At 38.2% G+C, this 102,235-nt stretch overlaps 14 protein-coding genes, 1 long non-coding RNA gene and 1 pseudogene across 22 annotated transcripts; 9 read left to right on the top strand and 7 right to left on the bottom strand.

Moving 5' to 3' along the window:
* Window positions 1-1,740: 1,740 nt before the first annotated feature.
* On the bottom strand, window positions 1,741-8,182 carry ASY3 (asynaptic protein). Of its 2 annotated transcripts, none has more exons than XM_021956913.2 (10): window positions 8,043-8,182; window positions 7,181-7,264; window positions 5,095-6,693; window positions 4,848-5,004; window positions 4,403-4,466; window positions 4,137-4,286; window positions 4,006-4,064; window positions 3,039-3,173; window positions 2,456-2,547; window positions 1,741-2,046 (listed from the first exon to the last, which is right to left on the bottom strand). In XM_021956913.2, exons 2-10 carry the CDS (start codon window positions 7,211-7,213, stop codon window positions 1,975-1,977), a joined length of 2,361 nt encoding a protein of 786 aa, XP_021812605.1. In that variant the 5' UTR covers window positions 7,214-7,264; window positions 8,043-8,182; the 3' UTR covers window positions 1,741-1,974. The 2 variants fall into 2 exon arrangements, with proteins under 2 accessions (XP_021812605.1, XP_021812604.1); XM_021956912.2 differs by having other exon boundaries at window positions 8,032-8,095.
* Window positions 8,183-12,452: 4,270 nt separating this feature from the next.
* LOC110755736 (Flavin containing amine oxidoreductase family) lies at window positions 12,453-16,730 on the top strand. Its single transcript, XM_021956996.2, has 9 exons — window positions 12,453-12,974; window positions 13,122-13,313; window positions 13,432-13,516; window positions 14,031-14,178; window positions 14,264-14,344; window positions 14,500-14,671; window positions 14,929-15,088; window positions 15,191-15,294; window positions 15,971-16,730. The coding sequence occupies exons 1-9, from the start codon at window positions 12,555-12,557 to the stop codon at window positions 16,262-16,264; spliced, it is 1,656 nt and encodes a 551-aa protein (XP_021812688.1). The 5' UTR covers window positions 12,453-12,554; the 3' UTR covers window positions 16,265-16,730.
* Window positions 16,731-18,944: 2,214 nt separating this feature from the next.
* Window positions 18,945-20,816, top strand: LOC110755696 (auxin-responsive protein IAA20-like). The gene is made up of 4 exons (XM_021956930.2): window positions 18,945-19,232; window positions 19,446-19,684; window positions 19,856-19,964; window positions 20,146-20,816. Exons 1-4 carry the CDS (start codon window positions 18,994-18,996, stop codon window positions 20,198-20,200), a joined length of 642 nt encoding a protein of 213 aa, XP_021812622.1. The 5' UTR covers window positions 18,945-18,993; the 3' UTR covers window positions 20,201-20,816.
* Window positions 20,817-22,707: 1,891 nt separating this feature from the next.
* WTF1 (Ubiquitin carboxyl-terminal hydrolase family protein) lies at window positions 22,708-24,929 on the bottom strand. Its single transcript, XM_021957000.2, has one exon. The coding sequence runs from the start codon at window positions 24,613-24,615 to the stop codon at window positions 23,038-23,040; it is 1,578 nt and encodes a 525-aa protein (XP_021812692.1). The 5' UTR covers window positions 24,616-24,929; the 3' UTR covers window positions 22,708-23,037.
* A 2,131-nt stretch (window positions 24,930-27,060) lies between these two features.
* LOC110755750 (chitinase 10-like) lies at window positions 27,061-28,495 on the bottom strand. The gene is made up of 2 exons (XM_021957013.2): window positions 27,864-28,495; window positions 27,061-27,677 (listed from the first exon to the last, which is right to left on the bottom strand). Exons 1-2 carry the CDS (start codon window positions 28,340-28,342, stop codon window positions 27,311-27,313), a joined length of 846 nt encoding a protein of 281 aa, XP_021812705.1. The 5' UTR covers window positions 28,343-28,495; the 3' UTR covers window positions 27,061-27,310.
* A 670-nt stretch (window positions 28,496-29,165) lies between these two features.
* On the top strand, window positions 29,166-31,844 carry LOC110755757 (large ribosomal subunit protein eL6). The gene is made up of 4 exons (XM_021957029.2): window positions 29,166-29,531; window positions 29,648-29,754; window positions 30,859-31,040; window positions 31,529-31,844. Exons 1-4 carry the CDS (start codon window positions 29,275-29,277, stop codon window positions 31,682-31,684), a joined length of 702 nt encoding a protein of 233 aa, XP_021812721.1. The 5' UTR covers window positions 29,166-29,274; the 3' UTR covers window positions 31,685-31,844.
* A 179-nt stretch (window positions 31,845-32,023) lies between these two features.
* Window positions 32,024-34,291, bottom strand: LOC110755695 (chitinase 10-like). Its single transcript, XM_021956929.1, has 3 exons — window positions 34,181-34,291; window positions 32,489-32,649; window positions 32,024-32,387 (listed from the first exon to the last, which is right to left on the bottom strand). The coding sequence occupies exons 1-3, from the start codon at window positions 34,289-34,291 to the stop codon at window positions 32,024-32,026; spliced, it is 636 nt and encodes a 211-aa protein (XP_021812621.1).
* A 1,594-nt stretch (window positions 34,292-35,885) lies between these two features.
* On the top strand, window positions 35,886-39,682 carry WRKY47 (WRKY family transcription factor). Of its 2 annotated transcripts, none has more exons than XM_021957003.2 (5): window positions 35,886-36,822; window positions 36,950-37,030; window positions 37,213-37,368; window positions 37,719-38,144; window positions 38,426-39,682. In XM_021957003.2, the coding sequence occupies exons 1-5, from the start codon at window positions 36,427-36,429 to the stop codon at window positions 39,317-39,319; spliced, it is 1,953 nt and encodes a 650-aa protein (XP_021812695.2). In that variant the 5' UTR covers window positions 35,886-36,426; the 3' UTR covers window positions 39,320-39,682. The 2 variants fall into 2 exon arrangements, with proteins under 2 accessions (XP_021812695.2, XP_021812696.1); XM_021957004.2 differs by having other exon boundaries at window positions 36,702-36,822; window positions 36,954-37,030.
* A 1,116-nt stretch (window positions 39,683-40,798) lies between these two features.
* On the top strand, window positions 40,799-43,687 carry LOC110755744 (DHHC-type zinc finger family protein). 3 transcript variants are annotated; one of them, XM_021957005.2, is made up of 9 exons: window positions 40,800-41,045; window positions 41,144-41,257; window positions 41,380-41,709; window positions 41,796-41,864; window positions 41,940-42,011; window positions 42,147-42,275; window positions 42,358-42,438; window positions 42,600-42,770; window positions 42,884-43,687. In XM_021957005.2, exons 1-9 carry the CDS (start codon window positions 40,998-41,000, stop codon window positions 43,391-43,393), a joined length of 1,524 nt encoding a protein of 507 aa, XP_021812697.1. In that variant the 5' UTR covers window positions 40,800-40,997; the 3' UTR covers window positions 43,394-43,687. The 3 variants fall into 3 exon arrangements, with proteins under 3 accessions (XP_088105989.1, XP_021812697.1, XP_021812698.1); XM_021957006.2 differs by having other exon boundaries at window positions 40,802-41,045; window positions 42,890-43,687; XM_088249863.1 differs by lacking the exon at window positions 41,940-42,011 and having other exon boundaries at window positions 40,799-41,045.
* A 305-nt stretch (window positions 43,688-43,992) lies between these two features.
* LOC110755745 (Pectin lyase-like superfamily protein) lies at window positions 43,993-48,298 on the bottom strand. Of its 2 annotated transcripts, XM_021957008.2 has the most exons (7): window positions 48,039-48,298; window positions 47,120-47,678; window positions 46,321-46,641; window positions 45,814-45,934; window positions 45,561-45,735; window positions 45,344-45,414; window positions 43,993-44,942 (listed from the first exon to the last, which is right to left on the bottom strand). In XM_021957008.2, exons 2-7 carry the CDS (start codon window positions 47,135-47,137, stop codon window positions 44,245-44,247), a joined length of 1,404 nt encoding a protein of 467 aa, XP_021812700.1. In that variant the 5' UTR covers window positions 47,138-47,678; window positions 48,039-48,298; the 3' UTR covers window positions 43,993-44,244. The 2 variants fall into 2 exon arrangements, with proteins under 2 accessions (XP_021812700.1, XP_021812699.1); XM_021957007.2 differs by lacking the exon at window positions 48,039-48,298 and having other exon boundaries at window positions 47,120-47,917.
* A 2,149-nt stretch (window positions 48,299-50,447) lies between these two features.
* On the top strand, window positions 50,448-51,797 carry LOC110755746 (Ribosomal protein L7Ae/L30e/S12e/Gadd45 family protein). Its single transcript, XM_021957009.2, has 5 exons — window positions 50,448-50,686; window positions 50,795-50,842; window positions 50,933-50,999; window positions 51,114-51,413; window positions 51,534-51,797. Exons 1-5 carry the CDS (start codon window positions 50,622-50,624, stop codon window positions 51,657-51,659), a joined length of 606 nt encoding a protein of 201 aa, XP_021812701.1. The 5' UTR covers window positions 50,448-50,621; the 3' UTR covers window positions 51,660-51,797.
* A 221-nt stretch (window positions 51,798-52,018) lies between these two features.
* AGY1 (Albino or Glassy Yellow 1) lies at window positions 52,019-59,665 on the bottom strand. Of its 2 annotated transcripts, XM_021957001.2 has the most exons (20): window positions 59,093-59,665; window positions 58,725-58,797; window positions 58,316-58,522; window positions 57,813-57,916; window positions 57,514-57,693; window positions 57,173-57,391; window positions 56,732-56,845; window positions 56,530-56,643; window positions 56,128-56,295; window positions 55,731-55,906; window positions 55,091-55,157; window positions 54,816-54,962; window positions 54,643-54,738; window positions 54,490-54,558; window positions 54,222-54,323; window positions 53,890-54,141; window positions 53,718-53,785; window positions 53,228-53,345; window positions 52,575-52,814; window positions 52,019-52,469 (listed from the first exon to the last, which is right to left on the bottom strand). In XM_021957001.2, exons 1-20 carry the CDS (start codon window positions 59,504-59,506, stop codon window positions 52,317-52,319), a joined length of 3,081 nt encoding a protein of 1,026 aa, XP_021812693.1. In that variant the 5' UTR covers window positions 59,507-59,665; the 3' UTR covers window positions 52,019-52,316. The 2 variants fall into 2 exon arrangements, with proteins under 2 accessions (XP_021812693.1, XP_088106543.1); XM_088250417.1 differs by lacking the exons at window positions 58,725-58,797; window positions 59,093-59,665 and having other exon boundaries at window positions 58,332-58,472.
* Window positions 59,666-62,359: 2,694 nt separating this feature from the next.
* Window positions 62,360-68,039, bottom strand: LOC110755742 (Sec23/Sec24 protein transport family protein). 2 transcript variants are annotated; one of them, XM_021957002.2, is made up of 6 exons: window positions 67,776-68,031; window positions 66,705-67,613; window positions 64,798-66,618; window positions 63,493-63,609; window positions 63,317-63,388; window positions 62,360-63,198 (listed from the first exon to the last, which is right to left on the bottom strand). In XM_021957002.2, exons 2-6 carry the CDS (start codon window positions 67,185-67,187, stop codon window positions 63,061-63,063), a joined length of 2,631 nt encoding a protein of 876 aa, XP_021812694.1. In that variant the 5' UTR covers window positions 67,188-67,613; window positions 67,776-68,031; the 3' UTR covers window positions 62,360-63,060. The 2 variants fall into 2 exon arrangements, with proteins under 2 accessions (XP_021812694.1, XP_088106532.1); XM_088250406.1 differs by lacking the exons at window positions 62,360-63,198; window positions 63,317-63,388; window positions 63,493-63,609 and adding an exon at window positions 63,663-64,042 and having other exon boundaries at window positions 67,776-68,039.
* A 1,852-nt stretch (window positions 68,040-69,891) lies between these two features.
* Window positions 69,892-79,802, top strand: LOC110755747 (uncharacterized). Its single transcript, XM_088250319.1, has 6 exons — window positions 69,892-70,054; window positions 70,323-70,452; window positions 70,597-70,641; window positions 71,137-71,213; window positions 75,422-77,529; window positions 77,735-79,802. Exons 1-5 carry the CDS (start codon window positions 70,032-70,034, stop codon window positions 75,429-75,431), a joined length of 285 nt encoding a protein of 94 aa, XP_088106445.1. The 5' UTR covers window positions 69,892-70,031; the 3' UTR covers window positions 75,432-77,529; window positions 77,735-79,802.
* Window positions 79,803-89,621: 9,819 nt separating this feature from the next.
* On the top strand, window positions 89,622-94,415 carry LOC110755694 (disease resistance protein RPV1-like; annotated as a pseudogene).
* A 1,424-nt stretch (window positions 94,416-95,839) lies between these two features.
* On the top strand, window positions 95,840-97,534 carry LOC110755673 (uncharacterized). Its single transcript, XR_002526521.2, has 2 exons — window positions 95,840-96,022; window positions 96,168-97,534. It is a non-coding gene; the product is annotated as an uncharacterized LOC110755673 (long non-coding RNA).
* Window positions 97,535-102,235: the final 4,701 nt, after the last annotated feature.

The raw sequence follows: 102,235 nt of genomic DNA on the forward strand, positions 1-102,235 counted from the left end.
ATTCATGGTTGACTTATCAATTGGACGTAAAGTCAGCGTTTTTGCATGGAGAACTGCATGGGGAAGTGTACGTTGATCAACCACAAGGTTATGTAAAGAAGGGAGAAGAAGAAAAAGTGTATAAACTGAAGAAGGCACTTTATGGACTGAAACAAGCACCCCGTGCTTGGTACAGTCGAATTGATAATCATTTTGGAAGGCTTGGGTTTCATAAATGTCCCTATGATCACTCACTCTATGTCAAGAGTGAAATTGGATAAAATGTTAATTCTTTGCTTATATGTTGATGATTTAATATATACTGGTAACAATGTTGAGATGATGAAAGAGTTCAAGAAGTCTATGATGGAGGAATTCGAGATGACTGATCTCGGGCTGATGAGTTATTTTTTGGGAGTTGAAGTCATTCAAAAGGCTGCTGGGAATTTTATTTGTCATAAGAAATATGCAAAGGAAATCCTTGAGAAGTTTAAAATGGCTGATTGCAAAGAGATTGGAACACCATTAGAGCCTGGACTGAAGTTATGTAAAGATATCAATGGAGTAGCAGTGGACAGTTCATTCTACAAGCAAATCGTGGGAAGTCTTATGTATTTGACTTTCACACGACCTGATTTAATGTATGGTGTGAGTGTCATCAGCAGGTACATGGAGAGACCAACTGAGTTGCATTTGAATGCAGCAAAACGGATTCTAAGATATGTAAAGGGAACAATTGACTATGGAGTGTTTTACAACAGTCAAGAAGGTTCAGATTTTGTTGGCTTCACTGATAGTGACTATGCTGGGGACATCGATGATAGGAAGAGTACTTCAGGACATGTTTTCATGCTAAATTCTGGAGCAATTACATGGTCCTCAAAGAAGCAGCAAATCGTGACCTTATCCACTACTGAGGCTGAGTTTGTGGCAGCTGCCTCATGTGCATGTCAAGCTATTTGGTTGAGAAGGATGCTGGAAGCACTTGGTGATAAGCAAGAGGGTTCAACAATCATCTTCTGTGATAACATTTCTGCCATAAAGTTAACAAGAAATCCTGTAATGCATGGAAGAAGTAAGCACATTGATGTTCGCTTTCATTTTCTGCGAAATCTGTGCAATGATGGTGTAGTTGAGCTCGAGTATTGCAAGAGTGGAAATCAATTGGCTGATATATTCACAAAGTCACTCAAGCAACCTCCTTTCGAGAAATTGAGGAAGCTACTTGGAGTGCAGTCACTCGAACATCTTGAGAAGGAGTGGGTTGAAAACCTGGCAGGATATGTGATAGTCAAAGAAGCTGATGAAGATTTTGTGATGGTGTCAAGACCCTAAACTGTTTTAGTAGAAATCAGTTTAAGGGAGGGTGTTAAGAGTTTTTTAGTTAAGTTTTAATTAAGTTTTAAATTAAATAATGCTGACTAATTATGTAGGGACTTAGTCAAGCACAAGTCCTAGTTTGTTAGGAGTCGTGGATGAGGTTGTTCACCACGATTAGGTTTGCTTCCGTTGCTTAGGGATGAGAACTCTCCACAAAATCATGTAGGTGATCGTGGGAGAGTTATTGTTATTTGTTTTCAGTCTTTCCCTTTAAAACTGTAACCTTTCTTTGAAATTCATTAAGAAGAACAGTTCAATATTTCAAGTGGTTTTATTTCTTGAAAGTGTTCTGGGTTTATTAAAACCAACAATCTAGGTATTCTAAAATATGTATTAAGACATCTACGTATTCTAAAATATGTAATGTACTATAAAAATACCTTATGTGACCAAAAAAAAGAAGGAAATAAGTCCTCCCTTTGCTTTCCTTTCTCCATGTTCAACTATACAAACATGTTACAACAAAACCAAAGATAGAGATTACTGATAATTTCTAAGCAGTAAATGTTATTAGGGACCAATCTGTTACTTTCAAGACTTGCAAGAAGCAAACTTGGGGCCTTTCTCTATTTCTAAGCAAAGTCCTATCTTTCTAGTGAGCTGTACGCCTTGTAATCAACTTAGAATACCCTCTTTCAAACACAAAGCCAGTTCGTGTTTCAACTGGAGCATCTTCCCACGTCCCATCTGTAATTAGTGAGAACAAAAAAGCCATGTTTTAGTAGATACCTGAGTTGAGCATTATCTAAGTAAAGAGAGCAAGATGACAGACGAGTATTACAAAATGATTACAGTTTGAAACATCTTAACTCAACTACAACCACAAACTCTACAGTACAGTGAAAGTAAGTTTACAAGATAATCTCCGCTAGGTTGTCAGAAAATATACTAAAGAAAAATAGCAACTGAGTCACGGGTTCTGTTCTAATAAGGTCTATTGACTGAAGTGCTTGGATTGGAGTTTTCCAACCACCATATGCAGCCACTCCACCTATATATGCATACCACTGCATCATAGCTTTATACCAAGATTACAGTATGCAAATAATTGTATGAAACTCAACAATAAATTTATATCATTAGAAGGAAAACTTGCCTCTTGCATGACTTGGATTCTTCTTTGGGCATCATTGAGTTGAGTCTCAATTGCTTCTTCCACTTGTAACAGAAGCTTTCTGTGTGACGCTTCTGTAAGTAAAACCGAATCAAAAGAGTATACCAGAATTTTGCATATTGTTTGTTTACAATGAGAATGCAAACACTTTTAGTTCATCTAAGGGAACTGCTTTTATGTCGCTTTCATAATAAAGATCATAGCCTTTCACAGTACGGTCTGGGTTCAAGTTTTATTTTTGCTGCATGACACAATGCCACCATGCAAGCAGAACATCTACCAAACAAGGCATAGGATGCATGGAATTTTTGTGAAGAGAAAATTAATCTCTCCATTGAGTTTTGCATGGGGTTCAAGAGCAGGATATGTTTCTACCCGTGATTATGGAGATGTCACCATATTAAACAATTATTCGGAAGCTTGTATATGTAATCATTTAGCTTCTTGAAAGTATCATTTATGGGCAATCTTGGTTGACATGATATAACACCTATACAAACACATTTCAGTGAAGAATTGACACAAAAAGGATAATACAGATCTAAATATAGAGAAGCTGTCATACTTTGCTTTTCCACGGTTCCCTTAAACTCTGTCTGGTACACTTCCAGTCCTTCAAGTGTGCTTCTGCAATCTTGAAGATGCTGATTGACCTGTTCCTTGAATTTGTCATAAATCACTTTCAAGTGTTCTTGTTGCTCTGCATAGAAAGGAGGTGGGGTTTCAGGTTAAGCTTCAATGAGAAAAATCCCACATCCAGACACATACAGACTAAATTGACCCCAAAACCCTTTGTCGGGCCTGAAGGGAAACGAATCACCTATAAAATCCGTATCACCCCAAACAGCTAAGTCAAAGAGATTGCTACAGAACTCCCCTCGCTCAAAGAAGAAAATATGGTATGTGAACAAATTTCAACAAAAAGAGTACTAAGTATAACTTATTAAAATCCATCTTAAAGGTTGAAGTTAGAGCATCCAACCCAAAACCATTTGACAATGGATGGAGAGACCCAAGACTTTAAAATATGTAAAAGATAATGATATTCATAAGAACTAAACTAATCTCCACCTAAAAGCTAGCATTAGGTGCTCTCATGGTAAACAAAGACGTGCAAACCTCACAACTTTGTGGATAAAAAGAACAAATTTTCCAGTAGAACTTGGAACATCACCTAATATACGAGAGTAGTGCAAAAAGCCAAAATTAATTTTCAGAAAAAAATCACATAATTGAAACCCTCTAAAGAAGGTTGATTCATTGTGGTTGATGACATAAGTGCTTATCAAGATGCATCTAAGGATAAAATTTGCATTTACATATCAGTCATAAATATAACCATGTGTGCCATAGGAGTGTGTACAGTTCATCTAGGTCAGAAAATTATCAAACCACAACTAAACAGAAAGGTAGGACATAATTAGTTACAAATGGAAATACATGATTAATAGTAATTATTTATGAGATTCAAGTTAATTAAATCAGGACCTAAAAATTATCAATTAAACATGTAAACGATACAATTTTCTTACCTTCAAACCTTGATTCCAGCCTTTTTCTCTTTGATTTACTGAGGTTTGTGAGCTTTCCCCTGAAAAATCATCCAGAGCACACTAAGAAATTGTTAACTTTAACAGGGAAGCCTGCAGTTGAAAGTACCTACACGTCCGTTTGAATCTGAGACTCAACATTCTGCAGCTGCATATGTACCTCCCCGGCAACAGACATCAGAATTTCAGAGGATTTCCTATTAGTTGCTGACCTCAATTTGGTTTTAAGTTTTTCTAATTCCAAGGCAAACAGTTCAACAGCCCTGAAACATTGTCAAGTGAGACAAAAGTAAACCACAAACGGAATGTGAATATAGAAAACTAGTTTCTATATTGCACCAATTCACATATGTACAGATAGAAGGGAGACAAGAAAAACCTAGCCAGTCCATCCACTTGGTTAGGCTCTGAAGGTTCCTCTATCCAATTATCTTCTCCAGTCCCTGCAACACCAAATATTAATGCAGAATGAGAGAGGGTTAGGTGGCTGTTATCCTTAAATGGTCAAATGTAGTGACTTGCTGGCTGCAGAGCCTTTCATCTGGGAAAAGTTTGAATTTTAGTTTTCAGCAGTACTAGTTTCTGGAGAGAATATATTTTTCTAGGCAACCTGCACAGGATGGTTGGATAAATGAAGTAGCTTTCATTCTGCCCCCGTGGCAGGGGTGGGGGAACACATATGGCAGCATCTTACATCATACAACATACAGTTAAGATAATTGTATTTTACAGATGCATAACCAATCAAGTGACCTTAATTTTGGCAGAAATTTTCTGGAAATGCATTTATCATACAGTTAACAGAAGTGTTTACGTGAACATACAATCATGTCCGTGGATAATGGGAGAACCTTCTTCACAACTCCCTAAGTCTCTCTCTTCAGATGATGATAAAAACAGGCCATCTTCTGCATCATTTTCTTCCATGTCAGGTGTTGTTTTTCTCAATGGAGAATCCTTGAGTTCCTCTTCCACAGTATCCTGAAGTTCAATAAGGAAAGGCAAAAACAAAATAGCTATAAAAGACCGGCAAACTGGGAAACTATCTTACCATTCAATAACAAAGGATACAGAAGATTTTGTTTGTCCATTATCACAAAAATCTTGTTTTGAAGTCCAGAAAGTCCTGAAACTATGAATATCTCCCACAGTAAATCTCCTCTCTGATTGTGCAGGACTACTAACATGGTCTGATTTTGGGATTGAGCTAGGAGAAGAGCTTGACACAGGTGTTTTAATTCCAGGTGTTGGACTTAGATAATCATCTTCTGGATTAGCATCATTCTTCAAGCTTGGATTGCCATTGTCTTCTTCATGTTGGTCTTTATTTTCTAGAGTGTCAAAGTCGCGTTTAAATTTCTTGGTGGTCAGTGGTGATTGATAGATTTCTTGCTCTTGGATATTCTTCTCCAGTTCAAGATACTCTCTTTCATTCTCAGGTAGGCAACCATGAGAATTTCCCATTGTCTTATCTACAGAAGTAGCTTGCTTAGCAGGTGATGGTGTTTCACTCCTATTAATTGGTTGCTGAATCTTAGTTGACTTATCCTTTTCCAGAAGGCAGATCCCAGGAAACTCAGTTCTGAAACTTTTGTTCTCTCTCTTCTTCCGTGTAGACTTTGAGGATCCACCAGCAAAAGAACCATGTAGTTTTTCGCAGCATTCTTCAAAAGAAAATATGCTGTCCTCTCTATGTTTCATTTTGTAACCAGAGGATGGACCATTTGTTGCAGTTCTATGTTGTTTTTTGGTTGGAGCTCTCTTTCGACTCAAAGAACGAGTCACTGGCCTCCTGACAACATTATCAGGACTTTCAGAATCCATTTCTATAGTATCTGAATTTTGTCTGGGATTGATAGATGCATCACCCTTTTCATCATATTTTTGCTCTGGTTTATCAGAATTTTGCTTGGACTTGACAACTGTGGCACCCATTTGATCAAATTCCTGCTGTGGATTTAAATTATCATCACCAACCTCATGAAGCTGAGATTTGGAATGCTGATCATCTGGTGAAGAAACAGTTCCCAAAATCTCCCAAAGCTTCATTCTGAGAGTTTCAGTTCTTCTGCCTTCTGTTGCAACTGCTTTATCCACTAGCACCTCCTTATCCGACATTATGACTTCCTTCGCAGTCTCAAATGTGAAATCTTGGACCTCCACTGCTCCATCCTTCACTTCCTTCTTTTGGTAGGTAACTCTATCAAAGTTATTCTGTTTCTTACCATCCGACTCTAAAAACGAGGTTTGGTTTGCAAAAAACTTAACGGAATATGTAAGTGGTGCATTCCTTGCTCCATCAAGTTTGTACTGCTTCCCACTACCAGATGGCAAATTAGAATATTGTTTTGCATGAAGAATGGTATCTGAAGTCCGCATTTTCTGGTGGAATGATGTAGTAGTAATCCATGGGGAATTCACCTGCTGTGGATCCTTACTTTGTTTTGCTTTCTTGGAAGCTGTGAATTCTTCCTCCCTGCTTTTTCCCTGTGTGGTATTTCCTAAGTTAGATTTTTCCATTTCTGCATTTGGCACCACAACCTCCCCTTCCTTTGTGACTCCAGACTTTTTCTTGGCTAATTGGTCTACCATAATTCCAATGGATATCTTTCTCGATTGGCTAGACGGATGATTAATGCTTCCAAAACTCCGACAATTGCTTGTTTGGTCCTGAAACAGATTTTTTGAGGCATCAAGCATATAATTATTTTTCCAGTATCTACTAAAAATTGCAAGTGTTCAGGTTTATTGGGGCTTGCAAATCCTAATTCGACTTTACCATTTTCTTTCCTTTGTATTCCTTTTGAGATGAATATAAATCCAAGAAACCCTCAAATAAAAGGGAAACTAAATATCAGGTGAAAAAGCTTTTTCAGATTCCACAGATCTGGAATCCCTTAACAACTCAATTATGCACAACCAGATGTAACATAACTAAGTTACACAAAGTAAAACCAAAACGGCATCTATGGGTCTTATGCCAGATGACACAGTTGCTAACAATTAATAGAATAGTTATTATGAGTTAATTATAGCATATACTAAGCTACACAAAGATTATGCACCATTTAACAAATATGAAAAGGAAATTGGGAAGCTACAACAAGTTCTGCCATTGGCAATACAACTACAGCGTATTAAAGTGGTTACTGCTTACATCCCGTAAATATCGTCGTGTATCAACCGACATTGGTTCTACACCGCCCTGAGAACGCAGAAACAGCAAAATTGCAGTTGTAACCTAAACAATAGACAACGCAATTTAGTTAAAGAAACAAAGAAAGATGCAGAAAGGAGAGGAGGGGGTATAAAAAAAAATTAATATTGTTTGCTGAGGAAAAATTTGTTAAGTGAAGCTAATACAAACTCAGTACCATGATAATTCATTTCAGACCCAGACCACCAAGATGGTAACTGTTTGATATTAGGTAGTAGAGTTTTCAAATTGTTAAAAGAGTAAAAACAAACACAATAGAAAGCGCTTGATTTAATATTTCATTATGATTTCTGAGTAACCAAACATAGTATCTGACACACAACATAAACCCAGTGCTGATATAAATATCTCTAGAGCAATGAGAACATGAGAAGAAAACCACCTAACTATGAATTCACCATCCAATAGGAAAACAAAGGAAGAGAAAAAATATATATCAAATTGGTAAATCCCCAATAATCACGACGCTTCCGTTTCTCATGTAAAATCTTTCACTACTTCTAAATCAGACACATCTAACTCATACGATAATCAGATTGGTAAACCCTAACTCATAGAAAACCAATCTCAGGCCCTCAGACCTTCGTATTTTACATTTTAGGTTCTGCATCTGAGATCAGATGACTAACCAGAAGGTACGGGCATGCAAAATTCAAAAGCTAATAATAGACGAGATGAAGCTATCCCAACTATTCAAGAAAAAATTGAAGTATAAAATCTGCTAATGCAAAAATAATCGAACAAAACGAAACGAATCAAAACCGAAACATTTTCATTCATAAATAGCTTACAGCTTATTTACCGTTGTGTTTGATGATCGATGAGCTCCAGCTTTATAAATTCACAAAGTAATTTTGATAGCTGAAGGCGAAGCCGAGGGGTTCCTCATAAAGATAAAGCAAAACAGAGAGAGAATTAACGAGAACAGTTTGAAAATAATGAAAAGAGAAGGCGGGAAAAACATGTGCGTTTTTCGCAGAATGGAAAGCCCTGGCGATCGTCCAAAAATTCAAAAATAAGATGAGGTTTGACGGGCTCACTCTATGCTCCTTTTCAACTCAGTTGACGACACTACCCCTGCTCTTTAAGAGTATATACCATTTCCAACTCAAAACGTCCCAAATCCAATTTTTTAAGCTAAAGTTTAAGAAGGGGAAGGGGATATGGCAAAAAATAAATAAAATAATGGGAAGGGGATATTCTCTCAGACACACAAGACAATGTGTCACCATGAGTTTGATCGATTTGCAAGTTAAGGTCCTTGTTCATTAGACTACAACTCATTAACGTCTCAAATTCAAATTCGAAATTCTAGGCAATGAAAAATAGCCCTAAACAATTTTTCCTCGAACTACTTGAGACTTTAAATTTATTAATTGTTTAAAAAGTGTTTTATCAATTTTTCTCATTATCGGGTCTAGGAGAATAACAATCAAACACACCAAGCTACAATATAACTAGTCAACAACTAGCCATAGACTCAATAACACATTAACAAGAACTATATATGCACTCAATCAATCAAAATAACCTGGAAGCTTAAAAAAATATATATAAGTGACGACCTAGGCATTCAGAATGATCTATCAAGTTAGGCATCCCCAGTTCTAACAACTACAATGAACATTGTGTGTGCATTCATTCAAATATTGCAAAGTAAGCAGAGATAGAGTATGACAAATCAAGTAAACTACCAACTACCAAATACTCTTTATACATATCCAAGACCCTTTTTAATTTTTATTTTACCATGTATGTGTATTGAAATTATTTCAATTCATAATTCAATGTGTTTTTTGGGAAGATCTTTCCTATTGAGAAAGGCAATAACATATTAAATTCACACACACTACACACGGATGCTAGGACTCAAACCCAAGACCTCTCTTAGAGAGCAATTGCTCCAAACTACTACACTAGTGGGTCATTTGCCATAATTGTACGTGTTTATTAGCATGTAGCGTATCTATATTGTCAATTCCTTCATTCCCATATTCCTAATTAGGTTATTGACTGAAATGGTCCCCCAACTATTGCTCCAGTATCATTTTGGTCCACCAACTAAATTTTTCATTTCAATGGTCCTTCAACTCTTCATTTGGTATCAAAATGGTCCTACCGTTAAAGTCTGTCAATTTTATTGTTAAATTAAGGGGTTAAAATGTCTCTATGAATTAAAATAGTAATATATAATTAAAAATTAAAGGAAACTATTATAAAACTTAAAAAAATTTAAAAAATTAAATCTCACCAGCCACATGGCTTTTTTTTCATGAGATTGACCTAACAATTAATATATAAAAAATTATCTATTGTTTAAATAAAATAAAATAAAATAAAATCACATAAATATAAAAATAAAAGAACAAATTTTTTAAAAGAGTAAACAATAATTAAAATTAAAGGAAACTATTATAGGAACTTATACCTAATTTAAAATTTGAAAAAATTGAATCTCACCACCAACATGGCTTTTTTTTTGTTGACATGGACTTATAAAGTAATAATTTTTTTCTCTATTGTTTAAATTAATTAAAAATTTTAAAATCAGATAAATACAAAAATAAATAACAAAAAATTAAAAAAAGTAACCCCAAAACAAACAAACCCGGCATTACCCCCAAAACAAATGAACCCAACATTACCCTACCCCACCTCTCCAACCCCGCAACCTCCCCTCACCCCCATCTCCAACCTCGCAACCTCCCCCTTCTCAGCCTCCACCCATCATCACCTCACCACTCCCAGCCGCTCTCACCATGATCTGCACCCTCTCTCTCTCCTAAATCCATGATAATTACCACCCAAAAGCTACGAAAATGAAAACCTATGAGCGGGGGTGTTTCTCTCTCTCTCTCTCTCTCTCTCTCTCTCTCTACCCCTTGTCTTTGTACACCAACTCAGATATGACCTGGGGTTGTTTTTGTTGGGTATGGCTTATATTTGAATCGGGTTGGTATGATTTGTGGGGCTCCTTTGGGCTTGAAGTTGCTACTTTATGCGAGAGATCAAGGGGGTTGGGGAAGGGCGGCTGGGTTGAGGATGGAAGAGGTTGAGATGTGGGTTGGAGTCCTGAGATGTGGGTTGAAGTCGTGAGATGGGGAATGAGTTTGGTAGTTGTATATGGACGATATTACCCTTGAATTTAACGATAAAATTGACAGACTTTGATGGTAGGGCCATCTTGATACCAAATGAAGAGTTGAAGGACGGTTCAAATGAAAATTTTAGTTGGTGGACCAAAATGATACTAGAGCAATAGTTATGGGGGCCATTTTGATCAATAACCCTTCCTAATTTTTCCAATAGGGCAAACTACTCAAATAGTCCTCAAATTTGTACCCAATTTACATTTTGGTCCCTAAACTAAATTATTCTTTCAAATGATCCACCAACTCTTTATTAATCGGCGCTTTAGTCTTATTGTTACATTTTCTATTAAATTTAGTCATGTGAGCAGCACATGCTACATTTGTGGGGGTAAATAAGACTTTTGACCTACGTATCACCCATTTATCACCACTATATCACCTATGTATCACTACTTTATCACTTATGTATCACCACTTTATCACCTATTTGGGGAACAAAGGACGGTTATGGATGGTTTTACCCTTACATTTGATGGCAACATTAACATAATGTAACGATAGGATCAATGGAGCGATTAATATAGAGTTGGTGGACCATTTGAATGAATAATTTAATTGAGGGATCAAAATATAAATCGAGTATAAATTTGAGGACCATTTAAGTAATTTACCATTTTTCGATATTTTTGGGTTAGTTACTGTAGACGTCCGTGAACTATGGCGCTAGTTGCAATTGGGTCCGTGAACTAAATTTCGTGGCAGTTTAGTCCTTTAATTAGACAATAAGGTGCAATTAGGTCCTGCCGTAACAGAATCCGTCGAAATTGACCATGTGAGTGTCACGTGCTCTTGTTATTCAGGGTATCTTCGACTTTTCGTCGTTTTGTCCAAGTCCACCTCATGCCTTACCTCACCATCCCTTTGACTAATAAGTTTTCAAGTTAAAGAAAATTAAAAAGTTTTTTTTAAAATTTAAAAAAAAAAAAAAAACAACAACCCAGCCACCATCCCCGTTTCTTCCACCCTCATTCACCATCCCTATCCCCAAAGAATGCCCTCATCTTCCTCCTTTCTTTCTCCTCTCTCTGCAACCAACCACCGCACCATCATCCATAACCACCCATACCCACCTACACCCCCAACTAGCCAAAGGCCTCCAAGTCTGGTGGTTGCTTCAGGGTCTAGCTTGCTTGCAACATTTCCAAGCAAGCAACAATACCTAAAAACACAATTTCAAGCCAAAAAGATCAAAACCCATATAAATAAGAAATTTCAATAAAATTCAATTCAATCAAAACCTCCAATACCAATAAGATATAAAATTTCAATTCATTTCTTCAAAAGAACCGAACCCAAATACCAAAATCAATTTCAAATCCAAATAAACCCCCAAAAAAAAAACCTTCAAATTGACCAAGCAACACAAAATTAGCAATTTGATAGCATTAAAACAATTCAATCCTAAGCGTTTACAAAGCTAACTTGGTGGCATGAGAATGCTCGATCTTAAAGTAGCCGGCCGATGGCCGAGGTCCTCGAGGGAGACTCCGGAGCCGACGAGGTTGGGGAGATTGAAGCGCTTCTCGACGAGCCTCGGCGAATCGTGGAAGATCGAGGAATCAAGGCTGTCGATGATGTTGATATCTTCCTTGGGGAAGAGATTGAAGGCTTTGATGAGCTCCTTCGCGTGTACGGACGGGAAGCTGGACTTGGCGAGGCCCAGAGGGTTCGTGAGCTTCGCCGAAGCAACTGTAGAGAGAAGAAGAAGAAGAAAGAGAACAGGAAGAGACATCGGTCGTTTCATGGCTTGCACTCTGCGTTTTTTTCTTCTTCAGTTTTTTCAGTTTTTTTCTTCAGACTTGAAAGGACGTTTTTACCCCTCATTTTGACAGACAAATTGACAGAGTTGGACGGCAGGACCTAATTGCACCTTATTGTCTAATTAAATGACTAAATTGCCACGAAATTTAGTTCACGGACCCAATTGCAACTAGCGCCATAATTCACGGACGTCTACAGTAATTAACCCTTACTTCCTAATTCCGGATAAATAAATATGTCAAAAAAAAACGAGTGTTAGCATTTTAGTATCTTTTACTCTTTTCTTTTGTCGAGTCTGAGCACTGTCGTTTTACTTTGTTTTAAAGATAAGAAAACGGTAGTTGGTGACCTGTGTTTCTTCATTTTCAGCTGGTGCTGGTTCCTCCTCCCTGCCAATCGCCATGAGCACCGCCAGGCTCGCAGACCTCCCTTCGCTCGCGGCCACTCAGCCTCTTTTCTTTCCTGCACCTCACGGTCACAGACCTCCCTCCGTTTATTTGGGCCCCAAACCAAACAAAGCCACCCCTTCCCTAAAGTTGCGATGCTCGGTAGCCAAAGAGTCCACGATATCTCCATTGGGTGTGAGTGGAGCGGGTGGGCAGTTGGGCGCCGTTGACTGCGTTGTGGTGGGCGGTGGAATCAGTGGGCTCTGCATCGCTCAGGCGCTGGCCACCAAGCACGGCGACGCCGTTCCGAATGTCATAGTGACGGAGGCCAGAGACCGCGTGGGAGGCAACATAATCACCGTCCAGAAGGACGGCTATCTCTGGGAAGAGGGCCCCAATAGTTTTCAGCCGTCGGATCCCATGCTCACCATGCTGGTATTGCTCTTCTCTGCTCTGCTCTACTTTGCTTTGGTAGCGAGGTGGAATTTAAGTTAAATTAATTACAAATGAGTGAGCTAGATTAGACTGCTAGTGTGCTGTTGCTATGACTGTGAATGTGAATTGGGTATTTGTGTTTGGTAGGTGGACAGTGGTTTGAAGGATGATCTGGTTCTTGGGGATCCTAATGCACCTCGGTTCGTGTTGTGGAACGGCAAGTTGAGGCCTGTACCCTCCAGCCCAGCTGACATACCTTTCTTTGACTTGATGAGCATCGGCGGAAAACTCAGGGCTGCCTTTGGCGCTCTTGGCATTCGCCCTTCCCCTCCTCCTCCAGTTTGTCCTCTTCTTGTCTCTTTCCTATGTAATTTTCATTAATTGTTTCACGATTCTCACTCATTCCCCAATTCCTACTGCATTTCTCATTTCGCATAATCTTTCACAAAAGTGACAGGGTCATGAGGAATCAGTCGAAGAGTTTGTGCGTCGTAATCTCGGAGATGAGGTTTTTGAACGTTTGATTGAGCCTTTTTGTTCAGGTCATTATTATAAATTCATTATCTACTCTCTTCTCTTCCTGCATTACCTTATTTATTCTCTGCATTCACTTCCTGCTTCCTGCAAATGGATCCTAAGGTTGGTTCGTTCTCAATCCAACTGTTGTGTATAGCATTTACATCTTAAACCACACCCATTTTGAGGAAAAGAAGTTGTTTGCACTTAGTTTCATCATTTATGCAAGCAACCAACCTGTGACATCAAATTGGCCATAGCAGACAATGGTACCTTACACAAATTTTATATGACACTTTGAACTGGCAGCATTTCACATAGGATCTGAAATTTAACCACATTCATTTATTTAGCCATCCTCAGTTATCTACACAAACTATGCACTTTGAACTAAGTTACTGACTCGATAAAACTTCCTGTAAAAGTTGTTCATTTTAACTTTGCATTCTTCCATTAAGTTTTTAGAAGTGGTGTGGCTTTTTATAACCTTATCAGGTAATGGTGGTTTCATAGTTGCCTTGAAACTTTTGTCATGTTCAGGTGTTTATGCGGGCGATCCTTCAAAGTTAAGTATGAAAGCAGCATTTGGCAAAGTTTGGAATCTAGAGCAAAATGGGGGCAGTATCGTTGGTGGCGCTTTTAAAGCAATCCAGGAGAGGAAGCGTGCTCATAAGACACCTCGAGATCCGTAATAACATATTTTTGTTTTGAAGTTATTTTATGATTTAACTATTAAAGTTTATTTTCAATGTCCTGATTTTAGTTATTTATAGGCGCCTACCAAAGCCAAAGGGCCAAACAGTTGGATCTTTTAGGAAGGGACTTTCTATGTTGCCGGATGCAATTTCTTCAAGGTACCCTCTTTCAGCAAAATGAGTGCTCTAGTTGGATGATCAACCTTCTTTATTGGCAAGCAGAGAAGCATCTCTGTGGGGTTTCTTTCATATGCAACATGTGTTGCATTTTTCTCAGCCGTGATAAGCCTACTGTGTTGTGTTTATGTTGGCAGGTTGGGAAGCAAAGTAAAGTTATCTTGGAAGCTTTCAAGTATCAGTAAATTGGATAAAGGAGGGTACACTTTGACATATGAAACACCAGAAGGATTGATTTCACTACTGAGTAAAAGTGTTGTGATGACTGTTCCATCCCATGTAGCAAGTAGCTTATTGCGTCCTCTATCTGTAGGTTTCTTTCTCACATACTTTGTTATCTTTTACTTCCACTTGTTTGACTGTTAAATCTTGATTTCTGAGGCATTTAAAGTTGGTGGTGTTTAGCCAAAATTGTGTCCTAATAAGAACACATGTCTATAAATAGTGGTTATCTAGAAGACTAATCAGGGCGGTTTTATTTTTATTATTTCTTGTTTTTTGCATTTTGTTACTTTGAAGCTGACATTCCAAGTTGTTTTCTTCTTGCCTCTTGCTTCTTTCTGCAGGGTGCTGCTGCAGATGCACTATCAAAATTTTATTACCCACCAGTTGCAGCAGTTTCTATTTCATATCCAAAAGAAGCAATTCGGACTGAATGCTTGATAGATGGTGAACTGAAGGGTTTTGGTCAATTGCATCCTCGTAGCCAAGGGCTGAAAACATTAGGTAGATTCCCTTTCGTTTAAAAATTCATTATCTATGCCACTAACTGATGCTTAACATCAGTGGTCACCATTTGTTGCTGAGTTTAGTCTGTGGGTTTTGCAGGAACTATATACAGCTCATCACTCTTTCCTAATCGTGCACCACCTGGAAGGGTACTGCTCTTGAACTATATTGGAGGTGCCACCAATCCTGGGATTTTGTCAAAGGTAAACGTCATATGATATCGCATCTTGTGTTGGGAAAGATGCATGGCATAACTGGCATTATATTTAGGAGCACTGTGATGGTAAGGCTGGTGCTATTGGCATTTCAAGCAGGTCTCAAAATTTACTTCATTTCATATATGGCATGATATTTCAAGTGAGTTTTGCCCTATAAGAGAACCCCCTTCCACCGAAAAAATAAAAAAGGAGACATGCATGCTGTTTTGCACCAGAAAAGAAGACATATATTGATCCAATATCCTTTTTCCAACTTTGTAATTTCCTTTATTGACTATCTTTTAAAACTTTTATTTTGAGCGTCAATGTTGAATCATTGATACTTAGAATTTTAAGAAAGATGATTGATGGTTTTCCATATTAGCACTATAATTTTATATCTATGACTAGTCAAGTAATCATGCATGAAACTTGTATCTTCATGCAAGTGAGTTTGGCATCATGTGGCAAAATTTGTATTTTGTCTATAGATGCAGATTTTATTTTGCAAGGCATTGTGCCATTGCTGCTTCATTTTCCTTTTTCTTTTTTCTTTTTTCCTAGTCTGTCAATTTGTGTGGGTGTGTGCTGTGTCGCGCATGTCCATATACATATAAATTTACATTCAAATGTTTCTTTTCTTTGAACTCTTTTTAAAGTAAAAATGTATGTTTATTAACAGAAAGAGAGCGAGCTTGTTGAAGCAGTTGATCAAGATCTGAGAAACGTCCTCCTAAACCGTAATGCTAAGGATCCACTTGTATTGGGTGTGAAAGTATGGCCACAAGCCATTCCACAGTTCTTGGTTGGTCATTTTGATGTCCTAGATGCTGCAAAAGCTGGTTTAAGTGATTCCCAAGGGTTGTTTCTGGGTGGCAACTACGTCACTGGTGTAGCCTTGGGTCGATGTGTTGAGGGTGCTTATGATGTTGCAGCTGAGGTGGCTAATTTTGTATCACGATATGCTTACAAATAGTACAGTTAAAGGTGATCCTGCATCCTGTAGAAATGGTATGTTGGGAAGTGGAACTTAAGATGTTCATTGGACGTGCTGGGTAGCCAGCTTTTCAAATAGAGTTGCTTCTCCTTTTAGGTATTTTGGTTTTGTCTTGTTATTTGTACTTGTAAATACCTGGAGCTCTAGCATTAATAATATCTTAACTGCCAAGTTTTGTAATTACCTGGAGCTCTGGATGTACTTGATGGTTGCCAAAGGCCGTGTGATTAAATTCAGTGACACTTGAACGAGTTTCCAGCTTATATTCTTCGGAGGAAAGGGCTGAAAAATTGGTCCTTGGTCTTACTGGTTGCCAATGTTCTTAGTGTTTTGATTTATAAATTATTCGTAGTGTTAATCTTGATGTTCTTAGTTACCCATCTCTCTGGTTGTGCGTGTCAATATGTGGAACATGTGTAAATAAAATGTTATTTGGTTTCTCTTAGTTGTTACTCTGGTGACATATTACTTGTTACAGATTGATATAGATCTTACATTAAGTCTAAAAGCTCCCCCGCCCCCGTAGCTAGCCACCACATCACACCCACACTATCTTGTTTGGAATGCGCTGAGTTGTTCTTTGCTTTTGCTTTTGGAGTGTTGCCAGTTGCCAATGCCGAGGCAAGGCATCACTCGAAAAACTTGAAAAGCGTTGATTAGGAAAGGAAGCATCAGCCAGCCGTATACATATCCTAGGAAAGCAGGTTGAGACATTAGCGCGCCGGCCGCTGAGGTTACCAAACACTAGGAGTAGGGGAAGGGAAGGGAGCGCATGTTTGGTGGTTGATGTCAATAGCTTTAGTAGGCGAGGGTGAGTGTGGGGGTGAGGTTGGAGGTCTCTTGGTAAGTTGATACAATACAAGCATGGCAATGCATAGGTGTTGGGAGAACAGGACATTGAGATCTAAAAGACTAAAAGTAGCTGCGAGTTGCGGAAAGCTTTTTCTAGAGTTGAATTTCAAGAAACAAACGTTTCGCGTGTTTCAAAGAGATGAAGGCTAATTAATTGATTCAAGAAACAATAATTATGATAATGGTAGGGGTGGTGGGGAACATCCACTTTTATCTTTCTGCCTTTGTTTCTTCTAAGTCCTCATTTCAATTCCTTCTTCTGAATCTATAATCTCCTCCTATAGCAATTGGCGTATCTTTAGGCGTAAGCAAAGATATTCATGTTCCCTTGGCCTCGTGAAAAAACATGGAAAATCTAACATATCACAAAAAGAGTGAAAGACAAAAAGTAAAAGTGGTGTCTTACTATTATTACACACAGTTTATGCACGTGGAGCCGGGGAAAATATGCTAATGGAGACAAAGCAAATTATTCATTAGGGAAAAATTAATTTAGAGATCTCCTCTCAACTTTGGACTTTATTCCACTTTGCCATTCTAACTTTCAATTTAGTTTTGAGTCTCCTTAAGCTTTCAGTTCACGCGGATGTCTCTCCTAATCCTAACTGCAATTATGTTACAATTTTCCATTAATTTTCATCACGTGCGACTAACTTTGATGAGCGTATTTAGACAGTAATTAAATGACAATTTCTTGCATATTAGTGATATTTGTATATTTTATGTTCAAAATAATGTTGCATGTACGATGTTTGTTAAGCATATATACGTCCATCCCCCCTAATCAATCATCGTTTGTTGCTAAAGTACATTAGTGATATAAAATTATTAAGATTATATATGGTATGCTACAAATTACACCAATGCCAATGCCCTTGATTATGTACTGTGACTCTATACCCAAGGGCCCCATGCGCAACACGATAATTATATCCATTGAACATTGATTTGGAGATTCTCTTTAATTCAAATTAATCTAATATTTGTCTCTTGCTATGCAGACATCGGAGATCGTTCCTTTTAGCTTCCAAATTGAATGTCCAAGATGACTCCACGACCACAAACGCAGTCTACATTCATTATTGAGTGTGTGGTCAGAAAAATAATATAAAAGAAGAAAAAGAGAGAGAGAGAGAGTCTAGATTCATTTCCTCAACCACATAGAATTGATATCAAACCAACTTAGTTAATTCTCTTAAGAGTTCCATTTCTTAATAGAATTTGTCTCTAATTAATTTGCAATGGCTAAAGTGAGATCTGAGAGAAAGACTGACTGACATTGTGTTCCAAATTAAGGTACCAAGAAACACAAGGGTATTATTATTGCTCTTCTTGCCTGTAACTTGACTGTGTAAAGGCAAGCTTGTGAATCCCATTTTTGATTCCTTTTATTTGATGTGAAATAAAGTTGGGAGGTAAGGGAGCTATATGAATTTGACATCCTTTTATTTGATGTGAAATAACTTGCAAATTTTCAAAAGTTTCACCTCAGCATCCGCATCAGCCTGTGAACTGGATCTTTAAACGTCAACAAAATGCAATCTTCATTCATTCATTCCTTTTGTTTTTCTTCAGGTTGGTTGTATTTCTCACATGTTCAACATTGCGTTCAAGTTTGAAATGGAATTTCGATGTAAGTCGCTTTTTGACACGTGTACCTGTCGGCTAGACTGAGAACATTATTTGGATTCTCAGGTCAGGTGGACTCTAGTATCATCAAATCGAAGAAATGCCTGCCTTCCCCAGGAGAAGGCCTTAAAGTTACATATATATATATATATATATATATATATATATAAACACAAGATACGTGGCTGGCGGCTTCTTCAATATAAATGAATGAACGTAATTAAGCGATGGGCAGAGGCAGAGCTCCTACAAGTAGTACTAGTTGTTCTTCATCTATTGACAGTAGCAACCACCAGGACCCAGCTCTCTCAACAACGCCATCATCATCTTCCCAAACCCTCCCATCTTCTTTCTCGCACTCACAGTTCAAACAGTTAAAGAGAGATCTTAGCACAGATCTCAGGCTTGGGCTTAGCCTATCACCCTCTGCCTCTCACTCTCAACAACACAACCCTTCTGTTGCAAGGTATGTATATATATATATGTACATGCATGCATGGTACATGCCACACGTACGTGTGTGTATACCATGATGATCCATGAAGCTCTCATCAACAACTTCATGAATCCATTAATGCTCCATTTGATAATATATATATTATGACTTTTACCATTACCTACATATATGAACTATGAGGATTACTCACTAACATATGGTATTTATATGATTTGATAATAGGGGGTCATCGTCGGATTGGGCGTATTCAAACCAGCCGAAGGAGGAGGCAATGAATAATTATGCAGCAGCAGCAGCAGATGAAGGCAGCAATGACAATGATGATCACACAACATCCACCTTCTATGTGAAGGTTTACATGGCAGGCCATGCTATTGGCAGGAAGTTGGATCTATTAGCGCATGATGGTTTTCATGACTTGATACGAACACTGGAACATATGTTCAACACCAATATTCTCTGTATGTAACTTAACTTTGCTTCATCAATTTCCAACACATCTAATACTAGTTGGTTTTTGGAAATTTTTTATTATATATATTTGAATCACTAATGTTGGACTAGTAGAAAATTTGAAGCCTGTGTAGAAGTAGTAGTGATTGTGATTGAAATATATATACATATAACTGCAGGGGGAGATGAGGTGGATAGAGTGCACTCTGAGTCTGGTCGTGATGTTCATGTTTTGACATATGAAGACGAGGAAGGGGATTGGCTGATGGTGGGGGATGTTCCTTGGGAGTAAGTAGTCAATCCAATTAATCTTTCTGCATTATAAATGCACAATAATTCTCCTCCTCTTAATTTGCTTAATTAATCAATCCCGAATTCCCAATTCCCAGTCAGTTTAATAATGATGGATCAACTGCTTTTCTTGTGCTTAATTTCTTTCTTTCTTTCTACATTTAATGCATGCACGCAGGATGTTCTTGTCCGCAGCGAAGAGATTGAAGATCACAAGGACTTTCCCATGCTGATTTTAACATCATCTCCGTCCTCCAAGTCCAAAGGGTTTTGAATTTTTGGGATGGGCTAAGTCCAGTGAGGGTGAGAGAAGAACAGTAGAGATTTCTAGTCAGGAACGATGAGTTTACTGATAGGGCGTTGGGCTGGAAGCTGGGCCTAAAAACGTAGAGGTATATTAGAGCCCGGAGGGTGGGTTATTTTGTTTTATTTTCCTCATCTTTCTTTCAGCGTACTTAATTGCATGGGTGTGTAACCGTCGCTAGCATAACTCATCCGTTTCCAGAGATGTATTTTGTATGTTAATGATGTTTTACAAGTACATAAACTGCATGCATCCCTTCCCTTGTATAAGGACATGTCCCTCATAAACTGAAAAGGCATACAAATTACAATGGCATGCAGGAGATGACTACGGATCAGTAGTCTCATTGGTAACATACCTTTGTAAAGGAAGAAAACATTTCACAAGAGCAGCTTACAAATGAACACAAAATTTACAGATAAAGTTGAACAAAAAATTATTGTCATATCTTTCCAAAACTTTGGTATGCTGTGTTTGTGGACAAGAAAAAGTACTCAAGGGAATATGGCTAAAACACCTACATATATATAGAAGATCAAATGGGGACAGTTTCACAAAAGATCATCAAAGTAATCTAGACCTGTAACAGAAAGAAATAATTGTAATCCAGATCTTGCCAATTTCCCACATCAAGAGATGACACATCCCGCCGTTTACAATCAATCATCCTCTAGGCGCATGGAGACTGACATTAATGATGGATAGAACATGGCGTGGTTGTTACTTCCAGTGATAGCACCACCAGCTCACCCTACATTTTCATTAAAACTTGAAAGGGCACCATGAAATGAGAACTTGCAAGAGATATAACTATTCAATCAAATGACACTTATTTTAAAAGTCGGAGACATATAGCATATTGCTTAAGCTAAATTAATCAAACCTCAATACAGACGCCATGCAAAAATTGTGTTGTAAAATTGCACTAATTTTTAAAGACCTGAAAATGTTCTTGCCAAAGTAATGAAAATGGTTATAAAATCAAGGCTGCAAATGTTGAAATTGGTAGGAAGGCTTCAAATTTAAAGAGAAATATAACCAGTAAATATTTTTAGCAAGCACCAGACTAATGTTCAATAAGTAAATGAAGGGAAAATGTCAGCAATTAGTATAACATAGCACTCAATTAATTTTAGAATTCAGAATATAGATTTGAGTCAGCAACTAGTATAACATAGCACTCAATAAAATTTCCTTGTACGACTATAATTGGGTAATCCGAATGATGATTAAAATGACTATTTGGAATACTGAGCAGTTGCTGCTGCTCCCTTCTTCCTTTGTGCTGCTTCAATACCTGTTCAGATTCTCAGAAAACCCAATAAAACGTAAAACTCAAACCAATGCAAACAAATTAAGAAGAACAAATAGAGCAACACAATTAAAATTGAAACCGTTCGAACCTGCAAGGCACATGGCACATATATCTCATCTGTCCACCACCAGTGGCCTTCAATTGGATTCTCCTCACACTACCAGTTGCCTATTTTTGAAGATCATGTAAATCATCTTATCAACTATCTAAACCCAAGCTATTCTTAATCTGTATATGTTAGAAAGACAAGCAAACAGAAATTCAAAGATGCCAAAACTGACTGCAAATAGAGACTCCATGTCTCGTGACTCTGTTTCCTTCATCACTATGTTTCCTTAAATCAGTGTTCTCTCTATGTTCAGGGTTTCCTCCATACATAAAGAGAACACAGATGTAAGGAACATTTTTCAGGTAACTTTTCTCATATAGCAGTTATGTTATTCCCAGAATAAGTTCCCATAGTATCCAAGAAAACTTACCTTGCTGCATATAGAATCTAATGAAAATTGAACTAAAATAAGAGATACTTTGTTCCAAAATTTTGAATTCATTTGCATATTAACTAAAATTCTTTTTCTATTTGGTTCCAAACAGTATGCTAGAGAACATATCTTGAGTACCTAGCTTTTAAAGAGAAAATAGCACAATCCCAAAAAGCATGGTGAAACAAATGTATAAGGCATACACTGGAGTAAGGAAGCCTAACACAGGATATGTATAATACCTGCAAGTCGTATTTTTGACCTTTGCAATTTCCTGAATCTCTCAAAACAATTAAAGATTTTTTAAATTTCATAATGATACAAAAGAAGAATAATAGATCATGAATATTCTGTTTGGCCACTGAGAAAATCTTGGAAAATAAGGGGAAAAAAACTAAAAGCACTCTCTTGAGACAACGAAAAGATTGTGAAGACGAGTATGGTGAAAGAGTGATGGAAGAACAATTTGAGAAAGCTAATTTCAATAATCTGGAAGAAAATTTCATAAAGTTACTTCTAATCTCTACAAGGTGTTTTGCTTTAGATACAAACGTTTCTGAATCGTTATGTAAGTAATTGCATTGCAGAGGTATGAACATTAAGCATCAACCGGGTTATTCAACTAAAAAGCATGAAGAATTATTTGAAACAAGCTGCAACTTCTCATTCCCACAAAATTTCAGTTTTCTTAACTAAAGAGTACAAAAACAAATGACTCTGTTACATAAGGCAATAGAGAAATATAATACTTGAAGGTGATGCCTTTGTCTTTCAGAGAACATTTCTCTGAACATTGAGTATGAGGAAAAGGTAGAGGCCTTGTGTTGCTAACAGGTTCTAGAGCCTTGCAGATAGCATGCTGAATTCTCCTTCGAGCAGGATCAGACATATATGGTATTTCAGGCCAAAACATATAATCAACCCTTTCAGGATATATCTTGAGGCTGGAGTCCCTACAAATCCATTAATTTACCAGCGCTCTCTTGGCCGACCATCTGGCAACACTGGAACAAGTACCTTTCCATCATTCTGTCTCGAATTATCTTCATCTTTGACTGGTTTGCTCACTCCAACATTCAGTGTTTTCCCATCTTCGTCGAAATCTGGGGGTGTATCATCATCTTCATCACTCCAATCATCTTCATCATCGTTTTCATCATTGTCAAACTCATCATCACTCATAAAGTTATCAGCATCAGACCATTCCTCACCCTCCTCAAGAGTTCCACCTTTTGCCTCATCATTTCCTTCTGCACCATCTGCCTCACTTCTGGGAGCACCCCTCCGAGGAAACCGAGGAACAGAAATAATAGATCGAAGCTTCTCCTTTATGATCAACAAACGATCCTTGTCTATCAATTGGGAATCACGATATGCTTCCCTAAGGAAAACTGAATCCCTATCTCCTTTCAAGGACACGTAAAACATATCAGGGTGCCTTATCAGCATACCCCTCACCTGCTGAGAGAACCTAAACTCTTCTCGAAAATGAGTAAGGTGATCCACAAGAGTCCTCTTCTCCACAGTAAGACTCAACATCTCATGAACAACTGCACAAGCATGTTTCTCTTTCTCAATTGTACCTGGCCTCAGGCCCGAGAAATCAGAGTAAGGGGATATATAAGGTATGTCCCTGAATAGGCATATCCTTCTCATCTCACCCTTGGAAAGATTAAGACCCTTTGGCAGTTTTAGTCTATTGAACTTGAGAGGCCTATCTATAATTAAATCCTTCTCTTCTATTTCTCTAACCCGGTTTTCCTCTTCAGATAACTCAGCTGCTGAAACTGCAAGCTCAGGATCCCAATGAGTTAATTCTAAAGCCGGACCTCTCGCAGTTGCAACAACTTTAAAGAACTGAGGGTACCGATGACAAATTGTATCACGAAACTCTAAAGGAAGCCCCAAATCATTCCTCAAATGGGCAATCTTCTCCAATAAAATCCGCTTATCCAATGACATCATCAACAATTTCCTCAACTTCACGACTAGCAAGTCTTCCATCTCATTCCTGACCTTCAACTCCTCAAAATAAAGCCTTTCTGCTTCCGGCGTCAATTTGAATTGCAAAGAGTAAACCCCTTCTTCAACAATCTCAAACACTGCAGGGAACTTCTTTAACAAGGCAATAAAACGACGCTTTTTCTGCAGACCCAAGTCTCTTCTGTACCTACCTAACTCTCTAAGAGACATAACTCTATCAGGTTGGCTCACTAAAATTTTTCGTATCTTCAAAACCAGCTTCAACTTCTTATCCTTTTGAATTACGTTGTCAAAGGGAAGCTCTTTCCTTCTCTTCACAGCAGCACTTATTGGCCCAAACGGGACTTGGTTTTTTGTCAGGTTATCCAAAGGAACATCTCTCCCATGTAAAACCAAACTCTTTCCCCAGAATAGCGATTTTTCTGGCAGTATCTTTGAGAGTGACAAATGGGTTTTCGTAGATTGTTTGGGTTGTAGAAGAAAAGGAGATTTGTATGAGAGAAAAAAGGGTAAAGAAGGGGACGGTGAGGCTTTGGTTAAAGAAAACAAGAGCTTCGGTTCCATTTGGAGCTACTACTTATAGACTACAAGAGAAAGCATAATCCAGAGACAAAGAGGATGCAAAAGAAGCAAAATTTTATGTTGAAGCAAACGACTCACCTGGATATTGGAGGCTGAAGCTTGTGGTTAGGAGATTTAGAGATAGAGACGAACTGAAGAAGATGGAGGAGAGGAGCAGCAAGGCTTGCTGTGGCTCCTGTGGCGGCGGCGGCTTAGTGTGAAGGTGAAGCAGAGAGTTTGGGGGTGGAAGGTGATGGGATAAGGGAGAGGGGTTGTAGTGTCGGATTATTGCAATTCCAGTGAGTGAGGTCTCTGGCCGTGAGAAAAGTTAAGCGCAGTCTTCTGCATTTAGAGAAATCTTAGCCATTCAAAGAATCTAACGGCTTTAGCATTTCCACATCAGCCTTAAGTAAGTGTGATGTGAAACGCAGCGTTTTAATTCCATCCCATCTCTTTTTTTTTTTCCCTCTTCTGGGATAAGGGAGAGGAGGGGCTATATCTGGAATAATGTTTGGGTTGATCGCTTTTTCAAGTATTGTACAGTTTGCCCAAGGGAGTTTTCTTTCTCTAATATCATTCTTGTGGTTGCCAGTTGCTTGTTATTCAAGGTAAATTTCTAGGCACTTCCTTGAATTGTCATGTTCCTTGCTAGGCTATAATTTCGGTTTCGCCTTCTTTGGGTGGTTCATTCATTTGTGCAGAAAAACACATACAATGTTTTGGAATGGTTTGCTAAATTGCTGATGCAGTTAAACTTTTCCTTGAATGCATTGGATGACTTGTAGTGTAGATACTCACGGAAGTGTCAATAGATGTTTATGCTATCCATGTCCACCAGATTGTCCTATCCCGATCGATTACTAAAACGCCTTTGATGGAAATATTTCCTTGCAGTTGGCTTGAGGGTAACAAACTTTCAGGCAGCATCCCATAAATGGGATCATTGAGGGAGTTGCAGGCTATGTCCGTGGTGCATACTTCTTCTCCAATGCTTTAATATTGTTTTTGTTATTCTGATGAAGGCATTTGGATTGGAGAACAACCAGTTTGAAGGGCTAATTTATCGATTTTGGTTCTGCTGTTTCCCATGTGACCTTTTGTGAATTTATGGTGTGCAATGCTTGTTTGTGTGCAGCTTTGCTTGTTATTTGCTTTCACTGCAGTCTGCAACCATTGTTGAACAAAGAACCATCTTACACATTAACAGTTAGTGGCAAACTGACAGCTGCCTTTCAAAAATTTTGTCCTGATAGAGTCACATTTCCCGCCAATCATAGCTTGTAAGACTCTATCTCCATATGAAGAGAGACAAATGGAATGGATAACTCTTACTTGGATGATTTTGCTAGACAATTATTCTTCTGTTATAAAAGGCTTTACTCTTAATGGTGCCTTTCATTGTGCTTTTGCTCTTGATTAGTTTGCACTTTCTCTTTTCCTTTCTGAAATGTTCTTGCCATGGTCAAGCTCAGATAAAGAGAGACAGCAAAGCAAATTCTTGGAACTGATGGACACTTTGATACAAAACACTTTCTCTTGTGATGTCAAAATCCACAGTTTCATCTACATATCCTTACCGTTTCTTTGGACTTCGACAAACCTGATCATTGGACTTTTGCATGTGCTACAATATTAGACTGAACATTATAAACCAGGGGGCTGAACTGCTTATAATATAGCAAATATTAAACTAGCAAGCCTTTTCTATGCAACTCCATAAGCAGGGCCACGGGCAACACTTTTTTTATAGCTTTTTTGCACCAAGGAAAAAAATAGGGAAAACTCAAACACTGGTTTTGGCTTTCAGACACTCCCTGCCCCGAGATTAAAGAAGTGTTTGTTATATCGTATTACTTCTCGCTTTATTTGATCAAAGAAGGTTATAATTAGTGTGTGACATTTTCCATTGCATTTCAACATGCCAGACTCATATGGAGTCTGTCATTTGTTATATTGAATTGTTTATGTATTATGCATATTTGAATGTTTGGTATAGTAGAAAATGTGGTTGGAGTGGTTGTTTCGTTTAACATGGCGGACTCATTCATTTTTGTACTTTAGTTCCGAGTTTTCCCTTTTCCTGTTGTTGTCATTTCTTATTTCCTTTCTTGCAACTATCTAAAAGTCAAGTATGTTCGAGTTGTTGTTCAGTTTCTTGCTCTGAGCAATGCAGATTATTGGTTTTACTGATGTTCATAATTCTGTATAGAGTTGAGGATGAAGAAGGCAATGACGAAAATAGTATTTTTCCTTTATTTTTGTTTCCGTTTTTGTCAGTATTTTGCACAACTTGGTTTAGTAATATTTGTTTTTATCTAAGCATGACAAATCTACTTTGATATAACAGGGACATGCTTTCTGTGTACATGTTTTCCTAAATATATATATATAGCTTAAGCATCCAACAACAGAGAGAGACAAAGTGAGGACATAGCATGAGCCAAAGAATCACACGGGTAATGATCCTTTCCCTTTTATTATATTCCAACAACTACTCCATGATTGAAGGATCACAACATATTCTATTCATCAAATCTAAAAAAAGGATCACACAGACAGAAATTAAATACAAAACAGAAAACTCCATCAAGTCAAGCTCTGTATTAATTCTTATTCCATGTAATATTGTAAGAAAAATATCAAAGACATGTTGCAACTTGCACTGCATTCCTGTTACTGCATTCCTGTTTTTTTAACATTAAAAAGACTTCTGATTTGCACAGTCTAAGTTAGATCCAGTATCCACATTCAACAGCTGAGCATATCTTTTGAAATAACCAATCCGATCATTCACTCGTGCGTCGTTTGGTATGCCGCACTCAAGGCCACCGTTGATTATGTTAGTCACCACCCCAAATCCGGCTGTCCGGTTGGCTGCCACATCAGCTTCTGTGGGAATATATCGTCCAACCATGACATCGTGACAAGACGGCTTCGGCTTTTGCTCAGTCATCCAGAACCACAGAGCCGTTTTCAACGCGATCATGGAATTGTTTGCCACTATTTCTGGATTCTTAAGCCCATCAAACCCCAATGCCTTGCCGGCCGGGCCATAATTAAAGTTCCTAATTCATTACCAACATATATATTTCAAATCATCAAAAGACAATCCGACAACCTAAACATTTGTACGACAAAACCACATATTACCAATTACCATCCATAATATATATATATGTGACATTGACATGCATATATATTATGTCGATATAGCCATTAGATATGATGATCAAGTAAGTAAATTAAATTACCAAGATAGTTGAATAGGGCCTCTTCCTTTGTAAGATTTGCCCGGATAGCAGGGCCATTCCTTGTTGGTGGAGTCACAGTAGTCGCTCTGGGGATTGATTTCCTCTTTAAAGCACAAACCCCATGCATAGGGTCCATCAGGGGCAGTAGCCCACCCACCTGAAGTCTCGTGAGAGATCTGAGCAAGGAAGGCAGCAATTTCGCGCTTGCGAGTGGTTAAGCTTCCGGTGGTGCCAAATCCAGGGAAGGATTTGGAGGCTTTGATGAAAGAGTTGTAGGCGTAGAAGTCTTTGGCAGGGCATGCGGCGTCGTCCTTGTGCAGAAACATGGTGTGGAAAAGGTCTTTGTTGATCAAAGACGAGATGGGACGACATGATTCGCGAGCAGCCTCAGCACCCCATGTTGCATTACTAATACTAAGGCAAAACAAGGTGAATAATGAGAGGAAGATGGAAGATGACAACCAGCTGATTATTGCCATGGATATATAATTAGCTTAGGCGTTCTTGGTAATTTGGTTGAATATATAAGAAGGAAGGAAAGCAAAGTCGTAGGCCTTTTATACAGACGTGCGCAGTGCAGTGCCGGCCATATATTCATAATTCATTTTTGAAAGAAGAGGACATATATGTTATGGTAGTGGGTTCGTTTCAGTTGCATTGCCTTCAAGCAACTACTAATTAGTCAGAGGTCAACATACAATATTTTAGCTAGCTCAGAGGTCAGCTTAGCTAGTTTCTTAGAGACTACTTGACCCAGTCTCATGTGATGGCCTAATAATATAATGGGCACGATATACTTTTTCCCCCCTTTAGAGGCTGACTTAGCCACTTCTCCCCAAAGTGGAAATGTTGTCACTATATATATATATATATATATATATATATATATATATATATATATATAGAGAGAGAGAGAGAGAGAGAGAGAGAGAGAGAGAGAGAGAGAGAGATGTGCACAGTGCATGTATTTGCTAATTTACACAATACAAGACTCAAGAGTGATGAATCAGTAGAGAAGTGGCTGCAGGGATATCATCAAGTTCAACTAGTGGAAACTGGAGTGGAAGACTTGGTATTTGCTCAAGTGATTCTCATGTCATGTCAGCCAAAATCTTCTCATCAAATCATTTTGATGCTTTGGATTGGACCCAACCCAAGTCTTCAACTGTGGACTGGATTTATAGAGCCCAACCCAAGTCTTCAACTATGGACTGGATCGATTGAGCCCAACAACGTCTTATCTTTAATTGATCCACCAGCCCAACAAAATGAATTGAACCAAAAAACAGGTTTAGGGTTTAAGACTTTAAAGTTGAAGTCTTCAACTCCGCCGCACCTCTCTCTCTGCTTCGCATTTGCAAATTGCAAGCCGTAGGTTTCCGGAAGACAGAGAGAGTTGCTGCAAATCGCAATGGCACCAAAAGCTAGACTCCCGAGAAAGACCCGGAACCCTGATTTGATTCGTGGGGTGGGTAAGTTCTCCAGGTCCAAGATGTACCACAAGCGCGGCCTTTGGGCCATCAAGGCCAAAAACGGCGGCGTATTCCCACGCCATGACTCCAAGCCAGCGGCTGAGACCCCAACCCAGAAACCCCCTAAGTTCTACCCTGCCGACGACGTCAAGAAGCCTCTCGTCAATAAGCGCAAGCCCAAGCCTACCAACCTCAGGTTCTCTCATATTCCCTACTTTTAATTTTCAATTTTGCAAAATGTGTTTAATTTGTTTGTCAATTTATTACTCTTGTTCTTTTTTTTATTTTTTAAATTTGGATGTTTGTATGTAGAGCGAGTATTACACCTGGCACGGTGTTGATTATATTGGCTGGAAGGTTCAAGGGAAAGAGAGTTGTTTTTCTTAAGCAGCTTACATCTGGATTGCTTCTCGTTACTGGTGAGCTTTCCACTTTCATTCATTATCGCTTCATCCATTTTCTGTTGTTGTAATTTATGGTTTGTGTTATTTATGTTGTCGTTGTTGTTTTTTAATATAATAAGGTAATAATAGTAAACTTTTGAACGTTTTCTTAATGACAAATTTGATCAAGCTAATTCGAATTGCTCCATGAGGTACATTTGAATTCTCTTAAACAAGTTAATTTGAGCTTATGATTATGTAATAACCTCCACCTTGTTTCTGCCAAATACCTTGTTTTGTACAAGCTTTATGTAACAATTCCTTTTTTCCTAAGTTATTGTTTTGTACAAGCTATCCCTCTCCCTTGCACGCTTCCTTTCTGTGATTGCTTCTGCTCCTGTAAACTGAGATGCTTTGCAGGGTGATGGGTGGTTCGAATAGGTAGTGGTGGGTAGTTTAAGTGCAGTAGCGTGTATCTGTAACAGCATAGATACATGTGAATGTGTCAACTTGTGAAGTGTCACCAAATATCACACTTACGTAGTTACTTTATCTAATTTATGCCAATGTGTTTTTCTTGTATTTATGATATCTGTTCCTTTGATTATGCATTCATGATTGGTATAAATATATATTCTTAGCATTTATGTGGTTAGCTTCACTTGCCCTGTTATAATGGGCTTTTACCTTGATTGCTTATATATTTTATGCTTTTTAATTTTCATAGACAGTTTCGGAATTGGTTTATCCAATGATTTGTCAGTTGTTTTCTTTAAGTTGACTGCTTTTGTATATATTCACTTTTTTTTTTACATGAAAAGATTTTGTGTTATGTTTAAGTGGGGGCCTCAAGGTCCAAAGAAACCAATAACCACCCAAGGACGGGCAACACCCATAAAGTCATTCCTCATGATGAGCTCAATGCCAACAAAAGAGTTGAGCCCATACATGCCAATCCATTATCCACGAAATTTCTCTCCTCTGTGCGAGATGAATTTTCCTATTTATTTTCTATTTATTGCGTAGTGGCTGGGTCATGGGTTTCTAATTGTGGCACTTGTCTGGTTCTCAAAATGAACTTGTTCAGGCAAATTCATGGAATGTATTTCTAACTCAAGTGCTGGTTTTATGCCTTTGCAGGGCCATTCAAAATTAATGGTGTTCCTTTGAGACGTGTGAATCAGTCCTATGTGATTGCCACTTCAACCAAGGTTGACATTTCTGGGGTGAATGTAGAAAAGTTTGATGACAAATATTTTGCAAAGGAAGTGGAGAAGAAGAAAAAAAAGGGAGAGGGAGAATTTTTTGAGGCAGAGAAAGAGGTTAGTTTTATCATCTTTTTACGTGTATATATTTGTAGAGGAAATTTAGTTATCATCTGTTCTTGCTACTGTCTATGCGGACTTAGATGTTGTGCAAGTTGAAATGTTTAGGTGCCATCAGGATCTATTAATTATGTATAGTTTTCTAAGCATGAGAAAAAGAAATACCAGTGTTTTTTTTTTGGTATAGATATTTTGTAATTGTTAGGTTTCCCTTTGCATTGTCTCTCCACCCCTATCAATATCTTTCCATCTTCCGCCCCTTCTTTTATTTGTTTCTTTCACCATTTTCGCTCTCTCTTTTCCATTTTATAGGAAGATAGTTTTGTCTTCATTTATTTGCTACTTGTCTGATCCCTTTGAGCCCTGTTATGTTTAAGTTTTGTGTTGGGGGTGTATACAAATATTGGAGAATAGCATCCATTACTGTGACTGTTCTGTCTAAATATTTTACTTTGAATTAATATTTTCCCAACAACAAAATGTAGGAAAAGAATGTCGTCCCGCAAGGAAGGAAAGACGATCAGAAGAGCGTGGATGCTTCATTGATAAAGTCCATTGAGGCTGTCCCAGACTTGAAGATATACTTAGCCGCGAGATTCTCTCTTAAGTCAGGCATGAAGCCTCATGAGCTTGTCTTTTAGACGATTCTCTCATATATTACTCATCAGGATAAATTTACTGCTCCTGGACTTGTTTGTTTCAGACTATCCGCAATTTTGTATTATCTTTATCATTTTATTGGCAGATCCAACATTTGTATTGATTGGTATTGCATTATGAAAGTTTTAATTCTTTTGGCCATTTTGATTTTCCGGTTGACCTTGCGGATCAGTACAGTTACGATCAAACAACGACTCGAAATCCGTTTTCAAGAGATTTGACAACATTTTTGTGTGACATACATAATATCCAATCTTTTTTCAGTTTAAACAAAGAGCAAAGCAATAAAAAAAAACAAAAATCATATATAGGAGAATTCATTAAAAAGATTTTTGATTTTCACAATCTAAGTTAGGTCCGTGATCAACGTTAAACAACTCAGCGTATCTTTTGAAATAACCAATCCGACCATTCACTTGTCCGTCGTTGGATCTTCCGCACTCTCCACCGTTGATTATGTTAGTGACCAGCCCATACCCAACACTCCGATTAGCTGACTTGTCATCTTCTGTGGGGACGTATCTTCCAGTCATAACATCGTGGCAAGAGGGCTTAGGCTTTTGCTCAGTCATCCAAAACCATAAGGCAGTTTTGAAAGCAACTACGGAATCGTTTGCTACCACTTCAGGATTTGCCAGTCCATCAAACCCTAAGGCCTTGCCAGCCGGGCCATAGTTATAGTTCCTAATAACTAAACATTAACATATATCAATATATTTTCCAGATCCAGGCCAGGCGCAATCAATTTGATTTGATGATTAAATTTATAAATGAAGTTAAGTTACCATGATAGTTGAAGGGGTCCCCTTCCTTTGTAAGATTTGCCAGGATAGCATGGCCATTCTGCGATGCATTCACAGTAATTGCTGTGGGGAGCCACTTCCTCTATATAGCACAAACCCCATGAAAATCGTCCAACAGGTGCAGAACCCCACCCGCCGGAAGTCTAGTGAGATATCTCGTCCTGGTGTGGAAACAAGGCCTCGAAAAGCTCTTTGCTGATCGAAGATGAGATATCGCCACGACGACGACGATGATGATGATGATGATGAGATTCCCCACCCCGGCCCTCAGCTCCCCATGATGCATATGCATTCATATTCGAGGAAATATCAATAGTGATGCAAAACAAGGCAAATGAGAGAAAGAGAGAAATGGAAAAGTTATTCGAGACAGCCATGGATGAGATGAGGGCTTTGGTGCATGCGCTAGTAATAATTTGCTTCAAAATTAATGGGAGCGAAAGGCCTTTTATGCATACGTGCAGACCATACTAATTTTTTAAGAGACTGAAGAGGCCAATACGCAAACTAATTATAGTAGTAAGAGGTCAAGGTTTTGGACACTTGAGGAGTCTCATATGTGCTATCGCCTAATTGGCCACAAGTACGATGATCAATAGAGAAGTGGCTGTATGCATGCCTTCATGAATCATGACAGGGCCTCCGCCAAAATATTGCATGCAGTTTGAGTTTGGGGACGGCCAATTTCTTTTTCCCTTTCTTTTTCTACCTAGAACATTCATATCATAGCTGCAATTAATGCATATACATATATATTGGTTATTCATTTCCTTTTTAGATAATTTATAATCATAATGGTTCTTGTTTAATAAATCCCAACGAATGTTTTCATAGTTCGTATTCAAATATTAGTAGTGCTTTAACTATGCGTGGTAAATAGTAATTAGTGTTATGTATTGGTTACCAACTTACCAAATAATGTTATTACGATCCTGAAAACTGTTTGCGTAAGTGCGTGAGCATACCAAATGATTTACGCTTTGATAAATAGTTTTGTTGTGTATGGTTTCAAATGTTTTTCGTGTACTTCAACCTAATTATTTTTAGACGTGACCCAAATGGACAAATAAAGGTATGTGCTGCTCTCGCCTACGTTTTGGTGTAGATTATACACATGTCGACTACCTCTAGACCTAGACTGGGTTTCTGTCCGAGACTTGTCAACCCTATCATATAAAGTTTATTTTAAAAGTTGTTGACTTGCTGCTGCTGGTTATTAGCTGTCTCAATTACAAAGTAGAAAGGAATAATTATATTCCATAATCTTTTCTTTTCTTTCTTGTCTTTATTGAGATTTTTGTCTCTCAAGAAAAACCAGGTTGCCCGTTGCTAAATTTGTATTGCATGCGATCATGATCAACTCCTTATGCCGTTTGGTTGCCGCTATATCGAAGTGAAGGTGATGCATCATGCATTGAATTTGATTGAGTAAGAAAAGAAAGCCACTAATTCAAGTTAAGATGAAATAAAGTCACTGATGATGAGGATTGAGGATTACTTCCAGTCGTTACGTCTTTGTTTTTCCCTTCAAATCAAACATGGATAATGAAAGAAGAACCTAACACAAGATATTTGTTATGAAAACCAGTCGTACGTATTGACTTTGCAGGTATAAACATACACAGCATGTTTGTTTTTTTTCTTCGAGTTAAATATATATAGACAAGTACGTACCTTCAGATCATTCTCAATGCTATTACTACTACTACTAGTATATAATAACCAAGAGAGAGAGGGACCTTCCAGCTGTGGGTTCTCATTGTCAAATGAGGCATCTTCTACCATTGACTTCACTTTTCCACGTCTTGACGTGACCAATTAAACTGATGTATACACACACACACACATATATATATATATGATACAAGCAAGGTTACAAATTAATTAACATGAGGTTTACTTTTTATCTTTAGAAAATACAAGGAGACATTTGATGTCATCAACAGGTGGTTTCATTCATATATAGTTTAATTAAGACATTTAAGAGCCATGAAATTAGTGACTTGACTTGAGCAACGGACATAAATTGATTTCATATGAAGCCACACAAGAAATATTTAAAAGAAAATAAAAAATAAGTTGTGTGTCTTGTCAAGGGCCTACTTTCATTGAAATCAAATTGATTTCATATGAAGCCACACAAGACCCTTTGTAGGAAATTGAAATAAAATTATTGTCTTTGTCTTCATTTATGCTAATGCATTAATATTCAGAAGAATATATTAGTTAGGTCCTTCTTTCAAATATACAAAAGTATTCAAGAATTAAACGGCACTTTTCATTCTTATGCCCCACAATGTGATCATGATAGGATTTCATAAAGAATAATCTTTGTAAAGAATTTGACACATTAAAGCATCCACAATGGTTGTTCAATAGTTCAATTTTAGCATCTATTGAATTGAATTGAACTGCAATTTTACTTGCAATGGTACCATCCAATAGCTTCAAATCAACAGTTATCTTTTATTCACAACACTTGTGCTAACTTAAGCATCGAAGAGCTTTCAGCCAGTACCACACAGGTGCCTAAGGTCTTCACCTTTGCTCTCTCATTTTGCATAATCATCCCACACCTGCCGTAGAACACTCCAGACCGAAGGCATGCCTACTTCTAAGTTGAATTTATTTTTAGACATCAACTGAAGTTAAGTGTTGTAGTTGGCTAACACGCATCTTAACATCTTTTAGAAATTTAAGCCAACGAGGTGGGCGTTGCTAGTAGTAATTATAATGTTAATCTTGGAAATATAGGGATTAAAGGAAAGTAAACCAATCAATGCTGATATGTAGAAGGTTGGGTAATATTATTATACATGTGAAGAGTAGAGGTGTAGAATGTTGGGCAGAAGAAGGGAGGAGGGGGGGTGTAGGATGAGTATTGACTATTGAGTTGGGCGATCGAATTAATGGAGGAAATTATAGGTAAAATCAATTAAGATAAAGGCATACATTAATGTCGATGAAGCAAGTAAATATTGGAGGAAATTAACGAAGATGGAGTAGGTGGAGCATTCTAATCTAATGGACATACTAATAACTAATATGGGCAAACCCTAGTCCATTAATTCCTACAAGTCAAAATTTTCAGCTAACTAGCTATGATATCTACAGCTTTGACAAAGCATGGCAGTATTAATTAGACTGACCCCCCAACTATAAAGTTGCGGTTAGTCTTGGTTGTTAAAATGCTATTACTATAACTACGTATAAGACGAGGACGGAGAGAGAGAGAGAGAGAGAGAGAGAGAGAGAGAGAGAGAGAGAGAGAGAGCATTGCATTGACGTGAGGGGTTGGCTGAATGAGGTCGGAATTCGAAGTCAGTGGGATTAGGTGTTGTAACTTGTATATATATATATATATGTTTTCATTTTCAGTAGTACTTAATTATTTTCTTCGGTCTAACCACCGTCTGTGACTCCGTTTGAGGATTGGTGACTCATCTCCCACGGCTTTCTTAATTACTATATTAAGACTTGGAGAGATAACGTGTATACATATATATTTCCAGTTGAAATTAACCTCACACTCTCACCCTCCCCTCCTCCTCCTCCGCGCTGCAGCGGCTTCCCTTTCCTTGTGGTGGTTGAAACCAGCCACCTACACCCTTACCTCAAGGGTGACGTCATTTATCCCTCGAAAGGAAAAAGAAAGGGAAAAAAACGGCTGTTGTACGCTCGGCTCATCCAGTCTAGGTCTAGGCCTCAATAATAATAAGCCTAATTTCATTAATAATTTTATTATTTCTCCATATGGACGAATGGACCCCCTCTAAGGAGTTCTCTCTCTCTCTCTCTCTCTCTCTCTCTCTCTCTCAAGTCCTAGTCTCCCTCTTACGGATACCCATTACTTGGAAGTTGGAAATTTCACTTTGACAAAGGAAGGCTCACAACTTAGCTATACCAAACTTATACACTTGATGAGATATATATACTTTTATTTATTTTGTTGGTTGAAATTGAAAAGGTGGGTAGCTGGGCGTTGCAAGTCATCTGCGGTACGTATAGCAGTCATGGAAAAACAAGGCCGTCGTCATCACATAAGCTCCAAACTCTTCCACCACTCAGTCTCCGATTGCTCATTTAATGCTTCCGATGATGGTCAACTTGTTGACGCTACCAACAACACTAGTAGCAGCAACCCCTCAATCCCAATCCCAATCCCAATCAAACAACTTTTCAGACAACAAACCAAAGAAATCAAAGAAATGGATTTCTTTTCCGATAATAAGATCATGAATGATGATGCTGATGATGATGAGGAGCCCCGTCTTCAACCCCAACAAGACTGCAACAATAATCCTCCGGCTGTTAATGTAAGATTATGCTTCTTTTTTATTGTTCTTTTCTTTTATATATCATCTTATATATCTATATCTAAACAAAACCCACCTAATTACCATCATCACTACTCACAAATTATTATATATCATCCATGGCCAGACAGGATTGAATCTCCTCACTCTAAATTCCGGAATTTCATCAACATCTGCCGGTGATATTCATCAAAATTCCAATAACAAGGTACTGATTAGTCTTACCACATATTTATTTACATATGGCTGTGTTTTTTTATTATAAATTTCTGGCGCGCGATTCATTTCAGAATTTGATGTTTCTCTCTCATATATGTTTCCTAATTAATTTCCAATTATCTTAATTAATTGTTGGTACTATTAAATCGTAACTTGGTAACTCTTCATCAGCTGATGACTAGTCTTCAAGTTGAGTTAGAGCGGCTACATGAAGAAAATGGCGAGCTCAAAACCATGTTAGACCAAATGACCAAAAGTTACAGCCAGTTGCAAGCTCAGCTACTCATAGCAATGCAGAAACAGGCACAAAACAGACTACGAGAGCCGGTATATTAAGTTCATACTTTTACTTTAATCTTGTCCCCTCCCTAGAGCTATCGCATATACGTGATCAACATGATCCTGTTATATATAAAATTATGAATTGACAGGATTAATATATTAGGGTTTAGGCCTGTTACGGCAAGTGCGTCGGTGTTCTAATGTCCATTACACCATATATATTGGTTTCGTGCTTGAGATCAATATGTATAATACCTATATGAACATGATGTGCACTCCACATTATTCTATTAAAAAGTCAACAACATTGTAAAACCAGTCCAGCATAAATATAAAGAATACGAAGTTAATATTTGATCACAACAGTACGTAAGGCATGGTTTCTTGAACAACAGATTAAGTGTGAGGCAAATGGCATGTTGGCCAGACAATTCATGGATCCACGGCTATCTGCAGCTGCTGCAATAGACCATGTCCGCAATCCATCAGTTGCCTATTCTTCTGGAAAGACACCGGCTGATCATGAAGCCTTCTCATCATTTTCTCCATCAAATTTGAATATAGAGGTGATGTCAACGGAGCGTGACCAATATAAGAGGAGGTTGCAAACTAATATTAATTGTGCGGAAGACGCTCTTGACCGGTCATCCCAGTGTTTGGTGTCCCCTAATTATACCAGTAAAAGTAGCAATCCCAATTTATTAGATGATGATAATGATGAGCCCAAAAGTAGTACTGATCAAGAACAAGTTCCAGTGGCTGATCAGGTTCCTTTTAGGAAGGCAAGGGTTTCCGTACGAGCGAGATCAGAAGCTCCTATGGTATGTACATTGAACCACTTGTACTCAACTAAATATATACATGCATATATGAGAGTTTTGCACATGAACTCAATCATTCTATTGCTAAACTTATGTTACATGCAAATGCTGATTATGTTGCAATATTGTGAATTTCGACCACATTAATGGTATATATTCACAGTCTAGCTATAGCATAGCAAGACAGTTTGACAATGTGTGACTTCAATTGACTTGTGATATGAAACCAGCAACTAATGGTTTCTTAATTTGCAAATGTTTGTGGAAATAAATATATGCAGATTAGTGATGGATGTCAATGGAGGAAATACGGTCAAAAGATGGCAAAGGGTAACCCTTGCCCACGTGCTTACTACCGTTGTACTATGGCCATTGGATGCCCCGTTCGCAAACAGGTGCAAAGATTGGCGGAGGACAAAACCATTCTCATAACCACTTATGAAGGTAATCACAGCCACCCCCTGCCTCCAGCAGCCACAGCCATGGCCAACACCACGTCAGCAGCAGCTGCCATGCTGCTATCAGGTTCAACTACAAGCAAGGAAGCTCTCCAATATCATCATCATCATCTAGCAAATTCTGGCTTCTTCTCTAATTCTCAGCTGCCCTTCTTCGCTTCGTCCATGGCCACATTATCAGCCTCTGCACCATTTCCCACCATCACGCTGGACTTGACTCAGAGCCCCATGCAGCAATTCCACCGAATCCCGCCACCTTCCTCATCCACATTTCCTCTGCCTTTGCATGGTTATCCTATTAATCACCAGCTTATGGGTGGGCTGGGGCATCCCATCCCGGCCCCGATGTATTTCCCTCCTAATTACAAGGCACCCCCATCACCTGCTGGAGTGTCGCTAGGTGGCCAACGTAGTACTAGTACCCATGCTAGTGGCATGGTTGAGACTGTTAGTGCAGCCATTGCTTCTGACCCCAATTTCACTGCAGCCCTAGCTGCGGCCATCTCAACTATTATGGGGGCACCCCGCCCCCACCAGGGTCACCAGGAGAGCATTAATATTAATGATGGAGACATCGCTAATAATAATGCAGCTAGAGGAGTAGTTGCAAGTACCAATAATTCCCCTCCTAGTGCTAATATTGGGGTTCCACCCGGATCATTGCAGCCTGGATCCCCACAGCTTCCTCAGTCCTGCACCACTTTCTCCACCAACTAATCATTTACTCATATGTCCTGTTGGGTCACTAGCTAGCTATGTTTTGTTTTCAATCCATCTTATATTCACGAGTGTGTTATATGCCATGAACTTAATTTCAACTGGCTGTTCGGAGATCGGGTGTTGTTTGTAGCCTTTGCTAGTCTATCTAAAATGCATAGCTCGGTTTTAATAGATACATTAATTGTTCATGTTTGGGAGTCGAGTTGGGCTTAGATATTGTTTCGCACCTGTAGATATAGTTGTGAATTATGCTTATACGCATTGTATTTCTGATCATCAAGTTTGATGAGACAACATCTTCCGTGTACATAAATAAAAGGTTATATATAAAGAATGGGAGGATACAGTATAATGAAATTGTTCATAGCCATGGATATATGGGGCATAGAATGGGGTGCCTAACTGCATTATCGGTGCTCATTGGATAGTGCAGTTAGCCACCCCATCATGTGCCACTATTAATGTTGTTTTCTTGTAGTGTTTAAGCTTGATATATGTATATGTCGTTGATGCGCTAAATTATATATATATCACTAATCCATAACTTAAATTTAGTAAATATTATAGCATGGTGTGATATTGCATATAATTAAGCAGAAAGAAGACTAAAAAGATCAACAAATAGGTTCTTTAACGTACATACAAGAATAATGGGTCTTCTATCCCTCTCAAGTTTCACTAGCTACAAAATCTCCAAGACATCTAAACACTCGTATTCTTTTTTTTTTTTTTTTTTTTTTGTTGAAGGGTTTATTCTTTAGTACTGCTAAGAATCCAGCTCTTTTAAGCACTATACACAAGCCTTTAGTACTCTCTAAAGTTAACACTAAGCCTCTAATTTTTATTTTAATTTTATTTTTATGAGCTAAGAATATTACGTTTGTCATGGTAGTTTGGTCCATATTTCAATTAGGTCTCCATATTTTTGCACTCATGTCAGATCACAAATTTTTCAAAGTATAAAGTTAAGACCCACTATTAGGGCTTATTTTTGGGTTCCACAATAAGAAAGGATATGTAGTTAGATTAAAATGTTTATTAACAGTCTAGAATCAGAATAAAAATAAAATTGGAGCGTAATTGAAGTGTTCACTATTGAAATCACAACCAGTTTGATTACGTACCTCCCTGAAAGGGATCAAAAGAAAGGTGATGCATGATTGAATTGAACTCATAGTAGCATATACAAGAACACACTGAGGGATTTTATTGACCAAGAAAAAGAAAAAGTTCGTTTCTAGCTTTATTATATTATGGGTTGGGCAGGGTCAGGGGCAGGGGCAGGGTTTTTTAAGTCAAGGAGCGCGCTCAAACTCCCAATCCCAACCCAAGTAATAATATAGAAGCCCACGAAAGAAACAACGGAACGGAGAAGTGAGGCCCCGCATTGCATTGCATTGCAGCCAGGAGTGGGCCCCCCACCCCACACAAACTTTAGGATTAATTAACGAGAGGGAGAAGAAGGGGGTGGGAGTGGGGCCAGCAAATTTCAAATTTCAAAACCCAAGCCAAGCCACCATAGTCGACCGTTGAGATAGTGTGAGGTAAACAAAATAACAAGAAGAAGAAGATTGGGATTAGAAAGAAAGAGAAAGTCAGTCAGTGTTTTTGTTTGGAGAAGAAGAGCAATCACAATTTGCAAATTAGCTAGTGTCGTTGTTTGTTGGTAAGACAAATGAATAGGAGACGCCATGGCTGGCAACGCCCTTTCCACCCTTTGCAGGTATTTTCTTTCTGTTTTTATTTTTCTGGTTTCGTTTGGTTGCAGACAAAGACCTCTATTAGTCTATCTAAAACAAAATGCATTTGAATGCAATGCAGATTGTGGGAATTGCAGTTTACAGTTTTCTTGTGCTGTCCTTCTATACATTCTTTGGACTTTTCCTCGGAAACAGAATAGCCGAAATTACAGTCACCACAATCTTTTCCTTTGTGGTACTTTATACTACTCTCTACTCTTCTCTTATATACATACCTTGCTCAAGTTTATATCAATATCAGCTTAAGCTCAAGTTGACATCTGAATTCTCATATTGAAATTAAATTATGAATTTCAGGCTGTTTCAGTCATGTTCCTGTTCATAAGGTGCACAGCCACTGACCCAACTGACAAAACCAGCCTTAGGAAGAAGAAACCTAAAGCTGGCAAAGGCTATCCAAAGCTCAATTACGGGTTCGTTTTGGGGCAGATTATAGTGAGGTTCTTTAGAAGAATGGAGAGAAAGATCCTCAGGACTTTCATAAGGAGGAGGTATCTCGATCCATGGAATACCGCCGCTCAGTTGGATCCATTGCTCCCATTTCCCTTTGTCCTCATGAAAGAAGATGCGGTCTCTCCCGATTTAAGGGAAGACGACATCTCCTTCTGCGCACTCTGCGATTTTGAGGTGAAGTTACATGCTTATCTCACTCTCACATCAGTACACGAGCATCACATTGATTTCGTATTTCTATGATATAATTCTATTTTCAGGTGAAAAAACACAGCAAACACTGCAGGACCTGCAACCGTTGTGTTGATGGCTTTGATCACCACTGCAGGGTGAGAAATCCTATCCTTGTTTGCTTCGTATTCATTTTGAGAACACATTCAAATTCAATTGTTTTTCTTTTCCAGTGGTTAAACAACTGCGTTGGGAAAAAGAATTACACTACATTTATTCTCCTCATGATTTTCGTTCTGTTATTGGTAAGTTCCATGTTTTGTCGCTTTGGCTTCTTTGAAAATTAAAACTCAGTCAACAAGTTGAGATTTCAATCTGTTTGCTTCACGTCTTGTTCACCAAGTCCATGATAAACAAAATTACTGCTTCTGCTGACACAGCTAATCATAGAAGGAGCAACTGCAATTGCAATATTCGTCAGGTGCTTCGTAGATAAAAATGGAATAGAGCGGGAGCTGAAGAGGAAACTCTACGTAGACTTCCCAAGAGGTGTTCTTGCAACGATATCGGTAGTTAGTTAACGTTGTCTCAACTTTCCATTGCAGCAATCTTCACTCATATACTCATTTAAACTCCATCAAAATCTTGCAGGTCTTGCTAACTTTAATGATAGCTTATGGTTCAGCAGCAATGGGACAGCTTTTTTTCTTTCATGTGGTTCTAATACGGAAGGTACTTCGCAATTCTAATCTGCCAATAACCCAACACTCCTTTTCGTTTGTCAATTGCCAGTTTCACAGTAGCATTGTAGGGTAGTATCTCATGAGGCGAAATTGGTAAAACCTGCTCCACCTTCTCACTAAAATGTTGTGCACAATATATTCCTGCTGCAGGGAATGAGAACATATGACTATATCCTGGCAATGAAAGAGGAGAGCCAATCTATAGAAATGGATCCATTTGATGATTCAGATTTCTCCTCAGACTTGAGTAGTGATTTTGATTCACCTGAAAAGCCATCATTCATATCACGGTTTATATGCAGAGGACGAGGGGTAACTCAGGTACAGTCACATATCTTATACAGGCATACAGCCTTCCATAATTATGTTTCTTCAGATTTGGGAAGGCACACAAGTCCATCTGCCTAACTTATTGTATAAATTGACATTCTAAGTTTCAGAACACCAGAAGGCTGTCCATAAGAATTGACGGAGATCCTCAGCCGTCCACCTCAACCGTGAAACAAGGCTTCCGTGTCAGCATTGACCCGTGGAGACTGATAAAGTTGAGCAAGGAGAAAGCACTGATAGCAGCAGAGAAGGCCAGAGAAAGGATTGTGAAACAGAAGCCTCCTACAGAAGAGGATTCACTGAAACCACTACCATTGGAGACAAAATGTGGACCACTCACGGATAAAAATACGGCCACAGCAGGATCAGGCTTAACACCTCTTATATCCAAAGGGTGGATGCCAGGGTCACCCGGAAGGTTTCCAAGCCCAAGAAGGCGGTTTTCTGGTTCACCAACTATGTTCTCTGGCATTGTACCATCGCCAAAGCAAAAGTACAGAAACAATTTTGACTTGAAATTGACAGAGGTGTCCAGAGAGCTGGAGACCTACATCTCAAGGCAGGTTCTATGTTCTGTTATAAAGAAGGACGGTACTGAGGCATCCCCAAGATAGGGGAGGGGTGTTAAAACAAAAATCTAGATTCTCAGCCTTTGAGAAGAATCATTCATCGCCTGTGTGCTCTTGATATCATGTGTGGATTTCTTTTTCGGAGACTAACGTATACATGCATTGTTAAAATTATTACCCACCCATTGAATGTAACTTTTGTTTTTGTTTTATGGTAATGCCCATTCAATGTAATTTTTCCATGGAAATGCAAGCTGATGGTATACATATATTGCCCTGCATCAAACTGAAATTTCCTAGAATTTGGCTTCATCACCAAGCTCTTGTGAGCTTTTTTCTGGAGTAACTCTGTCAGCAGTGTTATTTATTTTATGTTTAACATTTGTATCTGTGTGTTCAAGAAGAATAGATCCTGAAGTATAATAAAATCACCATTGCTGGAATGTTGCTTCAATGAAGTTGAAGAAATTTGCCACTAATATGATGTTAGTTCTCTGATCATTTGGATGGTAATGAATGCGACAACATCACATTTGCGGATGAGATGCACCCTTGACCCAGCAACATGAGAAGTGCTTTTTGTGTGTGTGTGTGTGTTAATTTCTTTCCATTGTATAACTTGAAAAGCAAGAGGGAAAAAAGTATGTTTTGAAATTACAAAATCTTTCTATTTCCAATTTATGACAAAATCACTCAATTATTTGTTACTGCACACAAACTTACAAGATATACTCATTCTCTTAGTACCATCCCGCAAGGTACAAACCACAAATTGGCAACTCCACTCAACTTCTTATGTCGCGCAATTATATCCTCCAGCTATGTAATTGGCTGTTGCACTGAGAAATGGCAAGAATCGATTTTTTCAACATTCACAGAAGGCAACTTCCATGAATCTACCAAGACAGATCCTGAACACCTTTGTTTTGATTACTTGAAATCCATATGTGATCAGATAGACAGTAACAATCCAAGTAATGCTCTGGGGAGATTCTCTCCTTGAGAGGCTCACAAGTTTCTGGAGAAACTAAGTCAGAATATCCTTGAATAGAAGAGCATTTCCATGGAGACTTTGAGGTCACATTAAGGGTAATATTGGATAAGCAAATGTCCAGAAAAGTGTCACCTTCTAAACCCTCTAGGAGACCTGCAGTTTTGATATTCTTTCCTACGACATCTTTAAAAGTAATTTGTTCTATAATAGGGAGGGCATTTGGGTCATAAAACTCATCTGGGTGCTCCCCGTAGTGACTGGTGAACCTTATAGCTATATCTATACCATCCAAGGTCACATTCGATACATAGATATTTTTCACATAGCCACCCCTTCCTGGGGAGGTCTTTATTCTGATACCTGTCTTAGAATTGAAAAAATGGAGGTTTTCCGCATGAACTTCTGACACACCTCCAGACATCTCACTTCCAATTGCAATTCCTGCGCTTGTTTCAGTTTTCCCAGTAATCCTACGAATGATAATGTTTCTACTGGGACGACCATATGAAATACCATACTCATCCCATCCACTTTTTATCGCTATCAGATCATCACCAGTGCTAATATAACAATCTTCAATGCAGACATGATCAGAAGAGTCTGGATGCATCAAAATGGACGGGTAAGAACAAAATTTTTTGCTTATAGTTTACAACTACTAAATGAAGCTAAAACATAGTTTAAAATTGACGTAGTTGGTCAGGAGTGAAAGTGTATTATGTGCTTATTTGACACTAAAGTGGGAGAATGAGGAATCCACAACAATGAAAGATATGACAGTATTCACATTTAAGGGTAAGGATTAACATTTGATCCACGCATGCAAAACTATTAGTGTCTTGCTCTATAAGCGTTTACAAACAACCATGAGTGGATTTTGGGACCCTTCAGGTTTAGACAGAGTTATATGACAAGACCAACCATGAGTAATTCGTATATGTAAATGAAACAAGAAAAAGAAATGTTATCTTCACATAGGAAGTGAGATTTTGGTGATTCACCTGGATCAATCCCATCCGTGTTTGGTGACTTTGGAGGAGCAATGATTGTCACATTCTGGACAGTTACATGGCTGTTCATCCAGAAAAACAGTCTCAACTCTCCCTCTAATTCATAAAAGCTTCCCTTTTTCCTTATTTTTAGTATGATACTGAAAACACTTGAAATCTACCAAACAAGGAAGAAAAATGTTATTCAATCCTTGTGGCTAAAACTAACCTGCAATATACAGGGTGAATGGTCCAAAATGGTGAATTTAGGAAGGTCAAGTTTGAGATCACAATCCCAGTTGAGTTCATCAATTCCACCAAATGGGGCCTTGTGTAATTCAGGGTTTTATTATGGAACCAATTCCACCAGATGCTGCCTTGGCCATCGATAGTCCCATTATCACCTGCATGAGGAGAACAGCAACATCAATAAATCAAGCAAAATGCACATGTGAGATGATTCCTCATCTTATATTACCAACCTGTTATGATAACATCCGTCAAATTGCGTCCATAAATGAGACTTCGATGTCTTCCACCTGTCAACTCCCTTCCTCGACCATATGATGGTAAAGGGTCAACAACTGGCCAGTCATCAGAGTTCTGGAACATTCCAGAAGAAGTTACTGAGTATTATGAGCTAAATATTAGTCCTGTGCCCACATGGTCACAACAGATAGCACTACCTTATTGAACTCGGATCTCAACTCTTATCCGGAGATTGAAAATAGTTACCCTTTGGGACTAGCAGTAATGCTTACATTTCAGACAAGATCTCTCTGGTAAGGACAATACTCTATCTGTGGGATTGTGAATTAGGTTCTTACAGTACATTGTATTAAGGAGCCTATTTTAGATTAATTGTGGAAAAAACGAATCAAAAGAGGGCCAAATTTGAGGACAAATGTATCCAAAGAGGGCAGATTGCAATTAATCAACCAAAGTCTTTATTGCATCTTTTAACTTTTGGAAAGAGGGTGAAAGATTACCGTTGATCCAAGAATTTCTGCATCTTTATCCAACCACAAGGTTAGATGGCTGATGAGATGGAAGCTTCCTGTCAACCACCGGCCAGCTGGGACAAAAAGCTTGGCCCCACCCTTGTCTGTGAAGGAATTGAGATAGAAGATGGCATTCTGAAAGGCTTTTGTGTTGAGAGTGACCCCATCTCCAACAGCGCCAAATTCAGTGATAGTGACACTGTGAGGTCGAATTTCTCCTGAGTTGGCCTGTTTGCTGCAATGTGGACTGCCCTTGACAGCCCATGGAGCACCACTGAACAATGCAAGTAGGAGAAACACATCCACCAGCTGAAACATGTATTTATTTTGGACATAGATTAGTGTCAAAGCTGGTCAACTATGGGATCTGAGTGCTCAGCCTTGGTAGGCCTTTTGAGATGCAGATGCAGTTATTGGTTTTAGTCAAGGTATGTTGATCTAGCAGCGCAAAAGGCCAAGGAAAAAAATAGTAAGGCAGATGTACAACAATTTGAGATGGAAAGAGCCTGATTTTTGCATTTTAGGACACCAAGTTGTAAATTTCAAGTTTCTACATTACAGAGAGACCATCTATGCGAAATTAGATCTTTGTTAGTATTTAATTGAGCCAGAAACCAGATGAATCAAGTCTCTATCTGATACATGCCTACTAATTAATCCAAGAACATCATGTCTGTTTCAAACTCTAAACAAAAGTAGCAACCATTTTGAGAAAGAAAAAAAGGAAGGGGAAATTTTATATAACCAGAAGAGGGGAGAAAGCAAATGATCAGTAAAAGTAACTCACAGTAGAAGATCTCCTCATATGATTGAGATCTGCTTTTGCCGTTACAGCCCAAGCAGCTTGAGAAAGCCTGTGTCCGCCTCAGTTCAATCTCCTTCGTTGTGATGAAACAAGCAACAAGCGAAGGCAGAGAGACGAAAAGGAGAAAGCTTGGAGGGTTGGTTAAAAATGAAATGAAAGATCAAACTGAGAAGATCACGGGCAATAGGTAAAATAGCCAAACTAAGCTAAACAGGCAAAGCAAGTGTGTGAGAGAGTGAGTAGATGGGTCAGGGAGAAAGCCACCACCACCCACATAAAATCATTGAAAGTGACCGTTGCTGCCCGCCAAAAATTAAGCAGTAGGTCCCCTATGCTTTTGTTGACTTGAGCTTCTCCAATACGTCACTTTCTCCTTCTCTGTGTCGAAGACTCAAAGCAGAGCAGTAGCAAGTTTTGATGAAAACTGGAGGCTACCCAGAAAAGAAAAGGAGGCTGGGGTGTTGTGCTTCTGATTCTTAGTATATTTTTGGGAGCACCCACGCCCACTGTGTCACTGACACTGGCTTTTTCCTGATTCCTGCTGAACAAGAGGGAAGAGAGAGAGAGAGAGAGAGAGAGAGTTTCAGAAACTCATCATCAAGAATAAAGCTTAATTTGCACCATTGATCTTGGCATGGTGATAGATGGGGTCTCTGTCATGCTCATGCACATCTCAATTCATGTGACAAACTAGAGGATCATTGAATTTACCAGTCAAAGACTGAGAAATTAAATTCCACTTGTTTGCTCATGAATGATTTTCTCTTTTGAAAAGTCTCTCTTTTTCTGTTGTTGTTGTTGTTTCTTGTAGTTTTTGTCTGTACTTGTAGCAAGTAGTAAACAATATAAACACAGTTCATAGCTTTTTTGGGGAGTTTAAACTTTAATTAGAGTTTCATACCTGCAACGTGCGACATCGGATACGAACAAAAGTCAGGCTACAAGCCCAGGGATTGGGGTATTAGGCTGGTGGTGGATGCCTGCTGGACCTGGACCACCGCATGCTGCTGCCTACTGGGTTTTTTGTTTTCGATTTTGATTTTGATTTTGATTTTTTTCAGGGCAACAAATACTAGTTACAAATAAAGATTACAAGTTACAAGGCCAAACAACGTGACTTGTTTGGCGGATTAACCAAGCAAAACCAACTGACAAACACACACTCTCCTTTTGCTTGCCACTTTGCCATTGCTCACGCTCCTCATACTCTCTTGTCTAATCCTCATTTCCATTTTCACTTCCTTTATTTAAAACTTGTGCTTCCTGCAATTGGACCCAATTGGGATTTTGACCTGGAATTTATTATCTTTTTGTTCATGGTTTGAAAATTAATTTTTTGTAAACATTTATTTAACTCACAATAAAATAGTAGTTCAATGGTTTATATGATTAGTCTAGCCAAAAAAAATAGGTTTATATGATTAGTGAATCGGTGAAAGAAATTAAGTCAAAATTAGGGGCGGGTACAACTTGGTTTGGCCGACTAAATTGTAGTCAAACTTTCGATTCAGATTGGTTCCGGTGAACTTGGGTGATTTTAATAGAGCCAAATCACACCCTTTTTGGTCCATTCGTCAGATACTCCATGTTTTGCTCGGAGTGTAGAGGCAGGGGTTTGCTCGGAGAGGTGAGATTTGCTCAGATATGGAGTGAAAGACACTCTATTTTGAGGAGTGAGATCAGTTCTTAGATCTACGATAACGATGAAAGAGTTGAGATATAGATGAGAGACATGAGAGAGAAGGTGAGGCATGCCATATGCACTATGTTTAGGAGAAAAATATGATTGTATATACTACTGTAATGTTTTTTTTTAAAAATGGGTAGGGACTGGTCCTGTTCGGTTTGCTCAATCCTAGGAGAATTGAAATCGTACCCAAACCGGTTCAAGCTGGTTTGGTTTTTGAGTATAAACATAGACAAAAGTTAAAATAAAAACCGAACCAAACCATCCACTTTGGTCAATTTTACTAGTTCACTCTTTTTATTTTATTGTCCACTCCTAGCAAAATCAGAAACAAAACAAGCTAACAAGACAGCAATCACATTTTCACTGTCTGCAGTGTCATATCATTTATGTTTTCCAACTCTTAAATCATAACAAAAGGTTTAATAGATAATTTTTCATCTATTTCATTCAATGAATTTTCCAGTTATTATGTATATGACATTCTGTCACTTGAGGAGGTTGTTATTATTATTATTATTATACATTAAATATTATATGTTAAGGTATCAGACAAGCATGCCAAATTGAATTATTCTTAATCCTTCCTAACAAGGTAAAGTAAGTGTTTAGATGAAGCAACATAATTAGACTTGTGTATTATGTTTATATGTAAATTACATGTTGCAGTAGTAGAAATTCATAGAAATTTAAGCCATAAACTAAGACTTGAGAGAAAAGAATTGTCCAAAAAAAGGGGGACAAGGTCCAAGGCCCGGACAAGAGAGAGAGGGAGAGAGGGAGAGAGGGAAGTGTGGTCGTAATCTGTAGCATTCTGAAAAAGGGTAAGCAGGTACTAAGGTTTCCAAAGTATTGAGGTATCCTATGCCCACATTAGCCCAAGCAAAACACAACCAGTGAACAAATATGGTGGTTGTAAACTTTAAAGCATGATATCAATGTCTGTCATTTGACTCCCACCGCATGAATGCTAGCTCAGCTCACCTACTCTTTTCATGATTTACCATCTCTTTCTCCTTAACTTACGTTGTTCAAATCTTTCCACTGATTTCGACTTGCATAATTGCAACACTTTCTTCCCTCTTTAAAAAAAAAAAAAACATTAATAAATGGCAATCAATTCATAATTGAACTTGTTGCGTACAAGGGTGCTGGAAGCAGGCAAAGCAAGGAAATTTGTCATTAACGTGAACCTTAGCAATGGCAATGCATAATGCCATTTTGTTATGAAAATGTCATCTTTTGTAACATTTCTTTCTCATATAAGAAAACTTATGTGGAGGCCATTCTTATCACGTAGTAGTATCAAGTGATACGCACAATCAAAATGTCATTGGATTCGAACCTAAGACCTCTTGTCTACAAGTTAAAGTCTTTTTCCATTGAACAGGCACATCATCCACACTCACAAGACTGCAATAAGGCTAAAAACCAAGGATTAAAATATCTTTACCTTTCCTTTTTGAACTAATAACAACACTATGAGCTGAGATGCGGTATTTGTAGCCTTTGGATTTTCTTTCCGAAGATGTGGATGGTTTAGATTTAAAACTAAGGAGAGACATCGACAATATTTAGAGGATTCTGGGCCCGCTAGCGCTAATTTGGTGCCTTTTGTTGGTCTCCAATATCTCACAGTCTGTAGGCCCAACGCCTGGCGCTTTCCATTGGGGCATTGAATTGAGGCTTATGGCACCCTCGGTATAGAATTTCGCTTCTTTTTCTTTTCCGTTTTGGTAAAGACGTTGAGCAGGCTGGTTGAGGAGGTCTTTCATCAAGCAGTCAGTGTGCGTAAACATGCCACCCAGAAACAAAGACTCTAAAGGGCGCATCATCCACGCTTCCAAGTCTCAAGACCAAGAGTACGTGGGTCCTTCCTTTGGGTTGGGTGTCTGGCACTTTCGCGTTCCAATTATTTTAACGACAAATAGGTTGTTAACTTACTTAATCTCTGTTTGTTTACAATGCAGTTGCTATGAAGGGGAACGTCTCGATCGTCTGCTCCAATCAATTCAGAGGTTACGTTATGTTATGAACTTTGACTGATACAATATTATCCATTAAAATATCTAAAATATTAACTTGAATGCTGTTTTTGTTTTTCACAGAAAGATAGAGTCAGCAAGACTTATGATGGATGATAGCATGTGTTTACCCGAAAAGATGTGGTTCAAGGTTTGTATAATTGGATTCAGATCATCATATCATATATGTATGCTTGCTTACGTGTTCGTGTTTGATCATTCATAATAAACTGATAACTTTTTTTTTTTCTGTATATTTTTGTAGCAACAATTTGCAATAGGGGTGAATGAAGTCACTCGTGTCCTTGAACGCATGCCACCAGTGACACCGCCATTGACGCCATTGGCCCCAGGCTTAGCTTCTAATCGTACTAAAGCACCATACATTGGGCTTCAGGCTGTTCTGATAGCTTCTGATTGCAATCCACGATGGCTGTCAAAGCATCTGCCAAGCTTGGCCCTGTCAAGGAAGGTCCCCTTGATCTTTCTCAAAGATAACAAGGGAGCTTCTTTAAGATTGGGTCAACTTGTTCAACTTAAAACTGCCATTGCCATTGGAGTTAAGGTAAACTATAGTCTACACATATGCCTCTCTCTGTCACCTCAAACCTCTCTTACTTAGATTTCTTTTATTTTGTGCTCCAACTCAAAGCATTTCCTATGAAACATTCTAAATTGTCTGCAGGCCAAAGGAAATGCCATTAATCAACTTATTGACGAAATTCTCCGCGGCAATACAATTCGACTTGGAATTGAATGCCTCAACTCGACTCCAGTGCTTACAACGGCACATGGGCAAGTCCAGAGATGAGGCTCCTTTCCTTTGTAGATGTTGAAGAAAGCAGTCTTTCTTTGGTCATGTTTCAGTGGCTTGTCCAAATAATCATATGAATGACTGACTGTGTAGTTAACTTGTTACATATTACTGGCCATTTCTTGAATTACTTCATGTCTGGAGGAATCTTCAATTTCATAGCTCTACAAGGTTGTTTCACACTTAAACATTTGTGCGGCAAGTGGCAACCAAAAGGCTAGGAGAACATCTTAATGCAGTACATTACTTGAAAACCAGATTGAAATCGCATTGCCGTTATTTCCGTGGGGTCCAAATCCAGTACAATCAAGATCCTTCCCTAATTTCGTCAGCTTTAAGCTAATCAAGCCAATGAATGGAAGAAAGACAGTAATCTTACAATTTCTTCTCATTATGATTAACAATGTACTTGCATCCCACACCCAAGTGTTACAACAAATTTGTCAATCTTCGGTCCACCTTTTTGTAATAATACGGTAGATAAAACCCCATCCCCACTTTCCTATTTTCAAGAAAATGTTTTTGAGATTTTACACCCTGACTCCAAAATTTTACATTGTACAGTAATATATACCAATCAACATAATGGAATGATGCTTCCATCTCTGGACCTCTTCCTTTTGAACTTCTGCAGGGAATAACCGTGTGTAGGTTTCAAGCACTAGATTGGGGGGTCGCAGCTGCTGAAGAAGACTCAATGGCATTAACTGGATCAGGGTTATTATTACCCCTACCATTTGTGACAACTTCTGTTGAACTCTTATTCTCTCTTTGGTCTTGATCCTTCTTTACCAGCACCGGTTGAAACTGCCAAATAATAAAACACCGAAAACAAAATCAGAATTGAAAAATTGGTATGTTTGACCAACATGTTTCTGATGAAAATTTTATAAGTGTTCATTTAATACACACCTGGTATATGGAATATATAACATTTCTTCTTATCTGTGCCATCATCTCTAAGAAAAGATTGTAGCCTTCAAGCTTATATTCAATAAGTGGATCCCTTTGTGCATATCCACGTAATCCCACAGCTTGCTGAACGAACTTAAGTGCTTGTAAGTGCTCCTTCCACAAGCGATCAATATTGCTCAAAACTAAGAACCTTTCGGCATCCTTTGTCAAGCCTGGTGCTTTACTCTCGATAATATCCTGATACACAGATAAAAAATATCAGGAACTGATACCATGCAGAACACAAATTAGCAGAATTATATGCCTCTCAGAACATCACTATCGACCCTAGTTTGCAAACCCAAGGCTAGTCTTAACAAAAGACGGCAATCAGTTGTAGGACTTGGTGTGCCATTATACATATTCAACTTTACAGTCAGGAAAGCTCACAAAACTAACTTCTCAAAGAGCTACTCACAGTTCTCAGCCGCAAGTTGTGATTATCTTATATGTCAGAGTATTCATTCATGGCTCACATTTAGCAGAATCGTAATCATAATTAGCAGAAGCTTCCCCATCTAATTATAATGAAACATCACTCCAAGTGTGCTGAGATCAAAAAAATCCCAATAATCTGGAAATGTCTTCTTACAGAAACTTATTATACTGACCCTTTTCTGCAAATATGCTTCACGACCACGGCGACGAAGGTAGTCCTGCAAATCCTCGTAACTTGAACAGTTGCCCCTCAGCAAGTCTGGTGTCAAATCATTCAATAGGTAGCAATATCTAAAGCCAAGGAAATATGTTGTCATTAGAAATCTTTTAAGAGCCAAATCAAACAAGGAGATAAATCATAGAATTGACATAAAAAGAAGATTTTTCATGCATAAAGCAACCTTCATCAAGAAATTAGGAATTTGCATAAAAAGGTCATATATATAGAACTTAACAAAACTCTGGCAGTTACAACAATTTAAATAGTTAATCTTCTTTCATTCAGATATACTTATACAGTAATAGGTTTTCTAAGAGAATTTAAAAACTCAGCACCCTGTAATTGCATGGTACGATAAGAAAGACATGATGCACCATGATTCGTCTGACAATCTTTTCTTTACAGTTTTTGCACAAGCACAGAGATTGAAAGATGCAACTTACTGTTGAAGTTTCTTGATGAGCTTCTCAAGATCCCAGCTTTCTTTTGAAGCATCTGAACCAATATTTGCCTATTTTTAAACAAAATAATTTCACAGACCCAAGAATCAGATACAGACATCTTTATAAAAAAAACATATAAAAAATAAAAATAAAAATTGCTTGGCCCACAGACCTCCAAGATATCATCCATTGTTAGTTCAGCATATTCAATTATAAGCGATTGGAGATTGTCAGATTCAAGGGCCCGTCTTCTTTCTGTGTAGACACGGTCTCTTTGGCTGTTTAAGACTTCATCAAACTCAAATAATTGCTTTCGGATGTCAAAAAAATAATTTTCCACTTTCCGTTGAGCTTCATCTAGTGCTTTGGTCAGCATCTTGGACTCAATTGGTAGGTCCTCAACTCTAAAAGCTCTCATTAAACCCTACATGTTGCAAAAACAATCATCTGTTAACAGGCCTACAGCAGCATTAGCAATTAGAAACCCAGAATCAAAGTTTAAACCTGAATACGGTCTCCACCAAATATACGAAATATGTTATCTTCAAGACTTAAGAAGAAGCGAGAACTTCCAGGATCCCCCTGCCTGCCAGTTCGACCACGCAGCTACATAGTTACAAATTACTAAAATCAATTTCGAGGCATGCTCTCTGGCAGGAAAACTCTCATGTCTAAAGCATTTTGAGAAAACAAGGAAATTCAACTAAAAACAAGTCATAGAACAGCCTGAGCTAACTGAAGACAGTATCACTAATCTTTCCAAGACCTAAACCTGATTATCAACTCGGCGAGATTCATGGCGCTCTGTCCCCACAACATGAAGCCCACCAGCTGACACAACCTGCAGAAATGTAGAAATATAAAAAACATAATCAAGACTGATACAGAGAGTTGGAGAAAATTTATTTCGTGGAACGAAACTAACCTTCTTCCTTTCTTCCTCTGTGTAGACCTTGTATTCTCTAACAATTTCTAGAAAGGCACTCCGCAGTTTGGCTATGACTGGATCCTGAGCAGGGGCCTAACAAATGCAAAGATTTAGTCATCTCCAACCAGCAGTATAAGGATAGAAGTTCCAGATAAGCGTCAAAGATTCACCTTTTCACAAGAATATGATAGACGCTCCTCTGCTTCAAGCTCAGTTAATGATCTCTGACCCCACGTGTCAACAGCTAACTTTACAGCTTCCTCAGCCAACTTGGTCTTTTCATTGGACAGTTTGCACGGAAATAGGTTTTCATTCACCTGGAAAAGTCATTCTGAGTTTCAAGATAATAAAATCATTGAACAATGCGAGTTTGTGCTTATAATATCGGAACTTTTGTGCCTAAAGCAAAACAAATTACAGATCAGGACCAAAAGGAAAAACACACCTTCCATGTTTTCTTTGGGGGAAGTTTTTTCACTGACACATAACCACCTTCAGTTAGCTTAACAACTCTGCGAGAAAATTATAAGCAGAATGAAATGTATGTTTAACCATAGATAACTTTTGAGAAACAAAAACAAAACAAAAGCCTACGGAGTATTTGAAAATAAATTATTATAATTGCCAGAATACAAGACCCCATGCAACAGTCAAATACACTCAGTGGTAATCGATTCTTCCTTTAATGCAAGTTATTCTCAATATTCTAAAATATGTTTCCTAGACATTGATCAGCAGACTATGTTTGTCCTCTGTTATGTACTATTTCATTTTCATTTAATGGAAGTATGTTTCTTATGAAAATAATAATAAGAAAATATATGAAGACTCTAAAGTAGAATGGCAGTAAAATGTTCAATGTCGAAATAATATTTGATGTTTATTGAATTTTTAAGAGCTAAAGTCCTAGTAATTGTTTTCTATGACTAACAGTCTTCTAGGCGGTATTGATGTCTGGTAAACATTTAAGTCCAAGTTTCCAACATGTTAAGCACTAGGAGTCCAGACTGCATGTCTAAGGGTGTAAACTTTAACAGAAAAAATAAATATAAATAAAAATATTCTTGAAGCTCAGATGATGATACCTTGGCATAAGCATCTCCCGAAGCTTCAACCTTGCCATAAATTCAGCATTCCCACCAAGGATAATGTCAGTTCCTCGACCTGCCATATTGGTCGCAATGGTCACTGCCCCTAGACGACCACTTTGGGCTACAATTTCTGCTTCCCTTTCCACATTCTCTGGTTTTGCATTGAGAACCTACATAAAAAATAAAAATAAAAATAAAAACAAAAATACTAAATTTCCTCTCACAAAGGACATATAGTATTCTACAGTTTCTAAATAAAATTATCCAAAGTTAGAGAAACAAAAATAATTTAAAGATTAAATTCACTCTCAATTGTACATCAAATAATTTAATTATATGTACAAAATCCCTAAGTAATGAACTTAAACCATAATGACAGAGGAGACCACACCTCATGGGGAATTCCAACTTCTTGCAACTGCTCAGACAACGAGTCACTCTGCTCAACACTAGTTGTGCCAACAAGTACAGGACGACCTGTCTTGTGCATTCTAGAAATCTCTACTACAACTGCCCGCCATTTTCCTGTAGTTGCCCTGAAAACTACATCGGACTCATCCTGAGAAAGAGATTGAAGAGATGATGAGAAACTTGAAAGGCATTGTACCTAATTATAGTAAATAAACCATCACCTCTTATGCAAATCTACTTATATTTTTTATACAAGGTATTCAAACCTAATTATTAAACCACTTATTTATGAGAAATGGAAATAAGAGTTCATATTTGTAGTACAATTTTTATAGCCTAGTATCATCATTTTATAATGGTATGCTAGAACAGTATAGCATACCTTTCTAATCATAGGCTTGTTTGTTGGCACAATTGTAACTTTAAGCTTGTATATGCTTTCAAATTCTGTGCTTTCAGTTGCCGCAGTGCCAGTCATCCCACAAAGTTTTGGGAACTGTACAGGTAAATTAATTAATTAATTTCAAGAACATAAATTTCTAGAGATGCAACACTTATTGAGATGAGAGATAGATTGCTCCAACCTGGAGAAAAAAATTTTGGTAGCTAATTGAAGCCAGTGTTACAGTTTCATTTTGAATTGGCAGACCTTCTTTCGCTTCAACCGCTTGGTGAAGTCCATCACTCCATCGCCTCCCCTAAATGACAAATAACAAGCCACTATAATCCTGCCCCATGAGAGATTAACAAATATAACCTTAATGTTTGCCACAGGAAAGTCAATATACTGCAAATTGCAAATTTTATAAGATAACTCTACATGAAAATGATTTCTGCTACGTGGAAAGTGTTAGAGTAAAGACTAGTTAATTAGCTGTATATTAGTTGTAATAGCTACTGGTATAGTTGACTTTTATACCTTCCTTATTTGTACCTATGGCAATTAGTTTATATACCACTATAAAAAAGGAGATAATTATTTTGCCCCCTTCTAAAAAAATTAAGAAAAAAAATGCAGTAATCACCTGCATAACTCGACCTGTAAACTCATCAACAATAAGAACCTCTTTGCCACGAATGATATAGTTTACATCTCTAAGAAAGAGTTCTTTCGCTTTTATTGCATTCAGAACATAAGATGCCCACTGTTCTCGGGGATCATATAAATCTTTTACACCCAGAATCTCTTCAGAGTCTTCATAACCCTGTTCTGTGAGCAGAACTGTTTTCTGCTTTTCATCCACCTGCAACAAAAAGCTCGGTAAGAATATAACTAGAACAATTAATTTACCATTAAAGGCTCCTGGAATTTATGAATCCTTTCAAATAGAGAAACTTCTGCTTTCAAATAATACAGCAGTCCTACGGTGTAATGTATCTCTCGCTCAAAGACTGAGGCAATCTTTGCAGCTTTATAATACCGATCGCTAGGTTTTTCTGCAGGCCCAGATATTATGAGAGGCGTCCTTGCTTCATCAATGAGGATGGAATCAACCTCATCGATTACACAGTAGTTGAAGTTCCTCAAGACAAGCTCCTCAACACTCTGTACATATGAAGAAATGCATTCAGCTAGAATAATATAGTTAAACATCAAATGGATTGAAATTATTCGCAACAAAGTAACATAAGACGGAACTAGCAAATAAAGCAAGAATTACTTTCCGTGGCCAGATTATCTCTCAAGTAATCAAAACCAAGCTCACTGTTGGTAACGTATGTGATGTCACATAAGTAATTCTCCCTTCTTTGTTCACTTGTCATATTCTCTGCTCACGGAAAACATCCAGTTGTTAGGTAATTATTTCAATCTTAATTAGAAAACAAGCAATATGTAGAAACAATAACCAGCAACAATTTTCAGTTTACACCCGCTCCTAGAAAAATTTCAGTAAACTTGCAAGCAAACAATAACTGACCAAGAACTAGGCTCTAAATAATATTTTCAATAATCTTATTTTTGAAAAATTAAGTTCCAGAATATTAAAATGAAGTAGACTGGGAATGATTAGACTTTCAAATTGAAAGAAGAGTGAGGCATCAAGCACTCAATTGATCAATTTCCAAGTTTCTAGGAGCTAGTCCTGCTCCTACATACCAACCAATAGAAATGGATATAGAAGGAAACAGAATGCAGTGTACAACAAATATATAAGAACGAGACATACGCTGGATTAGGCCAACCTTCAATCCAAGGAAACGAGGAACTTGGCCAACCCACTCACAATCCCGCCGGGCCAGATAATCATTGACAGTAACAACATGAACACCTTTTCCAATTAATGCATTCAAATAAGCTGGTAAGATAGCAACAAGGGTTTTTCCTTCTCCGGTTCTCATTTCAGCTATTTCCCCCTTATGAAGAACCATGCCACCTAATTGATCAAAAAGTAAGATCCGATAAGTGAAGGCACAGTCATATACATATTTTAGCACAAAGGTGGTGTTCCTGTTGCGACAATGAGTGATGTAAACAAAGATATAATAGCAGGAGCTTAATTGAATGCTCATTCAACTATCTTGACGGGAAGGATTGAGCAAGATTCAGATAGTATGCAGAGAGTGAAGGATATCTACCTATGAGTTGGACATCAAAGGGACGAAGGCCTAAAACCCTCTTCGAAGCCTCTCTTATGACAGCGAATGCTTCCTGAAATGGTAGTGCTTCTTTGGTTATAAATATACTGAAAGCAAATATAGCACTTCAACTATAAATGAAAAACTAGTACGTAAGCCACAGTTACACCTTGGAGGAATTGGTTCGATCATTCAAACAATCATCATTAAAATAGTTATCCAACAACAACAATTCAGTAGCATCCCCAGACTGAGCAATAAACACATTCAAAAACACAAAACCCATGTTTAATTACCATGCTAGAGAACACCACAAAGTGAGAATAGAAGATATAATAAACGAAGCAACAAAGTTTCAAAATGCTCACAGGTAAAAGAGAATCCAAAGACTCGCCCTGCTTGGCACGTTCTTGAAAGAGCCGTGTCTTTTCTCTCAGCTCAGAATCGGAGAGTGCAGACATCTGAGCTTCCAAGCCATTGATGACAGACACGGTGGAAGCATACTGCTGCCTCGTGGACTCGCCAGTGTCAGTCCCTTTGAAAATCCCACCTAACAAACCTCCCAACGATGCCACTGCTTGCGTTCGTCGCCTTCTTCGACTTGCCATACTTGATGTTTTGGGCATTTGAAAGGTTTTTCCACCGAAAGAAGAGGTACCCAACTGGGATTTTTTGAGGTCTAGGAGGGTATGGGAAAGCTTAGAAGAGCACAAGGGTGACAGTGAAACACAAGGGTGATGATGCTTCACCAGAGGAGACTCACACAGATGTGTCACCGCCATTATTCCTTCGGGCTATGAAGTCAGGGATTCAAATTTCCTGTCTTGAATTCACAACCACTTGATTATTGAGAAATGGATGAGTTTCATTTCTTGCTGTCTCTGTTTTGAAGAAAAGCCCAGGATCCAGAGGCTTGTTCTCAAGTCTGAAACGAGTTGGGATAAGGTGAGTGAGGGGGAATTTACGTTTAGTACCCAAAAAGTTAAAAAAAAAAAGGGTTAATTACAATTTAGTACCCTGTACTTACACCGTTAAGGCATGTTAGTCCCTGTCTTTTCAATTTTTACAATCGCATACCCTTAGTTTGTAAATTTTTTGCAATGTGGTTCCGCCGTTAGGGTTTATGTTAGATCTCTCTGTTAACTGCCTACGTGTCATTGTGGGTCCCACATTTTTTAATTTTAAATTGATTAAAATATGAATAAAATAAGAAAAATCAAAAAAATCAAAAAATCAAAAAATTTCTCTCTCTCTCTCTCTCTCTCTCTGCGTTCTCTCTCTGCAACGAACCCAGAAACCCAGCCTGCAATCTCTCTCTCTCTTGCTTCCATTGTTTCCTTCGATTTTGGCTGGTCTTTCTGCTGTCAGAAACCTGTTTGAACCATTTGGATCTTTCATCATCTTAGCTTTTGTCCCATTTTTCTGTTAAAGTTGGGATTTTGGGGTCAAAATTCACAAACCCATCTTGAAATCCAGCTGCTCTCTCTCTCTCTCTCTCTCTCTCTCTCTCTCTCTCTCTCTCTCTCTCTCTCTCTCTCTCTCTCTCCATGACCAAAGCTCGGAACCCCAGCCCCCATAACCCACAGAACCCATCCCCCCTCCCCCCTCTCTTTCTCCCTGCATTCCCCATGACTACCACCCTTCAAACCCCACGAACCCAGAACCCACGACCTCAGCCCCCACGAACCCATAACCCATAACCCATAGATCTCAAAAGTAGGGTTTGAGATGAGCCACTCGTTAAACCCTATAACTGCCCGGCCGGCATCAGGGGACAGATTGAGCACGGACTGGACCAGGGAAGGAGTCGGGGTGATATGGGAGAAGCTCAATTGTAGGCGTTGGGTGACAGAGAGAGGATTGGAGCTAGGGTCTATGAGGAGTTCAGAGGAGAGAAACTGAGCTAATTGGGATTGATTTGAGTCTTGGGCTGGTGAGGTTGAGGAAGAAAAGGGTTTAGAGACACAGAAATGAAGAGGAGAGAGAAAGTGAGAGCTTGCTGTTGTGGTAATGACAGGTTGGGCATAGTGGAAATGGGTGGGTTTTCTTGAGTGAAACAGAATGTGGGTTTGTATAGTTGGAGAAGAAGATGGTGATGAAGAAGAGGTAGAGAGGTAGCGGAGCAAGAGTCTCCGGAGTTACAGAGGCTGTAAAGGCCGCATTTTGACAGAGACGGAGGTGAAGAATCTCACTGTGAGAGGAGAGGTTTTGATTCTTGAAGGAGGAGAAAGCAAGAGAGAGAGAGATTGCAGGCTGGGTTTCTGGGTTCGTTGCAGAGAGAGAACGCAGAGAGAGAGAGAGAGAGAGAGAGAGAGAAATTTTTTGATTTTTTTGAATTTTAATATTTTATTCATATTTTAATCAATTTAAAATTAAAAAATGTGGAACCCACAATGACACGTAGGCAGTTAACAGAGATCTAACAGAAACCCTAACGGCGGAACCATATTGCAAAAAATTTACAAACTAAGGGTATGCGATTGTAAAAATTGAAAAGACGGGGACTAACATGCCTTAACGGTGTAAGTACAGGGTACTAAATTGTAATTAACCCAAAAAAAAATTACAGAACATGAAGACAAAAACCGGTTTTTTTGTTTTTTTCTCTCTCTCACAGAAATACACGTTGTTAGATTACATAGATAGAGGAGCAAGTAATAGCAATTAGAAAAAATGGTTGTAATATTCATCAAAGTCAAGTCAAGTAGAGACCTTAGCTCGTAATTTTTTTAGTGTAACGGTTATACCATCATATAGGTCTGATTTCTATTGCCCTCCTCACTCTAGAAATATTTGGTATCTTGTCATTCATATCGTCTGATTCTTTGGAAAACATGAGTGTTCGTCAATTGGAAATCATTAGCATTTAGCTAATTCATATCCGAACTAATATAGAAGAAATTGAGCATTTGTTTAATCTAATTCAATCCAGACATAGGCGGATCTAGGCCAATCAAATATCATTACGAGCTCGTTTGGGACTACTTCTCTAAGAAGCACTTCTGCTCATAAGCGCTTCTAACAAAAACGTTTTTATTATAAAGTTGTTGAAAATTTCATAAAAAATCGAAGTGCTTCCTGAAGAAGCACATGGCAGGTGCTTCTCCAGAAAGCGCTTTTAGCCCTTCCAGAAGCACTCCCAAACGAGTCCGATTAAATTGAGTTGGATGGTTGGTTTTAATAACGACGGAAAAACATACATGTATAAATGTTCTAAAACCTAATTCAATCGCACACTTCAATAAATTTAAATGAAAACTAAAACTAAAGAAAAATGTATTAAACATAATTTCATCAAATGATTTAAATTATTCATAATTTGTTTATAAAAGAAAAAAAAAACATGAAACCACCAATATTGAATTTTATTGGATTCCCAATCTGTGTTTGATCCAATCATCCAATCATCATGGAATTTCACAATTGGATTTGATCAGTCGGTTTGGAGGAATAGGATATTTAAAACAAGAAGCAAAGATATTACTAGTGATCCTTAGCTATATAAATATAAATTGAGAAGAAGACCTAGCTAATATCAATTCCTCAAATAAAAATGGCAAAGACGATGGAGCACACAGAAGAAACTACTGAGAAATGGAAAAGTACAAAGAGACGAGGAAACAAAACAAGAGAGATGCCAAAGAAGAGAATAACTAAACAGAAGAGATGCGATGCAAGTTTCACAAAGACGAACAAGAGTTGGTTGCGCTGAGGCGACAACATTTGGTGCTTCTTGAGAATATTAAGAAGAGCAATTATCCAAACCAATTATATCTTCTGAAGACATGTACTGATCAAATAATTCAATGCTACATTTTCAGAGTGCTCGACATGGCCATGTAGTTCATCATCATCATCATGGTAACAACGTTAACAGTGGCGATGGTGAGGGCAGTGAGGATGTTTCACCTTCGATTTGTCCTACTACCAATACCAATACCAGCGGTGCCTTTGATACAGTTAGGACATCAGTTCTCTTCTTTGCATGAAGAGAGGAGTTAAAACAAACAGAGAAATCACTCAAGTCCAATACCTTTCTTTTTTCCATGAGTATATAAATAATCCATTATTCACTATTAACACCTCCTTCTTTTGCCTCAGCAGCATAAAATAATCGTTCAGCAACTACTGGATGATGTTGATGGTTCATCACATTGATGATGATGGGAGCTATATCATTTCCTGTCAAGAAACATCTTAACTACAATTTCCTCTAACAGTGAAAACGAAAGAAGAAGAAGAAAAATTCCTTTGCCACAATTTCCTCTGATACAACTCCCAACGCTACCTTCTTGAAGCCGCATTATGCCAACAAGTTTAACAAAGTAAAGATCATCTAGCTTGGTTCTGGAGGCACCACTCTCAAGCTTCGTACCCACTCACAGAAGCTAGGCTCATCAAAATTGAGAAAGCTGCTTTTCAGCTTTGTCCGCTGTTCTGTTGTCAAAGTTCGTAGCTGCGGGAATCTTGCCTCCTGCAATACCAATATGCAACAGTTAAATTCGTGATTCACACCAAGGTAAGTAGGAAACCATTTAGGATTGTAGAGAAAACTAGCCACATTCACCCCTGTTTATTGTCTCCACCCTCACCTGCTCATAAGGAGGATCCTTGTGTGCCGGTATGAGCCGCGATACAAAATATCGAGCCTGAGAGCTTCCTTCCTGTTTCACAACCAAACCATTAGGTTCATCTTCATTACTTCTAGGCATAGAAAAGGGCAGAGGAAATTCACATGGAGCAATGAAAGACTATAGAAAGGAATAACCTTGAATGAAAGGATCCGAGGAGCTGGAAACCGCAACTCGGTGAGCTCTTCAGCTAATGTCCTGCAAGCCGCTAATGCAGCTGCACTTTTTCCTTCATCAGCAGCAAGTTCAGCACCCTGAATAAACCAGTTAAAAAGTGTTTAAGGTGAAAAATAAGAAAAGAATAAGAGCTGAAAATATCAATTATATTTCTGAACAGAGAAAGACTCAAGGAACAAAAGAAACTAAAATTTGAGTTCAAAGACCCAGGAATGCTCTTAGTGATGCTCAAACAGATGTCAAAAGCTCAACAATACATACATTTCCAGTTTATGGTCATCGTATGAATTCTATATCACACCAGGGTGATCAGCACACCCAGCCTTTATTATTTTTTCCTATTCCTTTTGAGAAAAAGTTTTTATTACAACTTTACCTTTGTGAAATAAGGAGGAACAGCCAAAGCCCAAAACCCTCAAGCTCTCCGTAAGAGATATACTGCTCAGAAAGAAGTCAAATATATGCTCTTTTCCCATAGGAAATCCACTTCCTCCCTATTCTGTTAATTGTCTGAATTAAAACAGTCCAATAAATGACGGTGACTGAAGATCATCGCAGAGTAATCATCTTCTTACTAGCTCCAACTCCCCAAAAAAAAAACCCCTTACCCAAAAAGTAGTAGTTTCTAGGTCAATCTCCCACAACACTAAACAATTGCAAGTTGGTCCAAACGTGTAGCGAACGAGCAATGCAGAAAAAAAAAAATCTGAATACTTTCATCATCATATTTAAATAAAGACACCAATGTACAGAACAAGAGATGAACATGCATAAGTCTTCTTTTTAGAGCATCTCACAAGTATTATTTTTCCCAGAGGCCACAAACGAAGCAAAAATCTGAACCTTAGTAGGCATATTATTAGCCTCCAAATCATCTTACAAGTATCAAAAACAGGTCATCAAGATTTTCTAACGAGTAAAAAGAAAATGATTTAGAAAATTCCAAAATTATGAATAGTGATACAACTGTCACTGCATGTGACCGCATTTAGATTCTGCACTTATATATAATACATAAGTTCATATATCAGAGGCAGGGAAAGTATTTCTGATATTTTTAAAGGCATTGATAGTAATAATGTTTATCAAGGTAAGCCCAAATATGTCAGAAATGACAAGGTTTTGGCCCTTCTCGTTAGCAAAACAAAGCTGTAGGAACAAGAAAAAAAAGGGGGGGGGGGGGGGGAGGGAACACGCAAAAGGCAGATAGATGCCACACAAAATTTTAAAAAAGAATGACAATCATATGAGCAGAAAGGACATACCAACCAAATGAAGACATCTGTGCCATGATCAAGAACAACTGCTGCATCTGACTGCATAGCAAGGTCATAAGCCGGTAGTTCCTCAAATGTTCCCCCTTCCCGATGCATTAGACAACGAGGCGCTACCATTCGGAGTGAGAGATCAAAGGATGCATTCAAAAACAAGTTCCGCAATACAGATCTCTCATCTTCATGGCCAACAATACTTCCCAAAAGTGGGCCTCTTCTTAGATGAAACAGGAGCTCTGGCAATAAAGAGACCTCCTTTGGGAACCGATAAAGCTTTGACTTTGGTGCTTGAGAACCAAATTTCAGAGCAATATCTTTAATTCTTTCATCTATTGTTGCTCGCATATCAATTGCATCAGAATAATTTTTAGCTCGCAAGAGAGTCCTCTTCGCAATAAGAACTGCTGCCACTTCATCTTGAACACTTGCAAGATATGCTGAAACACTATCAACTGTTGGCAATCTAATAGTAATTACTCTTGATATATCCGCTTGATACACATTTAAATACTGAATTGTAAACTGGAAGTACACATACTCGGTCATAATGTCCCTCTTATTTTCCAAGGAGAGTGAGAAGCTCTGTGTCTCTTCAACACTAAGCATTTGTATGTAAAGAGAAGTGTCATTTTTTAAGGTTTCATGAGTGTCCATATGTGCCTCTTCACCAGGACCCACGACTTGAGTTATGAGAATATCATCGGAACAACGTATTGCCAAGAACCCACGGGAGCCTGCTGCCCTGGTAGATGCCCTTTGCAAGTTCACACCAAAGGCTTCCCCAAAGTCATCATGGAGAACAAAAACGCCCCCAGAAGCTTTTGCAAGAGGTTGCAAAATAGGAACTCTTACAGGGCATGTCCCAGCACATAGAATGTCAACTACTGTATGGTGTCGGTGTGCCTCATGACCCAGATGCTCCATCCATTTCAAAGCAGTCTTTTCCATATGAGGATAATTTGGGTGACTGAAAGAATGAGGAACAGATCCAGGACCATATGTATTAGGGCCACCAGCACAAACAATGATTCTGCTATTACCTCCAGACCTTTTAATTACTCCTCGAGACATTTCTCCTGATGGCCCTTGAACTATAGCAAGAGCAACCTCAACTGCCGTACCCAGGCACCGATCTCTAGAAGCTTCTGGAATCTTCAATTTGTATGGCCTCAATGATGAAAATATGGCATGTGCTACAGGCAGTGAAGCATGCATTGGAGACAAGTATATACCCGTTCCATATATCAATGCCTTCAAGGAATCCTGACTTGGTGATTTCTCTCCTGGAAGCACATCAGCAGATGCAATCGATTCCTCTGAAAAATCATAAACTGATACTGTGCGACCATAGAGTATTATTCCAATTCTTGTTGTTGGGGGAAGTGAATCGACAAAAGCATGCAAGGAGCTTTGTAAATCCCAGAGATGTGGTTCATCCAAACACTCATCTATGACAAGAACAATAGGTGCAGACATTCTTGAATCAGAAACTGGGATAAAACCGGGTCTGTTGTTCCCAGTTTGAACATAATCAACCATGGGAGATGACAACTCTGGAAAATTACAAAGATCTTCCTTGCTGGGAGCTATGTATTCGCCCTCACTTCCGTTCAGCTCTCCGCAAATTACACACTGCCACTGACCTGAGCCTAGTAAGATATTGCAGTAGATATTCGCATAAGCTCCGCAACTGTGGCAGCGATGAGGATCACGTTGTATTATCTGAGGAGCTGGTGAAATCTCCCTTCCAGGTGAAACCAATGCCCCAAAACCCAAACTGGGTACATTTGCTTGTTTCTTCTGTTTCAACACCTATATAACAATACGGGTAGGAGATTACTTAACAAACAGATAGTGAAACCATAAAGGTTGGAAACCAAAGAGAACAAGAAAGATACCTTATGAGCTGAGAATAGGACATATGGTGATTCTCCAACAGACGCTACATCATCCTCTGTAACATTAGAAATTTCATGCTGCAACTCATGTGACCCGTTTGAAAAATTGAGGGGCGAAGATGTTGGCAAAGATAAGCCCGGGGAGAAAGCAACTGGCTGAGGAGTTGCAGGTGAAGCACGAAAAGGCACAGCAGCAGGCCGGACAGGGGAAGTAAAGACAGGAGGTCCAGGTGGAGTACTCAAATGAGGAATAGGGCTGCCAGTTTTCAACCCATTAGCTGGTGATGGTGCATTTGGGGTTTTGAGTGATGGAGAAGGAGCTTGATCCTGTTGAAACTTTGGCAGAGGAAATCTGGGTGCTCCTGGTGTAATCAAAGGTGGTGGAGGTATGGAAATTTTCTCGGGGTCAGGAGATGTTGTGTCTGGGTGTGAGGGAGTGATAGAGACAGAGTATCCAATGGAAGGCTGCCGTGGATTAGCCATCAAAGATTCGAAACTTTCTCTCTTGAAAACTAAAAAAGCTCAAGAACCCAGGATCGATGATTACAATTTAATAAGGAAAAGCAGCAGCAAATTATGTCGAAACCCAGTTGCAGAAAGTGAGGGCTTCGAGTTTGAAGGCAAATTAAACGAGTTATTCATATAAATTGAATTGAAGGATGATATGAAGCAGTGTGAAAAGTAGATGCACACATGGATCTTATTGAAACGCAAAGATTTTGAAGAAAGTATAATCAAATTGGAGGCCTTTGATAAGCAAAAACCTCCTAGAAACCCAGTCGGGGAAAATGAATGAAATTGAATGGAATGGAATGGAATTTAGGGCAACAAGTTACTGGGTCCCGATCATTTTACAGTAGAAGCTTCTTCTCACTGCTTAGATATCCGCTCTTGTACACAGAAGTCAATCTAAGACAAGGAGAAATTCGCAATTGTGAATTGATTCAATTGGACTTATCTATGAATGTAAATGTAATCAGGGAAAGGATCTAGGGTTATATAATACATTGAGAATCGGAATTCAGCTGGAATTAAATCAAGAAGCAAAGAAGAAATTATAAATTGGCGTACCTGAGCCTGACGCTGACAGAGAATTGGCGAAGACTCGAATAAGGAGGATTGATGAGACAGAGAATCTGAGTTTTTTTTTTTTTTTTTTTGAAACACAGAAAAATCAAAGACCCTCTTGACTTGAAGAAGCTTTCTTTTCTGTCCTTCTTGAACTTTGCCCCGTGTTTTTCTTAATCTTTTTTTCTTCTTATATATACGTTTTACGTTTTAGGAGGATTTGGACATGGAAATTTGGGAACCCATTTGCGATTTTCGGCAATTTGGGCAAAATGTGCGGTAAAGATTTTTACCTTACGAATTTTGTCACTGCCTTGCATGCTTGGCACCGCTTCTTGTTTTCATTGGAAACAGCCAACCCATATAAGCCAACGGTCTTTCCTGACGTGGCCATCCAACGACGTCGTAGCTTGGCGCTCGCTTTTGTAAACCAAATTCAGTTTGGTTTAAGCTCAAATTGTTTGTTTAAACTGACTCTTTGTTTGGATGGAGGAAAATAACTTGGGAAAATAAACTCAAATTAAATACATGATTGAATAATTGTGATTGATATTATATTTCTCCAAGAGAAGGATATATATACAAGTACAAGTTTACTTTTTCTATAAGAAGAGTATTTAGCTAATTACAAGAAATTCTAACTAGTAATTATTCTAATTAGGTAACGTGAATTACACCAGAAAATCAGAAATCACGGGATCCTTGAATTATAGCTCACGCCAACAAATAACTCAAGAAGTAAAGAGGAGGAATTGATAGTACTCCATCTCTATCTCTCTCTAAATTAGCCAAACTGAACAGGTGAATCAAACCCATTAAAAATTAAAATAAAAAAGAACAGAGACTAGACTAGGGAGGATGGTGGGGTGTTAACCCACAATAAAAAAAAATTAGGAATTCCGGCGAGGATGGGAGAGTCAAATTAAAACTTTCATACCCAATCATAAATGGTTATTTCGAAGAGAGATTTATAGTTTTATTATTATTATTATTAAATAACTTGCGGGCCCAACTACTGCTATATCCCTAATTAACAGATTTTTTTTAGAGTGTACGAAAGTGGGACGACAAAAAATTTATGTAATAAAGTCTGAAAGTCGGTAAACTTTAGAGTAATAAAGTGAAATACAAGTACTCAAACGATTTGAGATAATTCAATAAAGTACTTACTAATACTATGATTTAAGTTGGATGACAATTCAATAGTTAATAGGATATATGTCATCCACTTATATGTTCTAAACTTTTTCTCTTATATTATGAGGCACAATGTTTTCAGCAGGGCAGCTTCTGGAAGGACTGCAAGCCAAGAATATTGCTCGACGCTAAGGTACACAAGAATATAAATTTGATGAAATTACAAATTATGACCATATTAAAATATAATATTTATCAAACATTCTTCATGCCTGCTGCTGCATATAGTATAAGCATAATGATTTTGGCACTCCAACTTCTCAAACTTTTCCAGCCAAAAAATAAAAATAAAAACTTCTCAGACTTTTCTAAGGGTGTGATTTTGGAGTGCCAAAGCATGGCTCTAATACAACTATGAATAAGAAACAAAATAGAAAAATGATAACCATTTAAAAAGTTACCATATGAAATAAAAAATAATCTATCAGAGTTGAAAATGCTAATTCTGTAGTCATTCTGGAAACCAGAAGAGTCCATAGGATAGGAGCTATAGGATAAGAGTCCTTTCATACTGATTGTAGTTCCATTTTCAGAAGGACAAAGAGTACGTCACAAATCACTGAGAAAACAGAGAATGGAGAAGAGTGCCAGGTACAAGTCTTGGACACGCCAGACAAGTGGTGTATCTGTAAGGTTCCCAGGCCAGCAAACTCCGCAAAATAAATGAAGCAGCATACACTCCTCAATTACTATCAATTGGCCCTTTCCACCATGGCAAACCAGAACTGAACAACATGGAGATCCATAAAAGGATATATTATAAGAAGTTTCTTGAACGTTGTAAGAAGAGTGAGGATGAATTAAAGCATTTTATCGACACTCATAAAAAAGAAGTTCTTAGTTGTTACGCAGGGACCATTGAGCTTTCCATAATCTCTGCAGACATAATTGCGGTTGATGCCTGCTTCATCATCGAGCTTTTTATTAGACTTTTGATTGCTGGGTCCCAAGCAGGTTCATTAATTGGGATGTCTGGCCAGAATATTGAGAAATTGCGGAACTCCTCTGGTGCCACAATCACAATTCTTGCCCCAAATCAGTTGCCTTTGTGTGCATCTGCCCATGAATCTGATCGAGTGGTACAGGTGAGTTTGTCAGCATTTTGAATTCAAAATGGTGATGTGACTTTTGGTACTTTTCATTATTTGAGATTGTTGGTTGATCTTGATATGTAAGATTGAAAAACATTTTTGTCAAGTTTTAATAACTAAACATTACAAACATTACAAACATTATTTGAGATTGTCAGGTTATTCCACACTTTCCATATAAAAATAACTAAACATTACAAACGCCACCTTATTCGGTTCTATCAAGTTTTAATTTTTTGTCTCATAACCACATCATCTTTAGGACAACCAATCTTGCAGCTGAATATATAACCTTTGAGATGATGATATCGGAAACACTAGTTGGTGGGTTGATTGGTAGATGCGGCTCCAACATTCATAGGATCAGAAATGAGTCTGGAGCAATGATCAAGGTGGGCTGAGTTTTATCGTTAAGCATTTATAAGCAGTGTCCCTGGTTTAAAGTGGTTATTCTCATTTATAGTTCTCAATCTATTGGTTTTTCCTGTGAATTACTTTGTGTTTTATGGTAGCTAATATGGTTTTGTGTTTTGTAGGTTTATGGTGGGAAAGGTACGCAAAAACATAGGCAAATTCAACAGGTATATCCATTTTTTTTTTATACCTTTCTTGCCAATTTGTTGTAAAAACCATCACTGAGTCAGGAAAAAATGTTGTGTTAAAGCCACGGTAGCATGGAGTGAAGACTGAGTGGTGGATTGTAGTTTGTCATTTATCTAAGCGCCATCATTAAGAAAACAGAAAATTGAAAGAATAAATTTTATACAAATTCTTGTCCAGAAATAAAGACGTTTTCAGTAGATTACTTAATAAATTGTTGCCAAGAGGGTGCTTGCAGTTGGGTGGTGTTGGGTTGAATGGTGTACTTGTAAAGTATGATATTGTAATGTTATCTTGTTTACCTTCCATATTTCAAAACATTACCAACAAGTTAAATAAATTTTTGAAATGCAAACTTTGTAATTTGAAAAGGCTCAGGTTGCTTAATCGAGAAACAAGTATGCTGGTATTTATTTATTTATTTATTTACAATATATGGACTTTTCATTCACACAAAATCTTTGGTTGTGTACCAGGTGGCACTGGCAAAGCAGAGGGTTGATGAGTACATATATTCTCAGCTGATACAACAAGCTGGAGCTCAACAGCCAGCGTAAGTTTCCTGCGTTAATGCTCTTTTCTTTTTATCCACGTCTCCATTTGGCTGTCACATGTTGCTAGCATGTATAACATGATTTAAGAAGAGTGATATTGTCATCCTCTCTTGTTGAATTTTCAATGAATGTTTGTATATTCTATCATGAGTTCATTACAGATGTTCAGCAATATATAAGGAGGTTGACTCCTTGATTTACGCCACAACTTGTGGCTTAGGGAATACAAATAACAGCTCCTTGAATTAAGGAGTAGACAACACAATATCAATACCCCACCTGTCCCCTTATTGTCTAGTGTTACCGTAAACCATCCTAATATTCAGGAAATCCTGATAACCACTGGACAGCTTCCAGTACTCCCCCTCAAGCTGGATCCAGAAGGTTTATGGATCCAAGCTTGGACAGAAGTCGTTGAAATTGATGAGAAGCCAAGGGCTTGGTGAAGATGTCGGCCAGTTGGTCAAAGCTTCTTGTATAATGTGTCTGAATCACTTGCGACTGAACTTGTTCTCAAACGTAATGACAGTCAACTTCAATGTGCTTTGTCCTCTCGTGAAACACGGGGTTTGATGCTATATGCATGGCTGCCTGATTGTCACAAAACAAGGACATAGGAAGAGTTGTAGGAACACCTAAATCACACAGAAGACCCTTGAGCCATATCAATTCACACGCAGTTGAAGCCATTGCACGATACTCAGCTTCGGCACTTGATCTGGCGATAACAGTTTGCTTCTTACTCTTCCATGTGACCAAGTTTCCACCGACAAATGTACAGTAGCCAGTGGTGGACTTACGATCGATTGCGTTCCCTGCCCAATCAGCATCGCAATACCCCATGATTTGTGTGTTGTCATTCTTCTTCATGATGATACCACGACCCACTGATCCTTTTAAATAGCGTAAGATCCTTTTAACAAGGGTCAAATGCTCAAATGTCGGAGAGTGCATGAATTGGCTCACAATACTTACAGAATATGTGATGTCGGGTCTGGTGATTGTTAGGTATATCAACTTACCAACCAGTCGCTGATAATAGCTTATATCAGTGAGTGGTGTGCCCTCCAAACTAGGTTTGAGCTTACTGTCAAGAGGGGTAATGGCCGGTTTAGCATCGCTCATGTTAGCTTCCTTGAGCAAATCCAGGACGTATTTCCTTTGGTTAAGAAATAGTCCCCTGTGCGAGGTTGCCATTTCTATACCAAGAAAGTACTTTAATATCCCAAGGTCTTTAATTGCAAACCTTTAACTGAGAGACTGTTTGAGGTTGAAGATCTCGTCAGCATTATCACTTGTAATTATCAGATCATCTACATAGATCAGCACAACCAATTTGCCCACAGCTCCTGTGCGAACAAAAAGTGAGGAATCGGCATTGCTGCTTTTGAAACCAACACTAGTGAGAACTGAGCTTAGCTTGGCATACCAAGCTCGTGGGGACTGTTTCAAGCCATAAATGGATTTGTGCAATTTGCACACTAAATCTGGTTCATTGCTTTGAGGATGCCCGGGTGGCAATTTCATATAGACTTCTTCTTTGAGATCACCGTGCAAGAATGCATTCTTCACGTCCATTTGGTACATGGACCACCCTTTGTTTACAGCCACGGACAGTAGAACTCTCACTGTATTCATTTTGGCAACAGGTGCAAAAGTTTCTTTGTAATCCACATCGAATGTTTGAGTGAATCCTCGAGCCACCAATCTTGCTTTATGCCTCTCAATTGATCCATCTGACTTGAATTTGAGTTTATAAATCCATTTGCAACCCACAACTTTCTTGCCTTTTGGAAGTTTGGTGATGCTCCACGTGTTGTGTTGATCTAGAGCTTTAAGTTCTTCTTGCATGGCTTTCTTCCATATCTCTTGGCTGTTGGCCTCATGGAAATTATGAGGCTCACTGTAACTTGATATGGTGCTGAGGAATGCGGCATGGGCTGGTGTCACTCTCTTGTACGACACACAATTGGAGATGGGATGTGTGGGTTTGTAGATGACAAAGTCCTGAAGTCTTGTGGGAGGTTGCCTAACACGCATTGGATTGCGTCGTGGGGCAGGAGGAGTTGCCTCACACTCGTTCACATCTTGTACCATATTGTGAGGATCATCTTGTTCCTCATTTTGAGGTGAAATATCATTGTCTCCAACCACATTATGTGAGATAGAATTTCTGAAATCAACACCATCTCCATCCGTATTTGATGGATAAAATCCTTCAATTGTGTCAATAATTGGTAAAGGAACTTGATCAAATGGACTCTCCCTCTGAAACTCAGCCCCTGATTTCTCCTTAAAGAAAGCTTCTGTTTCAACAAAGTGAACATCACGAGAAATAACCATTTTCCTTGCTTTAGGATCATAACATTTATATCCTTTTTGTGTTGAAGAATATCCAAGGAAAACACTTCTTGCAACTCGAGGATCAAATTTATCTCGTTGAGTAGCTTGAACGTGAACAAAACATAAGCACCCAAACACTCGTAGATGAGAAAGATCAATTTTTCGATTCTTGAGAATTTCAAGTGGCGACTTGGAGCCAAGGATACGGCTGGGAAGTCTATTTATCAAGTCTGCAGCAGTAAGAACTGCTTGTGACCAGAACCTTTTTGGAACATTCATTTGAAACATGAGAGATCTGGTTTTCTCAAGAAGATCACGATTTTTCCTCTCGGCTACTCTGTTTTGTTGAGGAGTACCGACACAACTCGTCTCATGAATGATGCCTTCACCAGTCAAAAATTCTGACATAGAACTTGTCATAAACTCTGTACCATTGTCAGATCGCAATACATTTGAGAATTGAATTGATTCACAATCAGTTTATGAAAATCTTTAAAGCACGAAACAACTTCCTTTTTTGATTTCAACAAGTATAACCATGTGGCTCTGGAAAAATCATCAACAAATGTGACAAAATACTTATAACCATCATGTGATTCTACAGGAGCAGGACCCCATAAGTCAGAGTGGATAAGCTCAAATGGTTTATCAACTTTAGACAACAAAGAAGCAAAAGGCTTACGAGTTTGTTTAGAAAACTGACAAACTTCACAGACATTTGAGTCCACAACAAAAGAAGGAAACAAGCATGACAACACCTGATTAGAAGGATGCCCCAGGCGTTGATGCCACAACAAACTATTTTGGGGCGAATTGGCTTGAAAAGCTCTTGAATTATCTAGAGATTGATGCAAGAGATATAGGCCATTGGAATAAACTCCCTCACCAATCGTCTTCTTGGTGATTCGGTCCTGAAAAATCACAGAATGAGGAGAGAAAATTGCATCACACTTTAAGGAATTAGTTAACTTCCCTACTGATAACAGTTGAACAGGGAAAGAAGGAACATAAAGAGCAGTAGATTTAACTTCTGAGTTGAAGAAATTGATTTCCCCATGTCCAAGGACAGGTACAGAAGTTCCATTTGCCACCGAAACTTATTGACTTTTTTCTGGGATTTGAAGATTAAAAAGACAATTTTTATTGTTTGTCATGTGGTCTGTTGCTCCAGTATCCACAACCCAAATACTCGATAAGCAATTATGAGATAAGGCAGATAGAAAAGCTTGGAAGATATGTGATGCAAGTGCTGCATTTTCCAATTTACCAAACTGTTGAAGCAATTTAGTAAGCTCACCAAACAGGGTAGGAGAATTTAAAGAACCATGATTTGCATAAGTCTCATTAGAGGTGACTTGACTGGAATTAGAACCTGGTGCAGACATTTCCTTGATATGTCGACGTTGTCCAGAGTCACAGGTGGCAGAACTTTTCTTTCCTCTGAAATTCATTTTTGTTCTCCTATTGTCAACAAAAAAATTGAGACCTTGCAGAAGCTTTGATCAGTAAGACTCCTGCTCTGATACCATGTTGAATTTTCAATGAATGTTTGTATATTCTATCATGAGTTCATTACAGATGTTCAGCAATATATAAGGAGGTTGACTCCTTGATTTACGCCACAACTTGTGGCTTAGGGAATACAAATAACAGCTCCTTGAATTAAGGAGTAGACAACACAATATCAATACCCCACCCGTCCCCTTATTGTCTAGTGTTACCGTAAACCATCCTAATATTCAGGAAATCCTGATAACCGCTGGACAACCACTGGACAGCTTCCAATATCTCTCTCGCTCTCCAAACTTCTTACCGAGGATGTATTTAGCCTATTTCTAATCTAATACAGATATTCTATCCTCAGTTTACAGTGAAAGATATGAAGCAGGAAATTCAGATCTCCGTCTTCCGTCTCTACATTCAGCGCCACACAATCAGTTCCTGTTAACCGCTGACCCTCAGTGCTTCATAGTGAATTTATGAATGTGAGTCATGCAGTTGGATTGCCCGGAAAAAAAAATGATGTACCGGATCTTGGAATTTTGGCAATATACAGTAAATCTTGTTTGTAATGATTGCGTTTGCAAGATATTTGAAGAAGGTCAAAATCTTTTAGATGCATAAATCCTAGTGTTATTTGTAAATTCAGAAGTCTTTAAAAGACAGGTCTGGTGTGTGTGCATTTAGTTGGGTTAAGAATTCAAATGAAGTTGGTCATTTGATTGTTCCAGCATTTTCGTCAGCCTCAGCTAGAGGATGACAATCTAACCTTCGTAAGGGAAACTAAGTACAGATCTTTCAGCATAAAAACCAAGGCATTCAATTGAAGAAACTCAACAGGGTCTTTGCAAATCAAATTACTGCAATAAAATTCTTAACCTTCACCCTTTTTTCTCTTCTCTACAAGAAAATTCTTGATTTGAATGGCCGAATAAATATAGTAGTATGATAAATGTAGTGTAAACAAGAGGAAAACCATAAATCCATTGTCATGCTACTACTACCCAACCATGAATCAACAACACAAGGTTGTACCTCTTGTAGTTCCATTACCGTGTGTTTGGCAAAAGGAAATAAATACGGGATTTGAAAAAAGATCGGGATTTCACCGATGGAAAAGGGAAATCCATGCGTTTGGCAAAATCTACTAGGGATTTGGCAAATCACTTGCGGGAAATATGGAGGGATTTCCCAATCCAAAATCCCAAGTTTAAATCCTTTCATAATTGGTGGAATTCTGCAAATCTCAAGAGCGGGGGAAATTGTTTTTGCTGCGCGCCAACAAAAAAACCTTATATCAGTTTTCTATCAAGAGCGGGAGAAGAAGGCAAGCCATCCAAGTTTCGCAGGTCTTATATCAGTTTTCTATTAAGAGTGGGAGAAGAAGGCAGGCCATCCAAGTTTCGCAGGTGAGCCTTCAATCTAGTTGTAATTTTTTTTTTTTTTTTTGTTGATATTATTTATGGGTATTCAATTTAATGGGTTGGATCGATCTATCTCTCTTTTTGTTATCTGATTTTTATCTAATGGGTTTGACCGGGCTCTGATTGTATTCTACTCTTTGCACGGTGTATTCTTTATCTCTACAATTACAGGACAACAAGCTTATCATGATTTCTGAGATGCTTTTTTATTCCTAAGCCTCCTTATTCTCTGCGAGTTTCAGTTTTAAAATTCCTTTTATGATTATCCAAACAGGGAAAATTGTAATTTCCGTCATTTCCTAAATTCTATATACAAGATATCCAAACACTGGAAATTTGGAATTGACGTAATTTGAAATGATGTAATTACAAATTCTATGAAAATTAGAATTCCTTCATCCAAACGCAGTGTTAGAGAATCCAAAGTTCGTTGTATGAGTTGGTAAAAAAGAGAATGCTTCTTTCTCAATGTTGAAAGAGGTCCCAGCCAATTCAAAAACTTCATCCCCCCATGATTGAAAAGAAAGAGGTATTGTAATATTAGTTGGAAAGCTAAGAGTTTTTTTATTTTATCGAATGAAAAAAACACAATTTCTGTTTAAGTATTTGAGATCAAATGATATATTTTTTAGTGATATTTCTTTCTTCAATATTAATAAAAAAGTTATTTACTTTTAAATTTCAATTCAAAAAGTTGCGTTTGAATATCTCAGTGCTCGGACAAAAGAAAAGGAAATATTGTCGGTGCCAAAGCCCAAACAGAAAAACAAAGATTAAACTCTGAAAAAAAGCCCAAACAAGCGAGAGAGAGAGAGAGATAAATACAGAACCTTGGAGCAGATGGAAAGATAAGAGCCGTCAGTCTCACTATCACCACTCTACCCTGCAGCTCAGAGCAACCGACAACCGATCAGTGAGAGAGGAAATATTACATCAACTTTTCATGGATGTAGTAATTATCATATCTTCTTGAGTTTCAGAGGCGAAGATACTTGCCAGACTTTTACTGACCACCGCTCCATAGCCTTGGTCAACGCCATGTAAGCCGGTAAGCAATCTATATTTATTCGGCCAAGCCCTTACAGCCTGTGTGGAAGTGCATCTATGCTTCTATGTTATTTCTAATTTCTATTGAGCTTAGTGCCTGCTTATTATAGATCCATCCACATATAATTAGAAGAAATTCATGTTTAAGAGGATCAGAAAGTTCCCAGAATACTAATTCAGAATTTGGCTCTCTTTGTTTTGATCAGTGGGTGAAGAATCTTAAAAGTATAGCTTATGATGGAGAAGATGTGTTGGATGAAATCAATTGTGAAGTTCTTAAGCATAAAGTAGAATTGGAGAACCATATAAAGAAAAAGGTACTAATCTTTCTTTCTGCCTCCGATCCCACTTTGTTTCGTCAGAAAATGGAACATAGAATGAAGTCAATGAAAGCATCTTTGGTGAGTGAGGCATCTTTCATTGGACTAGTTGATAAGAAAAAACACAAAGATGCAACCCTTCAAGCAATAGAGGACACAGAAAGCAACTCATTCTTTTGTTAAGGATGAATACATCGTTGGAAGAAAGGAGGAAGTGTCAAGTATAGTTGCAACCTTGATTATCTCCAACAGTCAAGAAAGTATTTTGGTTATTGTAGGAATGGGTGGTGTAGGAAAGATAACTTTGGATAGGTTAGTGTACAATGAACCTGACAAAGAAAAGATATGTCGTCATCCTTGATGACATTTGGAACGAAGATGAACAAAAATGGAATAGTTTGATGAGTTATTTGTCAAAACTCCATTTTGCTCAGGGGATAACCAATATTGTCACTAAACCTTCTATGAAATAATGTTTTGCACATTGCTCAATGTTCATGAAAGATTTCAATTGGTGAGTTGAAACACTTGAGGTATCTGGATGTTTCTAGAACCAGTATCAAAGCACTCTCCAATTCTATTGAAAAAATTTGTAATCTACAAACATTGAGGATGACATACTGTTTCTCACTTGAAGAGTTTCCAAAGAAATTGCAAAATTTGATTAACTTGAGGTACATTTAGTTTGATGGACATATGAGATTTCCCGTTGGTTTGGGGTGACCAACTGATCTCCAAATATTATCTAAAGTTTCAGTAATGGAAGGGGTTGGGGAATATGTGCAACATGAAAAAGAAGCATTGAAAGAAAATTTAGTGGGAAAGGCAAACATATACATTTTAAGATTTGTAAGGGACCCAAATAGGCTAAGGAGCAACAAGAAGGATAAAGTACTAGAAGGCCTCCAACCGCACCCTAATTTGGAAATTTTAGAGATGGATAGTTTCATGGTTGCTACATTTCCATCATCGATGATCATGAGTTTGTCGTTGCCAACTCTCAGTAATCTACTTAATCTCAGACATCTTGAGCTTAATAGATGGATAACTTCAAAACGTGTGGCAGCTAAGTTTTATGGATATGATGTAGTAGTTACGAGCAAGCAGACAAGGGCTTTGTTTCCAGTCTTGAAGATATTCAAATTAGTGAATGGGCCACAGATCCCCATCTCTCCTGAGGATTTGAAAATAACTTCATGAGTTGAGGGTTGAAGCATGTGATCGATTCACGAGTCTACTAGTGAACCAGAATCCTATACTTCCCTATGACTCAGAATTTACCGTATTCCAGATGACAGAGAATACATGATATGGTTAAACCATAGGAAGTTGGAGAATCACTAGAAGGTGGCGACACAGTGGTTGTTTGAGAACCTCCGATTCAGGTAAAGGAGTGTGGCATCCAGCTAATAGTGCAGGAGCAAGAAGAGAATATGAATACGCAACATGACACCAGGGATCCTTCTTTATGCAAGTGTCATTGATGGAGATTTGGCTCAAGACGAGCCAGGAACATACTTGCTCTTCCCTAGATGGAAACCAATAACAGATCTGATTTGGTTCGACAATCTCTTTGGGGCATCTGATGAAGATACAGGTGTGTTGTTTACTAACACATTTTATTTTACTCCAACTATTTCTAAACAAAAGAGAGAATATAAAACAATGACACCCCAGATAAATTAGCATCATGATGTATTTTTATTTTAATCTAAGCTGTTGATTGTTAATGCAATATGCCTGAAACACTTCTGTTTCATTTCAAAAGATTTCCTCTAGTATTTGGGAATTCTTCTGTTATTTGTATATGGTTTTAAGAGAACAGCAACAGGATGATCTAAAGCTTGGATATCAATGTTCTTTTTTTAAAAATAAAAAAAAAAGTTTATTTTCGTGTTCAGAATCTCCGGCTGTATGAATGTAGGTTAAATTATAATTTTTTCATTTGTAACAATGTGGTTTTGGTGATGCCGTAGGAATCATTCTGTTTTGGTTGCAGACTGATGATTTGTGTCAATAGACAAGCATAAAATTAAGCATTCCGCTTGGAAAATCTCTCATATATATACCTTGTTCAGTAATACTATTCAATTCAAAAAGGGAACTATACAATTTTGTTATAAGGGCATGATTTGCCACCATAATTAGAAAACTTTACAATTTTGCTCAAACTATGGTGCAAAATATTGGTCAAATTGGTTGCTTTGGTAATGGGCCTGAAAATAATTCTGCCACCATAAAATAATCAACAAAGGATTGTCAAAAAGGGATAATGTGCGTATAGGATAAGGTTTTCCCGAAGTCCTTTTCGTCAAAGCTCTAAAAAATAAATTGTAAGGCCATCGTTTATCAAAAGGCAGACAATATACCTTTCTTTTGCATGAGAGCTGCACTTTTAACTGTTCGTTTTCACATCAAAAGGCTCCTTGAAGGCCAGAAAAAAATTATAAGGTTCCCGTCAGTATTTAATTTTCACAGCTCTCCTCTCAGATACCGCAAAGGGCAGTTTGTTTATGAAAAATTTTCTCCCTCTTCCATGGCTCTTGTGAGAAAAACTCAAGGAGAAACCTCCTCTTCCAATTACTGCGAGTAGTCCTTCTCATCGATGCAGTAGTTATCACGTGTTCATGAGTTTCAAAGGCGAAGACACTCGCAAGACTTTTACTGACCACCTCTACACAGTCCTGGTTAATGCAGGATTCTGCACATTCCGGGACAACGACGAACTCTAAAGAGAAGGTATCAAGCCGGAGCTGCAAAAAACAATCCAATAATCACAAAGTTCTGTTATTGTGTTTTCAAAAGATTATGCGTCATATGGTGCCTTGATGAGCTTGTGATGATCCTTGACCGCAAGAAAGAGGACCCCTGGTGATCATTTCGTTTTGCCGGGCTTCTACGATGTGGGTCCATCCCAGTTGAGGAACCAGACAGGAAGTGTGGTAAAAGCATTTGCTAGACACCAGAAAACTCAATCATTGAACAAGGTGAGATATATATATCTTTGCCAACTTGCAATACATAGGAAATTGAAACTGGGCAAAATTGTAGCAATGGTCCTCAAATAAGACCCTACTTTACTTTCATTCCTCAACCTCAAAAATTGTTATGGTTGTCCTTTAATTAGATATCGCGTTGCATCATTGGTCTTTCCGTCAATTCTGTAAGATTTTCTGTCAAAATTAATGGCAAATTGGGAAATTCATATCAAATATTTATTAGATAAATAAACTATTTAAATAAAAATCACACTGCCACACCATAAACCACCAGCCACCGTCTTCCCCATTGAATTGGTCCAAATCGAGTTTCATTGTTTCATTTGCGGTTGGAAAAAATTGTGAGGTGGTGGTGGGGTTTGGTCTGTGGAATGGGGCGAGAGATGTGTAAACATCATGGCTAGGGGCTATGGGGAATATTGGCTGTTGGTTGTGTTGAATTCTAGGCATAGTTGGGCTGGTAATGGGGAACGGGGTTGGATGTGTGTTGCGAGAAAGTTGGTTGATATGGTGATATTGTAGGTGTGACAAAGTTTTTGGATAAAGATGGAAAATTTTGGGGTACAGTAGGTTGGAGAGTGGAATCAGGTGGAGAGGCAGAGGATAGTGGTGGGGTTGAGTGATAGAAGAATAGGAAGGTTTGTGACGATTTCTCTTTTGCATTCTTGAATTTTTGTTGTTTGGCTGCATTGGTGAGGTAAGGGGAGGGGTCGTTTTTGGGGGAGGGGGTGGCATGCGGCTGGGCTGAGAAATGGTGAGGGTGGTAGTTGGGTAAAAGTCTTATTTGCTCCTAAAAAATATCACGTGCATCACATGTGATCAATTTTGACGGAAAAACTAACATAATTGACGAAAATGATAAGTGGTGCAACGGGATATCTAATTGAATGACAACCATAATAATTTAAAGTTAAGGGACGAAAAGTAAAGTGGGGTCTTATTTGAGGGATCATTGCTACAATTTTGCCTTAAAACTAATACATCATGTTAACAATATAATATAGTCTTAGACCTGTTTGGGATTGTTTTTTTTTTTTTCCGTAAAAAACCTGTTTTACTTTAAAGTTAAGCAGTTTAAGTTGTTTGGTAAAAATAAAATATCTCGATTATTTTAAAAGCAGTAACCTTTTGACAACAACTTGAACAAACTTTGGGTTGCTTTTCAAAGCTATTTTCAAAAGAAGCACAGATAATCATTTAATGTATTTTTTAATTCCCAAAATATCATAATTCATTTTTAAAAATGACACTACCTCCACCTCCACCTCCATATACCACCTCCACCATCACTGCCATCGCCGCCACCACCATCTCCTCCACCTCCACCACCAACACCACCTCCACCTCTACAACCGCCATCCCCACCACCACCACCACTACCACAATCACCACCTCCACCTTCATTATCACCACTACCACCTTCACTACCTCCACCACCATCGCCACCGCCACCACCACCTTCGTCTCCACCTCCACCTCCACCTTCACCACCACCACCACCACCACCACTACCACCTCCACCTCCACAACTGCCATCCTTACCGCCACCTCCTCCTCAACATCCACCACCTCCACCTCTACAACCGCCATCCCCACCACAACCAGCACCTCTTTCACCACCTCCACTGCCACCATATAATTAGCGCATAATACTTTCAAAATCATGTCTATTTGAGTCATTATTTACAGTTACAACAATTTTATATTAAAATTTAGCAAATGATTTTAACATTGCTTTTGTACTAACAACACTCCAAAAGTATTTACCAAACATGGAGCTACTTTACTTTATAGCTAATTATTTTCAAAGCACTGTAGAAGCAATTTTTTTAAAAAGTGACAACAATCTCAAACTAGCCCTTAATAGTAGGGTAATTGTATATGATCTCATTTTCATATGTTTCTATTTTTACTTTATTTCCCTAAATAGATATAGAAATAGTGTACATGCTATGCCAAGCCAATAATACATTTTTCTATGCTAAACCATTCGACAATCTTAAGTGTGCCCAAGCCACATACATGCCTTAGGCTTGTTGAGCGGGTTATGGTGTGGATGGTTACAAGCGTCCACAAGGCCCGTTGAGGGATGAGAGAGTGGAAGTTTTGGGCTACTTGGAGGCACCCAAACTTAGGCCCACTTTCTTAAGCCCAATTACATGGGTAAGCAGAGAGAATCATCAGCCTTTTCTACTAGCATCAAAGCCAGAGCTATTCACATCTCTTACACCAGCATTGAGACCCAGCTTCCACCATTTCACCGTCCATCATTAAAAACCATATTTAAAACTCAACTTCTAATGTCTTACTTGCCAGTATTAAAGGCTAAAGACTCAACCGTAGTACTCCTCTAGCGCCTATAAATGGGAGGCATTGGTTACCGAGAAGGGAAGAATGACAACGGGAGGCAAGCTCATCCTCTTATTATTTTCACCTACCATGAATACCATATCCAGCCTCAAACACTACCCAAACCCTTTGACAAGCCATCCTGAGATTCAAGCACTAGAATTACCTTTCCATAAATCACCCAAAGCCTTTTCTCTCAGAACACCACCATTCCAAGTTTGAAGCAATTCCATAGCCGACGTAAAATGCAGTCAACTAAAGTTTCGAGCCTTTTCCAATTCTCTCTTTACTGCTAAACTTATGGGCATTTAGCTCCCACATCACAAGCCTCTCATGTCAAGTGTATATGATCTATGTACAACACATCACCCTCTACTCTTTCCAGAGGCGCTGTACACCATCTAGAGGCACCGTACACCTGTTCCACGAACTAGCATATGAAGCAAATCAAGATAAGTAGCCACTGAAAGAAGAACAGAGCATTCCCTAGGACTTGCTTCTCTTTCGTGATGCTCTGGGCCTACTTCTTGCTAACTTAGAAAATGAGACTTGAAGGCTTCATTCACATCATCCAGCCTAGCTAAGTCTTTGGACAAAAGAGACCTCCACATAAATGGCAAGTTTGCTGGGGACTAGGGCATTATTCTTACATTGGCTCCTCCACCTTAAGCTTCGTGATCCTTAAGTCACCTTGCCGCAATAAACAAGAGAAGAAAAAGATATGAACGTTTTCTCTTTCTTTTTCTTTTGTTGGTTATCTACTCTACAAAACAACCATAATAAAGATTACTGACATGTTCTTCTTGTTTCTGTCTTAGATCTCCATTCTCAAGCAAAACAAGATCTTGTGAGAGTGCCATGGGGCTTAGGCAAACAGAGCATCCATACCACTGAGGTGTTGGAAACCACCGAACAAACTTCGGACCAATTGCTGACCGAAGTGACTTGGGGGCAAGGGCGGAATAAGAAATTTTTTAACGGGTGAGCTAGCTAAAGTTATTAGCCTAAAATCTAATGTACAATTTTTTTTTTACTTACACTTTCTATAGTTTTTTTCGAAATAAAAGTACACATTAAATCATATAAACCATGCACATGAGGTGACATCACAGTGGAAAAGTGGGCCAAACTCTCCCCCTAGCCCCCAAGTGCACCAGGGTTCGATATTCATGTAGGAGACAATCTTGAGTTAACCCAATATAATACTCCCCCTCCCTAAGAGCATCCACAGTGGGGGGGTGTATATGGGGGTGTATGTTAAATATACACCCCGAGTCACCGGAATCGTCTCCAATGGTGAGATGTAAATGTATGTAAATATACATCACCACCATGGGGATGTAAAATAAAATGTATATTTACATCCATTTTTACATCCCTTGCAGGCGGGACCCACCTGAGAAAAGAGAACAAAAATGAAGAAAAGTCAACATAAAAGGCTGGGACCCACGGCTACACCCCTGAATTTACACCCCCCCACTGGAGCAAAAAACATATTTACACCCCCCGGAGGTGTAAAGGGGATGTAAAAGTGGCTTTACACCCCCGAATTTACACCCCCCCACTGTGGATGCTCTAACGAATAACAAAAATAAATCATATAAACCACGCTAGTTCATAGTTCTAATGACTAAAGTTATCAGCCATCAAATCCAATTTCGATACATATTATTTGACATCTCCATTGGAGATGCTCTTAAGTGAGCAAAAAAATTAAATATAAGATTATTATAAGCCTATAGGTTGAGTGGACAATGGGTTATTAGGCTATATTTGGGTGGACTACTAATATTTTATAAAGTGAAATCACATTAAAACACATAATATGTTTTAATATTTTTCAAAGGCTACCTGGGCTAGCCTTGTTGCTAGTTTCGCCCATGCTTGGGGACTTCATGCCAAGCAAAATTTCGAAAAGAAAAAGAAAAGGAAGATCAAAGACCCGTCCCCATCTGTCGCAACTCAGTGGTGCAAAAATGGTGACGAGAAGACAGAACCTCTCTCATCTATTTCACAATCCGGATCATCAAGTTTCAAACTGGCAACGCGTCGCAAACCAAGTCTCATGCCCGTCTCCATTGGCGGACCCAATGAAGGACAACTGTGGGCACTTGCCCACACTTACAAAAAAGTTGCAACTGTATAATCCCACCCAAACTCATATTTTTTAATTTTTTTTAGGTCTTTCTTAGGTGGAGCCCCCCACATGGCCCATCCAATACATACATGCACTTTAAACTTAAAGTTTATATTAAAAAAGAAAAACCCTATGTTATAAAAGAAGAATAAAGACCCCACCAAGTACACATCATTATCCACACGATTGCTGATTTTTTTTTTAATAATATGCATGTGGTTAAGATAAGAATAATATCGGTGGCTGATTTTTTAAAAGTCCTCTTTTATGGTTCACTGTATTTGAATAATCCACACGATTGTGACCATAGACGACCGAATGTCTTTGTAGTAATAGAAAGAAAAGGAGAGACCCTTCCCGTCCGTCAACCACGTTACATATCCAACCAAACTATATCAATGTACACATCATTATCTAAGAAAGTTCTCTTTATTTGAATAATCCACACGATTGTGACCACAGACGACTGAAAGTCTTTGAAGTAATACTCGTCCGTCAACCACGTTACATACCCAACCACGTCACATTTTTTTTTATTTTTGCAAAATTGAATATTTGAGCATGTATAAAAACAATCGTGTTAACCACATTTTTAATATAGATGAGCCCTACATATGTAAGTCCTATCTCTATGCGGACCCAATGAAAGACAATTGTGGGCACTTGCATGCCCACACTTACAAAAAAGTTGCAACTGTATAATCCCACCCAAACTCATATTTTTTAATTTTTTTTAGGTCTTTCTTAGGTGGAGCCCCCCACATGGCCCATCCAATACATACATACACTTTAAACTTAAGGTTTATATTAAAAAAGAAAAACCCTATGTTATAAAAGAAGAATAAAGATCCCACCAAGTACACATCATTATCCACACGATTGCTGATTTTTTTTATAATAATATGCATGTGGTTAAGATAAGAATAATATTGGTGGCTGATTTTTTAAAAGTCCTCTTTTATGGTTCACTGTATTTGAATAATCCACACGATTGTGACCATAGACGACCGAATGTCTTTGTAGTAATAGAAAGAAAAGGAGAGACCCTTCCCGCCCGTCAACCACGTTACATATCCAACCAAACTATATCGATGTACACATCATTATCTAAGAAAGTTCCACACGATTGTGACCATAGACGACTGAAAGTCTTTGAAGTAATACTCGTCCGTCAACCACGTTACATACCCAACCACGTCACAATTTTTTTATTTTGCAAAATTGAATATTTGAGCATGTATAAAAATAATTGTGTTAACCACATTTTTAATAGAGATGAGCCCTACATATGTAAGTCCTATCTCTATGCATTGGCGGACCCAATGAAGGACAACTATGGGCACTTGCCCACACTTACAAAAAAGTTGCAGCTGTATAATCCCACCCAAACTCATATTTTTTAATTTTTTTTTAGGTCTTTCTTAGGTGGAGCCCCCACATGGCCTATCCAATACATACACTTTAAACTTAAAGTTTATATTAAAAAAGAAAAACCCTATGTTATAAAAGAAGAATAAAGATCTCACCAAGTACACTCATTCTGTAATTTTGTGGAGAACTTAGTCATCAAGTTCACTTTAAACCCAAATATTTTTTGTTTGACTATATATCGGTTGGATTTTCTTTTAAGCCCCCAGATGAACGGAAGTCTGGGTCCGCCACTGCCCGTCTCTCCTTTGTCACTGCAAAGGTGGGAAGAAGTAGAGAAGCAAGAGGCAAACCTCCCCCTATCGAACGACTTTATTATCAGATAAGATATTTGCCTTCAATCTCTTACCTGACAAATTCCATACTTATTATTAATAATGTTGCACAATTTCTTTTCACTAAAACTTTTTATATCTATATATATAAAGCAAAAGGCAGAGAATGGTGAAACATTCAAAATACCAGAAAATGTCCTTGATTAATGTAAATATTAAGAATTGAAATTATTAATTAAATGAGGATAATATGGTAAATTCACACTTTTTCATAAATAAAAAAATTAAAATTTAAAAAAATCAAATAATGGATCCTATTTTTATGGAACACAACTACCCATTATTTTTTTAAATTCTAAAATAGATTTAAAATTTTAAAAAAAAAAGTCTCTCGCAGGCACGGAAGCGCGTGCGGAAAGGCTAGTATATTATTATTATCAATCTTTTCACAAAAACTACTATATTTTACACGTTATTTTAGAGGGTTATTATATAAATAGCCTTAAATATAAATATGAGCACTGCATATGCATAAATGATAAATTCTATCTTTTTTTTTGCTACTGCCCATATTGAAAGGTCATTGAGTGATTTTATTAAAACCCAGACGCGTTCCACTAATATTATCAAACCCTTGACATTTATTTTATGTTCACTCTGTCAGTATGCAAGGGCTAATCAGATAAGAGATTGTGCCTTATTGTTTTATTCTCTACCAAGTATGTAAGCTCACAGCGGTTGCCTTGAATCCCATGCAGGCCCCATGCAATGATGGATCCATGAATTTTTATAAGGGTAGGTTAAATTTTTTATTTTTTATTTTTTATAGGAGATACATTATAAACATTTTTTTCTCTTCAAATAAAAATGTAAATAAAATTTTATAAATCAAATAAGGCCACATTATGAGCAAATATAACACAAAAAAGTACAAAAAATAAATAAATATCAAATCAAACACACTGTTCAACTACTTGAGATATGAGTTGAGTAAGTTCCTTAGGAATTGAAGTGTCAACATAAGATGCAGTGTATCCTTGTTATCATAATCACTTTTTTTGAAGAATGAATAAATAGTTTTTTCTCTCTTTGTCGGTCTATTATCATCAAGTGGCATGATATCCTAACAACAAATAATAGATATCAAAAATCAAATATACTAATTAATAATTCAAGTTGCAAAAATAAAACATATATAACAATCCCCAAAAGTTATCACCCAAACCTAAATCATAAAAACTTAACAACAACAATTAAAATTGGAAATTGAATAAAAAAAAGGAGAAAAACTTACCAAGATTGAAGAATCCATAGAGAGGGGGAGCTATTTCTTCTAGGCAGTCCCGGCCCTGCCCAGGGGCAGTCAGTGCGACTGCCCTGGGCCCATTACTCAAGGGGGCCCCAAATTTTTTTATTATAATAAGTGTTATATTATATTATAATAAATTAATTTAATATTTTTCCATAATTTTTAGGAATAGGATATTGAGATGAATTTGAAATTTTGGAACAAAGGATCCATGATGAGATTTTTAAAAGAAATTCTTTGATATTGGCTTGACTTGCATTCTTGAAATTCTTTGACTCATTGGTATGGTCTCCATAGTTGGACATTTGTTTTCATTATTTAGGAATATGGAAGACATTGCTCAAAGTCTAAAAATATTTTCGAATAAATACTTTCTCAAAAAACCCAATGCTTAGTTGATAAAACAAGAAGTATACTAGTATTAGTGATTAATGTGTGTAGGGCACATTTTAGATTTTCGCCCTGGGCCTTTGAAAACTCAGGACCGGCCCTGCTTCTAGGCTATGAAGGTTCAAATATGGCGTTTTGAGTAACTAGAAGAAAAATTCTGATGTTTGCTTCTAATCAAATTTATATAGGTTATTGATTGCATGTTTACTATTATTTACTTTACCTAGATTTGGCTTAAACCGATAAGACTACTAAAAAAATCAACACTCCCTTCCCTTCATGTCACTGAAGTCGGGTTCATATGATTCATACACCACAATAAGGATTCCGCCACGGCTAGGCTCAGCCAACACCGGTTCTACTTTCAAGTTTCCAGCCATGAACTTGTTCTACTTTAATTTCAAGTTCCCTTGTTCTTAAAGATGGACTTGGGGGGCTTGTGTGATTTTATCAATTCCTTTTGGCCTTGGCTTTATATATATATATATATATATGCAAACAATATACCAGTCAAGCAAAATCATATCGTGCAAAAGAAAAAGAAGTAGTTTTATTTACATAGCCAGACATACTATTCAAAGCAAAATATTTTTTCTGATAAATAATGTCAAGCAACTTAGTGGCGCTATTGTAAATTCAAGTAAACTCACTGGCGCTATTGTGAATGAATTAAAGCAAACTCAGTGGCGCTAATGTAAATCCAAGAAAAATTCGTGGCTGAATTGCAAATTAAAGTAAACTTCGTGGCAGAATTAGCTAATTGTTTAGCATTAAAAAGTGCGGAAGAGTCTCGCCGCCTCATGTTGAACTCAGTATTATTGCTTTTAAGTCCACCGATACCTTATCCTTTCATTTGGTAATTAATTCATGAGCTGCTATTGTTTACATAATCCAGGAAGTTTGTTTGTTCGTTTGTTTCCATCCATCTATGGCACTTGTGAGAGCAGCTGAACGAACCTCTTCTTCTAATACTTCTCGATATTGTCGTTATCACGTGTTCCTGAGTTTCAGAGGTGAAGACACTCGCAAGACTTTTACCGACCACCTCTACACAGCCTTGGTCAACGCAGGATTTCATACTTTCCGTGACGACGATGAGCTTGAGAGAGGAGAACATATTAAGCCCGCATTGCAGAAAGCAATCAAACACTCACGGACTTCTGTTATTGTGTTCTCAAAAGACTATGCGTCCTCCACATGGTGCCTTGATGAGCTCATGATGATCCTCGAACGTAAGAGGAGATCAGCTGACCATGTCATTTTACCAGTGTTCTACGATGTGGATCCATCCCATGTGAGGAAGCAGACAGGGAATATTGCAAAGGCATTTGCTAGACACCAAAAAACTCAACCGCTGAAGAAGGTGGAAGTGTGGAGGGAGGCACTTGCAGAGGTTGCAGATCTGGCAGCGATGGTCCTACAAAATCAAGCTCTTGGGTAATTTCTTTCCTACCACTCCATAGTGCTTTTTTTTTTGTCAACCATAGTATACTATCATTAAAATAATATAAAATAGAACAGTAAGGACAGAGTATAGTAATTGTACATTATCTCTTTTCCAATTTGGTTGTCACATTTCCTCTTTTCTACTTTAATTTGGATATTGATGTTAATACCCAATATAATGAAAGTATGCTGAAAATGATCAAGATGGATACGTTTTACCAGAAGAAAAGTTTAGCTTAAATAAAGTGGAGAACATAGAAACTCAAAGCATTTTGACAATTACTATACAATCACTAGTCATTAACAATTACTATACAATCACTAGTCATTAAATTCATTCCCATTTACAATCAGCGTGTATGCACTACTGGCTAAAATTTAATAGAATATGTACTATTCAATTTGTTTTCTTTTAACTATTTCTATCTACCATCTTTTGTTAGTTTAGGGTTTATGGTTGAAATATAATAAACCCTAAACCCTAAACTAATTATTTGTATCCTGTAACTTTTATCATGTTGACACTTCACGAATATGACATCATACATGTTTGAATTCTGCTTTATTTTGATAGGCACGAGTCAAAGTTCATCAACAAAATTATTAAAGTGATAGGAGACAAACTAAATCGCACACCCCTAAGTGTTCCCAACATCATGATCGGGATGCAATCTCGAGTCAACAAACTTAACTTGTGGTTACAAGATGGATCAACTGATATCGGCATAGCTGTAATTTATGGTATTAGTGGAATAGGAAAGACAACCATTGCAAAGTTTGTTTATAATTCAAACTTTAGAAGATTTGAAAGAAGCAGCTTCCTTGAAAATATCAAAGAAATTTCAAAACAACCTACTGGCTTAGTTCAAATACAAACACAACTTCTTTATGATGTTTTGAATGGGAGAAAAGTGAAAATAAGCAATCTCAATGAAGGAATAACTAGGATTGGAGATGCCATAAGTTCTAGAAGGGTTCTCCTTGTTCTCGATGATGTGGATCACATGGACCAATTAGATGCAGTACTTCGGATGAAAGATCGATTTTATCCAGGAAGTAAAATCATCGTAACAACTAGGCGTGCAAGATTGTTAAAAGCTCATCAAGTTGATCATGTGCATGCTGTTGAAACTTTGAATTACAAAGATTCATTGGTGCTCTTCAGTTGGCACGCTTTTGGCCAAGACCATCCCATTGAAGATTACATAGAATATTCAAAAAAGCTAGTGCACCACAGCGGAGGGCTTCCATTATCTCTTCAAGTTTTAGGTTCTTCTTTGTCGGGGGAAAGAATAGGTGTATGGAAAAGTGCATTGGAGAAGTTAGAAGCTATTCCAAATGGTGAAATAACAAATAAACTAAGAGTAAGCTACGACTCCTTACAAGATGACCATGATAGAAAATTATTCCTCCACATTGCTTGTTTCTTCATAGGAAAGGACAAAGATTATGTTATTAAAATACTAGATGGATGCGATTTCTATACAATTGTTGGCATTCAAAATCTCACCGATAGGTGTTTAGTGACAATTGATGAATGTGAGAAGGTGCAGATGCATGACATGATTTGTGCAATGGGAAAAGATATTGTTCGTCAAGAATCAGAGGAGCCTTGGAAGTGTAGTAGAGTATGGCAACATAATGATTCTTTCAAAATCTTGACAGAAAAGAAAGTAAGAAACATGACATGTGCGCACACATATGTTTTTCTTCTTATAAATATTTTCCAAATGTTTCTTCCCCTTTTTTTATGTAGGGTTCAAAAAAAATTGAAGGTCTTGTCTTGGACATGCATATGCGCCATACAAACAATCCCACAAACTCAAAGGAGAAGGTTTTAGAAACCAATGCTTTTGCAAGGATGCACAAACTAAAGCTCCTCCATCTTAGTCATGTACAACTTGACGGATCTTATGCACAATTTTGTACAGGATTACGATGGTTGTGTTGGCTTAAGTTTCCCCTGGATTCTATACCCACTGATTTTCCTTTGGGGAGCCTAATTGTTCTTGAAATGCAATATAGCAGCTTGAGACAAGTCTTTGAAGGAATGAAAGTATGTTACTCCATGCTTTTCAATTCCTCTTTCATTTTCATTAGGCTTTTAGCTTGATAACAAGTTCATATATCTATAACAACTAACTCCCCACATTGTTTTCTTATTTACATTTTTTCCCCAGTGTCTTCTGTCATTGAAGATCCTTGATCTCAGCCATTCTCATTCCCTTACAGAAACTGACTTCTCATTTTGCCCAAATCTAGAGAAACTTATTCTTGTAGATTGTGTGAGCCTAATTTGTGTCCATGGATCCATTGGAAACCTTGAGAGACTTGTTTACTTGAGTATGAAGGATTGCGCAAATCTTAGGATACTTCCAGAGAACATGTTCATGCTAAAATTACTTGAAGCACTTATTATATCTGGTTGCATAAATCTTGAGTTACCAATTGAGATGTTGAGGAGTATGGAATCTCTGAAAGTGCTCGAGACAGATGGAATTCCAATTGGTGAATTATGGCCAGGAAGAAGTTCATGTATCTTGAGTTCTTTACCATGCTCTTTAGTAGACTTGAGTCTTTGTGGGTGCAATATTTCGGATGATGCCTTTACCAGGGAGTTTAGTAATCTACCCTCATTGCAAAGACTAAATCTAGGTAATAATCCAATTTGTAGCCTGCCAGATTTCATCAAAGGTTTAAAGAGGCTCGATACACTCTCTTTTGTAGGGTGTAGGAGTCTCAAATCGCTTCTTGGGTTACCAAAACTAGGCGAATTGGTTGTGGTAGATTGCATATCTTTGGAAAAAGTAACATATCAATCTTCCCTCTATAAGCGGCCTCAAGTTTTTTTTCATGACAACCGCAACCTAGTTGAATGGGAGTACTGGTACAAGCTGGAACCCATTGGAAGAGTTGATGTAGAAATAATCAACCTTTTGGGCTTGTGCAACTTGGAATCCATGGCACCCATTCAAATGCACAGCTCAAGTTGGGGGTCACGAAAGGATGATTGCAGTTCGGTCCAGGTACACCTCTCTCCCTCTCTTTCTCTCATACGATCATTGGAAAGAGTATTAATTAACATTGTCTTTTCCATTGCATTATATATAGGGACTGTATGAATATGGTATATTCAGCACATTTTTTGTCGGGAATGAGGTTCCAGGCCAGTTCAGCCATAAAAGTACAAAGTCCTCGATCTCTTTTACGGTGCCTTCACTTCCTAATCACCAAATTCGAGGCTTGAAGGTCTTCGTTGTCTATACAAAATATGTCAATGATCTTCCTGAAGGTTCACCTGGGCCAATAATTACTAGAGTAAAAAATAAGAGCAAAGGTCTGAAGTGGATCTACGGCCCAATATGCTACGGTGTTCCAGGTGAAGGAGAAGACATGATATGGTTAAGCCACTGGAAGTTGGAGGAGATAGTTCACTTAGAAGGTGGCGATCAAGTGGTTGCTTTCGTGTGAAGGAGTTTGGCATCCAGCTTGTGCAGGTGCAAGAAGAGAATTATAATATAATGGCTATTTCCACAGATTCTTATTATCCACGTGTCAGGAGGGAAGATTTGCGTCAATATGAGCCAGGAGTATACTTGCTCTCCACCATAAGTAGACGAATATGAGATCCGATATGGCTACAGAAGCTCCTTGGGGACCCTGATGAAGATACGACAGGTGTGTTGCTTATTAACGCATTTAATTATTTTACTCCAACCCTTTCCCGAAAAAAAAAAAGGAAACAATGACACCCCTAATATGTCCATATTTACCATCACATATGTCCATATTTATTCCAAAAAGAAGTTTCCTCTTTTATGTTGGGATTTTATGTTATTTTGTATGTTTTCCAGACGAAGAAGAAGAGCAACAGGATGATCTCACAATTGTTGCCATGGTAGGCAGCAACGACTCTGGTGGCCTCCATGGCTGGAAGCTGCTCATCACCGCATCATGTTTCTTTCTCATGCTTTCTCTAATCACACAGTCGTCTCTCACACACAGAAAGAAGCGACAGTCAAAAAGTCGTGGATGAATTTTTCGAACATCTGAACGGCAAACTTGTTGGCATGACTTGTGGACTTGCATTTACTTTCCTTGCACACCAAAGATTCCCATATTAAAAGTAATTGATTTTCTTTAATTCTTGATTTCCCACTGTAAATAGAATTAGGAATTATTACTTTCCTTGACCTACAATGATTTATTGTACTATAAATATGGAAGTCTCTTCTTTGGTTTCACCAACACACCCGTGCCGCCCTCTCATAAATTTCTCCATGTTCTTCTTCGATTGTTTCACTTCTCTACAAGGAGAAAAATACACAAAAAATTCCCACAAACAATATTCTCTCATAGGTTTTCATATTTTAACATGGTATCAGAGCAGTGATCTTGGAATTGCAAACTTTAGTTTCAAATCCTTGTCGCCGTCATAGGGGGAGGATGATTTCTTCGTCTCCCATGAAGGAAGCACCACCGACTCCGCTTCGCCTTCTCAACCAACCTTCGCAGAACTGGCCACTCATATGGCCTAATTCTTCAAAATACATAACTAGAACCCAATCCTGAACTCAACCGTAAACCTGACCTTGAACTCGACCCTAAACTTGACTCAGACATAGACCCCAACCCCCGACATTGACTATTACCTTTGAAGCTTTCGTTGCACAGATTAGCATCAAGTTGGATGGCTCCTACTACCCTCTTTAGTCCTAAGTGTCAAGATGTATGTCGCCAGCAAAGACAAGTTGGGATACCTCATTGGCGAACTTCCACTGCCTACTCCGACCTACCCGAGTTTCAACTCGCTGGCGTACTAAGAATGCAATTGTTAAAGGCTGTCTAATCAATTCTTTGGAGCCTTAATTGATTAGCAATTTTATTTGATTTATGACTGCAAAAGTAGTATGAGATGCGATTGTCACGACCTACTTTGCTGGCATTAACACCTCTCAAGTGTATGACCTTAAACAGCGAACTCACCAACTACAACAAGCAGTTGGCTCGATTGAAACTTACTACAATGATCGATCCTCCAAGGCTTGTGGAGAGAAATCAACTTCTGTCGTCCGAATAGGATCAAGTTTGATTCCGATATCCAATAGTATAATGACATTCTCCAGGAAGACTGTGTTTATATCTTCTTGGATGACTTGGATTTCCGACTTGACAAGGCTCAAAGAGATGTCCTTCAGATGACTCTGTTTTCCACCATGGAGCAGACATATGCTTATGTTCGACGCGAAGACTGAGTGGTGGATTGTAGTTTGTCATTTATCTAAATAAATAGGAAATAAATCTCAATTTCAATAGGACTAAATAAGTAGGTAAGTAAATAAAATCCTAACCAAATAAGGACTCACCAACACTATGGGTGGGCATTGGAACCACAAAACCGTAAAACCGAACCAAACCAATCCGAAAAAAATCGAAAAAAATCGTATTGACTGAAAAAGTCAAAAATCGAGACAAATCCAAACCGAACCGGTTCAGACCGGTTCCGATTCCGATTTTCCACTCTGAAGAACTGGTCCAATATAATTAATTTATATATTTTTAAAATATTATATATATTTATATTTAAAATTATATATTTTTTCAAAGTTTGATTGGGTGTGTATGCTGCTACCATAGGTAGCGCACGCACATGATTACACCCAAGAAAAAGGGCCCTGAGAGTGACTTAGGTTTTCTTCTTTCTTCCTTTTTTCCTCTCCTCCCATTTCGTTTCATACTCAGCCAGCCGCCACCGATTCCAAACTTCTCTTTCAGCCATCACATCACTCCTCTCTGCCGTCGCTCTTCTCTCAGCCTCTCTCAGTCGCCGCCGTCACGCATGTCAGATTCTCTCTCTCTATCTCTCTTTTACTTATTGGGCTTTGTTTTGTGATTTTGAGCTGCTTTTATTTCTGGTGGAATTGTCTTCTTTTAACAGATCTTCAGATACGTTAGCTGTAATTCTTATTCTGATATCAATTTGTAGACTTTGCTCGAGAATTTGAAATCACTTTACTCAAACTTGGAAGGTCTCCTTCCTGATCGAATTGTTCCAACTGTGGGACTTAATATTGGTCGTATTGAAGCATCAAATACCAAACTTGTGTTCTGGGATCTGGGAGGTCAGGTATGTGAAATTCATCCGTGCCATTTTTGATGCAAGAGTTGTTTGTTTTTGCTGTCAGTCTGGTCTTCGCTTAATCTGGGAAAAATATTATGAAGAAGCACATGTTGTGGTCTATGTAATTGATGCCACTTGTCCATCACGTTTTGAAGATTCAAAATCTGCATTAAGTAGGTGATATTAAATCGCTAAATCTTGTGAACATATTGTGCTGGTTCTGTAACTATGATTTGCTGATATTATTACTTTTTAACTTTTTAAAAACAGAAAAAGTTATTCGGCTTGAGGATTTGCAGATTTATTTTTTATTTTTGTTTTTTGATTTTCTGTTTTTGTTGGTGGAGTCAAACAGTTTATTGATTTTCTAAGTTTCTGTTTATTTTGATTTTTATTCATTGATTTTCCATGATATCTTGCAAACGTACTCCTGTTATTGCTTCATAGTGAATTTATGAATGTGAGTCATGCAGTTGGATTGCCTGGAAAAAATGATGTACCATATCATGGAAATTTGGCAATATACAGTAAATCTTGTTTGTAATGATTGCGTTTGCAAGTTATTTGAAGAAGGTCAAAATCTTTTAGATGTCGGAGTGTTATTTGTAAATTCATAAGGATTTAAAAGATAGATCTACTTCCATAAAAACCAAGGCTTTCAATTGAAGAAACTCTACTTCCATAAAATTCTTAACCTTTACCCTCTTTTTTCTTCTCTACAAGAAAATTCTTGATTTGAATGGCCGAATAAATATAGTAGTATGATAAATATAGTGCATATGTACACCATTTCTATCTGTTGCTTGAGCAATATTCTTAAAGGAGAGATAATAAATCATATTATTATGGATACCAAGAATCGGCTTGCTGTGATGATTTTTCAAATTCTGCTGATAATGTTAATGCTGAATCAGAGTTATTACTTAGTTTTCTTATCCCATTAAAAGACAAGAAGCAAGGGCATGCCTCTAAATTAGCGGAATTTATAAGATGCCTAGAAGAAGAAAATTGGTGCAAATGAGTTCATCCACACCTACCAAGTCTGCTGAAGTTACTTTTAAGTGTTAGGAGGAATTTAATGAAGTTGGATTGAATTTGGGTTGTAATTTATTTTGGAACTTATTTTGCTGAAGTTGGATTGGATTTAGGTTGTAATTTATATGTTATTGAATTTGGATTGAATCTCTATTGTAATTTATATTTTGTTGAAGTTGGATTCATTATGATGTGTTGATAGCTTGTTGGAAGTTCAAATTTAGGGTAGGTCAGCAATATAAATACATTTTTGGCAGGTTTGAAAAAAAGAACAAATTTTTTTTTTTGGGCTCAAGCCCAAACTGGAACCGCAGGAACCGAACTGGAATCAAAACCGGACAGGTTCGGGTTGGTTTGGATTTCTGTATGAATTTTTAACAAAATCGGTCCAAATTGAATCGGTCTTCATTTTCGGTTCAGATTTCATTTTTTCAAGAAAACCGGTCCAAACTGGACCGTGCCCACCCCTAACCAACACTACACCTCAAGTTTGTGCAAAGATGTCCGCATGCTCAACTTGACAAGCAAGTCTTAGAACACCATACTTGATATTGACCAATCGAATAACTTGTAGAGAAGGTCTTTTCATCAGTCACGATAAATTAAAGCAAAGTTTGCAATGGAAACACAAGAGTAAACCCTAAAAAATAAGGTACATGGTAGAACACATAAACCGTAAAAAATAGAACACACATCAGAACACAGTAGGACACAGAAACCTGTGAACATGGCAAGGGCAAGGAAAAGAACACAAACCCTGTGAACACGGCAAAGAACACAGAAACCCTGTGAACATAGCAAAGGAAAGGCAAAGAAAAGCAAGGAAAGAGCAAAGGTAAAGGGCACAACCACAACAATAACAATGTTAATGACCACATCAACGAAAAGTGAAGCAAGCAAAGGCAAGGGCAACGTCAATGGCGGTAGCAGCAGCCACGACAACGACAACGACAACAACATCCAAAGTGACGGAGAAGTCCACCATATCTACTTTATCTAATTCACGCAGACACAACTACTCTTCACTCCCCTTTTCCCCTTGAAAAGAAGAGAATAGGTCGTTGCAATAAAAAAAATAGGCAATATCTTCACGGGAAATAGAAACATATCCTTTTTACTCTCCCTCCCCCCTAGAACACTTAAATTGTAAGGAGAACGTAAGCACATCTCACAAGAAAACCAAGGCTTTTATACCATGTCAAACAAAGTGTATGAGAATTCTCAGATATATTCAGATATACTCAGATTTGTTAACCCTAAATACAATAAGAAATAAATCTCAATTGCAATAGGTCGACTAAATAAATAGGTAAGTAACCAAAATCATAACATAGTAAGGAACTAAAATCCTAACTAAATAAGAACTCGCTAACAAAAACATAACCAACAAGTTAAATAAAATTTTGAGATGCAAACTTTGTAATTTGAAAAGGCTCAGGTTGCTTAGTCGAGAAACAAGTGTGCTGGTATTTTATTTATTTATTTACAATATATGGACTTTTCATTCACACAAAATCTTTGGTTGTGTACCAGGTGGCACTGGCAAACATAGGGTTGTATATTCTCAGCTGATACAACAAGCTGGTGGGCGTACGTCGATTCGAAACCAATACAATTTAGTCAATTTGTATTTGATCCAATATAGATTGGATTGTGATTTTTTCAATTCGATCATATTAGATGTTTAAATCTAATCTGATCTGAGCCAATTGATATTGGATTGGATGATCGGTTTTGATAATAGAAAAAGACAATAATAAAATATTAAATATTTATCCTTAGGTTTAATCTAATCAAACGAATTAATAGACGTAAATGTAAATATAAATGAAATACTAGAAAAAAAAATTGTTTTTATTATATTATATATTAAACATAACTTCATTAAATAACTTAAAATATTCATAATCTTTTCAACTACAAATATCTACACGAGCAAAATAAGCATAAAACTAACTATATTGGATTGGATTGGATTCTCATAAGCCAATTAGTCATCCGATTCAATCATGTCGATTTTGAAAATTACGGATCCAATTCAATCCACCAAATCATCGAAACTGATTGAAATTAGATTGGATGGAATTGGATCGGTAAATTTAGGCAGATTTGATTGAATTTTGTACACAACAGCCAGCGTAAGTTTCCTGCCTTAATGTTTTTGTCTTTTTATTCACGTCTCCATTTGGCTGTCACATGTCGGCATGTTGCTATGGCAAACCGGGTCGTTCCTTTGTTCCCTCACGTGGTCTTCGTCAAGGGGATCCACTTTCTCCCTACCTTTTCATTTTGATCAGTGAGGTTCTCTCTCGTAATGTGGAGGATGCCGTGAGACGTGGCTGTCTGCATGGGGTACGTCTCTGTCGGAGCGGCCCAACTATATCCCACCTTTTATTTGCCGATGATTCTCTTTTCTTCATCCATGCTACAACTCAAAACTGTAGTGTTTTAAAAAAGATTGTCGATGACTACTGTTTGGCGTCTGGCCAAAAGCTCAATACGGATAAATCGTCCTTATACTTTAGCCCAAATGTCACTGACTCTCTTGCGGGGGAAATCTGCTTCACATTGGGGATGTCTTCTACCCTTGACCCTGGCTCTTATCTGGGTCTGCCATCAATTTGGGGGAGATCAAAAACCGCTGCACTAAACTTCATTGTCGATCGCATACAGAAGAGAGTTCAAGGTTGGAAATCACAGCTATTAAATCCTGCCGGCAAGGAGGTCTTGATAAAGGCCGTAGCTTTGGCTGTGCCAACGTACCCGATGTCTTGTTTTCGATTCCCCGCAACCACTTGCAAACAAATTAATGGTATTCTTAGTAATTTCTGGTGGAGTAATGGTGACACCAAAGCTCATATTCACTGGAAGAGATGAGAGCTTTTATGCCTTTCAAAGGACAATGGTGGCTTGGGTTTTAGAGATCTTGAGAATTTTAATCTTTCTCTCCTGGCTAAACAGTGTTGGCGTATTTGGCATAATCCTGATGCTTTCTGGGTTCGTGTCTTGAGAGCCAAGTATTTCCCTGATGGTGATTTCCTTAAAGCAAGAAGGGGGCCTTGTCCTTCTTGGGCATGGGCTAGCTTACTGGATGGTCGTAAGATTATGTCTGATGGTGCCATATGGCAGATTGGCAATGGGTTGAAAGTGAAGATATGGAGCGATAACTGGCTGCACCACAACTCCATCCTACGCCCAAAACCAATCATCACCGGCTCCGGCCCTATACCAACTTTCGTTAATGACCTCATTGATCGGGACCTGAGAGATTGGAATTTGGCAGGCATCTCAAATGTTATTGAGCCCTCTGTGGCAAAATTAATCCGTGCCATTCCTCTCTGTAATCTTACTCGCGAGGATTCTTTGATTTGGCCTTGGAATAAGGATGGAACTTTTTCTGTTCGTAGTGGTTACCATTGGGCTATGGATAATTTGGTGGCAGTGTGCACTGTGCCGGATCATCACTCCCACCAAATTGATAAAAAGTTATGGAATACAATTTGGAGCATGAAAGTCCTCCCAAAGATCAAACTTTTCTTTTGGAGGGCTATGACCAATTCCCTGCCGACTCTAAAAAACCTGTTTCATCGCAGAGCTAGGACCTCTCCGGGGTGTACTCTTTGCAATTCGGGGGACGAGTCAGCTGAACATGCGATTCTATTGTGTCCTTGGAGTGCTTGTGTTTGGTTTGGGATCCCCTTAAACTACTGTGTAAATGTCCAAAGCGTGACTTCTCTTGACAGATGGCTTTTGGGAGTTACTGATTTTTTGGATCTGTGTGAAGGAAGGAAAAAGGAGACACTTGCTTTGGTGGGTATCACATGTTGGGAGATTTGGAAAGAAAGATGCTCTGCTCTTTTTGAAAGTCGTTCCCCTTGTCCCCACTCTGTTATCCGAAGAGTTATTTCCTTATGGGGATAACTTTGTCCATCCCCTGGTGTTACTGCTAGTTCCACTCCCCCTGTTTCTCCCCCCCCCATGCTCTCTGGAGGGCTCCTCCCCTTCCATATGTTAAGGTTAATGTGGATGGAGCTTGGAAAAAGGAATCACTGCAGGGTGGTATGGGTTGTTGTTTACGTGACTCTGAGGGCAGAATGTTGGCTGGTATGAGTAAAGCTACTCTCCGGAACTCTGCAGTTGAAGTGGAAGCGGAAGCTGTTTTGGAAGGACTAATATTGGCCAAAGAGAAAAACTGTCAGAAAATCATTCTTGAAAGAGATTCCATGGATGTTGTCTCTTGTATGAGAAACGAAAATCTGCGCGGCAACTGGAGAATCATCCCACTTATCTTGGAGATCAGGAGGCTCTCTTCATGGTTTACCTCGGTCAAATGGGAATGGGTATCTCGCCAAGCAAATCAAGCTGCGCATGCTGCTGCAGCACTATCAAACACGAGGGTGCGAACTATGCGTTGGGCTTCACAGCCTCCTCCCTCATTGGTTCAGGTATTGGCAAAGGATGGTTTGCCTTGCCCCCCTAGTATTTAATTTTGATTATATGGTAGGATTACTACTTGTATTTCCAGGTTTTGTCTCCTGGGAGGTATCTTTGGCCTCCTTGTGATTTGTTTGTAATGTTCTGGGGTTCTCCCCTGTCCCTGTACTTTTCTTTCTTGCACGTCCTGGTTGGTGTTGCTTGAGCCATCTTTGGCTTTCTCAATGAAGTATTATTAAGACCAAAAAAAAAATATAGCTCTTTCTCTCTCTCTCTCTCTGTGGGTATGTATTCCACTACTTAGCCTATTTCTAATATAATGCAGATGTTCTATCCTCAGTTTACAGTGAAAGATGAAGCAGGAAATTCAGATCTCCGTCTTCTGTCTCCACATTCAGCACCACAGTGACCCTCAGTGCTTCATAGCGAATTTATGAATGTGAGTCATGCAGTTGGATTGCCTG

Source organism: Prunus avium, chromosome 3, assembly GCF_965620075.1.
Source record: "Prunus avium chromosome 3, drPruAviu1.hap1.1, whole genome shotgun sequence".
In the NCBI taxonomy this organism is placed as follows: domain Eukaryota; kingdom Viridiplantae; phylum Streptophyta; class Magnoliopsida; order Rosales; family Rosaceae; genus Prunus; species Prunus avium.

Coding starts and splice junctions, on each gene's coding strand:
- ASY3 (XM_021956913.2), bottom strand. CDS start 7,213: ATGTCGGTTGATACACGACGATATTTACGGGAT. Junction 4,287..4,402: donor CAAGTGGATGGACTGGCTAG/GTTTTTCTTGTC, acceptor ACAATGTTTCAG/GGCTGTTGAACTGTTTGCCT. Junction 2,047..2,455: donor GAATCCAAGTCATGCAAGAG/GCAAGTTTTCCT, acceptor CACTAATTACAG/ATGGGACGTGGGAAGATGCT.
- LOC110755736 (XM_021956996.2), top strand. CDS start 12,555: ATGAGCACCGCCAGGCTCGCAGACCTCCCTTCGCTCGCGGCCACTCAG. Junction 14,672..14,928: donor GCTTATTGCGTCCTCTATCT/GTAGGTTTCTTT, acceptor TTCTTTCTGCAG/GGTGCTGCTGCAGATGCACT. Junction 15,089..15,190: donor CCAAGGGCTGAAAACATTAG/GTAGATTCCCTT, acceptor TGGGTTTTGCAG/GAACTATATACAGCTCATCA.
- LOC110755696 (XM_021956930.2), top strand. CDS start 18,994: ATGGGCAGAGGCAGAGCTCCTACAAGTAGTACTAGTTGTTCTTCATCT. Junction 19,233..19,445: donor CACAACCCTTCTGTTGCAAG/GTATGTATATAT, acceptor ATTTGATAATAG/GGGGTCATCGTCGGATTGGG. Junction 19,685..19,855: donor GTTCAACACCAATATTCTCT/GTATGTAACTTA, acceptor ATATAACTGCAG/GGGGAGATGAGGTGGATAGA.
- WTF1 (XM_021957000.2), bottom strand. CDS start 24,615: ATGGAACCGAAGCTCTTGTTTTCTTTAACCAAAGCCTCACCGTCCCCT.
- LOC110755750 (XM_021957013.2), bottom strand. CDS start 28,342: ATGGCAATAATCAGCTGGTTGTCATCTTCCATCTTCCTCTCATTATTC. Junction 27,678..27,863: donor GGCCCTATTCAACTATCTTG/GTAATTTAATTT, acceptor GTAATGAATTAG/GAACTTTAATTATGGCCCGG.
- LOC110755757 (XM_021957029.2), top strand. CDS start 29,275: ATGGCACCAAAAGCTAGACTCCCGAGAAAGACCCGGAACCCTGATTTG. Junction 29,755..30,858: donor TGGATTGCTTCTCGTTACTG/GTGAGCTTTCCA, acceptor ATGCCTTTGCAG/GGCCATTCAAAATTAATGGT. Junction 31,041..31,528: donor TTTTTGAGGCAGAGAAAGAG/GTTAGTTTTATC, acceptor AACAAAATGTAG/GAAAAGAATGTCGTCCCGCA.
- LOC110755695 (XM_021956929.1), bottom strand. CDS start 34,291: ATGGTAGAAGATGCCTCATTTGACAATGAGAACCCACAGCTGGAAGGT. Junction 32,650..34,180: donor GCATTGAGAATGATCTGAAG/GTACGTACTTGT, acceptor ATATCTCACTAG/ACTTCCGGCGGGTGGGGTTC. Junction 32,388..32,488: donor GGACCCCTTCAACTATCATG/GTAACTTAACTT, acceptor TTTAGTTATTAG/GAACTATAACTATGGCCCGG.
- WRKY47 (XM_021957003.2), top strand. CDS start 36,427: ATGAGATATATATACTTTTATTTATTTTGTTGGTTGAAATTGAAAAGG. Junction 37,031..37,212: donor ATCAAAATTCCAATAACAAG/GTACTGATTAGT, acceptor ACTCTTCATCAG/CTGATGACTAGTCTTCAAGT. Junction 37,369..37,718: donor AAAACAGACTACGAGAGCCG/GTATATTAAGTT, acceptor CTTGAACAACAG/ATTAAGTGTGAGGCAAATGG.
- LOC110755744 (XM_021957005.2), top strand. CDS start 40,998: ATGAATAGGAGACGCCATGGCTGGCAACGCCCTTTCCACCCTTTGCAG. Junction 41,710..41,795: donor GCGCACTCTGCGATTTTGAG/GTGAAGTTACAT, acceptor TTCTATTTTCAG/GTGAAAAAACACAGCAAACA. Junction 42,771..42,883: donor GAGGACGAGGGGTAACTCAG/GTACAGTCACAT, acceptor TGACATTCTAAG/TTTCAGAACACCAGAAGGCT.
- LOC110755745 (XM_021957008.2), bottom strand. Junction 45,736..45,813: donor GACGGATGTTATCATAACAG/GTTGGTAATATA, acceptor CTCCTCATGCAG/GTGATAATGGGACTATCGAT. Junction 45,415..45,560: donor ATTCACCCTGTATATTGCAG/GTTAGTTTTAGC, acceptor CTGGATGAACAG/CCATGTAACTGTCCAGAATG.
- LOC110755746 (XM_021957009.2), top strand. CDS start 50,622: ATGCCACCCAGAAACAAAGACTCTAAAGGGCGCATCATCCACGCTTCC. Junction 50,843..50,932: donor CTGCTCCAATCAATTCAGAG/GTTACGTTATGT, acceptor TGTTTTTCACAG/AAAGATAGAGTCAGCAAGAC. Junction 51,414..51,533: donor CCATTGCCATTGGAGTTAAG/GTAAACTATAGT, acceptor AATTGTCTGCAG/GCCAAAGGAAATGCCATTAA.
- AGY1 (XM_021957001.2), bottom strand. CDS start 59,506: ATGGCGGTGACACATCTGTGTGAGTCTCCTCTGGTGAAGCATCATCAC. Junction 57,694..57,812: donor TGAGAGATAATCTGGCCACG/GAAAGTAATTCT, acceptor TCATATGTACAG/AGTGTTGAGGAGCTTGTCTT. Junction 53,346..53,717: donor CTCATCAAGAAACTTCAACA/GTAAGTTGCATC, acceptor CCTTGGCTTTAG/ATATTGCTACCTATTGAATG.
- LOC110755742 (XM_021957002.2), bottom strand. CDS start 67,187: ATGGCTAATCCACGGCAGCCTTCCATTGGATACTCTGTCTCTATCACT. Junction 66,619..66,704: donor TCCTATTCTCAGCTCATAAG/GTATCTTTCTTG, acceptor ATTGTTATATAG/GTGTTGAAACAGAAGAAACA. Junction 63,199..63,316: donor AGGATCCTCCTTATGAGCAG/GTGAGGGTGGAG, acceptor TTGGTATTGCAG/GAGGCAAGATTCCCGCAGCT.
- LOC110755747 (XM_088250319.1), top strand. CDS start 70,032: ATGAATCTGATCGAGTGGTACAG. Junction 70,453..70,596: donor AGTCTGGAGCAATGATCAAG/GTGGGCTGAGTT, acceptor TGTGTTTTGTAG/GTTTATGGTGGGAAAGGTAC. Junction 70,642..71,136: donor AACATAGGCAAATTCAACAG/GTATATCCATTT, acceptor GTTGTGTACCAG/GTGGCACTGGCAAAGCAGAG.